Genomic DNA, 125,762 nt, shown 5'->3' on the forward strand with positions numbered 1-125,762 from the left:
CCAGATAGCAGAAAACAGTCCACGGCCACCATGATCTTATAATCTATCATGTACTAGCAATTCAACCAGATAGCAGAAAACAGTCCACGGCCACCATGATCTTATAAGCTATCATGTACTAGCAATTCAACCAGATAGCAGAAAACAGACCACGGCCACCATGATCTTATAATCTATCATGTACTAGCAACTCAACTAGACAGCAGAAAACAGTCCACGGCCACCATGATCTTATAAGCTATCATGTACTAGTAATTCAACCAGACAGCAGAAAACAGTCCACGGCGACCATGATCTTATAATCTATCATGTACTAGCAATTCAACCAGATAGCAGAAAACAGTCCACGGCCACCATGATCTTATAAGCTATCATGTACTAGCAATTCAACCAGATAGCAGAAAACAGACCACGGCCACCATGATCTTATAATCTATCATGTACTAGCAACTCAACTAGACAGCAGAAAACAGTCCACGGCCACCATGATCTTATAAGCTATCATGTACTAGCAAATCAACCAGACAGCAGAAAACAGTCCACGGCCACCATGATCTTATAAGCTATCATGTACTAGCAATTCAACCAGACAGCAGAAAACAGTCCACGGCGACCATGATCTTATAAGCTATCATGTACTAGCAATTCAACCAGATAGCAGAAAACAGACCACGGCCACCATGATCTTATAAGCTATCATGTACTAGCAATTCAACCAGACAGCAGAAAACAGTCCACGGCCACCATGATCTTATAAGCTATCATGTACTAGTTATTCAACCAGACAGCAGAAAACAATCCACGACCACCATGATCTTATAAGCTATCATGTACTAGCAACTCAACCAGACAACAGAAAACAGTCCACGGCCACCATGATCTTATAAGCTATCATGTACTAGCAATTCAACCAGATAGCAGAAAACAGACCACGGCCACCATGATCTTATAAGCTATCATGAACTAGCAATTCAACCAGACAGCAGAAAACAGTCCACGACCACCATGATCTTATAAGCTATCATGAACTAGCAATTCAACCAGACAGCAGAAAACAGTCCACGACCACCATGATCTTATAAGCTATCATGAACTAGCAATTCAACCAGACAGCAGAAAACAGACCACGGCCACCATGATCTTATAAGCTATCATGTACTAGCAATTCAACCAGACAGCAGAAAACAGTCCACGGCCACCATGATCTTATAAGCTATCATGAACTAGCAATTCAACCAGATAGCAGAAAACAGACCACGGCCACCATAATCTTATAAGCTATCATGTACTAGCAATTCAACCAGATAGCAGAAAACAGTCCACGGCCACCATGATCTTATAATCTATCATGTACTAGCAATTCAACCAGATAGCAGAAAACAGACCACGGCCACCATAATCTTATAAGCTATCATGTACTAGCAATTCAACCAGACAGCAGAAAACAGTCCACGGCCACCATGATCTTATAAGCTATCATGTACTAGCAATTCAACCAAACAGCAGAAAACAGTCCACGGCCACCATGATCTTATAAGCTATCATGTACTAGCAATTCAACCAGATAGCAGAAAACAGTCCACGGCCACCATGATCTTATAAGCTATCATGTACTAGCAATTCAACCAGACAGCAGAAAACAGTCCACGGCTACCATGATCTTATAAGCTATCATGTACTAGCAATTCTTCAAGATAGCAGAAAACAGTCCACGGCCACCATAATCTTATAAGCTATCATGTACTAGCAATTCAACCAGACAGCAGAAAACAGACCACGGCCACCATGATCTTATAAGCTATCATGTACTAGCAACTCAACCAGACAGCAGAAAACAGTCCACGGCCACCATGATCTTATAAGCTATCATGTACTAGCAACTCAACCAGACAGCAGAAAACAGACCACGGCCACCATGATCTTATAAGCTATCATGTACTAGCAACTCAACCAGACAGCAGAAAACAGACCACGGCCACCATGATCTTATAAGCTATCATGTACTAGCAACTCAACCAGACAGCAGAAAACAGTCCACAGCTACCATGATCTTATAAGCTATCATGTACTAGCGATTCAACCAGACAGCAGAAAACAGTCCACGACCACCATGATCTCATAAGCTATCATGTACTAGCGATTCAACCAGACAGCAGAAAACAGACCACGGTCACCATGATCTTATAAGCTATCATGTACTAGCAATTCAACCAAACAGCAGAAAACAGTCCACGGCCACCATGATCTTATAAGCTATCATGAACTAGCAATTCAACCAGACAGCAGAAAACAGTCCACGGCCACCATGATCTTATAAGCTATCATGAACTAGCAATTCAACCAGACAGCAGAAAACAGTCCACGGTCACCATGATCTTATAAGCTATCATGAACTAGCAATTCAACCAGACAGCAGAAAACAGTCCACGGCCACCATGATCTTATAAGCTATCATGTACTAGCAACTCAACCAGACAGCAGAAAACAGTCGACGACCACCATGATCTTATAAGCTATCATGAACTAGCAATTCAACCAGACAGCAGAAAACAGTCCACGGTCACCATGATCTTATAAGCTATCATGAACTAGCAATTCAACCAGACAGCAGAAAACAGTCCACGGCCACCATGATCTTATAAGCTATCATGTACTAGCAACTCAACCAGACAACAGAAAACAGTCGACGGCCACCATGATCTTATAAGCTATCATGTACTAGCAACTCAACCAGACAGCAGAAAACAGTCCACGGCCACCATGATCTTATAAGCTATCATGTACTAGCAACTCAACCAGACAACAGAAAACAGACCACGGCCACCATGATCTTATAAGCTATCATGTACTAGCAATTCAACCAGATAGCAGAAAACAGACCACGGCCACCATGATCTTATAAGCTATCATGAACTAGCAATTCAACCAGACAGCAGAAAACAGTCCACGACCACCATGATCTTATAAGCTATCATGAACTAGCAATTCAACCAGACAGCAGAAAACAGACCACGGCCACCATGATCTTATAAGCTATCATGTACTAGCAATTCAACCAGACAGCAGAAAACAGTCCACGGCCACCATGATCTTATAAGCTATCATGAACTAGCAATTCAACCAGATAGCAGAAAACAGTCCACGGCCACCATGATCTTATAATCTATCATGTACTAGCAATTCAACCAGATAGCAGAAAACAGTCCACGGCCACCATGATCTTATAAGCTATCATGTACTAGCAATTCAACCAGATAGCAGAAAACAGACCACGGCCACCATGATCTTATAAGCTATCATGTACTAGCAATTCAACCAGACAGCAGAAAACAGTCCACGGCGACCATGATCTTATAAGCTATCATGTACTAGCAATTCAACCAGATAGCAGAAAACAGACCACGGCCACCATGATCTTATAAGCTATCATGTACTAGCAATTCAACCAGACAGCAGAAAACAGTCCACGGCCACCATGATCTTATAAGCTATCATGTACTAGTTATTCAACCAGACAGCAGAAAACAATCCACGACCACCATGATCTTATAAGCTATCATGTACTAGCAACTCAACCAGACAACAGAAAACAGTCCACGGCCACCATGATCTTATAAGCTATCATGTACTAGCAATTCAACCAGATAGCAGAAAACAGACCACGGCCACCATGATCTTATAAGCTATCATGAACTAGCAATTCAACCAGACAGCAGAAAACAGTCCACGACCACCATGATCTTATAAGCTATCATGAACTAGCAATTCAACCAGACAGCAGAAAACAGTCCACGACCACCATGATCTTATAAGCTATCATGAACTAGCAATTCAACCAGACAGCAGAAAACAGACCACGGCCACCATGATCTTATAAGCTATCATGTACTAGCAATTCAACCAGACAGCAGAAAACAGTCCACGGCCACCATGATCTTATAAGCTATCATGAACTAGCAATTCAACCAGATAGCAGAAAACAGACCACGGCCACCATAATCTTATAAGCTATCATGTACTAGCAATTCAACCAGATACCAGAAAACAGTCCACGGCCACCATGATCTTATAATCTATCATGTACTAGCAATTCAACCAGATAGCAGAAAACAGACCACGGCCACCATAATCTTATAAGCTATCATGTACTAGCAATTCAACCAGACAGCAGAAAACAGTCCACGGCCACCATGATCTTATAAGCTATCATGTACTAGCAATTCAACCAAACAGCAGAAAACAGTCCACGGCCACCATGATCTTATAAGCTATCATGTACTAGCAATTCAACCAGATAGCAGAAAACAGTCCACGGCCACCATGATCTTATAATCTATCATGTACTAGCAATTCAACCAGACAGCAGAAAACAGTCCACAGCTACCATGATCTTATAAGCTATCATGTACTAGCAATTCAACCAGATAGCAGAAAACAGTCCACGGCCACCATGATCTTATAAGCTATCATGAACTAGCAATTCAACCAGATAGCAGAAAACAGTCCACGGCCACCATGATCTTATAATCTATCATGTACTAGCAACTCAACCAGACAGCAGAAAACAGTCCACGGCCACCATGATCTTATAATCTATCATGTAGTAGCAACTAAACCAGACAGCAGAAAACAGTCCACGGCCACTATGATCTTATAAGCTATCATGTACTAGCAATTCAACCATACAGCAGAAAACAGTCCACGGCCACCATGATCTTATAAGCTATCATGAACTAGCAATTCAACCAGACAGCAGAAAACAGTCCACGACCACCATGATCTTATAATCTATCATGTACTAGCAACTCAACCAGACAGCAGAAAACAGACCACGGCCACCATGATCTTATAATCTATCATGTAGTAGCAACTAAACCAGACAGCAGAAAACAGTCCACGGCCACTATGATCTTATAAGCTATCATGTACTAGCAATTCAACCATACAGCAGAAAACAGTCCACGGCCACCATGATCTTATAAGCTATCATGTACTATCAATTCAACCAGACAGCAGAAAACAGTCCACGGCCACCATGATCTTATAAGCTATCATGTACTAGCAATTCAACCAGATAGCAGAAAACAGACCACGGCCACCATGATCTTATAAGCTATCATGTACTAGCGATTCAACCAGACAGCAGAAAACAGTCCACGGCCACCATGATCTTATAAGCTATCATGTACTAGCAATTCAACCAGACAGCAGAAAACAGTCCACGGTCACCATAATCTTATAAGCTATCATGTACTAGCAATTTAACCAGACAGCAGAAGACAGACCACGACCACCATGATCTTATAAGCTATCATGTACTAGCAACTCAACCAGACAGCAGAAAACAGACCACGGCCACCATGATCTTATAATCTATCATGTACTAGCAATTTAACCAGACAGCAGAAGACAGTCCACGGCCACCATGATCTTATAAGCTATCATGTACTAGCAACTCAACCAGACAGCAGAAAACAGTCCACGGCCACCATGATCTTATAATCTATCATGTACTAGCAATTCAACCAGATAGCAGAAAACAGTCCACGGCCACCATGATCTTATAAGCTATCATGTACTAGCAATTCAACCAGACAGCAGAAAACAGTCCACGGCCACCATGATCTTATAAGCTATCATGTACTAGCAACTCAACCAGACAGCAGAAAACAGTCCACGGCCACCATGATCTTATAAGCTATCATGTACTAGCAATTCAACCAGATAGCAGAAAACAGTCGACGGCCACCATGATCTTATAAGCTATCATGTACTAGCAATTCAACCAGATAGCAGAAAACAGTCCACGGCCACCATGATCTTATAAGCTATCATGTACTAGCAATTCAACCAGACAGCAGAAAACAGTCCACGGCTACCATGATCTTATAAGCTATCATGTACTAGCAATTCAACCAGACAGCAGAAAACAGTCGACGGCCACCATGATCTTATAAGCTATCATGTACTAGCAATTCAACCAGATAGCAGAAAACAGTCGACGGCCACCATGATCTTATAAGCTATCATGTACTAGCAATTCAACCAGACAGCAGAAAACAGTCCACGGCCACCATGATCTTATAAGCTATCATGTACTAGCAATTTAACCAGACAGCAGAAAACAGTCGACGGCCACCATGATCTTATAAGCTATCATGTACTAGCAATTCAACCAGACAGCAGAAAACAGTCCACGGCCACCATGATCTTATAAGCTATCATGTACTAGCAATTCAACCAGATAGCAGAAAACAGTCGACGGCCACCATGATCTTATAAGCTATCATGTACTAGCAATTCAACCAGACAGCAGAAAACAGTCCACGGCCACCATGATCTTATAAGCTATCATGTACTAGCAATTTAACCAGACAGCAGAAAACAGTCCACGGCCACCATGATCTTATAAGCTATCATGTACTAGCAATTTAACCAGACAGCAGAAAACAGTCCACGGCCACCATGATCTTATAAGCTATCATGTACTAGCAATTTAACCAGACAGCAGAAAACAGTCCACGGCCACCATGATCTTATAATCTATCATGTACTAGCAATTCAACCAGACAGCAGAAGACAGTCCACGGCCACCATGATCTTATAAGCTATCATGTACTAGCAATTCTTCAAGATAGCAGAAAACAGTCCACGGCCACCATGATCTTATAAGCTATCATGTACTAGCAATTCAACCAAACAGCAGAAAACAGTCCACGGCCACCATGATCTTATAAGCTATCATGTACTAGCAATTCAACCAGACAGCAGAAAACAGTCCACGGCCACCATGATCTTATAAGCTATCATGTACTAGCAATTCAACCAGACAGCAGAAAACAGTCCACGGCCACCATGATCTTATAAGCTATCATATACTAGCAATTCAACCAGATAGCAGAAAACAGTCCACGGCCACCATGATCTTATAATCTATCCTGTACTAGCAACTCAACCAGACAGCAGAAAACAGTCCACGGCCACCATGATCTTATAAGCTATCATGTATACTAGCAACTCAACTAGACAGCAGAAAACAGTCGACGACCACCATGATCTTATAATCTATCATGTACTATCAACTCAACCAGACAGCAGAAAACAGTCCACGGCGACCATGATTTTATAAGCTATCATGTACTAGCAATTCAACCAGACAGCAGAAAACAGTCCACGGCCACCATGATCTTATAATCTATCCTGTACTAGCAACTCAACCAGACAGCAGAAAACAGTCCACGGCCACCATGATCTTATAAGCTATCATGTATACTAGCAACTCAACTAGACAGCAGAAAACAGTCGACGACCACCATGATCTTATAATCTATCATGTACTATCAACTCAACCAGACAGCAGAAAACAGTCCACGGCGACCATGATCTTATAAGCTATCATGTACTAGCAATTCAACCAGACAGCAGAAAACAGTCCACGGCCACCATGATCTTATAAGCTATCATGTACTAGCAACTCAACCAAACAGCAGAAAACAGTCCACGGCCACCATGATCTTATAAGCTATCATGTACTAGCAACTCAACCAGACAACAGAAAACAGTCCACGGCCACCATGATCTTATAATCTATCATGTACTAGCAATTCAACCAGACAGCAGAAAACAGTCCACGGCCACCATGATCTTATAATCTATCATGTACTAGCAATTCAACCAGATAGCAGAAAACAGTCCACGGCTACCATGATCTTATAATCTATCATGTAGTAGCAACTAAACCAGACAGCAGAAAACAGTCCACGGCCACCATGATCTTATAATCTCTCATGTACTAGTTATTCCACCAGACAGCAGAAAACAGTCCACGGCCACCATGATCTTATAAGCTATCATATACTAGCAATTCAACCAGACAGCAGAAAACAGTCCACGGCCACCATGATCTTATAAGCTATCATATACTAGCAATTCAACCAGATAGCAGAAAACAGTCCACGGCCACCATGATCTTATAAGCTATCATGTACTAGCAATTCAACCAGACAGCAGAAAACAGTCCACGGCCACCATGATCTTATAAGCTATCATATACTAGCAATTCAACCAGATAGCAGAAAACAGTCCACGGCCACCATGATCTTATAAGCTATCATGTACTAGCAATTCAACCAGATAGCAGAAAACAGTCCACGGCCACCATGATCTTATAAGCTATCATATACTAGCAATTCAACCAGATAGCAGAAAACAGTCCACGGCCACCATGATCTTATAAGCTATCATATACTAGCAATTCAACCAGATAGCAGAAAACAGTCCACGGCCACCATGATCTTATAAGCTATCATATACTAGCAATTCAACCAGATAGCAGAAAACAGTCCACGGCCACCATGATCTTATAAGCTATCATGTACTAGCAATTCAACCAGACAGCAGAAAACAGTCCACGGCCACCATGATCTTATAAGCTATCATGTACTAGTTATTCAACCAGACAGCAGAAAACAATCCACGACCACCATGATCTTATAAGCTATCATGTACTAGCAACTCAACCAGACAACAGAAAACAATCCACGACCACCATGATCTTATAAGCTATCATGTACTAGCAACTCAACCAGACAACAGAAAACAGTCCACGGCCACCATGATCTTATAAGCTATCATGTACTAGCAACTCAACCAGACAACAGAAAACAGTCCACGGCCACCATGATCTTATAATCTATCATGTACTATCAATTCAACCAGACAACAGAAAACAGTCCACGGCCACCATGATCTTATAAGCTATCATGTACTAGCAACTCAACCAGACAGCAGAAAACAGTCCACGGCTACCATGATCTTATAAGCTATCATGAACTAGTAATTCAACCAGACAGCAGAAAACAGTCCACGGCTACCATGATCTTATAAGCTATCATATACTAGCAATTCAACCAGATAGCAGAAAACAGTCCACGGCCACCATGATCTTATAAGCTATCATATACTAGCAATTCAACCAGACAGCAGAAAACAGTCCACGGCCACCATGATCTTATAAGCTATCATGTACTAGCAATTCAACCAGACAGCAGAAAACAGTCCACGGCCACCATGATCTTATAATCTATCATGTACTAGCAATTCAACCAGACAGCAGAAAACAGTCCACGGCCACCATAATCTTATAAGCTATCATGTACTAGCGATTCAACCAGACAGCAGAAAACAGTCCACGGCCACCATGATCTTATAAGCTATCATGTACTAGCGATTCAACCAGACAGCAGAAAACAGTCCACGGCCACCATGATCTTATAAGCTATCATGTACTAGTTATTCAACCAGACAGCAGAAAACAATCCACGACCACCATGATCTTATAAGCTATCATGTACTAGCAATTCAACCAAACAGCAGAAAACAGTCCACGACCACCATGATCTCATAAGCTATCATGTACTAGCAATTCAACCAGACAGCAGAAAACAGTCCATGGCCACCATGATCTTATAATCTATCATGTACTAGCAATTCAACCAGACAGCAGAAAACAGTCCACGGCCACCATGATCTTATAAGCTATCATGTACTAGTAATTCAACCAGATAGCAGAAAACAGTCCACGGCCACCATGATCTTATAAGCTATCATGTACTAGCAATTCAACCAGACAGCAGAAAACAGTCCACGGCCACCATGATCTTATAAGCTATCATGTACTAGTAATTCAACCAGATAGCAGAAAACAGTCCACGACCACCATGATCTTATAAGCTATCATGTACTAGCAAATCAACCAGACAACAGAAAACAGTCCACGGCCACCATGATCTTATAAGCTATCATGTACTAGCAACTCAACCAGACAGCAGAAAACAGTCCACGGCCACCATGATCTTATAATCTATCATGTACTAGCAATTCAACCAGACAGCAGAAAACAGTCCACGACCACCATGATCTTATAATCTGTCATGTACTAGCAATTCAACCAAACAGCAGAAAACAGTCCACGGCGATCATGATCTTAAAAGCTATCATGTACTAGTAATTCAACCAGATAGCAGAAAACAGTCCACGACCACCATGATCTTATTAGCTATCATGTACTAGCAATTCAACAAGACAGCAGAAAACAGTCCACGGCCACCATGATCTTATAAGCTATCATGTACTAGCATCTCAACCAAACAGCAGAAAACAGTCCACGGCCACAATGATCTTATAAGCTATCATGTACTAGCAACTCAACCAAACAGCAGTAAACAGTCCACGGCCACCATGATCTTATAAGCTATCATGTACTAGCAATTCAACCAGACAGCAGAAAACAGTCCACGGTCACCATGATCTTATAATCTATCATGTACTAGTTATTCAACCAGACAGCAGAAAACAGTCCACGGCCACCATGATCTTATAATCTATCATGTACTAGTTATTCAACCAGACAGCAGAAAACAGTCGACGACCACCATGATCTTATAATCTATCATGTACTAGCAAATCAACCAGACAGCAGAAAACAGTCCATGGCCACCATGATCTCATAATCTATCATGTACTTGCAATTCAACCAGATAGCAGAAAACAGTCCACGACCACCATGATGTCATAATCAATCATGTACTAGCAATTCAACCAGACAGCAGAAAACAGTCCATGGCCACCATGATCTCATAAGCTATCATGTACTAGCAATTCAACCAGACAGCAGAAAACAGTCCACGACCACCATGATCTCATAATCTATCATGTACTAGCAACTCAACTAGACAGCAGAAAACAGTCCACGGCCACCATGATCTCATAATCTATCATGTACTTGCAATTCAACCAGATAGCAGAAAACAGTCCACGACCACCATGATGTCATAATCTATCATGTACTAGCAATTCAACCAGACAGCAGAAAACAGTCCATGGCCACCATGATCTCATAAGCTATCATGTACTAGCAATTCAACCAGACAGCAGAAAACAGTCCACGACCACCATGATCTTATAATCTATCATGTACTAGCAACTCAACCAGATAGCAGAAAACAGTCCACGGCCACCATGATCTTATAAGCTATCATGTACTAGCAATTCAACAAGACAGCAGAAAACAGTCCACGGCCACCATGATGTCGTAATCTATCATGTACTAGCAATTCAACCAGACAGCAGAAAACAGTCCACGGCCACCATGATCTTATAATCTATCATGTACTAGTAATTCAACCAGACAGCAGAAAACAGCCCACGGCCACCATGATCTTATAAGCTATCATGTACTAGCAATTCAACCAAACAGCAGAAAACAGTCCACGGCCACCATGATCTTATAATCTATCATGTACTAGCAATTCAACCAAACAGCAGAAAACAGTCCACGACCACCATGATCTCATAAGCTATCATGTACTAGCAATTCTTCAAGATGTCAGAAAACAGTCCACGACCACCATGATCTTATAATCTATCATGTACTAGCAATTCAACCAGACAGCAGAAAGCAGTCCACGGCCACCATGATCTTATAAGCTATCATGTACTAGCAATTCTTCAAGATGTCAGAAAACAGTCCACGACCACCATGATCTTATAATCTATCATGTACTAGCAATTCAACCAGACAGCAGAAAGCAGTCCACGGCCACCATGATCTTATAAGCTATCATGTACTAGCAATTCTTCAAGATGTCAGAAAACAGTCCACGACCACCATGATCTTATAAGCTATCATGTACTAGCAATTCAACTAGACAGCAGAAAACAGTCCACGGCGACCATGATCTTATAAGCTATCATGTACTAGTAATTCAACCAGATAGCAGAAAACAGTCCACGACCACCATGATCTTATTAGCTATCATGAACTAGCAACTCAACCAGACAGCAGAAAACAGTCCACGACCACCATGATCTCATAATCTATCATGTACTAGCAACTCAACCAAACAGCAGAAAAAAGCCCCCAACCACCATGATCTCATAAGCAAGCATGTACTAGCAATTCAACCAGACAGCAGAAAACAGTCAACGGCTACCATAAAACAGTCCACGACCACCATGATCTTATTAGCTATCATGTACTAGCAACTCAACCAGACAGCAGAATACAGTCCACGACCACCATGATCTCATAATCTATCATGTACTAGCAACTCAACCAAACAGCAGAAAACAGCCCCCAACCACCATGATCTTATAAGCTAGCATGTACTAGTAATTCAACCAGACAGCAGAAAACAGTCCATGGCCACCATGATCTTATAATCTGTCATGTACTAGCAATTCAACCAGACAACAGAAAACAGCCCACGACCACCATGATCTTATAAGCTATCATGATTTAGCAATTCAACCAGACAGCAGAAAACAGTCCTTGACCACCATGATCTCATAAGCTATCATGATTTAGCAATTCAACCAGATAGCAGAAAACAGTCCACGGCCACCATGATCTTCTAAGCTATCATGTACTAGCATTTCAACCAGACAGCAGAAAACAGTCCACGACCACCATGATCTTATAAGCTATCATGATTTAGCAATTCAACCAAACAGCAGAAAACAGTCCACGGCCACCATGATCTCATAAGCTATCATGATTTAGCAATTCAACCAGATAGCAGAAAACAGTCCTTGGCCACCATGAACTTATTAGCTATCATGTACTAGCAATTCAACCAAACAGCAGAAAACAGTCCACGGCGATCATGATCTTAAAAGCTATCATGTACTAGTAATTCAACCAGATAGCAGAAAACAGTCCACGGCCACCATGATCTTATAAGCTATCATGTACTAGCAATTCAACCAGACAGCAGAAAACAGTCCACGGCCACCATGATCTCATAAGCTATCATGTACTAGCAATTCAACCAAACAGCAGAAAACAGTCCACGGCCACCATGATCTTATAAGCTATCATGTACTAGCAACTCAACCAGACAGCAGAAAACAGTCCACGGCCACCATGATCTTATAAGCTATCATGTACTAGCAATTCAACCAGACAGCAGAAAACAGTCCACGGCCACCATGATCTCATAAGCTATCATGTACTAGCAATTCAACCAGACAGCAGAAAACAGTCCACGGCCACCATGATCTTATAAGCTATCATGTACTAGCAATTCAACAAGACAGCAGAAAACAGTCCACGGCCACCATGATCTCATAAGCTATCATGTACTAGCAATTCAACCAGACAGCAGAAGAAGTCCACGGCCACCATGATCTTATAAGCTATCATGTACTAGCAATTCAACAAGACAGCAGAAAACAGTCCACGGCCACCATGATCTTATAAGCTATCATGTACTAGCAATTCAACCAAACAGCAGAAAACAGTCCACGGCCACCATGATCTTATAAGCTATCATGTACTAGCAATTCAACCAAACAGCAGAAAACAGTCCACGGCCACCATGATCTCATAAGCTATCATGTACTAGCAATTCAACCAGATAGCAGAAAACAGTCCACGGCCACCATGATCTTATAAGTTATCATGTACTAGCAATTCAACCAAACAGCAGAAAACAGTCCACGGCCACCATGATCTTATAAGCTATCATGTACTAGCAACTCAACCAGACAGCAGAAAACAGTCCACGGCCACCATGATCTCATAAGCTATCATGTACTAGCAATTCAACCAGATAGCAGAAAACAGTCCACGACCACCATGATCTTATTAGCTATCATGTACTAGCAATTCAACCAGACAGCAGAAAACAGTCCACGGCCACCATGATCTTATAAGCTATCATGTACTAGCAATTCAACCAAACAGCAGAAAACAGTCCACGGCCACCATGATCTTATAAGCTATCATGTACTAGCAATTCAACCAGATAGCAGAAAACAGTCCACGGCCACCATGATCTTATAAGCTATCATGTACTAGCAATTCAACCAGACAGCAGAAAACAGTCCACGACCACCATGATCTCATAAGCTATCATGATTTAGCAATTCAACCAGATAGCAGAAAACAGTCCACGGCCACCATGATCTTCTAAGCTATCATGTACTAGCAATTCAACAAGACAGCAGAAAACAGTCCACGACCACCATGATCTCATAAGCTATCATGATTTAGCAATTCAACCAGATAGCAGAAAACAGTCCTTGGCCACCATGAACTTATTAGCTATCATGTACTAGCAATTCAACCAAACAGCAGAAAACAGTCCACGGCGATCATGATCTTAAAAGCTATCATGTACTAGTAATTCAACCAGATAGCAGAAAACAGTCCACGACCACCATGATCTTATTAGCTATCATGTACTAGCAATTCAACAAGACAGCAGAAAACAGTCCACGGCCACCATGATCTTATAAGCTATCATGTACTAGCATCTCAACCAAACAGCAGAAAACAGTCCACGGCCACAATGATCTTATAAGCTATCATGTACTAGCAACTCAACCAAACAGCAGTAAACAGTCCACGGCCACCATGATCTTATAAGCTATCATGTACTAGCAATTCAACCAGACAGCAGAAAACAGTCCACGGTCACCATCCAGCGTCGAGCTACCAAATTAGTGCCTAGTATAAAAATGTTAAGTTACGTTGAAAGATTGAGAGCCTTGGGCCTTCCAACACTTGAATACAGAAGAGATCGTTATGATATGATACAAGTTTATAAAGCTTTACATGGGATAGATGATATTAAATGGCAAAATATGTTTGAGTTATCTACAAATTCTACTAGAGGACATCCTTGGAAATTAAGTAAAAAGAGGTGTAATTCAACTCAGCGTCTCCATTCATTTTCTCAAAGGATCATTGATCAATGGAATAGTCTTTCAACCGTAACAGTTTGTGCAGAATCTGTCAATATTTTTAAAAATCATATTAATGATGAACATTGGAATAGGAAGAAGTTTAATCCTACATAATGGAATAGTCTTAATATTATATAGATTTCAACAGTAAAAGTTTGTGCAGAATCTGTCAATATTTAAAAAAATCATATTAATGATGAACATTTTGGAATGGGAAGAAGTTTAATCCTACATAATGGAATAGTCTTAATATTATATAGCTTTCAACAGTAAAAGTTTGTGCAGAATCTGTCAATATTTAAAAAAAAATCATATTAATGATGAACATTGGAATGGGAAGAAGTTAAATCCTACATAACATTTTAATATAAATGCAGCAGTTTATAAATGTATGCGACAAGTATTTAAAATATTGTGGAAACCATCGTACAACATGTATAGAAGTACAGAAAAATTATTCGTTCTATTTATGCGCACAGCTCACAGTTAAAATAAGTAATTTAATATCAAGTAAATTATGAGGCGGCAAAAGAAGTTTTCAACTTAATGATCGCCGCAATAATCCAGGTAGAATCCAGGTAGAATGATCTTATAATCTATCATGTACTAGTTATTCAACCAGACAGCAGAAAACAGTCCACGGCCACCATGATCTTATAATCTATCATGTACTAGTTATTCAACCAGACAGCAGAAAACAGTCGACGACCACCATGATCTTATAATCTATCATGTACTAGCAAATCAACCAGACAGCAGAAAACAGTCCACGGCCACCATGATCTTATAAATTATCATGTAGTAGCAACTCAACCAGACAGCAGAAAACAGTCCACGGCCACCATGATCTTATAAGCTATCATGTACTAGCAACTCAACCAGACAGCAGAAAACAGTCCACGGCCACCATGATCTTATAAGCTATCATGTACTAGCAACTCAACCAGACAGCAGAAAACAGTCCACGACCACCATGATCTTATAAGCTATCATGAACTAGCAATTCAACCAAACAGCAGAAAACAGTCCACGGCCACCATGATCTTATAAGCTATCATGTACTAGAAATTCAACAAAACAGCAGAAAACAGTCCACGGCCACCATGATCTTATAAGCTATCATGTACTAGCAATTCAACCAGACAGCAGAACACAGTCCACGACCACCATGATCTCATAAGCTATCATGATTTAGCAATTCAACCAGATAGCAGAAAACAGTCCACGACCACCATGATGTCGTAATCTATCATGTACTAGCAATTCAACCAGACAGCAGAAGAAGTCCACGGCCACCATGATCTTATAATCTATCATGTACTAGCAATTCAACCAGACAGCAGAAGAAGTCCACGGCCACCATGATCTTATAATCTATCATGTACTAGCAATTCAACCAGACAGCAGAAAACAGTCCACGGCCACCATGATCTTATAAGCTATCATGTACTAGCAATTCAACAAGACAGCAGAAAACAGTCCACGGCCACCATGATCTCATAAGCAATCATGTACTAGCAATTCAACCAGACAGCAGAAAACAGTCCACGGCCACCATGATCTTATAAGTTATCATGTACTAGCAATTCAACCAAACAGCAGAAAACAGTCCACGGCCACCATGATCTTATAAGCTATCATGTACTAGCAATTCAACCAAACAGCAGAAAACAGTCCACGGCCACCATGATCTTATAAGCTATCATGTACTAGCAATTCAACCAAACAGCAGAAAACAGTCCACGGCCACCATGATCTTATAAGTTATCATGTACTAGCAATTCAACCAAACAGCAGAAAACAGTCCACGGCCACCATGATCTTATAAGCTATCATGTACTAGCAATTCAACCAAACAGCAGAAAACAGTCCACGGCCACCATGATCTTATAAGCTATCATGTACTAGCAATTCAACCAAACAGCAGAAAACAGTCCACGGCCACCATGATCTTATAAGCTATCATGTACTAGCAATTCAACCAAACAGCAGAAAACAGTCCACGGCCACCATGATCTTATAATCTATCATGTACTAGCAACTCAACTAGACAGCAGAAAACAGTCCACGGTCACCATGATCTTATAAGCTATCATGTACTAGCAATTCAACCAAACAGCAGAAAACAGTCCACGGCCACCATGATCTTATAATCTATCATGTACTAGCAACTCAACTAGACAGCAGAAAACAGTCCACGGTCACCATGATCTTATAAGCTATCATGTACTAGCAATTCAACCAAACAGCAGAAAACAGTCCACGGCCACCATGATCTCATAAGCTATCATGTACTAGTAATTCAACCAGACAGCAGAAAACAGTCCACGGCTACCATAATCTTATAAGCTATCATGTACTAGCAACTCAACCAGACAGCAGAAAACAGTCGACGGCCACCATGATCTTATAAGTTATCATGTACTAGCAATTCAACCAGACAGCAGAAAACAGTCCACGGCCACCATGATCTTATAAGCTATCATGTACTAGCAATTCAACCAAACAGCAGAAAACAGTCCACGGCCACCATGATCTCATAAGCTATCATGTACTAGCAACTCAACCAAACAGCAGAAAACAGTCCACGGCCACCATGATCTTATAAGCTATCATGTACTAGCAATTCAACCAGATAGCAGAAAACAGTCCACGGCCACCATGATCTTATAAGCTATCATGTACTAGCAATTCAACCAAACAGCAGAAAACAGTCCACGGCCACCATGATCTTATAAGCTATCATGTACTAGCAACTCAACCAGACAGCAGAAAACAGTCCACGGCCACCATGATCTTATAAGCTATCATGTACTAGCAATTCAACCAGACAGCAGAAAACAGTCCACGGCCACCATGATCTTATAAGCTATCATGTACTAGCAATTCAACCAGACAGCAGAAAACAGTCCACGACCACCATGATCTTATAATCTATCATGTACTAGCAACTCAACTAGACAGCAGAAAACAGTCCACGGCCACCATGATCTTATTCTACCTACCTGGATTCTACCTGGATTATTGCGGCGATCATTAAGTTGAAAACTTCTTTTGCCGCCTCATAATTTACTTGATATTAAATTACTTATTTTAACTGTGAGCTGTGCGCATAAATAGAACGAATAATTTTTCTGTACTTCTATACATGTTGTACGATGGTTTCCACAATATTTTAAATACTTGTCGCATACATTTATAAACTGCTGCATTTATATTAAAATGTTATGTAGGATTTAACTTCTTCCCATTCCAATGTTCATCATTAATATGATTTTTTTTTAAATATTGACAGATTCTGCACAAACTTTTACTGTTGAAAGCTATATAATATTAAGACTATTCCATTATGTAGGATTAAACTTCTTCCCATTCCAAAATGTTCATCATTAATATGATTTTTTTAAATATTGACAGATTCTGCACAAACTTTTACTGTTGAAATCTATATAATATTAAGACTATTCCATTATGTAGGATTAAACTTCTTCCTATTCCAATGTTCATCATTAATATGATTTTTAAAAATATTGACAGATTCTGCACAAACTGTTACGGTTGAAAGACTATTCCATTGATCAATGATCCTTTGAGAAAATGAATGGAGACGCTGAGTTGAATTACACCTCTTTTTACTTAATTTCCAAGGATGTCCTCTAGTAGAATTTGTAGATAACTCAAACATATTTTGCCATTTAATATCATCTATCCCATGTAAAGCTTTATAAACTTGTATCATATCATAACGATCTCTTCTGTATTCAAGTGTTGGAAGGCCCAAGGCTCTCAATCTTTCAACGTAACTTAACATTTTTATACTAGGCACTAATTTGGTAGCTCGACGCTGGATCTTTTCAATTCTCCTTATATCTTTCTTCAAATATGGTGACCACACTGTAGTGGAGTATTCCAACAAAGGACGTATAATTGACTTGTATAAAATAATAAACATATCTTTTTCCAAATAGTCGAAGGAAATACGGATTAATGCCAAGACTCTCTGGGCTTTATTCACACAGTTAGTAATATGTTTATCAAACTTTAGGTTAGGCTCAAAAGTTATTCCTAAGTCCTTTTCTTGAGAAACAGGATTAACCTGGACATAATCATCCTCATTATCTAACATGGTGTATCTAGACAAGTTATTATTTTGACCAAAATGCATAACTTTACATTTACTTGCATTAAACGATAATTTCCATTTTCTAGACCAATCACATAGTCTATCTAAATCGGCTTGCAAGTCCTGGTGTTGTTGCTCATTATCTACAGATGAATAAATTTTTGTGTCGTCTGCAAAAACCTTAATCAACCCAGCAACTGCATCCGGCATATCATTAATAAACGCCAAAAATAGTACGGGCCCCAGTACGCTACCCTGGGGTACGCCACTTATCACTTCAGCTCTAGTAGAGTATGTATTATTAAGTCTAACTCGCTGGGATCTATTTGTTAAAAAACATTTTATCCAATCCAAAACTTTTCCTTGAATTCCTAGATTGTAAAGTTTGCCAATAAGACGCTCATGAGGCACAGTGTCAAAAGCACGACTAAAATCTAAATAAATTGCATCCACTGAACAAAAATTATCCAATAACGATGACCAATGGTCAAGTACTTCGAGTAGTTGTATTGAACAAGAACGTCCAGGTCTAAAACCATACTGACAATCAGACAACAGATTATTCTCTAATAAATGTTTCATTAGTTTATCTCTAATAAGTGATTCGCACACTTTACAAATAACGCATGTCAAACTGACTGGACGATAATTACATGGCTGTTTTTTATCACCTTTATTTTTAAAAATAGGTGAAAGTATTGCATTTTTCCACTCTTCTGGTAAAACACCTTCTGATAAGGATTTATTAAAAATTAAACATAACGGATAACTTATAGATTGTCTCACTTCATATAAAACTTTAGGGTGAAGGTTGTCGGGCCCTGCAGACTTGTCTACATGTAAATTGTTCAGCTTTTTTAAAACATCATCAACAGTAACTGAGATATCTAAAAGTACCTCTTCCATATCTTTCACATTAGATTGTTCATTTAAATCTTCTGTACGTGTAAATACACTACTAAAGAAAGTATTAAGTACGTTTACTTTTTCAGTGTCACTAATAGCTAAAGAGCCATCAGACTTCATTATGTTACCCACACCAGTTCTTGTTTTCAATTTAGAATTGACATATTTCCAGAATGACTTACAGTTAGTTTTAGCCTCTAATGCTACCTTCCTTTCATAAGATTTCTTAGCCTCACGTATAGTGTTAGTACAATTATTTCTACTAGATGCATAATTAGTATATGAAACTCTTGACCTTGAGAATTGGTATTTTTTCCATGCTCTACGCTTTTTAATTATAGCTGATTTAGTTCTCCTATCCATCCACATTCATGTACTAGCAATTCAACCAAACAGCAGAAAACAGTCCACGGCCACCATGATCTTATAAGCTATCATGTACTAGCAATTCAACCAGATAGCAGAAAACAGTCCACGGCCACCATGATCTTATAAGCTATCATGTACTAGCAATTCAACCAGACAGCAGAAAACAGTCCACGGCCACCATGATCTTATAAGCTATCATGTACTAGCAATTCAACCAGACAGCAGAAAACAGTCCACGGCCACCATGATCTTATAAGCTATCATGTACTAGCAATTCAACCAAACAGCAGAAAACAGTCCACGGCCACCATGATCTTATAAGCTATCATGTACTAGCAATTCAACCAGATAGCAGAAAACAGTCCACGGCCACCATGATCTTATAAGCTATCATGTACTAGCAATTCAACCAGATAGCAGAAAACAGTCCACGGCCACCATGATCTTATAAGCTATCATGTACTAGCAATTCAACCAAACAGCAGAAAACAGTCCACGGCCACCATGATCTTATAAGCTATCATGTACTAGCAATTCAACCAGATAGCAGAAAACAGTCCACGGCCACCATGATCTTATAAGCTATCATGTACTAGCAATTCAACCAGACAGCAGAAAACAGTCCACGGCCACCATGATCTTATAAGCTATCATGTACTAGCAATTCAACCAGATAGCAGAAAACAGTCCACGGCCACCATGATCTTATAAGCTATCATGTACTAGCAATTCAACCAAACAGCAGAAAACAGTCCACGGCCACCATGATCTTATAAGCTATCATGTACTAGCAATTCAACCAGACAGCAGAAAACAGTCCACGACCACCATGATCCCATAAGCTATCATGATTTAGCAATTCAACCAGATAGCAGAAAACAGTCCACGGCCACCATGAACTTATTAGCTATCATGTACTAGCAATTCAACCAAACAGCAGAAAACAGTCCACGGCGATCATGATCTTAAAAGCTATCATGTACTAGTAATTCAACCAGATAGCAGAAAACAGTCCACGACCACCATGATCTTATAAGCTATCATGTACTAGCAATTCAACAAGACAGCAGAAAACAGTCCACGGCCACCATGATCTTATAAGCTATCATGTACTAGCATCTCAACCAAACAGCAGAAAACAGTCCACGGCCACCATGATCTTATAAGCTATCATGTACTAGCAACTCAACCAAACAGCAGTAAACAGTCCACGGCCACCATGATCTTATAAGCTATCATGTACTAGTAATTCAACCAGATAGCAGAAAACAGTCCACGGCCACCATGATCTTATAAGCTATCATGTACTAGCATCTCAACCAAACAGCAGAAAACAGTCCACGGCCACAATGATCTTATAAGCTATCATGTACTAGCAACTCAACCAAACAGCAGTAAACAGTCCACGGCCACCATGATCTTATAAGCTATCATGTACTAGCAATTCAACCAGACAGCAGAAAACAGTCCACGGTCACCATGATCTTATAATCTATCATGTACTAGTTATTCAACCAGACAGCAGAAAACAGTCCACGGCCACCATGATCTTATAATCTATCATGTACTAGTTATTCAACCAGACAGCAGAAAACAGTCGACGACCACCATGATCTTATAATCTATCATGTACTAGCAAATCAACCAGACAGCAGAAAACAGTCCATGGCCACCATGATCTCATAATCTATCATGTACTTGCAATTCAACCAGATAGCAGAAAACAGTCCACGACCACCATGATCTTATAAGCTATCATGTACTAGCAATTCAACCAGACAGCAGAAAACAGTCCACGGCGATCATGATCTTATAAGCTATCATGTACTAGTAATTCAACCAGATAGCAGAAAACAGTCCACGACCACCATGATCATATTAGCTATCATGTACTAGCAACTCAACCAGACAGCAGAAAACAGTCCACGACCACCATGATCTCATAATCTATCATGTACTAGCAACTCAACCAAACAGCAGAAAACAGCCCCCAACCACCATGATCTCATAAGCTAGCATGTACTAGTAATTCAACCAGACAGCAGAAAACAATCCACGACCACCATGATCTTATAAGCTATCATGTACTAGCAACTCAATTAGACAGCAGAAAACAGTCCACGGCCACCATGATCTTATAATCTATCATGTACTAGCAATTCAACCAGACAGCAGAAAGCAGTCCACGACCACCATGATCTCATAAGCTATCATGATTTAGCAATTCAACCATATAGCAGAAAACAGTCCACGACCACCATGATCTTATAAGCTATCATGTACTATCAACTCAACCAGACAGCAGAAAACAGTCCACGACCACCAAGATCTTATAAGCTATCATGTACTAGCAATTCAACCAGACAGCAGAAAACAGTCCACGGCCACCATGATCTTATAAGCTATCATGTACTAGCAATTCAACCAGACAGCAGAAAACAGTCCACGACCACCATGATCTTATAATCTATCATGTACTATCAACTCAACCAGACAGCAGAAAACAGTCCACGACCACCATGATCTTATAAGCTATCATGTACTAGCAATTCAACCAGACAGCAGAAAACAGACCACGGCCACCATGATCTTATAAGCTATCATATACTAGCAATTCAACCAAACAGCAGAAAACAGTCCACGGCCACCATGATCTTATAAGCTATCATGTACTAGAAATTCAACCAGACAGCAGAAAACAGTCCACGACCACCATGATCTTATAATCTATCATGTACTAGCAATTCAACCAAACAGCAGAAAACAGTCCACGGCCAACATGATCTTATAAGCTATCATGTACTAGCAATTCAACCAAACAGCAGAAAACAGTCCACGGCCACCATGATCTTATAATCTATCATGTACTAGCAACTCAACCAAACAGCAGAAAACAGTCCACGGCCACCATGATCTTATAAGCTATCATGTACTAGCAATTCAACCAAATAGCAGAAAACAGTCCACGGCCACCATGATCTTATAATCTATCATGTACTAGCGATTCAACCAGACAGCAGTAAACAGTCCACGGCCACCATGATCTTATAAGCTATCATGTACTAGCAACTCAACCAGACAGCAGAAAACAGTCCACGGCCACCATGATCTTATAAGCTATCATGTACTAGCAATTCAACCAGATAGCAGAAAACAGTCCACGGCCACCATGATCTTATAAGCTATCATGTACTAGCAATTCAACCAGACAGCAGAAAACAGTCCACGACCACCATGATCTTATAATCTATCATGTACTAGCAATTCAACCAGACAGCAGAAAACAGTCCACGACCACCATGATCTTATAATCTATCATGTACTATCAACTCAACCAGACAGCAGAAAACAGTCCACGACCACCATGATCTTATAAGCTATCATGTACTAGCAATTCAACCAGACAGCAGAAAACAGACCACGGCCACCATGATCTTATAATCTATCATGTACTAGCAATTCAACCAGACAGCAGAAAACAGTCCACGACCACCATGATCTTATAAGCTATCATGTACTAGCAATTCAACCAGACAGCAGAAAACAGACCACGGCCACCATGATCTTATAAGCTATCATGTACTAGTAATTCAACCAGACAACAGAAAACAGTCCACGGCCACCATGATCTTATAAGCTATCATGTACTAGCAATTCAACCAGACAGCAGAAAACAGTCCACGACCACCATGATCTTATAAGCTATCATGTACTAGCAATTCAACCAGACAGCAGAAAACAGACCACGGCCACCATGATCTTATAAGCTATCATGTACTAGCAATTTAACCAGACAGCAGAAAACAGTCCACGACCACCATGATCTTATAATCTATCATGTACTAGCAATTCAACCAGACAGCAGAAAACAGTCCACGACCACCATGATCTTATAAGCTATCATGTACTAGCAATTCAACCAGACAGCAGAAAACAGTCCACGGCCACCATGATCTTATAATCTATCATGTACTAGCAATTCAACCAGACAGCAGAAAACAGTCCACGGCCACCATGATCTTATAAGCTATCATGTACTAGCAATTCAACCAGACAGCAGAAAACAGTCCACGGCCACCATGATCTTATAAGCTATCATGTACTAGCAATTCAACCAGACAGCAGAAAACAGACCACGGCCACCATGATCTTATAAGCTATCATGTACTAGTAATTCAACCAGACAACAGAAAACAGTCCACGGCCACCATGATCTTATAAGCTATCATGTACTAGCAATTCAACCATACAGCAGAAAACAGACCACGGCCACCATGATCTTATAATCTATCATGTACTAGCAATTCAACCAGACAGCAGAAAACAGTCCACGACCACCATGATCCCATAAGCTATCATGATTTAGCAATTCAACCAGATAGCAGAAAACAGTCCACGGCCACCATGATCTTATAAGCTATCATGTACTAGCAATTCAACCAGACAGCAGAAAACAGACCACGGCCACCATGATCCCATAAGCTATCATGATTTAGCAATTCAACCAAACAGCAGAAAACAGTCCACGGCCACCATGATCTTATAAGCTATCATGTACTAGCAATTCAACCAGATAGCAGAAAACAGTCCACGGCCACCATGATCTTATAAGCTATCATGTACTAGCGATTCAACCAGACAGCAGAAAAAAGCACACGGCCACCATGATCTTATAAGCTATCATGTACTAGCAATCAATCGTGAGACTTTCATTGGTTTCATAGTAAATTGGGTTATTGTATTATCTTTTTGTATTATGTTTAATTTCATGGATATAGTCGATTTATTTCATTATACATGCCTCAATTTCTTTTATGCGTATCATGATAAGAAAAAAGAGACATTCATATTGAATAAATAAAATAAGCCTTTTAAAAAATAAATCCTTAAACAGTGTTTAGGAGATAACTGTATTGTATTTTAAGCTCCGACGGCATCAATTGGGGATTTGATGGTCGCAAATTAAGTTTACTGGCGACGCATTAGCGGAGACAGTAAACGGGTATTTGCGACCATCAAATCCCCAATTGATGCCGTCGGAGCTTAAAATACAATATTGTTATCTCCATTCTAATGAAACTGAAAGAAAACAACGTTAAAACTTGCTTTTAAAATCTGTCATATACCGTCTACGCATGCGCGTACGTCCCATAGCATCAATTGTCAATTGAGGCCATGTAAATAAGTGACGTTATCCAATCAAAATGAACGTTACAAACGTTGTTGCATTAGAATTTGAAATATTTGAAGAATAGCTCTTTGTAATGTTGTGTTGTCATTTTAAAGTTAAATTTAACATGGCCATTAAAACGGGGTTTTTGGCATGCCACAAAAACAGGTTCAACCCTTCGATTTTTTTCTTTTTTAAAAATGTCCTGTTCAAATCAGGAATATATTCTTTGTTATAAAATAGTTCGTTTCTATGTGTGTTACATTTTAACGTTGTTCTTCTTTTGTGTCGTTTGTTTTCTCTTATGTTTAAGTGTGAATTCACACCATTATAAGAGGTGGCACGGTATTTTTCTATCCTAAATTCATGTATTTATTTTTGATGTTATATTTGTTATTCTCATCGGATTTTGTCTTATGCGTTTAAAACAGAAGATGTGGTATGATTCTCAGTGAGACAACTGTCCACAAGAGACCAAAATGACAGACATTAACAACTATATGTCACCGTACGGTCTTCGTTTTAGTGTGTGTTATATTTTAATATTGTGTCATCTTTTTCCTCTTATATTTAGTGCGTTTCCCTCAGTTATAGTTTGACAGATGGATTTGTTTTTTCTATCTATTTATGAGTTTTGAACATCGATTTACTACTTTTGCCTTTATTTGATCTGCAATCATAACAGACAAGGAATGAAGTAGTTAAGATGTTACAAACACTTTTTTACATTAATGATTCGTTCTGTTTCTACTTTGTATTTTCCTACCACCTATACTTAGTCATAATGAATATCCTTATGTCTACTTCATACTTTGACTGCTGCACCACTTTTTTTATATTTATCTAAGAGTATGTCTTTTTGTGTTGTTTATTCATTGTTGACAATATAATGGCATTATGAGCGACTGCCATACAAGTGACTTACCTGGCTATGACACCAGCCTGAGGTTTAATCCACAATTGTTCACATAATAAAAGGATTTAGTTTATAAACATATTTTTTAACAGATGATTCTCGAAACAACTTATTGCAACTTATATTAATCCCTTCAACTTGGCGGGTTTGGGGGCTGCCTTAAATATGACAGTTGTTATCCATTCGTTCGATGTTTTTTAGCTTTTTAGTTTGACATTTGCTTAAGAATTTTCTGTTTAGAATTTTTCTGCGGTTGTCGATATATTTTTTATTGTTTTACATACAAAGCTTCTTCTCAATTATTTTATGGTAGACTTAGGTTTAAGTTCCTTAATATAAACTACAACCACTTTTAAATAAATACTTTGAATACACTATACATTTTATTATACTGACTTGACTCCTGTCACAGAAAAAAATAATCTAACACAATAGCATAACAAAGTCAAAATGATAATTCAAATCTGTTCGAAAACTATTACTGATAAATACCACTCGATCATTCGAAATAATTTAGTAAACGTTCAATAAAATTTAAATGTGTTATCGAAGTTTCTTTTGTACTAATAGAACATGTATAAGTAATACCATACAAATATTTGTAAGGGTTCCGCGAAACCCAGTGTCTCGTCTACTTTTGCTGGAAATCACAGGCTCAACAAAAATGAGGAAAAAAATCAATAAAAATGTTCCTCTTGACACTATCTTTTGATTGTTAGAAGCTTCTGTTCAAGTTTGGTAAAAATAATGAATAAATTATGAATCATAAATGTTTAAAAAATTTAACTGCAGACTGTATGTAATGATAACTGGAAGAAAGTCGATTTGTGAGCAAAATACAGATACACAGGTACGGTACAAAATATTAACAAAATTTCTTATATAAAAGTATAAGAAAGCTGTTATTTTTTAAAATTCAACATTTAAAGGTAAATATTAATACGGTAAAAAACAGATCTATTTTTTTTCACAAAATTTTCTTCTGTGTATTATCTTTTGATCATAAACAAGCTTCTGATCATGCTTGGTACAAACCCAGGATAGTTTAAGGAAGTTTTTAAAATTTTGAAATTTTTAATCACAGAGTGAATGTAATGTTTCCCCGCAGAAAAACTAAGTCTGTTTATAAGTAAAATATGGAAAAAATGGAATTGTATTTTTACAAAATTTACTTCTGGATACTTTAATATGATGATAAACAAATATCTGTCCACGTTTGGAAGTAATTCAGTATAGTTTGAGAAAGTTATAAAAATGTCAAAAACTTTAACCACAGAGTGAATATTTGTGGACGCCGACGACGACAACGACGACACCGACGACGACGACAGAATGTAGGATCGCTTAGTCTCGTTTTGTCGACAAAAGTCGAAGGCTCGACAAAAAGAAAGTAAATGATTATTTCTTGTGGGGTGAGCAAGAACCATGTTTTCGTGAAAACAAATTTTCATGGATATGAAAAGATCACATGGACTTTTGAGATCTTGGCTTACATGTATTCAAGACATCCGCCAACATTGATATCACGTGATCTATGATGAAACCCACAGTATAACTATTTACATCAAAATAAATAAAATAATATTTACAAGTTAACGGATCTTCCTGAAGCGACAATAAGTCTATTATTAACATTAGTATAGTCATTATGAAAAAAGAGGTATGTAATTGTTCACAAATTATGTCATAATTATATAAAACAGCAGTTAATATAACATTCCGGAATTACTTGTTATTTTTATCTCCAAAGTTCACAAAATTGTCCACCTTTACTACAATTCGTCTTTTGAGCCCGCTTTATTATCAGATATCTGAGCGGAAACAGGGACATGTGCATTGGGAACTTCAATAAGTGTTACCTAATTTCTTTGGCAGTATGACGAAGTATTAATATATTGTTCACGTTTATTTGCTTGACGTGATATGTCGTTATCACTATCTACTTTCACTCTCAACAGTTGAAGTTCGACAGCACTAGAATTCTCTTCACACCACTGTGTTTTGTTGATGTAGGGGCTTTTGTCACGGTCGATATCCTCATTTAACTTATTCTCATCAATCGAATGAGACACAGTTTGCGCCATTTTTGTATAGCGTGACGATCTGTCGTTATTACTATCTTCATTTACCCTCAATGGTTTAAGTTCGGCAGTACTAGAATTCTCTTTACACCACTGTTTTTTGCTGAGGTAAGTGCTTTTTTCACGGTCGATATCCTCGTTTAACTTATTCTGATCAATCGAATGAGACGGAGCTTGCTCCATTTTTATATAGCGTGATGATATGTCGTTATCAATACCTTCTTTTACTTTCAATGGTTGAAGTTCGACAGCACTAGAATTCTCTTCACACCACTGTTTTTTGTTGATGTAGTGGCTTTTGTCGCGGTCGATATCCTCATTTAACTTATTCTGATCAATTGGTTGGGATAGAGCTTGCTCCATTTTTGTATAGTGTAACGATTCACCACTCATTTTTAAATAGCCATTGTATCCAAACTCTCCTTTGCTGGATTCACCACTCATTTTTAGATAGCCATTGTATCCAAACGCTCCTGTGCTCGATTCACCTTCTGTCTTGTCTGCATCCACCATTTTTAAGTAGTTAGAGGTATATAAATTCAAGTAATACTGAAAATATAGATAATACTTCAAAATATGCAAAGTCTATATACACATATCATATCATGCATGTTGATTTATAGTTGATATTGCAAACACGAGGGGAAAAAATTAAATCAACTAAATAACTTATAAGTTCTCCCGTTAATATAAAGGAAGTTTTGTAATGTCAATATTGAAAAACAACATAGGATGTTGGAGAAATGCTCATTAGAAGAGTCAAGTTATAAGTTAACAACTATATATATTAAAATAAGAATTAGCTTCAAAATATAGACAATTTAAATTCTAGTTTTTGTTTGTTTGTTTAATCGTAAATGAAAGTGATATAATAAAGTAATATTAAGCTTTAAGCAGCTAATTTAGTTAAATTTTGTCAAAATTAGCTAAGAGTTATAGTTGATGAATTATTCAAGTGAGTCTACGTTTACTGTCAACACCGAGGTTGTGAGACCGATGATCACACAAGTGCGCTCAACTCCAAACTGAATTGACTAGGATTGTCAGTTTTCTAACTCCAGCTTCCTCTTCCGATAAAAATGACAGCCTCGAAATAACACAATAGACTATTTACCGGATTTGTAATCACATAAGCAACACGATGGATGCCACATGTGGAGCAGGATCTGCTTACCCTTCCGGGACACCTGAGATCACCCCTAGATTTTGGTGGGGTTCGTGTTCTTTATTCTTTAGTTTTCTATGTTGTGTCAAATGTACTATTGATTTTCTGTTTGTCTTTTTCATTTTTAGCCTTGGCGTTGACAGTTTGTTTTAGATTTATGAGTTTGACTGTCCCTTTGGTATCTTTCGTCCTTCTTTTATAAGAAGACCAATCAACCAATTGATTACGAGTATATACTTGATAAAGAGCAGAAAAAGTAAGGGATGTGTACATTTGATTTGGTCTAAAATATACAAATATCAAAATGATCAGTTTGTATTCAGGAGTTTATTAAACACTTTACAGAAGAAGAAAAAAACATGCTATAATTATGCTATTTTTTATATTTAGATTCAAACCAAATTGAGTCAGATTTGTACTGAAATGAAATACGAATACACTCTTTTTCTTCATAGTACTGTTTTTCACTCAATTTTGCGGATAACTTGTTGTCTTATATGATCTTGATGTCTGATTAGATGCAAAAGATTTTAAAAGCATGTCAACACATCATTTAATTTTGCCTCTGTGCGAGATAAGTGTATTTGAACAATGCATTTACTCACGTTGTACTATTACAATGATATAATTCATCACTTCTATGTAAACATTGATAACTAACAACATGAATTTTGAGGGACTTTTACACTTGTACTTGGAATAAATTATACCTGTTTGACATTACCCTCTAAGAGATCTCCCATTAAACCGGCTAACCGTGTAAAAGATGGTCTCTCATCTGGTTCTGTTCGCCATGTTGCTTTCATGACTTTATACCTAAATAACGAGATCGATTTATTGAAATTAACACAAGACAAATTAAAGATATTATAGACTATTCAGAAAAATTTTAAAAAAAATCGTGAAATAAAATAAGAATATTCAAAAGGGTTAAACAGATGGTTTAGATTTTTTGCAGTTCAAGTAAATCCAATAATACATTCATTGTATAACTTAAATTTTGAATATCTGACTGAAAATAGATTGTAATTTCAATTCAAAACCTTTCATATCAACGGAAATAATTAACAACGATATGTGCTATATCAACCTAGAACAAAATAACTCTTATTTCTTTTAATTGTTCATATTTGACTGCTGTATGAGAGTCGCATAAAATGCCATTATATTGATATGAATGTGTGATCAAATAAAGGCAACATGAGTATGCCGCTGTTCAAAAGTCATAAATCGATTAAGAGAAAACAAATCCGGGTTACAAACTGAAACCGAGGGGAACACATCAACTACATGAATAAGAGGAAAACAACGAAACAACAGAAAAACTGCAGTTCAACAAAAACAAACGACAATGCAACACATACAGAATCGAACTATAAGATAATTACTGCAATTTCCATGACTTGGTGTAGTTTATTTAAAGAAATAAATGGTGGGTTGAACCTGGTTTTGTGGCTAACCAAACCTCACTCTTTTATGGGAACGTTAAATACGACTCTAAAATGACAACATTACATGGCAGGGATCCAGTTCAATTAGATGCAAGAACTTTCAGAACAGAGGAAAACACAAATAAATAATACAATTGTACATTTCAACATGCTAACCATATGCAACCTAGGGCAGCACATAAAACAACACAGCAAAACCGCGCATTGTCTGTCAAACGACTGAAGCAACGTCGCAAAAGTGACGTCACAGGTAAATTATTAAACATATGATATAGTTCAAGTACATGTTTTTAATTATGTTATTTGGTGTACTTTATAACAATTACAAGAATATTAATATAGAATTGTGTTAGTAATTAGATAATTTAATTTATTATCTATCTATGTCAGTATTTCTTCTTAATCTAGTCAAACAAATAAATCGATAAAACTATAGATTAACGTTTCAAAAAAAAGGGTACAGTAGTCAAGACATATTAAGACCAACAATTATGTCAACAAAGACATCCAAAAGAACATAGAATACAAACAATTACAATAGAAAAACAATGCAATGACAAGATGAATAAGTACCCGAAGCCACGTCAAATGAATATTACAAAAGAATCTGTATTTTCATTGTTTTATTGTTTTGTTGACTTATTTGACTTTTAGTTTTTCCGTGGCATGGTCAGTTTATCTTCGACTTATGAGCTTTTAATGACCCCCTTGTTTCTTATGGAAAGTTATGACCTTTGATTCGTGGATAAGACATATAACCTTTCCAAAACTCGAGAGTAATTACAATCTTTACATGAAATAAACTATATGTTATAAGAGGGAATACTGCAAAGTATTCAGATGAAGATAAGATAATGGGTCGTCGATACTTCCTTCAGATTGACCCTATAGAAAAGTGTGTACTAGTTCAATGAAAGTTGACGTCTTACTAGGCTCCAAAACATATAAATGAACTAAACATATAAATCATTCACGACTGACAAAGGATAATGGACTTACATTTCATCTGATGAATATTCTGGTTTCTCCATAACATAACCATCCTTCAGCAGGTTTATGAATTTTTCGTTGATTTCTATTCCTGGGTAAGGTGTACCACCTATCAAATAATCAGTTTTAAATAGTTATGTTATACAAATGGTGAAGTTATCTGGTTTAAAAACTTAAACAAGATGCATAACATTGAATCATTGGTCTGCTTCATGCAAGAAATAGGTAGCAGGTCACAACCTTAAGAAAAAAAATATATATTTATCAATTTTGTGAAAATGCATTATCATACATGAATATAAACAAAATAGTAATATAATTATAAGTTAACATTTTGTGATGAGCATTTGATACAAACTTACCTAATGAAAATATTTCCCATAAGAACACACCATAGGACCATCTAAAAGATAATTTAATATTTTGAATAATTCATGTTTTAAAATGTCTAATGCAAAAATAATTTAAAAAATACCCCTACCCAACAAGTGCCGGTAAAAAATATTCTTAGGTCCCTAGATTGAACGTATCTAGTCACGCATTATTTTCCGTTTTCCTGAGGGTTATTTTTAGTGTTGTAGGTTTGTTGTGTTGACGGTTACTTGTACATTACTTTAGCGATGTAGATTTGATGTGTCAACGGTGACTTGCAAATAACTTTTAGTAATGTCGGTTTGATGTGTTACAGGTTCCTTTTACGTCGTTTTTAGTGATGTAGATTTGATGTGTCAAAAGGTTACTATCATGTCACTCTTAGTGATGTAGATTTTATGTTTAAAAAGGTTACTTTCACGTCACTTTTAGTGATGTAGATTTGATGTGTTTGATTAAAGTTACCTTAACGTCATCTCTAGTGATGTAGATTTGATGTATAAAAAGGTTACTTTCACGTCACTTTTAGTGATGTAGATTTGATGTGTTTGATTAAAGTTACCTTAACGTCATTTCTAGTGATGTAGATTTCATGTATAAAAAGGTTACGTTCATGTTACTTTTAGTGATGTAGATTTGATTTGTCATGTAAAAGTTACTTTCACGTCAATTCAAGTGATGTAGATTTGATGTGTTTTGTAAACGTTACTTTCACGTCAATTCTAACGATGTAGATTTTTTGTGTTAACGGTTACTTACACATATCTTTTAGTGGGGTATATTTGAAATGTTAAAGGTTACTTTCACGTGAATTTTAGTGGTGAAGATTTGATGTTTTATGGTTAATGACACATCGAGTTTAGCGATGTTAATTTGATGTGGTAACGAATGCTTCGCATATCTTTTAGTGGTGCAGATTTGATGTTTTAAGTTTATTGACACATCACATTTAGTGATTATTTAATGGTCACTTACACGTCACTTTAAGTGGTGTAGATTTGATGTGTCAAAGACTCAATTGCCATCCATTTTACTGGAACTGGTCCCTGAAATGAAATATCCAATCGAATTTTCTGACAGCACTTGCAACAAAAAGCAACTCTATTGTAAAGCAATATTTCTTACTGAGCTATATAATTGAATTTCTATATGTTTTTCAATAAAAACTTTTAAATAAGGTTATTCAACGTTAAACATCACCAATTGTACAGCCTTCTTAAATTGTGCCACAAGCTTAAGACAGGAGTTGATCTTCTCATGTGACTGTTGACAGTATTCTAACAGAAATAAATAAGGAAAAAAACATATGTTTTGTTTTTCAAGAAACAATAAAAACTTCACTCACATATCATACGCTAAAAAGGTATGTAGCATCGATGTTTGCTTAATTGACACAAAATATGGAATGTTGTGTGCATGCATTTCGCTAACTTTTAAACTTAACCTATATCCAGGAACTAGAACAAAAATTGTCAAAAACAAACGAATTCTTATAAAGAAATCGAAAATTGAAAATTGAAAAATATGCACAATATTCAAAACTTACATCTCCCTTTTTATGATATTCTGGATTCTTATAGCAGTCTTTAGCAAGACCAAAATCACAGATCTTCACAACATTATATTGTGCTAACAAAACATTCCTAGCTGCCAAATCTCTGTGAATGTACTGAAATAAGAGTTAAAACTAATATAATGGGCCTAAATGTAAATCAAGTTTCGTGTCCTGAAAATTTTCAGAGCTTAATACGAAATATCAAAATGTTGTACGGTATATTTAAACAAAATTGTGTTAACCAAGTTTCAAAGTTAATACTACCTGAAATATTTTTGTTTTCATTATTTCAAGATTATAACTAAATTGCTGATCATAATTAACTATGTTTTCCTTATAAATCTTGTCACCTTTTTAAAAGTCAAGTATTCCATTCCTCTTGCAACTTGGAAAGCCCAGCAAATTAGATTGTGCGTGTTCAAAAGAGGACCATTTGCATCCTCTAGAGGTCCGTTATTCAGATTATCTGGTAATTTATTGTCTTTGGGATCCTCAAACGTTTCCTTCTTTTGAATCAGGTAGTTACGAAGATTTCCAAAATGGCAGTATTCAATAATCACCATTAGTTCACCTTGAAAGTGCAAAACAACACATTAGTAAGAAAGACAAGAGTTATCCGGATAGCAAGACTAATATTGTGTGTGTTACATTTTAATGTTGTGTTTCTGTTGTGTCTCATCTCATACTTGATGTGTTCCCTCAATTTAAGTTTCTAAATCGATTTTTCAATTTCAAACAACGGTATACTTCTGTTGCCTTTATTTAATACTCTACGTACATGCACATACATATAATGGTTTCAGTAACAACGTTTTAGGTTTGAATACTGTACATGAAGTGATTAAGATGTAATACTAACTGCAATAAGTTCCATATCCGTATTGATATGACTGGTATTCCGCTGATAATCTGTTACTAATAGCAATATCTATGTTAAGGTCAAAACTACGTAAAATTCTAATAACTCATCCACAAACCAAGTTTGGTACAAAAAAGTTCTACGGCAACATAGAAATGTACCTCCTACCAAGCAAACAAGGTATAAGTAGTAGTATCAGAGGAGACAAATGTCCATTTGGTAAATATCATACAATGGAATTGCTTAGAAAGATGCTACATCGACTTCCCATAATGCACCAAGACACAAAACTTGGTCATTTAAGTTCTTTAGAACAACAGTTCTGCCTTATAATCCTGGTATTTTTGATAACTATTTGACATGAATCCGGGTTTGTTTTTTCATCAATCGATTTACGAATTTCGAAAAGCGGTATTATACTGTTGCCTTTATATCTAACAATGTATTACTATCAGAGGGGAAACAGTTAAGGTCACAGTGACCTGATTTTTGGTATTGCCTTCCAACGAATCGACCATAATACAAGGTTGGTTAATTTTTATTCTACTGTTATGCCTCGGAAACATACCAGACAATGTTTTAAAAAATAGCGAGGTTAGCATGACAAAGGTTAAATAAATTAGAAAATGGACACGGGGAATGTGTCAAAAAGACAACAACCCAAGTAAAGAGCTGCCTAATGCCACCAAAGTCAACTTGTAATAGTATTATACATAGCAAATTCTACGGTACAATAGTTATGCTACCAGCAAGAAATGGGACGGACAGACATATAGATAGACATACAAACAAACAGACAAATGGACAAGGTAATGGCTACTTACCACCAAAAACCTTGTTTGCAGGATGCACGAATGAATCTACAGCTTAATCAGTGAACTATTGACAGATGAATTGTGATTGATCAAATTTAATGAAACATATTTACTAATCAGGAGATATATTCATAGATATCGATAAACGTTATGTTTTAAAAAAAAAAACGTTTTGATGTTTGGTTGATATCTGATAAAAAAAAATGTTGTTCATTAATTTCATGATTGAATGTATATAAAGACAATATATGTCTGAAATAAAGTATCTTATCTTATCTTATCTTAAATAACTCCTTTAAAGAAGAATAACATGATCTTTTTAATCCTTTTGCAAAAAAATAAGTGATCATTAGATTATAGTCTTTAATAGTTTCAGTCTGTATAGATTGGTACATACTATAAAATTCACTTACCATGTTTGAGTTCTTTAGTCACGGCACCCAATAGATTAACAATGTTGAGATGCTGACCAAGATGTATCATTATCTTCAGCTCTGACATCAAAGCCATCATTTGTTCTTTATCTGTACAGTCTTACAAAATAAATAGAATAAAAAAAATATATTAAAAAAATGAATTTAGATGCAGAAATTCCTTGAAGACTATACTCTCCCTTTCATAAATAGCAATTAGTCATTAGTTTCAGTCGTGTTTCACAATCTCTAGATGACTCTGTCGTAGAGTTGTCACTTGTTTAGACGTACATGTCAAATTAATATCATATATTATGTTGCAACTGTCGATTCTACTGACAAGGGATTGTAACAAAAAGCTAACGAAACCTGAATATTTAATTCAGTCTAGGTGTTTGAGTGGTCTGGAGTACTTAATATAGGGTAACCGATTTTACGATACATATAGTTGTTAATGTTTGTGTCATTTTGGTCTTTTGTGGATAGTTGTCATACCACATCTTATTTTTTATATTTTATCTCCATATCCCAACAGCATGACGAATGACAAACACATATTTGCCTCTGCTGATTCAACTTTATTGTGCTGATATATTTATACTAAGGTAAATACATACATAGTTTCAGTAAAGAAATGTACACGTGAAAAATGTAATTTTACTGTGAAGATAATCATTGGGTATGACAAATCTCTATAAACACCCTGCTAAGTGAAAGTTTACATAGTTTAATGTCTACCTTTAGCCATTTTTACGGCAACTGTTGAACCTATTTCATTTTCCAGTATACCAATAGCTTCTGCTTTAATGACACGACCAAAATTTCCCTGACCTAATACCATACCTAAAATTATTATAAAATATATAAGCTTTTCTTAAAAATGTATTACTGCTTTTAATAACAAATAAATTGTATTAATGTTATGGTTTATTTCCTTATTTTTTTAAACAGCGTTTACTCTTATAATTTACACGTTTTTGATGGGTTTCATGTAATTCATTCTTTAGTTTTCTACAGTGTTTTGTCGTCTTATCGGCCTTTTCGTTGTCTTTCGGATTGTTGTTTTACGCTGGCGTGTTCAGTTTATTTTCTTATTTTGAATGTCCATTCGGCTTCTCTCGTCTCTTTTTTTGCAATTATTTTTAATTCGTCGTTGGGTATTTTGTAAGTGGTCATATATGTGTTTGGTTTGGAATATCACACCACATCTTCCTATATTTATACATGATGTGGGAATCAATGCTCTTCACATCTATCAAAACTTTTATCAAACTTAATGGATATACCATGTGGTATCTCTATAGGGATACTCTTTACAACGATATACTTTCAACATACTATTACTTTATATACTTCTATTCAACACCAATATAATAATTAAACCCTTCGTTTCACAATTTACAAATATTATGTTTCTTCGTCATGTATACATTTTTAACACATATGATCACGATATATATTGAAAGCATCAATTTAGTTCTAACTATCAATGAGTATCAGTATACATATAATAAATCAAGGCAACAGTAGTTTATCACTGTTCGAAATCCATCAATCGATTGAGTAAAAGACAAATCCGGGTTACAAACTAAAACTAGGGTAAACGCATAATATTTTAGAGAACTACGACACAACAGAAATACAACCTTAAAATGTAACACACACAGAAACGATCTATTATATAACATTGGTCATTTTCCTGAGTTGGTACAGGACATTCTGAAAAGAAAATAAGGGTTGAACCTTGTTTTGTGGCATGCCAAACCTCCCGCTTTTATGGCAATGACCCAACAGCGACGCCCAGATGAAAAAAGTCCGAAAGCCAAAACAAGCACAAAGCCGAACAGTACCGAGGACCAAAATCTCAATACTCACACTCTCCTTGTTATACTTTTATGCCTTTAACATGTATAAATTTTCAAAAAGCTTCCGGATACTTTTAAAAAATATCAAATCACTTATAATGAGCATCGTTAAATAGATATTTGTAAAAACTTAAAATTCATTTGACTGATTACAAATGGTTTATATTAGATTTTGTCTGCTTACCCTGTGTGAGCCTCTTTTTTGGGAACTCCCATTTTACATTATAGGGTAAACAGGATGTTTGTTCATTAATAGGTATATCTGGAATATAGTCTCCACTTGGATGCATCAATGTCCTCTCCAATTCTTTATGCTGAAATAAGCAATTGAATGAAACAGAATTATCTTACTAATGAAATAAGATAATGTATCTCTTTTTATACCCTGGTATATATGATGAGTTTATCTATGATATTGACTGATATTTATCAACAGTTCTTTTGAATGTTTTGTTCACATCACACATCGTTGTCATCATAATGAAATTCTATGTGATTTTGATACAAATGAGAGATTTGGCTAGCTATGTAACCAGAATTAATCAATCATTTGGTACATAAGAAATTGCCTGTTCCAAATCAGGAATATGGCATTTATTATTCGTTCGTTTGATATGTTTCCGCTTTTGATTTTGCCATTTGATAAGGGACTTTCCTTTTAAATCTTCCTCGAATTTCGGTACATACAGGCAACAGTAGTATACCGCTGTTCGAAATACATAAATTGGTTGAGAAAAAAACAAACCCGGGTTACAAACAAAAACTGAAGAAAACGCATCAAATATAAGAGGAGAACTACGACACAACAGAAACACAACATTAAAATGTAACACAGACAGAAACAAACTATAAAATAGCAATGGCCATTTTCCTGACGATACAGGACATTTCAAGAAAAAAATGGTGGGCTAAACCTGGTTTTGTGGCAAAACAAACTTCCTGTTTTATTTTATTTAACTCTTTAATACCGTTAAGCAGCGTACACTGTGTATGCCTTATTGATGACTTACCAGTGCTACGGCGTTACGCTTGTAAATTAAACACATTACCAACTCTACAAACGTAACGACTTACCAGTGCTACAGCTTTACATTTAAAAAGAACACATGTTACCAACATTACAAGTGTAATGACTTACCAGTTCAACAGTTTAACACTTGTATAGTACACACATTATTAACCATTGTTACAGCATTATGCTTGTAAAGTACACATGTTATCAACACTACAAGTGTAATGACTTACCATTGTTACAGCTTTACGCTTGTAAAGTACTCATATTATCAACACTACAAGTATAATGACTTACCATTGTTACAGCTTTACGCTTGTAAAGTACTCATATTATCAACACTACAAGTGTTATGACTTACCATTGTTACAGCATTATGCTTGTAAAGTACTCATATTATCAACACTACAAGTGTAATGACTTACCATTGTTACAGCTTTACGCTTGTAAAGTACTCATATTATCAACACTACAAGTATAATGATTTACCATTGTTACAGCATTACGCTTGTAAAGTACTCATATTATCAACACTACAAGTATAATGATTTACCATTGTTACAGCATTACGCTTGTAAAGTACTCATATTATCAACACTACAAGTTTAATGACTTACCATTGTTACAGCATTACGCTTGTAAAGTACACACGTTACCACCACTACAAGTATAATGACTGCTACTGATGCTGCAACCGCCACGGATACAATTATTTTGATGTCATGTGTCTTTAGCGGTACTGTGTGTTCTTCGCCTAAAGGAATCATATCTATATAGCAAATGTTTCCATTCGACATATATTATATATACAAATTTTCAATTATCTGTTCCATTTGTCTTATGTTACACAACCTTAACAATTGTTTGTAGAATTTCGTTAGGTAAAGTTGACCTTAGATGGAATTAAAATTGTTGTTTTTGTGCGTATTAATTAAATAAAGGGAATATATACCAAAGGGACATGCATACCAATAAGTCTAATATAAACTGACAATGCCATGGTCAAAAACGGAAAGCAAGACAGAGACAAACAACAATACAAAAACAAAAGGTAAAAAACTTAAAACCCGAGCAACATGAACCCTACACGAACAAAAAAAAGTGTAATTTCAATTTGACCATTGTAAACATTTCCTGGAAAATGTAAACATACGTAAAAACATAAACAATTGAAGAAAACAAGGCAATTTAGTAATATCGATCAGTTTTTATATGAATTGTTCTATGGACTTTTTTAATAGACCTTGAAGTTCAATGTGTTTTTACAACATTTTTTTTTTTTATTTCGTAAAGGTCTATTTTGATTATAAAGCTCTTCAGGTATCCATGTTATTATGCCTTATTCGCTTTAAATTTAGATTTTGAGCTTGTATTTAATTGTAATATACTAATATAAAATTTAAGAAAAAAATACTTATCTATATGAAATCCTGTTCTTATAGATACTAACTATTTCAGGATACCCTACAGTTAAAGCTGTAGCGGTAAGGTCATTGTTAACAGCTTTAGTGCAATAAATTTATATTCAAGTGTTAAAAAAAAAAAAAGATTTTGAGCTTTCCTGATATCAGTATTTATTTAATACCATGTTCCCATACGTACAGTAAACAAGGACGGATCTTTTAACCATATCAAACAAGATATATTCACTGATGCTAAAAAACTGCTACAATTTCAGTAATCCCAACAAACAGTAAAATCTGACTAATTAAAAATGATGATTATATGAATGATTACATGTTTAAATCAAACGTAGATAAAAACACGTGACAAAAATGCCTTTACTGGATGTGGCTTTGACATTATATTAAAGTCATAAAACATGTTTGTGTCTCAAACAAAGATAGTCAGAAGTGGGCCATGGACTTATGACAACACATGGAAGTTACAACTTCGTGATTTAGAAACAGTTGATAGAGATAATCTATTTACAGACGAAGTAAATAAAACCCGATTTTTACTTCTATTACTCTTAAGGTTTATGTACCTTTCTGTAGCCATTTTTGTACGAACTTTTCAAACCTCAATTGTATCAAAACTACAGATATAATGAATAATAGAGATAGGCCATTCAGTACATATTCCAAGGGGAAACTTGATGCAAAGCATTATTTTTTTACTCTTGCATTGCATTTGATAGAAAAGGAGGACTTTGTGGCAAATAAATCAAGATTTTTATACAACATCCACAGCCTTTAATACATAAATTACTCGCTTGATTTTCTATGATGTGCTAGTGTTTATTTTTTACAAAAAGTTCTAAGCAACCTGTAAATTCCAAAACACCTCGTGCTGAGTCACTGAAGTCGAGTGCACCCTAAAAGGTGTACTTGATTTTTGCCATATTTATATTTGTTTTAACCAATAACTACATTTATAAACTTGTTTTAAGGAAATCGATGCTAGCACTGCATGCAATAATCCTAGCCTATATCTATCAGTCATCAAATTGTCAAATATGAGAGTACAAGGTTAAAGGCTGTGGATTTTCTATTAAAATCTTGATTTATATGCCACAAAGTCCTCTTTTTTCTATTAAATGCAATGGAACAGTAAAAAAATAATGCTTTGCATCAAGTTTCCCCTTGGAAAATGTACAAAATGGCCTATCTCTATTATTCATTATATCTGTAGTTTCAAAAGTTCGTACAAAAATGGCCACAGAAGGGTACATAAACCTTAACTACTTTGCATTTTTCATCATATTTTTGTACCGTACCAACAACTAATGTCCAGTTGATATACGCCACGCCCACTCTATTTTTTGCTTCACATGTATAAACACCTTGGTGAATCTTGGAAGTTTCATTAATTCGTAAACTGAAATTATAAAGCAGCAATCTATATAACACAATCAAAAAGAATTTCGAATACTATTATCAAGATTAAAATTTCTGAACAGTATTATTCTTACTCTTTTCTATCAATTGTTCATATGACAAATATTCTATGCATAATCAAATGAATTATATATTCTCTACAATGAAGGAGAAGTTGTTAATTTTTATCATTTTCTTTTATTTTAAAAGAAAACCAATAAAATCTCATATATCAATCTAAGACATCTTCGAATTCTTCAGTTAGAACTGCTGAACTCATTTTCTCATGTGAAGATTTGATAAATGATATTTTCTAATAAAATATCGTTATAAGCTCTTGAAACTATTGCCAAATATGTTTACATATGAAAAAGATTTAAACAAAAATAAATATCAATTTTTTATATCAGCTTTTAAAAAGGAAATTAAAAGACAAATAGTTAACAAAATATTCCTTTTGAGTATATAATATTATTATTCTATAATCTGAATTGACAATACATACCTCTTTTGATTATTTGTAAAGTATATTCCAAAGATATTTGTATACTCTATTAGTTTATTGTCTTTAAACCATCGAAAGCTGGGTTCTGGTGTTCCTACCATTTCACAATCAGCTACTTTGTAAGATATTCCCTTGTTGATATTAATTCTTGTCTTTTGGTGATGCTGTCCTTCTACTAAATGAGGTTTTACTAAACCTAAAACAGAATAATATGGAAGTATTTATGTAAAAACAATATGCATGACTTCTAAACTTAGCGAAGTATGGTAAATAAAAAAAAACTGTATCGAGCCAACATGCATGACTTGTACATTTATGTAAAAAAATCCTAATTGTATGAAATTGTACATATCTTACACTGAATGCACCTTTAAAACAATGCTACATAGAAAATTCTGAAAATTAAAGATTGACCAATACAAACCTCATCAATACCTGTTTGATCAGAAACTTATGAAAATTAAAGACTGACCAATAAAAAAAAACATCAATAGCTTTTTGATCAGAAAATTATGAAAATTAAAGACTGACACATACAAACCCCACCAATACCGGTTTGATTTCAGGTGCTCCGGAAGAGTATGGCACCCACCAGTTTCCTTATGTCAGGAATATGGCAGCTGTTATAAAAATATATGTGTTTGTGTTTGTTTTTGTTGCACATAGGTGTTCCTGTTGTTCCTTTGTTTTCCTCGGTTTTCGGATTGTAACCCGGACTTGTTTTTTTTCTAATCGATATATGACTTTTTTAAATATTTTACTACTGTTGCCATATTCATTTTCTGAGCAAATATTGTTAAAGGTCTCATGCGGTGATGTCAAAAACAAAGACAAGATGAAACATGTCTGTGGTCATCCATGCGTTACAGATACTCAATATCGCTCAAGCAGTTTGGCATGGTGTCTGTAAACTCCTTCGAAGGTATGACTTCAACTTAAAATCCTAATTTCAATAGTCTTGTAAACAACAACCCTTTATTACTGAAATCATGATATACCGTATACAGTCGCTGTGATGGTTTTTCTTGACGCCCTGCTCTTTTTGGAAAAAAATTGCCATCATTCCCCTTGTGTGCCGTATTTTGGCATAAAGTTTTATTTTCAGTCGATCCTTATTGTCAATTTCTGAATGTAAAACAAAATATAAGAAAGATATAACTTGATCATTGTTATTCTGTTTTTATTGTTCAATGGGATGTATGCCTGGAACATAGTGACCAATTTCTAATTAAGAAGAGGATGTCATCTGTATATCTATCATTAGTTTTCTTTCTAACCCCTCAGAAACATCTTGGGGAAATGCAAAATATAGTAGTGAATGAAATTTCAAATGAATAAATTTTGGCTTGAGAATTCAATTCAGCAGGATAACTGTAAACGATATAAAAAGGCATAAGAATTTTTTTAAGATTATAATTTTGCGTCTATCAATGCATATGAAAGTTTCCGAGTGAAAGTTAAAGTTGATAATACCTCTAACTATAATCTTTCTTTCTATTTTATCTGGTTCTATCTGACCACTATTATCAGGTTTTGTACCAAGACAAAGGTATGAACCAGTATCTGCTACTTGTATTGAGGGAATAGCCAGCTCAACTGTCAAGGAAAACGCAGATCTGAAATGGAAATGAAACTTAAATGCTCTTTAACCATAAACTAATGAATCTAGATGAAAACTTCGTTTCAACATTCTTTTTTATTCTCTATTAGATATTATACCCTCCCCCTCCCCCTCCCCAATAAAGCTCAATAACCATGTCCCATATGACTTACTATACTACTTTCTAGGTTTTCTGTTATATACGTAATGTTGATTTTGCTATCCTTAAACTTTTGTTGTTAAATTCATTTGTAGTGTTACGAATTTTACATTTACTTCTGTATTTTACTGTTATGTAATGATTTATATAGTAAATGTAAGTTTCATTCATCATTACCCTCCCCTAGTTATGTTGCTTCTGTTCACATTTTCAATAGGTTGCAATGTTTCTGATTCCTCTTCTCTGTACCATAAATTCACTTTATTATATTCCCACAAGGTGGCGTAGCAGATGATTGTTATACTGTCTTCCTCAATAGGTTTGGCATTAGAAATGTTTAAAGATAAACTTTCTTTCTTTTCTAAAAAAAAAAAGAAAGTTTTCTATTTCAATTTTGAAAATTAGCCTTGTGTTTTAAATTATAATGTCACTTAAACTTGTTAAAAGAAATGTAAATATTAAAACAAATGGATTCGAGAATCACAGTACTTAGTATTATTAACTAGAGGCTCTAAAGAGCCTGTGTCGCTCACCTTGGTCTATGTGCATATTAAACAAAGGACACAAATGGATTCATGACAAAATTGTATTTTGGTGATGGTGATGTGTTTGAAGTTCTTACTTTACTGAACGTTCTTGCTTCTTACAATTATATCTATAATGAACCTTGCCCATTAGTAACAGAGAAAAATATTTGGTAAAAATTGACTATAAAGGGCAATTACTCCTTAAGGGGTCAATTGACCATTTAGGTGATGTTGACTTATTTGTAGATCTTATTTTGCTGAACATTATTGCTGTTTACAGTTTATCTCTATCTATAATAGTATTCAAGATAATAACCAAAAACGGCAAAATTTCTTTAAAAATTACCAATTGGAGGGCAGCAAGCCAACAACCGATTGTCCAATTCATCTGAAAATTTCAGGGCAGATAGATATTGACTTGATTAACATTTTAACTTCTGTCAGATTTGCTCTAAATGCTTTGGTTTCAGAGTTATAAGCCAAAATCTACATTTTACCCCTGTTCTATTTTTAGCCGTGGCGGCCATCTTGGTTGAATGGCCAGGTCATCGGACACATTTTTGAAACTAGATACCCCAAAGATGATTGTGGCCAAGTTTGTTTTAATTTGGCTCAGTAGTTTCAGAGGAGAAGATTTTTGTAAAAGATTACTTAGATTTATGAAAAATGGTTAAAAGTTGACTATAAAGGGCAATAACTCCTAAAGGGGTCAACTGACCATTTCAGTCATGTTGACTTATTTGTAAATCTAACTTTGTTGAACATTATTGATGTTTACAGTTTATCTCTATCTATAATAATATTCAAGATAATAACCAAAAACAGCAAAATTTCCTCAAAATTACCAATTCAGGGGCAGCAACCCAACAACAGGTTGACCGATTCATCTGAAAATTTCAGGGCAGATAGATCTTGACCTGATAAACATTTTTACCCCGTCAGATTTTCTCTAAATGATTTGTTGTTTGAGTTATAAGCCAAAAACTGCATTTTACCCCTATGTTCTATTTTTAGCCGTGGCGGCCATCTTGGTTGGATGACCGGGTCACGCCACACATTTTTTAAACTAGATACCCCAATGATGATTGTGGCCAAGTTTGGTTTGATTTGGCCCAGTAGTTTCAGAGGAGAAGATTTTTGTAAAAGCTAACGCCGGACGACGACGGACGACGGACGACGGACGACGGACGACGGACGCCGGACGCCAAGTGATGAGAAAAGCTCACTTGGCCCTTTGTGAGGGACAGTAGCTGGAGAGTGCCAAGTCCTTTTGTGTACAACACTCTGGAAAAACTCAACAGCATAAACATCCTACCATCTACATATTAAGATCTAACTACGAAACAACTGCCATGTAGATGAATTAAACTATAGAGTTTCGGTTTCAATGATAAGGTAGTTGTTAGAAAGTCAAAACGTTAATTATAAAGAGAACATGTTTATGGATAAGCTAAACAGAATTACTCATCCTTCGTATGTATTTGCGTAAACAATACTTATTTAAAATTTTCCTTTACGAAGCTTGACGTTGATCTTGATTATTAGAGATTTCCCGATTTGCTACGTATCAGGTACGGTTGGTACGTAACTCAAACGTTGGTGGTGTTTTTGGATGTTTCATTTAACGCATGAAATAATCTTATTCATCATGATGAAAATTAAAGAAATGATTTCCGTATCACCAAAAAACCTAGCTTAAGGGCATACGATACAGTTACAGGGGAGGTAATGACGTTGCTAACGTAAAATGTTATTTTCGCGACGTCAAACTATGTCATATCGGGAAAAGATAAATTTTTCGACTGATTTTTATCATTCAAACTGATTTAATTTGAAAACGAGTTCATGGACCCCTATTTTTCAAAACAGCAATTTGTTTCATTTTGCATAGAGATTATGTGACCCAAATTTTAGAAAACTGTAAATAGAGGATTTTTTTTAATTTTGATAAACATGCAGCAAAAAATGACGTATTTTCCTCAATTCATGAACATTTGATAAATATGAGTTATTTCTGAATAAAAAAATGTATATTTTTTTAGGATACTTATAAAATACAGAAATCACCGATTATTTAAAACAAAAAAAAATGTGTTTATCTTTTAAAAGTTATGTCTTTCTTTCGAAAAAGAAATGACGGCCACAAATCAGAATTTTGAGCAAATATACAAAATTTTGACCTCAATTAACTCAAAAAGTAGCACATGAAGGTATATTTTTTATTACAGATTTGATTTAATCAGGTGAAAAATAGCCTATATGCAAATTTTCACGAACTTGTAAATACAGGATCAAAACTGTATCGTATGCCCTTAACGATTTATTTGATAGCGATTTTAACGCTTCTATAACACTTTGTTTATGATTCTTTATGGAATAATTAGTTATGCACAAGTGCATTAATCAAACAGACCTTCAAATTGTCAAATTGACACGACCTTAACATTCTAAATAAAGATTTGCGTTTCTGTTTGTTATAGGTATTTTGTTTTGGTTGGTTTATCTATTGAAAAAGATTGTTTTCATACAGACTTATGAATTAAAATAAAAACTATTAACTACTTTCTAAAACATATGATGCTGGTGTTGGATAGATTTGTTAACTTTTCAAAATTGCGTAGTTTTCGTATCATATTTAAAAGTTCTTGCATGATTTTGAAATTAGTTTTTATTATTAAAGTAACTTATGTCGATCATTGCGGCAGGAATTGTTTTTTGAGAGGATGTGGGAGTTGAGTTTTCATATTTTTTTCTCTAGAAACGCATTCTGGAAAGTAAAGTGAAAAAGTATATATTTTATAAACAGTATTTACTATTCGGTTGCCAATGGAGAAAAAAAAAACACGTTACTCGAATCATCTTATTTAATCGACTAAAATAATTGTCATATAATTATACAGAGGCGGATTTGGGAGGAATGGGGCAGGTCCCCTTTTCTAAAAAATTGGTAATTATTGCGAATCACTGAAGCATGACCGAAGCGGGCTCCCTCTAAGGCAGATAGTGGTCCCCAAAATTTCTGGATACGCCACTGTTATCATGACTTAAAATACAATTGTACTGACATTTGTGTTCTTTCAATATTGTATGTGTGTATCTTTTTAACTTTTGGTAAAAATTCTCATACGTCTGAATGATGAGTTTTGCAACTCTGAGAAAAATATCGGAATGGTATTATAGATTTAAACAACTAAAATAACCTACAATTTGAATTAAAATCAAAGAAATCCTCCTGATTATTTAATAAAAACAAGTTACTTAATCAACAGTATTGTATCTTTTTATACTTATAATAAAGACTTGCTCAGTCGTATATATATTTATATACTGTACAATATCTTGCATACAGTTTTAAAATTTGAGAAATCTCGATAAGGTCACAGATTTTGTATTTACCTTTAATATTATATATTTTGAATTAGGTCACTTTTGAACGTTAAATTAGCTCATATTATATTATCTTTTTTAAAACTTGCCCTTCAAAATGCCAGTTTTTCCATTTTATACTGTTAAATTAATATTACAAGCAAACTTAAAATAAATTATGAATGTGCTATATATATAGCTTATTTTTGTATAATTTCAGTTGAAATAAACCTTAATTACAAACCGTTCGTTGCAACAGTTACAGAGCAATAGTTTGTTGAAGGCATAATCGAGTACTAGCAATATTGTTTTTTATGATTAGGGAACATATGGACATAAAAATCATACCAAGTTGTAGCTAAATATTATCCAAATATTTTGTATAATGATTCATAAAATATTATACCAAGTTGTAACTTAAAATTATCCAAATATTTTTTATAATGATTTGGAAAAAAAATACATTGACATTGAGGGTATACACGAATTAATTTCAAAAGATCAATGTCGGCTCCCAGTTCGTACTACGGTAGGTACGGTTGTAAATCGGGAAACCCTTTTATAGACGGATAGACAGACTTATAATTATATACCATCTAGACTCTATTTGTGCGGTAGTAGAAATACTTCCAAATAGATTATGCGCTTGCCTTTAATCATGACAATTTCCATTTGTGATGTTGTACTTCCTACATCATTTTGAGCTCTACATCGAATTACTTCCGTCTGTTCAGCTAAATAACTTAACCGCAAACTCCTCCCTTTCTGAAACTCGACGTCTGATTTATTTTTCCATTGATGTCCCGTCTGGTTAAAACACATATTAATGTTACATGGTGAAAACTCCATCCAGACATGTAGATTACCGGAGTCAACACATGGCACATTGCATGTTAAAGTATAAAGATGGCTATATTGGTAGTAGTCCCCTGATTTATTTGACTTAATCTCTACTAAAGGTTTACCTGTCAAAACAACACATTAGTATGTATATACTTTGTCTATATATATAGACGCTAATAATTAATGATATTTTTTAAATAATCAAAGCAACTTTGTTGTTTCTCCATTATATTTCTATTCACTTTTTGTATTTTTTAGAAGACGTTTTAAGAATTATGGTAAATTATTATGAACCCTGGGGCAAATGAATATATCAAGGTAACAAAGCTCTTATTCAAACTTTCGAATTAGATAGTTTCGTGAACATTAAAATAATGGTTCTCAACATGATTGAAAGGGACACTATATTCTATACAGTTTTGCCTATTGTATAGCCACCTGATTGTGGTCGAAGACTGTATATTGTCCTCATTTTGTTTTCTATGCGTCGTTGAGTTACTATCCCATTCACATATTGCTCACCTTACATCTACTTTTAATCGTAATCTTTTGTTAAAAAAATTAAAACCTAACTACTGATATCCTGAAGGCTCTTTCATAACCACAAATTATAACTTTGATTTAACAAACCATTTTCAATGTCTTCAGCTACTAAAATGTTGCTTTCAGTTGCTTTGAAATCTTATTAATGACATCATGGTTCCCCCTAAATAACCACAAATTATTACTTACATATAACAACCAATTCAATATCTTTGGTAACTAAAATGGTGCTTTCACCTTTAACTGTGTACGTTCCAGACATATGTTTTGCCACTCTTGTGATGGAATAGGCAGTTGTCTGCCACCTAGTGCTGTAAAGTTATTACATATGTAATAGTTAAATGAGGAATTTAAAATACTGTGGAATCATTTTTATCGTCGGATACTTATTTCGTAGATTTCTTAAACACAGGCGAGCCAGAAATCAAGTGTTCAACAAATTGCAAGTTTTCTTAAGAGTTATATCTAACATTTTGCAAAACTACGAAATAAAAAATCCACGAAAATGCAAGTTTTCCTCCATCAATGAAATCTGGAACCAACGAAAATAAATGAATCCACAGTACTTTTTGGTAATTCTTAATATTTAAGAGTGTATGTTTATGTCTACAGAACGGGGTTGTGTTGATCTTTTATAAATAAAATAGGAACTAATTCTGATTTAACTTTAACCCTTATTTCAGATCTCGTTTAAAACACGTCCGATTGTTGTTTTGTAACGGATACTGTTAAAAATATAACCGCAGCTAAGATGATAAATATATACTTTTTTTAAGGAAAAGCATTTGTCGTACTATTCAATAACCTTTTAAGATGTCTCAGTAATCCCTAATAGCATTTATTCCAACATGACAATCTAATTATATGATAATATTTTGTTCAAATCAATTTTGTATTTTCACAGGAAAACATCTTTCAAACTGTTTTGTATAAATATAGATGATGTTTTTCCTGAACTCATGCAATCCTATAATCAATGGTTCATTTTTCTTGAATAATTTTTTAACATACGTTATAGTTTCGTTTCCATCCACATTATGAAGCATGTTATTCCCACGCCACCATGTAATTTTGGGTAGGAATGGATTTCCTTCAAATTCAGCACTCAAGGTAACTCGTTTACCCTCTTCTGCGTACACTACTGACGAAGCAATTACTAATGAAACAAAATCTGTGAAAGAATCAGAATGATATTATTCATGATATTTACTGAATCGGTTTTATATGTTGTCAGATCTGTACTTAGTGTTTTCAGTGCCGTTCTTTGGTTAGTATGTACAATTACGCAGCCACGTCCAATCTGTGTTTTTGTTAATTCAATTTCTATGTGTATTCAAATGATCAGTTACGCCTTTTCAACTAGTATTAGTGTTTAACTATCTTGAACAACGCCAGTGATTAGAAATTATTTCTAGCCAATTTATGACGGTTGCATCGCAAGTGGTCACAAAAATAATTAAACGATAGCGTAGAAACTAGATAGCTTTCATTTTTTTCGAAAGCGCTTCAGAAATAGTTCTTGTCAATATGACACGCCTTTGACTATATTTCGTTAGCAGGGGCCGCTAAAAAGAAAAAAAATTATATGGTGGTGCAATTCTTTTTGCTACGGCCCTTTGAAAATGCCCAATTTTGATGATTTACCCATTTTTCATTGATTTTTACCTATTTTTGGGCTATTATCGTGGAAAAAATCACAGTTCCACAATTAAACTTAATTTAATACTTTCTATAAAGATGAAGTGGACCAATTTGAATAAATTTTACTTTAAAAAAAACTATATGTAGGTGTTAGTATAAGAAAGTTTTATCATATTTTGACGCTTTTTTGTGTAAAATTTACCATGCTGTCAATTTTGTATTTTTGTGTTTTTTTCTCAGTCTTCAGGACAAAATGCATATTCATTCAATTTTTTTGTTATAAATGATTGAAAAAATTAATATCTAAGAAATCTGAAGAAAAAAAATGATATCAGATGAAAATGATTCTTGTTAAATTATTTTTTGTATCCCTCACCCATTTTCTCAAAGTTTTGGTTAAAAAAACAGACTTGATTGGTCGTACAATTTGAAAATTGAATTACTCAAAAGCCATTTATTGTAAATACACAATTTTGCCAAAGAGTTATGTGTGATTATGATATTTTTTAAATTCATTGATATTTTCCACTTGTATCAAGAACGAGATTTCAACGAGAGTGAACGAGACTGAAAAGTCGGAAGAATACATCCTAAGCATACATAAATTAACATTAAATGATTTCAACACCTACCCACTACATGTATTACGGTGCTGACATTATTTTGTTTTCCATCATTCGTCTGCACTGTACACGTGTATGCTACTTCGTCACTCTTTAAAGCTTTTGTTACGATCAGGTTACTGTACAACACATCGAAGTCGACAGATTTTGACTTAACCTCTCTTATTGGATCTGTATAATGTACTCGATCTGAGATCTAAAACATCAAAACATCCAATGTATTTATGAGATTTAAAAGTGTATACAATTGTTGCCAGTATAGTAGACGATTTTCCTATATTTCAAAACAATCAATTAAATATGAAATTCTCAATTTTTTATAAAATTTAAATATATATATATAAGTGTTGGTTAAAACATTCGTGTAATTTGTTCAATTTGAAATAACCATACAAATTTCCTTTACTTGGAAATGAATTATCATTTATTATATTAATTGAAATCATTGATTTTTCTTGCAAGAGCCGTTCAGTTTATATTCCTTTTAATAAAAACGTTTTGCCTCCCTGCTAGTTAAAGTCTTCAAAACGATATGTGTATGTCTCAAATGGTGAACCTTTGGCTTTTCTTCTAGATTTGGAGAATGTCTAAATCTGGTCCTTTCTTATTTAAATTTGACCATGTTTTAGATCTGATTTGTAATGCCAAAAAAAAGTTTTACGTACAGCTGGACGGAAGAACAAGTCAGGAGCCTGTAATTCGGTGGTTGTCGTTTGTTTATGTGTTACATATTGGTTTTTCGTTATTTTATTTACATAAATAAGGCCGTTAGTTTTCTCGTTTGAAATGTTTTACATTATCTTATCGGGGCTTTTTATAGCTGACTATGAGGTATGGGCTTTGCTCATTGTTGAAGGCCGTACGGATACCTATAGTTGTTAATGTTTTTTGTGGATAGTTGTCTCATTGGCAATCATACCACATCTTCTTTTTTATACATGATGAGTAGGACACAGTGTTTTTTCCTTACCTCATTAGATGAGTAGGAAAAAGTGGTTATTTCCTTACCTCATTTGATGAGTATGACCAGTTCATTGAAAATGTAGCTCCTCTATCAATATATACCCTGCACTGGATTTCAAATTCTTCTCCTATCATGACTGTGGTTTTAGATGTTACTAAGGTAGGCTGTGGTACTGATGTTGATTCTAAGTATTGTTAAAACAAATATCTAATAATAGCAATCAATGTTGTATAATAATAACCTTAGCGTCAATGAACGTCTGCAAAAATTCCGAAAATTAGATAACGGTCGGGTATGTTGTCAAAAATGTATTCTATGATTAAAAACTGAATTTAACACAGTATGAAATACTTTACGGAAACTGTTGAATGAACTTTGTCAGATGATGGCTTGCTTTTACAAATTGTGGGACTTGGACGGAGGGACAGAATGAAGGAGAGTTATAACTCATACCACATCTTATGTCTTTTAACATTGAAAACATTTTTATAAATAGTGAGAAATTTTACATTCATCCGGTCTGAGAAATATCTTAATGACAATTTGGAAGAAATCATGTGGTTTGTGTTTTTTTAACCCAAAAATTCAACAAACTACGCATCCGCTTAATAACATTAGCAAACCGTTTAATTTATGTTTTCATTGAAGGCAGCACGTGAATTGAAGTGTTGTTCCATTTCCAAACGAAAGTTCAATATCAAAGTTTTGTTAGGGTTACCAGCTGATTAATTTGGAACATCGACACTTTGGGAAAAGTTTCATTTTCTAAAAGTGCCACTATTGTAATCGAAGTGTGGAAATCCCTTTTCCTACTTGTTATATTTGTATTGCTATATACCGATTTTCCGTATGAAGAACATTAACAAATAAATAAAAAACGAGATTTCAAAACAGATGTCAAAGAATGATCAGAAGCTTTATTATCCCAAAATTTCCGTAAAAGCTGCAAATTAACCTTTTAAAGTAATGCACTTTAAAGCCAAGAGATTTTCATCTTTGCAAGAGGTCATATAATCCTAGGATCATGAAAACCGTCTTGTAAATAATGCCAAGAAGAAAAAGATATTGCAGTTCATATGTTAGTCACAAAAGAATAAACTAATTAAAAGGGAGGTAAACCCATTTTACTTACTTAGAAAACTTAGAACCATAACTAGTGAGTCTTTGTTCCCATCTTTGGATGTTGCTTCACATTTAAATTGGCCATCGAAGAACTGGTTAGGATAGAGCAGTATAAAACCAAGTCTTGGATCATAAGACATAGCTGTACTGTCACCGACCTTAACCTCATTATTTCCAGCAGTATTTATTAGTTTGACAGTTGTGGATGGATCTGTTACCCGACAAGGTAGATATGCCTTTCTATTCTGGTAGATAGTTAAATTCACAAAGTCTGTCCATGTCGGTGCAAATAAATTGTTTGGATCTACAATCAAGATACATTTAGCCAAGATGTAAAATTGGTATCAATATCAAATCTACAAATGTTATATAACTGAATTTCAATCTGGATAAGATAATTGGTTTCATGTAAATTTGAACGCAGAAGACCACCAGAAGGTAAGTGGGTAGCTAGCTAGCTAGGAATCTAGATCTGTCTGTCTGTCTGTCTGTCTGTCTGTCTGTCTCTGTATGTATGAATGTATGTATGTATGTATGTATGTATGTATGTATGTATTGGTTTTCCCGTTTGGATGTTTTACACTATCAATTTTGGGGCCCTTTATAGCTTGTTGTTCGGTGTGAGCCAAGGCTCCATGTTGAAGGCCGTACTTTAACCTACAATGGTTTACTTTTTAAATTGTTATATGGATGGAGAGTTGTCTCCTGGTTTACTGTTAGTCTGAGAGGATTTTATTGCAGACTAATACTCTCAGAAGCCAGTAGGGCAAGCAAAAATGAACATTGTTTAATTAAAATTTACTGTTATGAAATTTTGGAAATATTTTTTAATTAGCAATCTGGTGCAGTAAAATTGGTACCCTTAACGTTATTTCACTAGTTTATCTATATCAAAAATAATGGAAAATGAACTGATCGATAAACTTTTACACTTAATTCATAAATCTCTAATACAAATCTATAGCTGTTTATATTTACCGCTTATAAAGATATAAATTTTGGTCCCTAGATGATCGTTATCGCCGTAGTAACATTTGTATTCCCCTGTGTACGTGAAATCTGGATTATCAACGTGATATAAAACTCCGAAGTTCATGTCAGTTTCGCTTCTGGTTAGTTGAACCTTTGATACATTTAAGAGAACAAAGTCAGGTTCGTTCTACAAAACAACAGAAAAGCAGTTAATGCATTTATTAATAACGCAGTCGTTTTAAAGCTATATAAAACAAAGCTTCTGTTTCTATATATAACTCTGAATATGAATACCATTATGTAAAAAGAAAATAACTGATAACGTGTACAACTAGCTATAAAGACCATTTGTACGTAAAGTTCCCAACAAATATCAACCAGCATTATTTGTATGCAGCATTCACTGCAATAACTAACCTCATATCTATATTTTTCATTAATAGCAAAAATAATTGCTGACACGTATAATCTATTTTCTGTAAATTCATATGTAAACTAATATATGTATTAGTACTAATAAATAAATCAGTACCCAATCAGTTATTTAGGTCTTGAAGTCTTTTCCTATACCATTTCTAGTAACACAACACATATAGGGAAGTCTAAACTTTAGCTGTATACTAAACAATGTGTTTTTAATCATTTATCTATTTGAATTCAAAACACTTACATTTACTTGACCACTACGTAAAACTTTTAGCTTTGGAAGATATGCACCATGACATTCTATAGTAAAGTCGTGACCCGTGGGTATGACGTACTCTCTAGAGTCAGTCTTATTGTAACTGGTGTATCTGTCCTCAGTAAATCGTACTTTAATATCTGGAAATGCCTCTACAAAATCATGGCTCTTTACAAAAATGTGTGTCGAAAGTTACCAAATAAGAAACTATATAGTAGAAAATAAACTGACAAGGACATAGCTTAAAAGAACAAGACAAACAGACAGAAATGCACGTCTGAGCAACAACAACTCTCAACAAACAGTTAGGGTGATCGTATGTGCTCCTGAAGAGTACGCAGATCCTGCTCCAAATGTGACACCCGTCATGTTGCCCATGTAAATAAGAGGCAACAGTAGTTATCTGATGTTGAATTTAGAATAAAATGTATAAAATTTGGAGCACAGTCCATCGGTTCCATGTCTGCTTTCATACCACAGAAAATAAAGGCAATAATTGAATAGTTGCACAGATAGCGACATCGATAAGTATCGACTATTGTTAATGGATTTATTTCCTCTCTTCATGTCGTTCCAAACAGCAGTTCGAAATTTTAATGTATATACACTTTTTCACTTTTCAATAACTTTGAAATCAATATATAAGAAGGATAAACAACTACCAGTTAATTTTATAATAAGAAACGCAATATAAATTGATGTTTGATTGTCTTTAAGTCATATACAAGTGAAAGGAAGAAGCCACGGAATACTTACGTTTCTGACAGTTAAAACCATCCCATCCTTGTGCACATCCACTTGAACACTTTCCACTGATACTTCCACAAGCCTCACTTTGATCTTCACAATGACATTCATATTCACAGTTGTTGCCAAACCGTCCAGCTACACAGTCTATCATACATAATAGTTATTGTGAAATAGAGTGTATCTTATATAAATCTACTATCTGGACATGTTATACCCTTTTTTAAAATGCTTTCAAATGATAAAAGATTAAACGTTAAAATTAAATATTTTTAGTACTTTTAAAACAAATTGTTAGTAGCCAAGTAATTCATTTAAGGTAGCACAATACAAAGATATTATAACTCCAACTCCCAAGTTTTAAAATGCTGTAACTTTCTTATTAATGCTTGAAATGTTATAAAAGTGGTAGTTTTGGATACCTAACAGATTACTCTTTCAAATTAATGCAATGTTAGTATTATGCAACAATTATGTAACCAATTATAATGTTAACTGTGTCTAAAATATTTTTCACCAAATTTCCACTTTCAAATGAAATTAGCTTCTGCATTGGTATCCCTAGAGAGCTGATTTTATTACATGTTGTTCCTATGGCCATTATCTACAAAAGTGTGTCTCAGATTTCAAATAGAATGTATATAACAAATTTTACACCTAATTAAACATTATCTTCTTTTATGTGGTTCGGATGTTTACACTAATTAGAGAATGGAATCCTGTAGAGACAATCTGAGACACCCTTTTGAAGCCCATGATGTGTTGATTAAGATTTCGTTAAAATTTTCTGTATAGTTAAAGAGATCATAGAGCTAAATTCATTTAAGTGAACTTACCCAGATTTTCCCACTAATTACATAATAATTGATTACATAATGATTGCATAGTAAAAATATTGCATCCATTAAAAAGATTAATCTTTTATCTATCTATAAATACCTCTTTTATTATTTTCTATGCATTCATAAGAAAGTTACAGCATTTCAAAGGTAAGTGATTGGAAGTAAACAAATCTTTGTATTGTGCTACCTTAAGGTAGCTCAATACAAAGATTTTTTCACTCCCAAACAGACAACTTTAAACTGATGTTATTCATTTCATCCTTCTTTATATTTTGTAAATGAGGTACCAAAAGAAAGAAAAATGATTAACCTTTCAAATTGTGATAATTTCATTATGACATAATTATTACATAATTAATTATTATGTAATTAGTTGCTGTATTGTGATGTCCACACAGTTTTGGAGATCAAACTGTGTTGTGCAAGAATCTATAAAATATTTTGGGAAGCTATGAATAACAAAGAAGCTAAATTGAGTCAAGTTTGGATATCACAATATGACAACTAATTACATAACAATTAGTTATGTAATAATTATGTCATAATTAAATTATCACAGTTTGAAAGATGAATCCTTCTTCTATCTTTTGGTTCCTCGTTTATAAAATTTAGAAAAATATGAGTGGAATTAAATTAGAGTAAAGATGTCTGATTGGGGATGAAAAATCTTTGTTTGTTGCTACCTTGATATATAACCTTGACTAACATAAATAAGTCTGACTAAGTTAAACAAAGAGTACAGTCTTTCGGAGTTGACATGCAATTCTATATAAAAAAAAAAGAAGATATGGTATGATTGCCAAAGAGACAACTATCCACAAAAGACCAAAATGAAACAAACATTAACAACTATAGGTAACCGTACGGCCTTCAACAATGACCAAAGCACATACCATATAGTTAGCTATAATACGCCCCGATAAGACAATGTAAAACAATTCAATTGAAAAAACTAACGGCCTTATTTATGTAAAAAAATAAAGGGTCCTTTTCGTAAAATAACTTTTTGCAATTGCGGATTTATTCAAAATACTAAGAATTTTTATTTCCAAGGCAAAGATTACTTAAACTTATTTAGCACAACGTGTTTGAATTTTTTAAGTCCTCAATGCTCTTCAACTTTTCGATTATTTGTCTATTTAGTTAACTTTGTTGATCTGAGTGTCACTGATGAGTCTTGTGTATACGGAACGCGCGTGTGTCGTATTAGATTATAATCCTGGTACCTTTGATAACGATTTTCATAACTACTGCATGTACTGGTTGTCGTTTTGTCCCCAAGGGCACCGCCAGTTCAGTAGTCAACACTTCGGTGTTGACATGAATATCAATTCTATGATCATTTTCATAAATTTGTTGTTTGCAAATATATGAATTATTCGAAACAATAAGGATTTTCTTATCCCAGGTATAGATTACTTAAGCAGTATTTAGCACAGTTTTTTAAGAATTATGGGTCCTCAATGCTCTTCAACTTTATAAATATTTTGATTTCAGAGTCACTGATTAGTTTTGTATAAAAACGTGCAACCAGCGTATTCTTTTGATAACTATATTATATCATACTTAACACGAGACAATATACTTAGTTACACTTCCGAAAGACAAAACAATTGGGAGTTTGTTTATAGAATTTTTATCTTCAGACATCTTGTCATCGTAATCTCATTATTTCAATTATCAAACTCTTACTAATGAGATTTATTCTAAATGTGAAATATTAAATGTTTATTTACATTGCCTGAGGCAGATTTGCCTGCGGGAAATATGACTTTTTGAGTGTGAACATAATTTCTACACAATATGCATTTATTTCCCGTGCCTAAGGAAGATATGAAGATTTTTTAACTCAAGAATTCATATTTTACGAGGGCTTTGTCCAAGGAAAAAATATTTTTTTCGAGGATGGAAAAAATCTCCCGAAATCAAGGGTGATGAATGTGTATTCCACTTCCTATGCTTTGTAAACTACGTGAACATAAAATATAAGTTGCACACATCTTTTTCTAATCCACTTGTTTTGATCAATTAACACGATATTCACATTGATTAACAGTATGGATCAAAAGTTTTTATTATTAGTGTTTTTGCTTAAACGTCTGAAACAAATTTGTACACTATAATATTTTTTTCGCTACAAAACGTTATGTACGTTATGTACATTAATCGCGAGTAAAGTGGCACGGTGTAGTACGCACAATTAGGAGGGAAATATGATACTTCTGGAAAAGGAAGATTTGTTCAAAGACACATGAGATAGTATCAACCAATCAAATATTGTCTAAACTATCAAAAAGTATAAACCGCGGAATATTTTTGTAAATCCACTTTTTAGACCAATCACGACATAAATATAAATTAGCAATGACGATCAAATATTATTCTATGATATTTCAAGTGTTTTTCTATTCTGTTTTACGTCTAAATTAGTTTTGAACACAATGATTATTATACTATCGCTATCGTAAAAAGGAATCACTACGTTATGTTCATTAACCGCGATTAACGTCGTATGCGCACATGGTAGTCTCGACATTACAGAGTGAAATATTATAATCAGAGGGACAAATGATGTTTTGACCAAAGTCATGAGAGATTTTTTAAACCAATCAAATGCTGATTTCGCTAATATTAGATCAAACAGTGGAATATAATTATTGGTTTTGTCGGAAATTAGACTACCAATTGAATTGCATGTAAATATTTGTGCAGTTTGATTTTCAATACGTTTTACAATTAGCTTGAAAGTTACAAGGATTATTCACTTCTTTCGAAGGAGTCTTTCAAATTTTGATATTTGTTTTATCACTTTCTTCAAAAGAAGCAGCCATGAAATACCAATCTAACATTGTTTCTTATTAAAACAAAATTATTACAAAGATAAACGGTGTGTAAAAATGATATTAAGTTTACAAATATCTTGCATACGTGTTTCTCGTTTCTCGTTTTGTTTATATAGATTAGACCGTTGGTTTTCCCGTTTGAATGGTTTATCACTAGTAATTTTGGGGCCCTTTATAGCTTGTTGTTCGGTGTGAGCCAAGGCTCCGTGTTGAAGGCCGTACTTAAACCTATAATGGTTTACTTTTTAAATTGTTATTTGGATGGAGAGTTGTCTGATTGGCACTCACACCACATCTTCCTATATCTAATTACGAAAGTTATGTGATTCTGAGTTTACAACTAAAAGTGGCAGTTATGTTTCCAATAAGCTTTGCTTATAAGGCATATTTATATAAGCTTTATATGCGGTTCACTCACTAGTTCCTATTGTACATATTATAGTGGGTCCGCCTGACGATTCTCAACTACAACTTAACACTTAGACAATGTAAAAATTAGAATGTGTATACTTACATCATATCGGTGTAATATTAGTTACATAATGTGTTAGTGACCTAATATGGTATTTGCTTACCCCGTATATATTATATTAGGTCACTAACACACTATGTAACGAATGTATCTTACCGACTATCTTTATTTGTTGAATTTAGACTTGAGTTGTCTTATCTGCTATCATAACACATATTCTTACTTCTGTATTAAAGTGTTCAAGTGTTCAAATTTAAGAACCTTCTTCAATTGGTCTGGACTATTCAACCAAAGTTAACAATTTATATTTATTATTAACCACCTTGATATCGACAATATTACACAGAACTTGAATACTTTTAAATAATCAAATAGTGCCCAAGTCGTAAATCCACAACTAACCGTGTAATGAAATTAGCCCGCCTCCCTACTAACTAATATTGAATATACACGGTATCCACGAGGTCGCTTTTAACCAATCATATTCCTAGAAATGTATAGGAAGTAAGATAAATGTTATTTGCACCATTAGGACAAAAACAAATGTATATATGTACACTAGCAGTAATGTTCACATATATCTACGTAGTGTATAAATAATGACATGCTATAAAAACTCTTAAGTGTCGAGTGAAGCTCTACATTTACACACGTACTGCAATTGTTTATATCACAAATTTCCCTCCTCAGGGTTTCATTAGTCGTGTAACAATAGGGTGGTCCAAAAGTGTGTCGGGTAGTTCGGCAGTAGTTTTCAGGCATCGTCTGATCTGGGAAATCTGTTTCTTTATAATAATGACGATGGGGTTCTTGGCTTTCCCATCTCTGACAAGTTTCGTTCGATTTAGTCGCTGCTTCTGTTCCCATGTAACTGTTGGCTTGCTCATTATAATAGCAGTTGTTTGCTGTTAGGGGATATACAAAAATTACTTGTTGCATGCTTTAATAGTTTTCTTATATTTAAAAATAGCAATAACATAAAATTTAACATGTATAAGTTAAATATTTATAATATTCTTATCCTTGTTCAAAAGATAGCATTCACATTTCGACATAAACATTTTAATTTTTGTGTTGGTCTTACGAGGGTTCATGTTTTTGCAGTTCAATAAATTCTGATTTCCTGGTGCATATATTGTTATATTTATTTTTTTCTTTATTTTAAAGTAAAATGACATATAAATTATAGGCATAGGTGATTGATGGCAGTGTACATTGCGTTTATATTGCTAAATTGTCACGAAAGTCCTATTTTCATTTAAATTTCTTAAATTTTCAAATCAAATCTTCGTTAAAGATCATCACATATGATATTCAATTGATTAGAAGCTTTGCAAAATGAAAGTGTCTGCTTGTCAAATAACTTTGAAGTGTTTTCCGGCTATAAACATATTAACATGATGAAATAGAAATGAATTGTCACCATATTGTAATGCATTTATGATATTTTGTCAAAATCGATTTGTAAACAACAAAGTTAATCTGACCAACATGATGTGAACTGTATATCAACGGGGACTACTTACAAAGCTGACATCGTCTTCCCCAAAATCCATCCGCACATCTTCCCCCAGGACATTCTCCTGTCTTCTGGTTGCATACTTGGTCCTCGTGACATCGACATTGAAAATTACATCTATAACCAAACGTTCCATCCGGACATACTTCTGACAAGCTGGACAGGTCGACTTCTATAAAATATATCATTTACACAATACTATTACAAACAAGACTTTAAGATCAAAATAGAATTACAAATCATGTCGCAACTACCGAATTTTACTGTTTACCGGTTTTGTAATAGCATGAGAACACGACTGATTCCATATGTGTAGCAGGATCTGCTTATCATATCCTTTTATGTTGCTTAGTCTTTTGTTTGCTATGTATTGTCTTGACTACTACTTTTTTTCTGTTTGTCATTTTCTTTTTAGGCCATATTGTGCTCAGTTTGTTTTTATCTATAAGTTTAAACACCCCTGTGGTATCTTTCGCCCATCTTTTATGGGCGTTTTTCAATAAAAACGTATTTTCTTGTCCCAGCCACTTTAAAAAAAATGTGTTTGATCTTTGCAAGTAATTTTTTGTGTTGTCAGTACATTGAATTAGATTTAACATTTTTAAGGAAAGAAACAGTTAATTTTTAGAGGGATTGATAAGATATTGACTCTTGGATGGTCCTAAACAACCAAAATGGCATGTCCTTTAATCGCCTGTTCAACATTCATACTCTAAAATTTAATAAATAAAGGAAGAAATAAATGGGTTTTTTACTTTACATAAGTTCTTTAATAATTCAAAAGTATATTCAGAGCCAACATATTTTAATAAACAGCTTTCAATATAGGTTTTTTAATTTCAGAAGGTGTGTCCCTCACAAAATGTCCACTACGTAACGAAGTCATTAAAATTTGCCAATAAACAGTTTTATAAAATCTATGTGATTTTTGTTTGCAAGAGATATAAACATTAGGGTCTTACAAAAGAAGTGATGCTTTTATAACGGCAATTAAATTGTTGGTAAGAAAAATTGAGCACATCAAATGGACCAGTGTGATACCGTATTTTTGTTATTGTCCACTACGAAACGGGTCAAATCTCCTGCAGTATCTGGTTTTAAAATTATGAAAAAAATATCAGTGTACAGCTTGATAAATGCTTTGATGAATACAATCAGTCTTGTTACTATTGCAATATAGGGATTGTGAGGAAAAAATAAAACATGCGAATACGTCCCTTACGAAACGGTCCCCTACGAAACAAGTATGGGAGAAAAACGTTTCGTAGTGGACACTACCACTACCATGCAGTCTTTTTTTAACCTTTTTTCAATTATATTCGTGCAAAACAAATAACAAGGGTTAGTTTCATGTAATTTTTATTATGTTTTTATTAACATATAATAGGGTTGATATCAACTACGAAACTTTTTGTCCACTACGAAACGCATCGAAATGTCCACTACGTAACATGAGTTGAACCTTCATATGTGGAGTACTGTCTAATCTTTATCGATAAAAATGGATTTCCAATTCAGAAAAAAATTATATGTTTTCTAGTATTTGAAGTAAACTAACTGAAATGTCTATAGGAAACATTTAAAATTGCAAAAATATGTGTGTTTAGAAGAAGTTTCGTAGGGGACAACTGTCCCCTTCTAAACAGTACATAAATTATGAAAATAATATCATTTTAAAGAATATTTAAGATTGCACTTTTTGTTTACAAACAGGTCTATTATATAGGTATTCAAAATAACTCTTGAAATTGAATTTTAGACAAGTTGCTTTTCCATTTTTTTTTTAGGTCTGAAAATAACGCTTTTATTGAAAAACGCCCTTATACACATTATTAAAGATAATGTGTGCTGTATTACAGCGAATATAAAACAAAAATAAATATATTATGTATCTTTTCTTATGTACTGCTAGTTGCAGTGGGTATTATTTATTATGTCAAAACAAACTGTTAACATGATAAAAAATATTCAAAATATTATCATAAAAAAACTGCATACATAAAAGGTGCGAACAGACGTAAATGCGAACGTGTGGGGCGTTAAAGGGAGAGAAAGTAAATTAAAGCGAACATGTTTTGGCGAACAGACCCATATTCATTACGATTCAGCTTGTCCATCTGTACGTTTCAAATTTTTGAGAGAAAAAAACACAGGCCAAGTAAGAATTTGGTAGGCATCACTTGTACTGTCCTGGAGTACCTTTTTATTAAGTAAAAAAAAGATGAGAAGATTGTCCTATTTCCAAATTATCAATTCTGTTATATTATATGTCTGTCTAAAGTATATTCAAATTTATTATTATAGTTATTATTGACTCCCTTAAAATATTAACAAATTATACTTGATCTGCTCGGCTATGAAAAAAATATATGATAAACTATCGCACCAATCTTGCCTCAAAAAGATTTTTATCTAACGTTTTATGTGTATAGACTTGTCGAAATGTTAAAAATTCAAAGGGCAACAGTAATATACCGCTTTTCAAGAGTCACAAACCAATTAAGAGAAACCAAATCCGGGTTACAAACAACTAAAACTGAGGCTAACACCGCTTTGTATCATTCAAATAGGAAAACCTTCTTTTATAACAGTATAATAGTACTAAACCCATAGCCATGCAAAAAATAACTGTTAAAGTCCACATTTTTAACCTTGAACATTTTAGATTGTTAAAGGACACATTTAGGTATTTATATGCAATTTCAGCGACTTTGAATCCATAGACTGTAATACTTACGTTTCTGGCAGTTAGAACCACCCCATCCTTCTGCACATCCACTGAAACAATTTCCATTTATAGTTTCACAAGCCTCACTTTGATCTGAACAATGACATTCATATTCACATGACTTCCCAAACCGTCCAGCTGAGCAGTCTAAATAAGTATACTCATTATAGAAAAACGTTCACTATATGGACATGTAAGACCCTTTGGTGCTTTGAATTTATTTAAACGTCAAAATATGATGTTCTAGTTTTTCATAACAGTTTTTTTAATTAAATCACAAGACATTTACTGAATATATACCTTAAATGAAATGTGAAGTTTGAATAAGGTAAACTGAGAGTGAGTCTTTCTTATTATAACGTACTCCCGAAAATATACTTAGTCAAGCAACCGATTGACAAAAACATTTAAAAATATTTGAACACATTTATGGATTTCTTATGGTCTTTTGTTGGTTTTTTCTCGCCATATATTTTGTCCTCATAATTGAATTATATCACATATCGAAACGCTTACAAATGAGATAAATCTTGAACGAGAAACATAGCGGATCTGAAGAGCCTGTGGCGCTCATCTCAGTCTAAGTGGTGCATATTCAATAAAAAGTAAAATCACAAAAATACTGAACTCAGAGGAAAATCAATACGGAAATTCCATAATCACATGGCATAATCAAATCGCATCAAAAACGAATAGACAAGAACTGTCATATATATAAAGTACACAATCTAAAATAATAACTCCTATCATATTTTCTCTATTCATAACGGTAATCATGATTATAGTTAAAATCTGGGTTTTTTTTACCATATGTTCTATGCTTTGTCGTGTCAGCCATCTTGGTTGACAGGCTAGGTCAGATCTTCAGAGGACACATTTTCTCGCTTAGACCGATACGGCGAAAGCGAAAAAAAGCAATCATTTTGATATGATGAATGATAATCTGTTTTTAGCTGTTATACCTTGTCAATAAAATCATAGATACCAGGACTAAATTTAGTACATACGCCGACGCGAGTTTCGTCTACAAAAGACTCAGCAGTGACGCTCGAATCCCCAAAAAATAAAAAGGCCAAATAAAGTACGAAGTTGAAGAGCATTGAGGACCAAAATTCCTAAAAGTTTTGCCAATTACAGCTAAGGTAATCTATGCCTGAAAAATATAAAGAAAATCCTTAATTTTTTTTAAAATTCAAAAATTTGTAAACAGTAAATTAATAAATACATTTTCATGTCAATTTAATTTGCAACTCTACGTGCCTCCTTTCTTTCTAGTAGCATGAAAAAATATCACAAAAAAGATAAAACGAAAAATGCACAAAATAGCGATAAAAGCATCATATTCTATATAAGCCATTAAGTGCTAGTTATATATACGTACTGCAATTATTTATCTTACAATGTTCCCATCCCTCATCTCTGTCAGTTATGTAACACCAGGGTATAGCACTATCCTTAGCAGTTCGGCAGTAATTTTCCGGCATCGTCTCATCCGGAAAATTTTGCTCCGTATAAAAATGAAATTCGTCAACCCATTTATTACAGGTGTGATTACTGTACGTCACTGCTTCTGTTCCCATATAATTGTCGGCTTGTCCATAATAAAAGCAGCTATTTACTGTGGGTAGAGTTAGAAAAATAACAAAGTGCATGTTGCAGGTTTTATAAGTAGTATGTAATTTTTAACATAACATATATATAAGTTATAATACTTAAATACATACAAAATTTTCATTTTTATTCTATACGAAAAATTTGCTTTCACATTTAGGCTTCTGATTTTAATTTGTTTGTATTGGTCACGCGACTGTGTATGCAATTGCTTTTCTGTTTAAAAAAATCTACAAATCCTAATCCTAGTTTTATCGCAATTTTAAAAAGACATATACATTACCAACTTAGGTATATGATAGCAATAAACACTGTGTTTATTACATAAGAAAATGCCTGTACCAAGTCATCATTATGACAGTTGTAAGCCATTCGTTTGATGTGTTTGAGCTTTTTATTGTGCTATATCATCAGGATCTTTTCGCTTTGAATTTTCCGCGGAGTTTAGTATTTTTGTGATTTTAATTGCACCATGGTTGAGACAATTCTAGTTTGTTTTCAAATTTCTTTTATTTTCCATTCAAATTTTCGTATTGTACCAGCACATTCCCATATCCTTTTGGTTTGATACTCAATTGATTTTCAATCTTTGTTAAATGAAAGTGTGTAGTACTTCGTTTTCTTATATTTTTTATTTGTAACCGAAAAGAAATTATGAGTGTGTTTTTACTATTGACCAACTACCATAATGAAAAAAGAAATGAATTTTCACCATAGTGTAATGCATGTATTAAGTTACTGACATGATTTGAAATGTAAATCGATGATGCGCTTACAATAAGAACACCATATAAAAATGTTTGAGGGGTCAAGCGACAGTTTTCGTTTACTATAAATCATTTACAACAGGAACTACTTACAAAGCTGACAATGTGGTCCCCAAAATCCATCCGCACATTTTCTTCCAGGACATTTTCCTGTCTCCTTGTTGCATACTTGGTCCCCTTGACATCGACATTGGAAATTACATCTATAACCAAATGTTCCATCCGCACATATGTTTGACAAGCGAGGCAAGTCATATTCTGTCGATTTAAATATAAGATATTATGATTTTAACTATGTATGTTGGTATAAAAAAGAAGATGTGGTATGATTGCCAATGAGACAACTATCCACAAAAGACCAAAATGACACAAACATTAACAACTATAGGTTATCGTACGGCCTTCAACAATGAGCAAAGCCAATACCGCATAGTCAGCTATACAAGGCCCCGATAAGACAATGTAAAACAATTCAAACGAGAAAACTAACGGCCTTATTTAGGTAAAAAAAATGAACGAAAAACAAATATGTAACACATAAACAAACGACAACCACTGAATTATATGCTCCAGACTTGGGACAGGCACATACATAAATGATGTGGCGGGGTTAAACATGTTAGTGGGATTCCAACCCTCACCTAACATGGGACAGTGTGGTATAACAATACAACATAAGAATGAACTATAAAAATGGTGATTGTTTTTGTTGCATTTCAGATTTTTCCTCTTATACTCGTAGTTGATGTGTTTTCCACGGTTTTAGTTTGAGACCTGGAATTTGTTTTCGCTTAATAGATTATAACTGTCAGACAAGCGCTATACAACCAAAAATTAGATGTGCTCAAAAGATATTTTAATCACGTCATATGTTGTCTAAAATCGTCTTAGTTTTCCAGGTGTTCGTTATGCTTTTTTTATTTTTTCAATGTCTGCATTATTACTACAGATTCTGCCCCTCATGTTTCAGAGAGTTCGTGTTGCTCGGTCTTATGTTTTCTATGAAGCGTATATCATTATCTTTTTTGAAGCATTTCGTTTAAAACCACACATTTGTCATTTTTTTAGAAGCAAAACTTAGAAGAGGTAAAACATTTCAATTGATTTTGGTGTTCACACTTTATCCGTATATTAAGTTCCATTTTTTGCTGGAAAATAGGCTGTTTCCTCTCATTTTTCATGTTTAAGTCTGCTTCCTTATACTACTTTATTTTTTTTCTGATTTAACGAATATCGTCTGGAAAGTGTGCTTTTTTAAGTATGTCATTATTTTGTTTACTTGTTATTCTTATAGTGTTTATATATGACATTGACTTGTATTGTAGTCGTTGAATTTCACTAACAGTTGTTATTTTAATTTGTTTGATCCCAATTGTCAAGTTTAAAGTTGAAGGTCATTTAATTCCACTTTTACATTTTCGTCTTTGATGTTAATGCACTTTTTCGCTAGCATTTTCACACATGCTACGTTCAACCAGATTTGTTATTCGACCTTGTTGACAATCATGTCTAGTTTGTAAATGTACATAAATTCATTTAATTCAATTTCATTGACAGTTTTGACAATTGAATTCTGACCTCGGCTATCATTTTAAAGTTTTTTACAAGACTATTTAGTGTTTGTTGTATGCCAATTATACCACTGAGAAGTTTGTTATAGAATGTTTTATCTAACTTATATAATATGTTTGTTGAAAAGCTTGCAGCCTAAATGAAATTACCTTTTCCAAATCAGTTTCTTCCTCGGAAAAATGACACTTCTTTTAACACTCAGAATATTTAAACATCTGAAGCCTGTCTCTTTTTTTTTTTGGATGGGTGGGGGGTTAAATATTTATTTCTGCTATTCAATTGTTTTTGCAAAACAAAATGTTGTGATAGATAACCAGTGTCATCTATAGTATCATTGATAAATATAAAGTTACTAATATTTATAATATTTTAACCACCTTTCTTCACTCCTTTCTTACCAAAAAACGCGTTATATTTGTATTATGCATGTGTATATTATTGCAAAGAAATACTTCCATAAATTTGATTTCTGATAGTTATAATGTTGAAATATTTCTTGGGTGTTTTTTGTTTTGTGAAACCATGTCAACAATCTGCATTTATTTGATACATAATATGGCAGAAAGAAAGGTGTAATGTCGCAAAAGTTCCCCAAATATGGTCCAAAGGATGATTTGAGTGCATTAGAGTAAAACCATTGGTACTTATCAAAGGGTAAATGAAATCATATCCAATTCAGCTCGTATTCCATAAAATCGAATTGAAAAGATCAAGGGTCAAAAACGCTTCAATATTTTTTTACCTATTGGTGGTACGGATATAACAAAATTGACTGTCGATCAGAAAATGGATTATATAACATGATAAAAACAATTTAAATGTTCATATAAACCCACTTAGAAGGCTATATTATTACTCACCTATCTAAAAAATCTATTGCACCAAAACCTTCGCATTTAAAGCAAATTACCATGACTAAGATTCGAAACTAAACTTCTAATTGTGTATTGTTACCTAAAATTTTCTTCCATTTAACAAGGGGAAACGCATGTATGGGCACGTAGAAGGTCTATGTGTGTAAATTGTAGAAACTATTGTTTGTATATAAGTATGATACAATCTATTTCCTACCCATAATATATAGTTCTATTAGTAAGAGGAATTGTGTATGCATCACAGCAATTGAGTTGTTTATATCTTATTTAATCATAGGGTGACTTAGGATCCGATCTAAATATTCATACGCTTCACGTCACAATAGGGTAAATCTGTTCAGGGCTTTTTATTGATAAATTTTAGCTTATTCTTTATGGAGTGCGTCTGATATATGAGAGCGTATCCGTCAGTGAGACCGGATTGAAATCTTGATAGTAGGTCAAGATAATAACAGTGAAGTATTCAATAATTCAGTCAAGTTGAAAATGAAGTGTTGAATTATTTTGTGTACCAGGTAAAGAATATGACATGTTTTTCCATTCGTTTGATGTGTTGAATTTTGTTTTGATTTCATTAGTGGACTTTCCGTTTCAAATTTCCTTAAAATTCGATTTTTTTTGTTTTTTAACTTTTTTAAGCCACAAGGTCAAGCGCTAAAGTGGTTGAAATTAATTTATTTTTGTTCTCAATTTATTATTAGTTTGTGTTTGCATCAGATATAGATATCATTTATCTTTTGTATTCGTAGTTGACATGTAGATTTATTCAGAATCAGTTCTTGAGTGTAAAGCACCACATTATCTAGCGTCATCAAAATTCATTACTTTACATAAAATTAGTAACTAAGTCCTTATAATTGAATGAAGTAAGGGGAAGCTGTGGACGTCGTCTTTTAATGTAAATATTCCTCAAATTTTGTTACTATGGATTCATTTATTTTCTAGGGTACCATTTTTTGTTGATTAAGGAAAACTTACATGTTTATGAATATATAATTTTGTGGTTGTGCCGGAGTTCGCATACATTCGTTTGAGTGAAAAATTGTTTAAATGTTAATTAAGCTCACATAAAAAAATTGTTAGCTAGCCCTTCTTTGTGTTTAATGTAAAGTAACTCTGATTAATTTTACCAACATTTCATCATTGCAGGGAGATAATTTTCATATCTAGACTTTTTCATAAAATTTTTAAATGCTATATATATAGGTTCTACTCATACTTTCTCACGAAAGCAATTGACATAAGTTTAAAGTTTCTGGAATAAAGTGGAAGTTGGTGGTCTGTTTTGTAGTTTGTGCGTGTGTTTATCTTGTGTGTGTTTGTGTTAGGGTATCACAGCATTTATGTATTTGTCTTTCGGGAATCAAGCTGCGCAACTGTATCAAGGAAATGTGTCTGCTTAATTTGAAATTTGACATAATTATATACACCATATTAAAACAATAGATGATTTTAAAAGTAGTAGGAGTGACAACAACACTGTTACAGTAATTATTTTTAATTCAAAAACTGTTGCAGTAAATTGCCTCACTTAACAACGTATGTGTGAGTGAGTGCGTAAGAGTGACCGTTACTTCCAATGCGAGAGTTCTAAATGTGTGGTGTTGGAAGTGTTTGATGACCTTGACAGGCTATACAGCCTTTGCACGGTCAGTTGTTTAAGTTTTTTGTAACTAAATGATATTTAATAAAATATGATGGAATCTTTATGTTGGTATATAATAATTGTAAACGTTTAAAAACAAATTAACGAAATTATATGTACTCATCAATGCCTTTAATACACTAATAACAAAAACTGAATTCTATTGAATTTATAAAGTTTGTAATCATTTAAAATTAAATAAAACAACTAAACGTAAATATACGATTATGACCTGTTCAAGGGAGAAATACTTCCATAGTTTCAAATTGTAACATAGTAAAAAGGAATGTCACTCTTATATGTATAAGTATATAAATATTATGAGATTATTGTTCTTAAAACAGCTCTCTCTGTTGGGAGGTATTACACTTAATTCTTTTTTGTTATTTATTATCATATGATAATTATCTGTGGTTGTGATATATGGGTGTTAACGAAAGAGTAGTTACTGTCATCACTGATGCATATCGTTAAACAGGAAAATAACACTACATGTTTATCGTGAGAAATTATCGAGACTTTAGTGATTTTGTTGTTTATCAGATGCTATCTGTCGTTTTGTCATACTGTTTAGACTTGTCTATGTATTGCCATAACATGTTGTGTATGCTTATGCAAATAAGATAGTCACCCATTCATTCATTTACAGATGCACGTGTATTAATTTAAAAAGTCTTCCCAGAGTTAGAAATGACCAAACACAAAAGAAAATCCTTAACATTAAAATGCCATGTTGGTCATTCTTCTAATTAATTTTCCCCACCAATTACAATTTAAAGTAAAGCAAATCAGAACAATAATCTAAAACACATGGCAATTATTTTAGAAAAGCCATTAGTTGTCGTAAATTACGATCATTTCTTATATTAAATATTTTTACTGATTTTTATTCTGCGTTTTAGAGCCCCATGCTATTGCCTTAAAAGAGGGACGAAAGATACCAAAGGGACAGTCAAACTCATATGTTGTGTCATGTGTACTATTGTTTTTCTGTTTGTCTTTTTTCATTTTTAGCCTTGGCGTTGTCAGTTTGTTTTAGATTTATGAGTTTGACTGTCCCTTTGGTATCTTTCGTCCCTCTTTTATTGTTTATAAATACTTGTCAATAATAAGAACGATATGTTGCGCTCAAGGAGTAGGTCCGGTGAGGGCCGGTTGTAGCTGTGACATGAATATCAATAATGTGGTCATTTTTATAAATTTCCTATAGAAAAAAGTCAAATAACTAAAATACTGAACTTAAAGGAAAATCTAATCGGAAAGTCCATAATCACATGGCAAAATCAAATAACAAAACACATCAAAAACGAATTGACAAGAACTGGCATATTCCTGACTTGGAACACGCATTTTCAAATGTAGAGAATGGTGGATTAAATCTGGTTTTATAGCGCTTACCCTCCCGCATACATTACCTTAGCCGTATTTGGCACATCTTTTTTTTAATTATGGATTCTCAATCCTGTTCATCTTTGTACTTGTTTGGCTGTATAATTATTTTGATATGTTGATATGAGCGTTACTGATGAGTTTTATGCTCGTCTAGCGTACTAAATTATAGTTCTAGTAGGAACTATTGGCGTCAATTTTCAAGGTCATCTGACGAAAGATTTTAGACACTTTTTAAATACCAGTGACTACTTCATTCTATTCAACTTGTTGTTTATGTGAAAGATTTTGAATGATTTAGTCATTGAATTCAATGATAAAAAAAAAAAGAAAAATCTATCTAATATGCCATATTACGTCACTTTTAGATGTTTTTTTGGTAAAAAATTAAAGTGGTCGCATCCGTGTTCCCTCTCAGCCTTTGTTTATGTTATGTATTATCATCAATTACAACTTACCCTTAAATATTAAAAATGAACATAAATGCAGCCACTTCCATTTAAAATGGAAACTGTCTAAAATGTATCGCAATTGTTAAAATTGTGAAGATTTCAGTAATTTAGCATGAATTAATAATGCTTGTGCTCGATATGTGGGATTGTTTGTCAAAAACAGCACATTTAAGTGCGGTGACTGAAGACAGATTTTGTTTTAATTTCATCTCCCTACCGAACACACACCTATATAATATATCATTTGAAAGAGGAAATTGTGTTCTTTAATAGTATGCCTGTCGTCAGGACTTGGTATGGTCAAATTTGTTTTTTGAATTGAGGTAAAAGGTCATATGTAAAAATCTGTTACAATTTGGGAGGCATTCAATTTTGACATTTTTTTCTATTTCTAAACTCTACCTAAATACAAATGATACTGTTTTGATTTTAGTAATTGTTATTATACATAAACCTTAATCATTGAGATTTTTTTATTCAAAAATTCCTAAAACGACATTTTATAAAAAAAGTTTTCAACCTATAAATGTTTAGAACACCTTAACCTTATGAAAAATTTCAATTTCAGGTTAAAAACAAGTGTCATGCAGGACAATACTTTAAAATTATTTTTTTAACTATCTTATTGGATGAGGTATCAAACCAAAGCATTAGAACTCTACAGTCAAATATGACCTCAAATTAATTTTGCGGATGCTTCAGTTTTTGGTATCGACTACTCGTTGCTTTTGGGTTTTTTTCACAATTATTACTGCCTCCATAGTTTTATCTGTTGTTGTGTTTTCTACTCTGGTTTATATCTATTACATTATAGGTTTTGTACCTTTATCCCCCTTTTTTTCCTTGCAACGTACCACAAACTTCAAAAGTATTCCATATAAAAAAAAGATTTGATATAATTGCAACTGAGACAACTCTCCAAATGAGACATAAATTAACAAATAAAGGTTCCGTACGGGCTTCAACAATAAGTAAAATTCGTACTGCATAGTCTTCAATTCCCAAAAAGAATAATGTGAAACAAACGCAAAATATAACGGCCTTATTAATGTACAAAATAAATTAAAAAAGAAACAAATATAGTATATAGAAACAAACACTGCATTACCGTCTCGTAACTTGAAAAACATATACATAATGTGGCGGGGTTTAACTATTTTAAGGGAGCGCCAACACTCCCCTAACCTGGGTGCTGGGACCGTGTGTACCAGTTCAACAAGCTTTTTACCAAATCAACCGTTATCTCCATCATCTTCATTTTCATCAAGCGTCACAAGACATGTTTTAATATTTCTACACATTTCACTCATGGCCACAGGTCTGCACATGAAAGGTTCTGCGCAAACATGTTATTTTGCGTTTTTCTTTACAAGTACAGATAAGGTATTGTAGGAAGTCCGAAGACATTTTGTTTCTAAAAAAAACCAGCTTCAAACCATCCCTATCAATTCATCCATGATTTAACAGAGATCTAAAGGTCGATTTAGGAAGGTGTGATGACATTCATATGCTTGTCTGTAAAGCCAATCATAAATGAAAAGGAGTAAAAAGAAATTGGCCACACAAACGATTGACTCAACAATTGCTTAACATTTATGCAATTTCTCTGGTACCATTTCCAGAGAATAGTCTTGGTTGTATGCAGTGTCATCGGCTTACCAAAAAATGAATTGCAATAAATACGAAGGCATTTCCTTAATTGAAAAGGGAAGAGACAATTCATCCGAAGTTGGGCATTTTCCGTAGAGTTTCGATGTCTTTTCTAAGTATACTTGCAGCGGAAAGAAATATCTGTCCGTGTCTATTACAGTTGACATTGAGATTTTAGGGTCAGTTTTCAATTGACTAGCAGCTGATATGGCATCTTAAATAGTTATTTTGCTACTAAATATTATGTTATATTTGCCTTGTTAAAGTTGTTTGACAACTGAATTTCTATAGAAAATCAACGCGTTAAGACTGCATTTTACAAGAAGAATATTTTAAATAAGAATCAGCCGAAAGAAAAGATCTATATTCATCAAGTAACGATGCCACAAGGAATGACCAAATCGTTGTCAATAGCCAACATAAAATTAATAAAAGCAGTATCGTGATCTCAGATATCTGCTTCCACGGGTTGGGATTATGTTTGTGTTTTTTTCGTTTTTAACAAATAATTTGTAATGCAACTAGAATGACAGAGTTCTTGAAGTTTAAAGATGGACGGGAAACTTTTTCAACTTTAACTTTATCTGACACAGATAAATCATTTTTAATGCGCTCATCTGATTCAAACTTAAGTAGCTTTTGATCTTTCTAAAATGTTTTGTTGCAACAAAATATACAAGCGCTCCAGTTGAACGACTGCATTCTAGAACGCGTACAAATATCCGAAACTGAGTGACAACAGTCCGATAATTGTATGTCATTATTAAATATCAGATAGAAGCTTCCATTATTGTGATTTTACAATAAGACTTTTTTGATTTGTAAGTAAAAAACATAGAATATAAATATATTCAAACAAAGTATGTGGCATATTTCAGTGCACTTTAATTGAAAATATGTGTATATAATAGCGACAAAGGTAGTAATTTTTTATACCAGTTGAGAGCAAATTATTGACTAATACACAAAATGTGACGGAAAGCAAGTGAATAAGTTTCGTGTTGAAATTGAAGTATTTTCTACATTCTTTTTCCATTGATTTCTTCAGGTTTTTTTCATATTTTGGTTCCGACATTTATATCACTTATAAGAGTAATGACATACTATATGCTTAAAATATTATGGGATAATTTAATTACTACTATGAAGAAGAAACTAAAGTTTGTGTCTGAATTTGCAATTAAAATTACCTCAATTTTAAACAGTCCAAACTTCGCAAATTTTATAGATAGGAAGAAAATAAAATACTGAATACAATATTTTGACATATAAAAAAAAGCGTCCGTTAAAACTATTTCAATTAAATGTAAGCAAACAAACACAATTTTTCATTTTGAAAAAGGGGGTTGAACCTCTCTTATATACTACTTGTCATTAAAACGACTTTTTAGAAAAATGTGACCGTACAAAACGTGACGACATGGAAAAATCTAAAGAAGACATATTTCTCTTTTAGTTTAAACCATTTTTGCCGTGTGTTATTTAGGGAGATTAAACTCGCTATCTCGACGATTTTTTACACCTCTGTCACCGCACTATTTTGATATACTGAAGTATTCTTCTTTCCAATAAATAGCTTAAAGATTTTTTTTTAACAATTTTGTAAAACTGATATATTTTTGGCGCTAAAAGAGAGTTTTACTGGACCTATTTTTTTTTAAATAAAAACAAATATATAAATTGAATGTATCCAACTGACAAATGATGTCAATTTAACACCTTATTCTCGGATACTGGAAATATGGAAATAAGAGATAGGTTACTGAAGATATGAATAAAGGCAACAGTAGACCAATGGTCAAAACTCACAAAACGATAGAAAAAAAACAAATCCGTGTCAAAAATCAAAACCGAGGGAAACGCATTAAATATAAGAGGAGAATGACGACACAACATTAAAATGTAACACACACAGAAATTAACTAAGAATTAGACAAAACCCGATGAGAATAACAAATATAACATCAAAACTAAATACACGAAGAAAAGTACCTTGACACGTCTTATAATAAAAAGAATTCACACTGAAATATAAGAGGAAACAAACTACACAAAAGAAACACAGAAACACAATAAATTCAGAAATTATTGCGAGGTTTTTATTATTGCGAATAATGCGACTGAGTTGTAAACGCAAAAATTAAAACTCGCATTTTTCGAATATTCTAACTGAACTTAGCATGACTTTTCTCAAAATCGTAAAAATTAAAATCGCATTCAAGTGTAAAATGACAAAATCGCAATAATAAATGCACGCAATAATTTCTGAATTTACAGTATTCAAAATGCAACACACACAGGAACGAACTATAATATAAGAATGACCCTATTCCTCACTTAGTACAGGTCATTTATGACATCTTCCCTACACTCAAAAGACAAAATCCCTAATACAATTACAAAATTAGAAGGAATTTGTTTTAAAGTCTATTCATATAACAAGATAGTCCATCAAATATATCTTGATTTCAATATCGTTTACTAAATGATATTACAATGATTCTAATGAGATGAAGTGTTTTATAACTTACGTTTCTGATAGGTATCTACTATTATTGTCCAAAAAATCATCAGAAAGCAAAAACATTTTGTGTATATATAATCCATTTCCTTGTATAAAAAAAACAAATTAAAGCGTGGTAAAGTTTACAAGAGTGTTTTAGCAGTGAGAACATCCATTCATATATCTTTAAAAGTTATTTGATCAATTGGTCAAGTTATAAAGTTTTATGAAATATTCAAGAGGTTTAATTTCCGTCATCAAGAGGTCAAAGGCTAATGAAAAATACTTCCTTCTTCCAAAATGTCATTTTTATTACATATTATGTTCTGAAATATAAATGAAATGATATTGTAAAATTACTGTTTATATTATATGATACTTTTTTTTATATTTAAATAAGAATGTTATCTGAAGCATTATTAGTTACATTGTGTGTTAGCTCTTATACATTACATAGCAAATACTAAATACCAATTCCAATTATATATGGAGTGTGCGTGAAGCTCAAGATATAACATAGCCACCAGTAAGTTAACAGAAGCAATTTTCTATGAATATTATATATATCTCCCAAAAAAGCCATAGTTTGAGAAACAGTTGTATTTACAAAGTGCAACTTATAAAAAAGGGTGACAGTTCAAGTCGAAATCGTGTCAATGCTTTTGAGTGAATTCCACATATCTACGACAAAATACTAATTTCGTATATAAATTTACTCATTCAAATGTAAATTATTGTTCTGCTTTTCATATGTATACTTTATTGAAAGTAATTCTTTAGTTAAAAGATAGCACCTTAATTTTACAATTTTCTCACTCAATGTCTCCCGTCCTGTAACTAGTAGTACAGTTACATTGAGGACCAGGATGATTACTCATTAAACCCCGAAAGAGGAATAAACAACTCAATTTAATTTCGTTGTTGTTTTTCAAGCTTGTACTGTGTTTACAACTATCAGCGATTGTCAACAATCTTGTTTCAAGAAGACAATTGAATAAATATTTCCGAGAAAAAAACCTACACTGATTTCTCTCTCATCAATAAATACACCATATCTATTCTTCCCATCAAAAGATGAAATCTCTTTTGACCTTCCTTTTAACAGGACATTGTTTTTCTTTTAACTGTTTATATTATATGATACTTTTTTTATATTTAAATAAGAATGTTATCTGAAGCATTATTAGTTACATTGTGTGTTAGCTCTTATACATTACATAGCAAATACTAAATACCAATTCCAATTATATATGGAGTGTGCGTGAAGCTCAAGATGAAACATAGCCACCAGTAAGTTAACAGAAGCAATTTTCTATGAATATTATATATATCTCCCAAAAAAGCCATAGTTTGAGAAACAGTTGTATTTACAAAGTGCAACTTATAAAAAAGGGTGACATGGCACTCTAATAGCAATAACCACAGTTCAAGTCGAAATCGTGTCAATGCTTTTGAGTGAATTCCACATATCTACGACAAAATACTAATTTCGTATATAAATTTACTCATTCAAATGTAAATTATTGTTCTGCTTTTCATATGTATACTTTATTGAAAGTAATTCTTTAGTTAAAAGATAGCACCTTAATTTTACAATTTTCTCACTCAATGTCTCCCGTCCTGTAACTAGTAGTACAGTTACATTGAGGACCAGGATGATTACTCATTAAACCCCGAAAGAGGAAAAAACAACTCAATTTAATTTCGTTGTTGTTTTTCAAGCTTGTACTGTGTTTACAACTATCAGCGATTGTCAACAATCTTGTTTCAAGAAGACAATTGAATAAATATTTCCGAGAAAAAAACCTACACTGATTTCTCTCTCATCAATAAATACACCATATCTATTCTTCCCATCAAAAGATGAAATCTCTTTTGACCTTCCTTTTAACAGGACATTTTTTTTCTTTTAACAATGGCAGACTACTTAACTCTACTAATAGCGTTTGTCAATTCCAAATACCCTCCCTTCTAGTGTATTTATAACAGTCAAATAATTCACCGAAATAAATATAGATAACTACTATTTTACTTTTACTTCAAATTTTGTGATTATGATATGAGATAAATATTTTTGTTTGTAACTCCAAAAAGTGCATAATTATTCCTTGCATCAGAATTAATTTCTTGAATGAATTTCCAAGAAAACGATTAAACTGGTTTTTGTTCATGAATTTTTACACCATATACCCTCTTCCAGGCAGAAGATTATTTTATTTTGAACTTAATCTCAACTTAAAAGGACATTTCCGCATTACAATGACAGATATATTTAACTCTTCTTAAGTTTTTCAAGCATTTGTCTCAGAATTTTAAAAATAACATTGTTCTATAATTCTCAATACCATCCCTTTATTATTAAAGTGTATGTATATCAGTCACCGAAAACGCAACATGAGGTCAAAAAGAATAATATTTTATTTTTTTGAAAAACTAAGGATTTTCTTATTCCAGGCATAGATTTCTTTAGCCGTATTTTGGCACAACTTTTTGGAATTTTGGATCCTCAATGCTCTTCAACTTTGTAATTGTTTGGCGTTATAAATATTTTGATATGATCGTCACTGATGGGTCTTATATAGACGAAACGCGCGTCTGACGTACTAAATTATAATCCTGGAACCTTTGATAACTATTTACAACACTGGGTCGATGCTACTGCTGTTGGACGTTTCGTCCCCGAGGGTATCACCATCCCAGTAGTTAACACTTCGGTGTTGACATGAATATCAATAATGTGACCATTTTTGTTTTTAAATTTCCTGTTAACAAAAATTTTAATTTTTTGAAAAACAAAGGATTTTCTTATTCCAGGCATATATTTACTTATCCGTATTTAGCACATTTTTTTGGAATTTTAGATCCTCAATGCTCTTCAACTTTGTAATTGTTTGGCTTTATAAATATTTTGATATGGGCGTCTGGCGTACTAAATTATAATCTTGGTACCTTTGATAACTATGATTAGTTTAGATTTACTTCAAATTTAGTGAATATGAGATAAACATTTTGTTTTATTGATATTTTCTGAATTACATTTTTTTTTAATTTATGTATCATGACGAAATAAGTTGAAGAAGAGTTAAGCGTTACTTTTTGCGAAACGAAATCCAACTATGATTTTAATTGGAAAGCATTATATGCGTCCGAAGCGATTCTGTAAACTAAAAAGAAGGAAAAAACTGCAATGGGGGGGGGGGGAGGGGAGAATAACACAAAGAATGTTTACAATATAATGAAAATATAGAACGAAATACAGGAACGATTCACATAATCAAAAGTCTTCTGAACAGGTAATAAATTTGCAACGGAAAGTATTTTCAAATACATTCACATGAATGAGGTTGAAAATGAAACCCACTTTTCATTCACATGTAGAATTAATAAATCTTTACGAAAACAGCTCTTAAAAACATGAATAATATTTGTTCAGAATTTTTGTTTAAATCATCTGAAAAAAGATAAATTTCAATTGCTTTTAACTTCTTGTTTGGTGTTATTGTTGTGAAAAGCTCTACGCATTTAAAGCTGCTTATCAAAGGGTGACTGGCAAATAGAAATATGCGTACTCGGTCTTCTTCCGACCGTCAGTTAAACGCTTGCCAAAATGTGGCGTCCGTTTGGCTGTGCAGAGTATCAAGTTTGCAGCCACGTCCGTTTAGAAGTCGTGTAAAGAGAGTGTCAAGAGAGTGTAGTGGTCTTTACACGTTAAGAACCCTTATACCAACTAGCTGAGGGGTCAGAAGGTCAGTTGCAAGGCAAAGTTTCTTACATCCAATATCACGATCCTCATTTTCAAGTGGCAGTCCAAATTTACCCGACTGAACTCCCTTATCAAAAGACAGACCCAATGTATTTATTGTTAAACTGTCCCGCACATGCATGGAATATTTCCCACTGGATGTTATGTAACCAACAATCAATAATCAATCAAAAAATGTGGGCTACGTGAAAACTGCATGACGACGTCGTAATGTTTAAGTAGATTCGAAAACACGACTAATCATAAATATGCAGCAATCCACGGTGAGAACATTACCGTAGTTCAAAGAATATGATCATGTCAGTTTTGAGCGATAGATACTTTATTCTCTAAAAGCAGTTGACAAAGATACAGTTAATTGGAATTATTGTGCACTTTTATTTATTTTATCCTTTATAGAGGATGGGCCCCAATATATTTGTTGCATCGCAAATTTTTCAAATTCTTATTTCAAAGACGAACATTTCCACTTTATCTGTTTGAGTAAACTGTAACAAAAAAAAAATAAAAAAAAAATATGATGAAATATAGGATTTCACCTTACATGTGTATAATAATAGATTAAACGGTATCAATTGTTCTGTGCCAGATATGCATTTTGACATTCGATGTCTCTTCAGTGATGCTCCATGCAAAAATGCTAAATGTTTAAAAATCTATGGCTGATTAAAAGTCCGAAGAACTATAAACCATAAAGGACAAATAGTATAGCAAAAACTGGGCAAGGAATTAAACAATTTTAATTTTGTGACTGCAAATCTTAATAAAACAAAATCTGTATTTTAATGCCAGTACCAAAATACTGGCTCCAGGGATGGTGATACCATCGGAACTATCAGTCCACCAGCAGAAGCCTCGACACAGTAGTAGTAATAAAATATACGGTACCAATTGTTTAGCGCCAGATACGCATTTTGACAATCAATGTCTCTTCAGGGATTCTCAATGCCAAAAAGTTGAAAATCAAACGCTAATAAAAAAAAGGATAAAGAGCTATAAATAAAAAGGACAAAAAGCATCTGCAAAAGCCGCGCAAGAAATCAGAGCTTTGCATAAGGAGGACACATTCCTTAATTTTAAATAATTTAAAATTTTGAATAAAACATAATCCGCATTTTCATGCCAGTACATGCCAGTACCGAGGTACTGGCTACTTGGTTGGTGATACATTCGGGGACTTTCGGTCCAGATATGAAAGGTTAAGGTGAACGCAAATGTCAAAAGTTATAAAATCTAATATTTTGTATTAAAAGAAAATTCTTGAATAAATTTTTCCAGGAAAAAATTAAACTGGCTTTTCTGTCGTACATAATGATTAATACACCATATCCATTCTTGTCGTCAGAAGATAAAATCTATTTCCAACTAACTCTTGAGTCTTGAAAGGGACTTTTCATTTTTACAATAACAGCTATATTTAACTCTTCTTTAGTTTGTCAATTTTGAAAAACATCCCTTCATGTTTACAGTGTATGTATATCAGTAACAGAGAACGTAGCAAGATGTCATAAGATATATCATCTATAGGATAAGATTATTTTAGTGATACTTCAAGTTTTGTGAATGATATGAAATAAACATAGCAACAAGGAAATTATTTTCATGCGAAATTGACAGAATAAGTGGGGTTATTTTTAAGAGAAATATAAATGTCATTAACCTTTTTAAAAAGAATACAGAAATATATAGGAAATATATAGGACTCTAATCCAGACCCTCGTACACCCTTTGCTTTTAAACAGAGGTTTGAGTGTTTCTGACGAAGGATTGACAAAATAGTTTACCATCTCTTCTGATTTACATATTACTTCTTGAACAAATTTGCACTCACAGTTTTATAAACATATATCCCAAACTTTATCATACTTAGTTTTCACTTGACAATAAGGACTTCATTGATTGTTCGTGTTACTTGGACATTTGTGCTTTGTAACGTAAAACTCTGAAATATCGAAAATGGTATGAATGTGTCTTACATCCATTTTTCAAATTAACATACTACTAACCAGAAGCAATTACTTAATAATTAAATAAATGACTTAGATATTTACAATTACAGCACGGGCCCAAAAATGAATCATCTTGTTAATGTACATGTGACCATTTGTTTTTTCTAGATGCTGTATTTAGATTTTTAAGGAAGTTGTTTTGTTCGGTTCAGCACATATGACTTTTTATGCTATTAAAATAAAAGTTGCTATCCCTTCGACCTATAATTGTTTACAATGGGAAAACAAGCTTGCTTTTACCCTCATAACAAGTCAATCAGTGTATTCTATTTCATGGCGGACACTACATTGACTACAATTGCGTCTGTGTTTTAACTCACTAGCACCATGATTTCGCGGTTTACTGATGTCTCAATCCTACAGTAAGTAGGTTCTATAGGTCGGCCAGGATGACGAATAGAACATGTGAACAGCCATTAGAAAATTAAAGTATATTTACAAGGGACAGATATTTTGCATTGCAACAAGTCACCAATACCATCAGATTTTTAGGTCTTTCCACTTTTCTGTGGAAAGACCTATTGTTTTTCTTCTGATTATTTTTTTTTTTTTTTTTCTTCCGCCTAATTTTGTTCTTGCGATAAACATTTGTTTCGCAATATGTCGCTTAGATATTTGGTATATGATATCGAACAGTTTATGCGCTTTTGAAATTTACCCTGCGTAAACGAATACTTTTCTTTGTATGAGTTATCTCCCCAAACACTGTTTTCCTTGTTAGCGCAACTCCTTCGCAACCGTTAAATATTATGACAAATTTTAATTTACAAATTGTTCGTAACATCCTATGGAAATTTTGGCTAATTTGGATCGAAGCGATTCGATGAAATTTTATAGGAGTTATCTATCTTTACGGAATAAATTTGTCGGTATTTTTTTTAACTCATAAACCGTTAACCGTATAACCCTGGAATGTTTTTATTTGAGTCCCCTGATTCCTAACTTAGAAAATTAGGTCAAGGTCAAAGGTCAAGGTCATATTTTAGATTTTCATATGTCTTTGATTTCCCTATAATTCTTAAATGGTTATAGATACAGAAAATTTAAGCAGTGAAAAATGTTGAATACTTCAAGGGGTAACTTTGTTGCATTATGACTATATTGGTTTTACCATTGTGTAAGGGACATAATCCCCATTGATGGTTTATATAAAGCCATTATTATACAAAACTCTTAAACAAAATGACCTTGACCCATAGGGTCTTTTGCAATGACATTGTGAAGCAATGACCTTGACAAAGGTCACAAGGTCAAATGTCAAGGTCATGTACATATGTGATTCGGGGCACTACTTGAAGAGTTTTATGTGTGTTTGCCTGCCAACCAACCAACCAACCAACCAATCAATCAATCAATCATGATCATGATCAATCAACCAATCATGATCATGATTAATCAATCAATCAATCAATCATGTTTCCGTCTCATGTGTTGATCATAGGGTTCAAGATCTTTTTTGTTTCTTTTTCGCTGTTTCAACTGACCCTGTCCAACGTGTTCAACCAACCAACCAACCAACCAACCAACCGACCGACTGACCAACCAACCAACTAATTAATCAAGCAATCAATCAATCGATCATGATCATGATCAATCAATCATGTTTCCGTCTCATGTGTTTAATATAAGGTCCAAGATCTTTGTTTCCTTTTCGGTGTTTTAATTGATCCTTTCCAACGTGTTTAACCAACCAACCAACCAACCAACCAACTAATCAATCAATCAATCAATCAATCACCAAGTAATCAATCAATCATGATCATGATCAATCAATCATGTTTCATGAAAAATTGAAATTTAATATTGTTCTTGCGTCACTTCTGAAAAAAAAATCCACATGTACTCTGAAACTACAAGTACAATCGACCTCACAATTTTCAGTCAGCAGGGCATACATGTACATAAAGTTTATAAAAAAACTTGATGCAGATATCTCTCAAAGCTTTTCCTAGAGAAAAGAAATGGCAATGCCGTAAAAATCGCTTGCTACGTCCGTAAATCTCAGTAAAAACCTACAATAAAATGTCCGCTCCGAGATTGAAATACTAATCTGTGTTACAAACAGGTGCTGAAAAATGTACAATATAAGAAAATAATCAATAAATGTGTTTTAAAGTTACACCGGATCAATTAAATCCAAAACATGCACTGCCCGTGAACTGTCAACAAGATTTCAATTTCCTACAATGACAAAAGAAATTACATTGTGTACATTCCGTCTCTATATACATGTTGTCTGTTCAACATCCCGACCTAAAGAGAAATAAAAAGACTAAGTTTTCGTTATTATAAACCCAAGTCACGTGATGTCTCCTCAATCTGGCTCGCGCGCTGTACCTAAAATAAAATAAAAACTTTCCAAACTAAACATGAAACTTCTCCGGTAACAATAATATAAACCCCATACAGAAACAAACAAACAATCAAACAAACAAACAAACAACCCCCCCCCCCCCCCCCCCCCCCCCCAATTCAATTAATTTTAAAGGGGGAAAGACCGCCCTACAATTGCTTTTTTAAAGCAATTGATTTATATTTGTTACAATGTTTCTTTTCATATGTAAAGAGCGGATCACTCTCTTAACAAGGGACATCGAATCAAACATCCCTATTCTGACTGGACGTGGTTGCTCATTTATAAATCACAAAATAGACGCCCAAATTCAGCAAAGATTTTACTGCTTGATGTGAGAAGTTATAAAAAAATACCCTATTTGTATACCCAAGCTAACTCAATGATATCTGGAGAAAGTGATGCCGCTTGCAAGGTCGCATAAATGGTTCTGAATAATCTTTTCTAACGTTTGACAGACGCCGTCTTGATTTTCTTGAACGTTATGAAAATCTGAGATGGACATAATATGTTTTCCTTGTTGTAACAGCAATTCATCCTCATGTTTCTTTACCTTAACGACATCACCGAATGCGCTGTATAAACACATTTTGTATTTGAAATTAGACACAGCGGTAACATAAGTGTAGCAGAAACTGCCTACGTTCATCTGAATTTGTTCTTTTTCCGATTGTGGTGGGGTTTAGGTTGTTCAACCTTTATTTTCCTTGTAGTGTTTTTGGTCCAGTTGTTTGTTTTTCTTTCGTAAAAAAATCTCCTTTTGCTATTTTACAGATATGTATTTATCATCATATTTAACTATTCATAAGCTGTAATTTACCAATTCATAGCACGTGGTTTATGACAAAAGCAAGGGGTCTTTTTAAAGAGAGATCCATAATAACTATATACTATTAAAAATAGATCCTCAAGTTTTAATTATAAAGAACTTGAGTGGAGATTGACTTTATATAATAAAGTTCAGTCATTCAGATTCGACTTCATTTGAGTTTGATTTTTCTTTGACTAAAAATAATGAAAATTGTTTAGATTTAAAATTAAAATCTTGCAAATTTCGATTTTAACATGCATTAAACAACGTAAAAATATGCAAATATGTCACTTTGTCACCGGTGGAGAGTTGTCGCATAGCAATGGACAATTAAAACACATCTTTTTTTCATAATTGACCTGTATGACGATAGAATAAAGTACATGGAATACTATAATAGTATAATGATACAATTGCAGCCTTTTTACGTCCGTCCTTTATCAATATATTCGCGGTAATAAAACATGCATTTGCCTTAAAGAAAGAGATGGAAGATATCAAAGGGAATCTAAAAACTTACAAGTCGAAAAACAACTTATATAGCAATAACAAACAACAGGGAGTGACGAAAAAAAGCATTGTACCAAAATACCCAGGGTCGTATCTCAGATGCTCGTGAATGGCAAGCATATTCTTTCTTTCACATGTGGCATCCCTCGCGTTGTTCGTGTCAATTACAAATTGAGTCTCATTTAGTAAAGCTACAATCGAGGATAAGAGAATATGAATGGGTTTACACGAACGTATTCGTGGTTGAAGTGCTATAATTGTAAAGTGTTAGCTTATGATAAAATATTGAACAACTCAAACATTTAGTCTACTCCAAAATCTGTCCATTTCCACTTTATGGCTATTGAACAGCGGTATACTACTTTTGTCTTTATGCATTCTTTGGTCTTCAAAAGTTGCAGTTCTCCGAGGTATATCAAACACTCATTTAGATATGATGGTGTAAATCTAATGAACTGTTGTCAAATCACATTTCTAAATATCACTGGTATCAATATTCATCAAATATATGTTTTAAGAATGGAACACGTTGGAGTGATTCATTCCCATCTTGTAATGTCTTGTGGCTGACTTCTTGGTATCCTAATGTCTCGAATACTGTGCGACACAACTTATTTATTTCTACAACTTCATCAGGTTGTATAGTCTTTCTCCAGTTGCTTGCTATCATATTACCATTTCCAGATTTTGTTAAAAATGCATTGTTGCCTCTGGACGAATGGCCTAAAAGATGACTTTGTATAAACATTTCTACTTTCTGTGAATAATTGAGTTTTGTGAAGTTAAATATTCTCTTAAAGATCGCCGTTGGGTTCTTTACAAGGGCTTCATATTTCAACAGGAATATCGTATTTGGATACAAAGTTTTAAGTCTTGTAGTAGATTTTATATCTGATAATATAGCATTACAAATGTCTGACGCTTTAGATTCAAAATCGTTAACACCTATTAATTTTGACCTCATTAGGGAGTTAAGTATTCCTCTAGGGTCTCTGACTAAATGTATTATTTTGAGGTTCGGTAAACGTTTCAAAAGAAGTTCTATAGTTTCCATTCGCAATCTAACTACTTTTAATATTTTGTTCTTCATTTGTTTACAGACTTCTACTAAGCGTCTAATACAGGACGAGATGTTTGACCTTCGCTGACATTGATAATACTCTTGTGTCGAACGAGAATGATATTGCAAATTAGAACTTCTTAGATCACTTAAATTGATATCAGATAATCTACAATTAAACCAATTAGCTAGCATTTCTGCTTGCACTGTTGGTAGTTCAGTAGTTTTATCAAGCAATCTGTAAAGAAATAATAAATATATATAGATATAGCTAAAATAATCTTCAATAAAACTATTTGATGTACGGGTAACATAGTGTTTACCAGACCACAATGGTGTGTCCATGTTGACGACAATTAATGAGAAAAACAGAAACTTCCTATATATAGTAAGCTCTAAAATTACTTAAAAATGTCACATTTTACAAACGAAAAAAGCCAGCAGCCAAGATTTTATACAACAAAGAACGAAACACAAACATAGTTGACATCAATCAACGCCTATCGTCGTATTGCAAGTTCATTTTCAAACACATTTTCTGTTGTGCATGTCTTGTTTGTTTTTGAATTGCAATGACTATAAATTCTTTTGTTTTTGTAATGTTTCTTTTGGCAAATAACTACATATATAAATTATCATAGTAAGTAAGTCTATAGTACATCAGCAAAATCGAGACAAGTACATAGAGTTGATATTTTGAATCATTCAATAAACGTATAATATGACTATTAATTCTTCCAAGGAGAGATGTTCAATGTATAGGAAGAAAAAAACATCTGAAAGAATTATTTAGAGATTATTAGAGATATTTAGAGATTTTGAGCCATAAATGAACGTAAACCATCACGATACAGTATGTGTCTCAACTGACTAGCGACATTTTTCTGCTGTCTTTATATCACAAAATATTCGTCTGAAAAACTAAATACTAAATATCGTCCTATACCTTATTGAGACATATTTACTGAATGTTGGTTGGAAACGAGGAATACTCTTACCCCTTCTACATAAAAGGTCACGCTTCTTTTAGTGTTTAGGATATTTTTTTTTAATTTGGGTTTGATCTCTTGTTTTGGAATCAGTTTTTTTATATTCTTAATTGATTTATAAGATCTGGCCATCGGTAAACTACTGTTGCTTAAATCGACTCAGAAAAATATGCATTCAAAATAAATTCTTCAATAACAAAGAGGAGTTTGTATATTAAGTTGAGCATCATGTAAATCTACATCTAAGTTGCGCTATGAACGAATTTAATCCCGTCATGTCATGTTGTCATTTTGATGTTATATTTAACATCGCACTTAAAGCGCGAGGTTTTGCTAGCCACAAAACCAGGTTCAACCTAACATTTTTCTTAAAGTGTCCTTTACCAAGTCAAGAAAATGGCAGTTGTTATCTTATAGTTCGTTTCTATTTATGATACATTGTTGTTTGTTTTTTGGTTGCACTTTAGCGTTTCTGTTGTTTCGCTTCGTTTCCTCTTATAGTTGATTTGTTTCCCTCGGTCTTAGTTTGTAACGCAGATTTGATGGTGTTTTTTTTTTTCTCTCAATCGATTTATGACTTTCGAACAGCGGTATACTACTGTTGCCTTCATTTAGAATTACAACCTGGTTCTGCCCTTCAAAAGCAAACATTTTACAAATGAAGACAAAGACTGTCGACTGTACTGGTTTCGGAAAACGTATGGTGTGAATATGCTTAATGAAAAATAAGGAAAAGAGGGGCGAAAGATACTAGAGGGATAATGTAAACTTTGCTCAATAAGACGAAAGAGGTGAACAGGCTAACAAATGCAGTATCACAGTATAATTAGTGTATTCATTATTTTGGATTTTTCAATTTTGATCAAAGGTAGATATCTATTGGATTTGTATGATGTTTTCCCTGGTGATAATTAGTTCATTTTCAATCGTGTCACTTGGCCCATTTCATATTGCTTATTCTCTGATAACTCTATCCAACTTTTTTTCTATTAATAAAATATTGATAAAATATCACTTACCTTGAAGATCCATTTAAAAATGTAATTGCAGTATTTTCATAGGTATCAAATGATAGGAAATTGATTGGTTCAAATACATGAAAATTGTTTTCAGCGGTACTCAGTACATCTAGCGTCATAGTCGAGCCTCCACGGAAATAACCGACAATTAGAACGAAATTGTCATGTGATGCAGTGTCTGAAACTGTTTTAAAGAAAAGGAAGAATATTTTATCTTCAAATGCAAATTTACAAAGTTTGTGTTGAGATTGTGAAACAATGATGACTACTGTACCAATAATTTGACTATTTTAATTAGTTCAGTTTTTTTGTGATTTTACTTTAACAACAGTGAAAAAATAATATTTTTATAAAAAAAAAATGTCCTGTATCAAGTCAGAAATATAGTCATTGTTATATGATAGTTCGTTTCTGTGTGTTTTACATTTTAACGTTGTGTTTCTTTTGTGTCGTTTGTTTCCTCTTATATTTGAGTGTGAATTCACATTATTATAAGATGTGTCACGGTACTGTTCTAACCCAAATTCATGTCTTTAGTTTTTATGTTATATTTGTTATTCTCATCGGATTTTGTCTAATGCTTAGTTCGTTTATGTGTGTGTTACATTTTAATGTTGTGTCGTCATTCTCCTCTATTTAATGCGTTTCCCTCGGTTTAGGTTTGTGACCCGGATTTTTTTCTATCGATTCATGGGTCTTTAACATCGGCATACTACTGTTGCCTTTATTATTAATTCACGACAAATTGTAATATTCATAAGTTCAGGTAAATTATAAATACATCTTAACAATATAGGCTCAGACATTTGCACAATCATTAAGTGGTGTCCTATTTGTATTTCAAAGGAAGACAATTTGAATGAACAAGGAGTTAGGTTTCCTATTTACAAAAGTCATGTCATGTGGCGTCGCATCCTAAAACATCAGTTTGGTGTACATTTCGTTCAGTAAAGCTTACCTTTTACCAAACGCTTTTTCGGATCTTTTTTAGATAAGTCATGTCGAGTTTGTTCTGAAAAAAAGAAATGCGTATTTTGAATTTTCATACAACATTCACGTTAATTTCACGTTAAATGCTGATTCAAGTGTATAAAAATTTGACTGTGTATGAAAAAATAAGAGCATTAATATTGAATTAATAAGTTAGTTAAGGTTCGGTGGAAACTTTTGTTTTATTTCTATTCTCTCTGTTCGAGAGCTTTTCTAAAACAACCTTTTCCATGTCGATATATATTTTACAAAAGAAATGTTCTATGCAATAAACCTGTAAAAAGGGTGGTTTTGTATTCGTTTATAATGAAATAGTTCAAACTTTATATTTATGTTTTTTTCTATGGAACATGAATTACGAACATTGGCAGGGTATACACATATTCATTGCAGCACTCTAATATCTACTTCCTTAACTGTTATGAATAATGACATAACAAACGTTTTAGTCTAAATTGCTTTAGACTAAAAAGACATTTTAAATTATCGATATGCGCAACTTATGCGTAAAAAAATGTACCGTTAATAAAATTGACGGTTATATCCGAACGTTGTCATCGATTTAACTGTGTTTGATCATATCGATACCATTTTACTGTAGTTCGGAGCTGTTCACGTAATTTAATTTAATTCCCCTTTACAAATATATTGGTCTCTTGTTTTATGATTTGTGGACTAGCAAAAAAAGTTCTCATTATTATCATGTACTCTTACAAGTAATTTTAGAAATGAAATATTAAATAACTATAACCTTTCATTATATCTTCCTTTGTGTCTTTTCCAGAAAAGTTGTGCCCTGTAAAAAAACAAAAAATGTGAAAAAGTAAGTTTGATAAATACACTATTGAAAACACAAATGTGACAAAACCTATTGTAGATTTATGCTTCCATGCATTGATGTACTAATGTATTTAATGTTTGTTTTGTTGTATATTGTATAGATATCAGGTTTAAAGAAACATAATATAAATATCCGCATGCTTCTGAAATATCTATAATGATTTCATTGAAAACAAAACTATATGCCATCATGAGTTTACCTTATCGTGTAACATTGATTTAGAAACCATATATTAGAAATCATTATTGCCATGATGATAAATAATATAACGCTTCTTACTGAAAAGACAAATTTGTATGCCCATAAAATATATTTCAATAAAGATTCGTGAATAAAAGACAAAATGAATAGAAACTTCATCTTATTAAATATTTGTATAATCTACAAAGCAACCTTTCAAGAATGGTATTTCAATAGTTTTTTGGAATGCAACACATAATGATTCTAAATATGATGATCACGATTAGTTTCCAGTTTTCAATGTTATAAATACCTTTGATAATAATCTTATAGAAATGAAAGCTAACATGATTTTCATTTATGATAAAGATAAGCCATAGACCCACAAAAAAACGATTTTGCAAAACAAACTCAATATTAAATACAACTTATTGAGTAGGTCAATATAATTAAATTTCATATTTATTCTTTCATTAGCGTAATAGCACTATTTAATGGAACGATTTGAGATCGGGAGTTTCGATATAATAGATACCATTCTTAATATGACTCAGATAAAATTTAGTTAATGACTTCTAGATACACTTCTAACATTATATACGGCGAACTAGGTCTTTTCCAATTAAATATAGATACAATAAAAAGATGAAATTTTAATCCGCATTAATTCGGAAAATGACTTCAAGAGATTCAAATATATACATAAATCAATATCTGTGGCTCATGTATGGAAATTCCCGACGAACAGCTTCGAAATGCGCACTGCACTGTTTATCGGAAAACTTGTATCTACCGCTCCAAACCACGATTCCAAATCCTGTGAAATATGCGACCGCCTATTCACTGACGTGTTTGTACATGCATGCTTTGTCTGTACGTGCACATCAAATATGTACAGTACTTGGCTAGACGTAATAATAGAAAACTTTTCTCTTGATCTCTATGTTGAACTCAGTGAATGTAGTGATGAATCGCTATTTATAATTTGTCTAGGAAAAGACCCTTCAACTGCGCTCAGTGACTCCGACTTGGATTCATTTAAGCGACTTTGCTACGTCCATGTAATGAAATCTGCTACGTCCATGTAATAAAATCGCCAATTGAACTATATAGTATAGTGTTAGCACATGTAATATCGACAGCTCGCAACATAAACTCGTTTACAGCTTGCAATATATATTAACATTTTCATTTATATGTAAATATTACGCATTGTTTATAACTTTACTATTTTATTTTCTATTATTAATGTATTAATTTATTGTTCATGATACTATGATTCATGTAATCTCTATAAAGAGGAAATAAAGATATGAATGAATGAATATTTAATGGAACGATTTGAGATCGGGAGTTTCGATATAATAGATACCATTCTTAATATGACTCAGATAAAATTTAGTTAATGACTTCTAGATACATTTCTAACATTATATACGGCGAACTAGGTCTTTTCCAATTAAATATAGATACAATAAAAAGATGAAATTTTAACAAATTGAATAAAAGGAATAGATGGTCAGATATAAAGTATCACTGCATACATGATATTGAAAGAAAAATGAACAATATCATAATACTTAAGACATCGTTATACTTAATGATTGTATGAATTATTAATAGTGTTTTGCAAAGTACAAAATATATTGCATTGCAACCAATATGAAATGCTACAGAAAGCATATAAAGTGTAAAACTTAATCGATGATTTCCAAATAAAAATCCTCTGTTTATTATTTCAGAAGCGGATTGAATGAACTTAATACGAATATTGTAAGAGACATGAGAGTTACAACATAGAGCGTAGTATTACATTTTCATCTGCTTTACCATTGTAACATTTCTTTGTAAGTTTGATAGGGAAAAATGATTTTATTTCTCACAGTCGCACAGTTTCAAAAGTACAAGTGGTGAGACTTTAATTAAATATTGAATCTGTGATGACCTTATGAGCATTAAAGCTAAAGAAATTATTTCCGTTTCTTATGGTATTTACCAACCGGTGAATTTTAACTCTGGTGGATAGTTGTCTCATAAGAAATCCCACCAAATTTTCTTATTTGTATAAATAGTTATCAAAGGTACCAGGATAATAATTCAGTACGCCAGACGCGAGTTTCGTCTACATAAGACTCATCAGTGACGCTCAAATCAAAATATTTATAAAACCAAACAAGTACAAAGTTGAAGAGCATTGAGGATCCAAAATTCCAAAAAGTTATGCCAAATACGGCTAAGATAATCTATGCCTGGGATAAGAAAAACATTAGTTTTTCGAAAAATTTAAAGTACTGTAAACAGGAAATCTCTAAAAATGAGCACATTATTGATATTCAAATCTTATATCTTCAAAGATATTTATAATACAAATGTAATAACTAATGAACTAACGACTCTGTCTATAAGTTTTAGTTCTCTTCATGTAATAACTAATGAACTAACGACTCTGTCTATAAGTTTTAGTTCTCTTCATGTAATAACTAATGAACTAACGACTCTGTCTATAAGTTTTAGTTCTCTTCATGTAATAACTAATGAACTAACGACTCTGTCTATAAGTTTTAGTTCTCTTCATGTAATAACTAATGAACTAACGACTCTGTCTATAAGTTTTAGTTCTCTTCATGTAATAACTAATGAACTAACGAATCTGTCTATAAGTTTTAGTTCTCTTCATGTAATAACTAATGAACTAACGACTCTGTCTATAAGTTTTAGTTCTCTTCATGTAATAACTAATGAACTAACGAATCTGTCTATAAGTTTTAGTTCTCTTCATGTAATAACTAATGAACTAACGACTCTGTCTATAAGTTTTAGTTCTCTTCATGTAATAACTAATGAACTAACGACTCTGTCTATAAGTTTTAGTTCTCTTCATGTAATAACTAATGAACTAACGACTCTGTCTATAAGTTTTAGTTCTCTTCATGTAATAACTAATGAACTAACGAATCTGTCTATAAGTTTTAGTTCTCTTCATGTAATAACTAATGAACTAACGAATCTGTCTATAAGTTTTAGTTCTCTTCATGTAATAACTAATGAACTAACGAATCTGTCTATAAGTTTTAGTTCTCTTCATGTAATAACTAATGAACTAACGACTCTGTCTATAAGTTTTAGTTCTCTTCATGTAATAACTAATGAACTAACGAATCTGTCTATAAGTTTTAGTTCTCTTCATGTAATAACTAATGAACTAACGACTCTGTCTATAAGTTTTAGTTCTCTTCATGTAATAACTAATGAACTAACGACTCTGTCTATAAGTTTTAGTTCTCTTCATGTAATAACTAATGAACTAACGAATCTGTCTATAAGTTTTAGTTCTCTTCATGTAATAACTAATGAACTAACGACTCTGTCTATAAGTTTTAGTTCTCTTCATGTAATAACTAATGAACTAACGAATCTGTCTATAAGTTTTAGTTCTCTTCATGTAATAACTAATGAACTAACGACTCTGTCTATAAGTTTTAGTTCTCTTCATGTAATAACTAATGAACTAACGAATCTGTCTATAAGTTTTAGTTCTCTTCATGTAATAACTAATGAACTTACGACTCTGTCTATAAGTTTTAGTTCTCTTCATGTAATAACTAATGAACTTACGACTCTGTCTATAAGTTTTAGTTCTCTTCATGTAATAACTAATGAACTAACGAATCTGTCTATAAGTTTTAGTTCTCTTCATGTAATAACTAATGAACTTACGACTCTGTCTATAAGTTTTAGTTCTCTTCATGTAATAACTAATGAACTAACGAATCTGTCTATAAGTTTTAGTTCTCTTCATGTAATAACTAATGAACTTACGAATCTGTCTATATGTTTTGTTTCTCTACATGTAATAACTAATGAACTTAGGAATCTGTCTATATGTTTTGTTTATCTACATGTAATAACTAATGAACTTACGAATCTGTCTATATGTTTTGTTTATCTACATGTAATAACTAATGAACTTACGAATCTGTCTATATGTTTTGTTTCTCTACATGTAATAACTAATGAACTTAGGAATCTGTCTATATGTTTTGTTTCTCTCCATGTTATAACTAATGAACTTACGAATCTGTCTATATGTTTTGTTTCATTCCATGTAATAACTAATGATCTTACGAATCTGTTTATAAGTTTTGGTTCTCTTCATGTAATAACTAATGAACTTAGGAATCTGTCTATATGTTTTGTTTCATTCCATGTAATAACTAATGAACTTACGAATCTGACTATATGTTTTGTTTCTCTCCATGTAATAACTAATGAACTTACGACTCTGTCTATATGTTATGTTTCTCTCCATGTAATAACTAATGAACTTACGACTCTGTCTATTTGTTTTGTATCTCTCCATGTAATAGCTAATGAACTTACGAATCTGTCTATATGTTTTGTTTCTCTCCATGTAATAACCAATGAACTTACGAATCTGTCTATATGTTTTGTTTATCTACATGTAATAACTAATGAACTTACGAATCTGTCTATATGTTTTGTTTCTCTACATGTAATAACTAATGAACTTACGACTCTGTCTATTTGTTTTGTATCTCTCCATGTAATAACCAATGAACTTACGAATCTGACTATATGTTTTGTTTATCTACATGTAATAACTAATGAACTTACGAATCTGTCTATATGTTTTGTTTCTCTCCATGTAATAACTAATGAACTTAGGAAACTGTCTATATGTTTTGTTTCTCTCCGTGTAATAACTAATGAACTTACGAATCTGTCTATATGTTTTGTTTCTCTCCATATAATAACTAATGAACTTACGAATCTGTCTTTATGTTTTGTTTCTCTCCATGTAATAACCAATGAACTTACGAATATGTCTATATGTTTTAGTTCTCTCCATGTAATAACTAATGAACTTACGAATCTGTCTATATGTTTTGTTTCTCTCCATGTAATAACTAATAACCTTACGAATCTGTCTATATGTTTTGTTTATCTACATGTAATAACTAATGAACTTACGAATCTGTCTATAAGTTTTGTTTCTCTCCATGTAATAACCAATGAACTTACGAATCTTACTATATGTTTTGTTTCTCTCCATGTAATAACTAATGAACTTACGACTCTGTCTATATGTTATGTTTCTCTCCATGTAATAACTAATGAACTTACGACTCTGTCTATTTGTTTTGTATCTCTCCATGTAATAGCTAATGAACTTACGAATCTGTCTATATGTTTTGTTTCTCTCCATGTAATAGCTAATGAACTTACGAATCTGTCTATATGTTTTGTTTCTCTCCATGTAATAGCTAATGAACTTACGAATCTGTCTATATGTTTTGTTTCTCTCCATGTAATAGCTAATGAACTTACGAATCTGTCTATATGTTTTGTTTCTCTCCATGTAATAACTAATGAACTTACGAATCTGTCTATATGTTTTGTTTCTCTCCGTGTAATAACTAATGAACTTAGGAAACTGTCTATATGTTTTGTTTCTCTCCATGTAATAACTAATGAACTTACGAATTTGTCTATATGTTTTGTTTCTCTCCATGTAATAACTAATGAACTTACGAATCTGTCTATATGTTTTGTTTCTCTACATGTAATAACTAATGAACTTAGGAAACTGTCTATATGTTTTGTTTCTCTCCATGTAATAGCTAATGAACTTACGAATCTGTCTATATGTTTTGTTTCTCTCCATGTAATAACTAATGAACTTACGAATCTGTCTATATGTTTTGTTTCTCTCCATGTAATAACTAATGAACTTAGGAAACTGTCTATATGTTTTGTTTCTCTCCGTGTAATAACTAATGAACTTACGAATCTGTCTATATGTTTTGTTTCTCTACATGTAATAACTAATGAACTTAGGAAACTGTCTATATGTTTTGTTTCTCTCCGTGTAATAACTAATGAACTAACGAATCTGTCTATATGTTTTGTTTCTCTCCATGTAATAACTAATGAACTTAGGAAACTGTCTATATGTTTTGTTTCTCTCCGTGTAATAACTAATGAACTTACGAAACTGTCTATATTTTTTGTTTATCTACATGTAATAACTAATGAACTTACGAATCTGTCTATATGTTTTGTTTATCTACATGTAATAACTAATGAACTTACGAATCTGTCTATATGTTTTGTTTATCTACATGTAATAACTAATGAACTAACGAATCTGTCTATATGTTTTGTTTCTCTCCATGTAATAACTAATGAACTTAGGAAACTGTCTATATGTTTTGTTTATCTACATGTAATAACTAATGAACTTACGAATCTGTCTATATGTTTTGTTTCTCTCCATGTAATAACTAATGAACTTACGAATCTGTCTATATGTTTTGTTTCTCTCCATGTAATAACTAATGAACTTACGAATCTGTCTATATGTTTTGTTTCTCTCCATGTAATAACTAATAACCTTACGAATCTGTCTATATGTTTTGTTTCTCTCCATGTAATAACTAATGAACTTACGAATCTGTCTATATGTTTTGTTTCTCTACATGTAATAACTAATGAACTTAGGAAACTGTCTATATGTTTTGTTTCTCTATATGTAATAACTAATGAACTTACGAATCTGTCTATATGTTTTGTTTCTCTCCATGTAATAACTAATGAACTTACGAATCTGTCTATATGTTTTGTTTCTCTCCGTGTAATAACTAATGAACTTACGAAACTGTCTATATGTTTTGTTTCTCTCCATGTAATAACTAATGAACTTACGAATCTGTCTATATGTTTTGTTTCTCTCCATGTAATAACTAATGAACTTACGAATCTGTCTATATGTTTTGTTTATCTACATGTAATAACTAATGAACTTACGAATCTGTCTATATGTTTTGTTTCTCTCCATGTAATAACTAATGAACTTACGAATCTGTCTATATGTTTTGTTTCTCTCCATGTAATAACTAATGAACTTACGAATCTGTCTATAAGTTTTAGTTCTCTTCATGTAATAACTAATGAACTTACGAATCTGTCTATATGTTTTGTTTCTCTACATGTAATAACTAATGAACTTAGGAAACTGTCTATAAGTTTTAGTTCTCTTCATGTAATAACTAATGAACTTACGAATCTGTCTATATGTTTTAATTCTCTCCATGTAATAACTAATGAACTTAGGAATCTGTCTATATGTTTTGTTTCTCTACATGTAATAACTAATGAACTTAGGAAACTGTCTATATGTTTTGTTTCTCTCCGTGTAATAACTAATGAACTTACGAATCTGTCTATATGTTTTGTTTCTCTCCATGTAATAACTAATGAACTTAGGAAACTGTCTATATGTTTTGTTTCTCTACATGTAATAACTAATGAACTTACGAATCTGTCTATATGTTTTGTTTATTTACATGTAATAACTAATGAACTTACGAATCGGTCTATATGTTTTGTTTCTCTCCATGTAATAACTAATGAACTAACGAATCTGTCTGTTTGTTTTGTTTCTCTCCATGTAATAACTAATGAACCTACGAATTTGTCTATATGTTTTGTTTCTCTCCATGTAATAACCAATGAACTTAGGAAACTGTCTATATGTTTTGTTTCTCTCCATGTAATAACTAATGAACTTACGAATCTGTCTATATGTTTTGTTTATCTACATGTAATAACTAATGAACTTACGAATCTGTCTATATGTTTTGTTTCTCTCCATGTAATAACTAATGAACTAACGAATCTGTCTATATGTTTTGTTTCTCTCCATGTAATAACTAATGAACTTACGAATCTGTCTATATGTTTTGTTTCTCTCCATGTAATAACTAATGAACTTAGGAAACTGTCTATAGGTTTTGTTTCTCTCCATGTAATAACTAATGAACTAACGAATCTGTCTATATGTTTTGTTTCTCTCCATGTAATAACTAATGAACTAACGAATCTGTCTATATGTTTTGTTTCTCTCCATGTAATAACTAATGAACTTACGAATCTGTCTATAGGTTTTGTTTCTCTCCATGTAATAACTAATGAACTTAGGAAACTGTCTATATGTTTTGTTTCTCTACATGTAATAACTAATAACCTTACGAATCTGTCTATATGTTTTGTTTCTCTCCATGTAATAACTAATGAACTTACGAATCTGTCTATATGTTTTGTTTCTCTCCATGTAATAACTAATAACCTTACGAATCTGTCTATATGTTTTGTTTCTCTCCATGTAATAACTAATGAACTTACGAAACTGTCTATATGTTTTGTTTCTCTCCGTGTTATAACTAATGAACTTACGAATCTGTCTATATGTTTTGTTTATCTACATGTAATAACTAATGAACTAACGAATCTGTCTATATGTTTTGTTTCTCTACATGTAATAAATAATGAACTTACGAATCTGTCTATATGATTTGTCTCTCTACATGTAATAACTAATGAACTTACGAATCTGTCTATATGTTTTGTTTCTCTCCATGTAATAACTAATGCACTTACGAATCTGTCTATATGTTTTGTTTCTCTCCATATAATAACTAATGAACTTACGAATCTGTCTTTTTATGTTTTGTTTCTCTCCATGTAATAACTAATGAACTTACGAATATGTCTATATGTTTTGTTTCTCTCCATGTAATAACTAATGAACTTACGAATCTGTCTATATGTTTTGTTTCTCTATATGTAATAACTAATGAACTTACGAATCTGTCTATATGTTTTGTTTCTCTACATGTAATAACTAATTAACTTACGAATCTGTCTATATGTTTTGTTTCTCTCCATGTAATAACTAATAACCTTACGAATCTGTCTATATGTTTTAGTTAGCTCCATGTAATAACTAATGACCATACGAATCTGTCTATATGTTTTGTTTCTCTCCATGTAATAACTAATGAACTTACGAATCTGTCTATATGTTTTGTTTCTCTATATGTAATAACTAATGAACTTACGAATCTGTCTATAGGTTTTGTTTCTCTCCATGTAATAACTAATGAACTTACGAATCTGTCTATATGTTTTAGTTCTCTCCATGTAATAACTAATGAACTTACGAATCTGTCTATATGTTTTGTTTCTCTCCATGTAATAACTAATGAACTTACGAATCTGTCTATATGTTTTGTTTCTCTCCATGTAATAACTAATGAACTTAGTAATCTGTCTATATGTTTTGTTTCTCTCCATGTAATAACTAATGAACTTACGAATCTGTCTATATGTTTTAGTTCTCTCCATGTAATAACTAATGAACTTACGAATCTGTCTATATGTTTTGTTTCTCTCCATGTAATAACTAATGAACTTACGAATCTGTCTATATGTTTTGTTTCTCTCCATGTAATAACTAATGAACTTACGAATCTGTCTATATGTTTTAGTTCTCTCCATGTAATAACTAATGAACTTACGAAGCTGTCTATATGTTTTGTTTCTCTCCATGTAATAACTAATGAACTTAGGAAACTGTCTATATGTTTTGTTTCTCTCCATGTAATAACTAATGAACTAACGAATCTGTCTGTTTGTTTTGTTTCTCTCCATGTAATAACTAATGAACTTACGAATCTGTCTATAGGTTTTGTTTCTCTCCATGTAATAACTAATGAACTTACGAATCTGTCTATATGTTTTAGTTCTCTCCATGTAATAACTAATGAACTAACGAATCTGTCTGTTTGTTTTGTTTCTCTCCATGTAATAACTAATGAACTTACGAATTTGTCTATATGTTTTGTTTCTCTCCATGTAATAACTAATGAACTTACGAATCTGTCTATATGTTTTGTTTCTCTCCATGTAATAACTAATGAACTTACGAATCTGTCTATATGTTTTGTTTCTCTCCATGTAATAACTAATGAACTTACGAATCTGTCTATATGTTTTGTTTCTCTCCATGTAATAACTAATGAACTTACGAATCTGTCTATATGTTTTGTTTCTCTCCATGTAATAACTAATGAACTTACGAATCTGTCTATATGTTTTGTTTCTCTCCATGTAATAACTAATGAACTTACGAATTTGTCTATATGTTTTGTTTCTCTCCATGTAATAACTAATGAACTTACGAATCTGTCTATATGTTTTGTTTCTCTCCATGTAATAAATAATGAACTTACGAATCTGTCTATATGTTTTGTTTCTCTCCATGTAATAACTAATGAACTTACGAATCTGTCTATATGTTTTGTTTCTCTCCATGTAATAGCTAATGAACTTACGAATCTGTCTGTATGTTTTGTTTCTCTCCATGTAATAGCTAATGAACTTACGAATCTGTCTATATGTTTTGTTTCTCTCCATGTAATAACCAATGAACTTACGACTCTGTCTATTTGTTTTGTATCTCTCCATGTAATGACCAATGAACTTACGAATCTGTCTATATGTTTTGTTTCTCTCCATGTAATAACTAATGAACTTACGAATCTGTCTATATGTTTTGTTTCTCTCCATGTAATAACTAATGAACTTAGTAATCTGTCTATATGTTTTGTTTCTCTCCATGTAATAACTAATGAACTTACGAATCTGTCTATATGTTTTAGTTCTCTCCATGTAATAACTAATGAACTTACGAATCTGTCTATATGTTTTGTTTCTCTCCATGTAATAACTAATGAACTTACGAATCTGTCTATATGTTTTGTTTCTCTCCATGTAATAACTAATGAACTTACGAATCTGTCTATATGTTTTAGTTCTCTCCATGTAATAACTAATGAACTTACGAAGCTGTCTATATGTTTTGTTTCTCTCCATGTAATAACTAATGAACTTAGGAAACTGTCTATATGTTTTGTTTCTCTCCATGTAATAACTAATGAACTAACGAATCTGTCTGTTTGTTTTGTTTCTCTCCATGTAATAACTAATGAACTTACGAATCTGTCTATAGGTTTTGTTTCTCTCCATGTAATAACTAATGAACTTACGAATCTGTCTATATGTTTTAGTTCTCTCCATGTAATAACTAATGAACTAACGAATCTGTCTGTTTGTTTTGTTTCTCTCCATGTAATAACTAATGAACTTACGAATTTGTCTATATGTTTTGTTTCTCTCCATGTAATAACTAATGAACTTACGAATCTGTCTATATGTTTTGTTTCTCTCCATGTAATAACTAATGAACTTACGAATCTGTCTATATGTTTTGTTTCTCTCCATGTAATAACTAATGAACTTACGAATCTGTCTATATGTTTTGTTTCTCTCCATGTAATAACTAATGAACTTACGAATCTGTCTATATGTTTTGTTTCTCTCCATGTAATAACTAATGAACTTACGAATCTGTCTATATGTTTTGTTTCTCTCCATGTAATAACTAATGAACTTACGAATCTGTCTATATGTTTTGTTTCTCTCCATGTAATAACTAATGAACTTACGAATCTGTCTATATGTTTTGTTTCTCTCCATGTAATAACTAATAACCTTACGAATCTGTCTATATGTTTTGTTTATCTACATGTAATAACTAATGAACTTACGAATCTGTCTATATGTTTTGTTTCTCTCCATGTAATAACTAATGAACTTACGAATCTGTCTATATGTTTTGTTTCTCTCCATGTAATAGCTAATGAACTTACGAATCTGTCTGTTTGTTTTGTTTCTCTCCATGTAATAGCTAATGAACTTACGAATCTGTCTATATGTTTTGTTTCTCTCCATGTAATAACCAATGAACTTACGACTCTGTCTATTTGTTTTGTATCTCTCCATGTAATGACCAATGAACTTACGACTCTGTCTATATGTTTTAGTTCTCTCCATGTAATAACTAATGAACTTACGAATATGTCTATATGTTTTAGTTCTCTTCATGTAATAACTAATGGACTTAGGAATCTGTCTATATGTTTTGTTTCTCTCCATGTAATAACTAATTAACTTACGAATCTGTCTATATGTTTTGTTTCTCTACATGTAATAACTAATGAACTTACGAATCTGTCTATATGTTTTGTTTCTCTCCATGTAATAACTAATGAACTTACGAATCTGTCTTTATGTTTTGTTTCTCTCCATGTAATAACTTATGAACTTACGAATCTGTCTATATGTTTTAGTTCTCTCCATGTAATAACTAATGAACTTACGAATCTGTCTATATGTTTTGTTTCTCTCCATGTAATAACTAATGAACTTACGAATCTGTCTATATGTTTTGTTTCTCTCCATTTAATAACTTATGAACTTACGAATCTGTCTATATGTTTTGTTTCTCTCCATGTAATAACTAATGAACTTACGAATCTGTCTATATGTTTTGTTTCTCTACATGTAATAACTAATGAACTTACGATTATGTCTGTATGTTTTGTTTCTCTCTATGTAATAACTAATGAACTTACGAATTTGTCTATATGTTTTAGTTCTCTTCATGTAATAACTAATGAACTTACGAATATGTCTATATGTTTTAGTTCTCTCCATGTAATAACTAATGAACTTACGAATCTGTCTGTATGTTTTGTTTCTCTCTACCAGAACATCCACTAATATAATTATGACAATAGCAACACATATCCACACGAACCGGGTTCTTCGTTTGATATACAAATAAATTCCTCTTATGTTTGCCATCTTTATTAAAAAAAAATATATAAATATCAGATAATTTCCTTGTGATTTTCACTATGATAAAACGTTTTAAAAAACACAAAACTATGACCGAGAAAAAAAATTTACCAATTTATTTTTTTAATTGGATTCTCCTTTTTCAATGTAATCTGAATTATCTGTAACTTTGCTAAGACACATTTATGATCAATATTCATTTTACTTAAACGTTTAATCAATTAACGTATATCTATGGTATTTGTATGTATAAACACGGTTAATGTTACCATAGCATGCACACTTAAACAATCAATTGTAAACTATCATATAAAATAGACCTTTGAGAGTTCGTTTCAACAACGATACTACACATAACAATGATAAAATATATAGAATAAAAATAGAATCTCAGTCGGGTTTACATGAAAAATTTCAAACATACGCTCTGTGAAGCTTTTTGTGGAGATTAATAACAATAACAACACATACAATATTCAGATATGTAAAACATATAAGAAATCATATAATATATCTAAAACGTATAAATAATAAACACATTAGTCATACAAAGTACTATTGAGGCATCTATAATGCATAAGCAAAAATATTCATATATAAAAGCATAACAAGAAACAAAGAACTAAACGAAAAAATAAGTACACGCAAAACGAATCAAAAGGGGACAAAAGAAGTTCTTTAAGATGCATGGAAACTCAAAATAAAAATCAAAACATTAAGATCTGCAGGAGCCATATCTGCCATTCCAGTTGTTGGTCAATTATACTTTTAAACTGGTTCAGATTTGAGTGCAGCATACTAGTACTTTAATGAATAAACACCAAATTGAGTTGATTTCACATGTGATACTTTAACAGTTGAAAGAAAGTTGTTGCTTTCTAACAGATTGATTGATTGATTGTTTGTTGCTTTACGCCGCATTAGCACAGAAAGGCTATATCGTGGCGAGAGCTGATTCGAATATTTTTACAGTTTTCTAAAAGAGTAAGGAACATTTTCATAATATAATAGTATTATATAGATACACTGGTGACTCAAAGTTTCTTCAGCAATTATTCATATGTGTCTTATTTTCATAGAAGGGAAATCAATTTTTAACAGATAAATTGCTTAGTCACTACTTACATCTGAAATTGATAATGGAAATGGGGAATTTGTCAAAGAGATAACAACCCGACCATAGAACAGACAACAGTAGAAGGTCACCAATAGGTACAATGCAGCGAGATACTTGTTCATTGATAATGGACGTCATACTTAACTCCAAATTATACACAAGAAACTAAAATTAAAAATCATACAAGACTTACACAGGCCAGAGGATCCTGACTTGGGATAGGCGCAAAAATGCGGCGGGGTTAAACATGGTTTTTTTTTTTAGATCTCAACCCACCCCCTATACCTCTAACCAATGCAGAAAAGTAAACTTATAACAATACGCACATTAAAATTCACTTCAAGAGAAGTCCGAGTCTGATGTCAGAAGATGTAACCAAAGAAAATAAACAAAATGACAATAATACATAAATAACATCAGACTACTAGCAGTTAACTGACATGCCAGCTCCAGACTTATTCGTATTGCGTATTGCATTCCTTATTTCTATAATGTTTAAGTTGGATTGTTTTCTTGTTTAATTGCAACCATTCGATGAACATGTGTTTGAGAAATTGAGTTATGATATTGAATAAAATTGAGAATGGAAATAGGGAATGTATCAAAGAGAAAACAACCCGACCATAGAAAAAAACCAACATTATATGTATGTTACTTACGCCAGAGTAAAGCATTAAACTTCAGCGATATTCTAAATTTCAATGTCACTGTAAATAAAAGATTTATATTCAAACATAACTAATTAAATTAATTTTAAGCAATAAAGTTAGTGCACATTGTTTGTCTAGTTTTATATATAAATAAAAAAAGAATTTTGCTTACACCTTCACATTTATAGACGTGTATATGTCCAACAAAACGTTAGTTAAACATAAAATCAATCATTCGGAACATTTACTAACAATACTTTTGAAAATAAAAATCGCACAAAAAAATCTCCGGTTGTTCGCTAATTATAGATAAGTATAACAAAACTTTTACCTAATAAATCAATAATTAATTAACATTATTAACCTATTTCATACCAATCTGTTATTAAATATTTACACAGTGTAAAGTATTACCGAAGTATTTCATCGTATTATGTCTATAAACGCCTATAATGATTTACTAGACCGGAGTTTCGCAATGTTGGCTAGCAACTAACGGTTATTAAAATAATTTCTTGCCCTGTTATAATTTTTCTAAAATTTTCATTTAAAAAACGAGTCCATAAGTAGCCGAAGAGGGGTTGGGGAGGGGGTGGCGAGGGTTGTCTCAGATACTCGACGATTCACTGTTTTTCACGGTACAACATGGAATGATTCTGTTTTGAAAGTATCACAAAATTTCGTGATATGCATTGCAGATTGCATAAATACCGAGTCACGTCAAAATTATACGATAACCGTGATATAGCCTTTTGTGATACTGCGGAGTAATTAAATTACAATCAATCATACTACAAAAGAAATACAACAGCACCAAGACAAATAAAGGGGGATCCATAAATTTTGTCCTTTTTATGAGTAAACACGGAATATTTATCTACTGGTATTAGGTCTTGGTATTTTCCGATGAAGTCTTTGGTAGCACTCCACAGTTAGGTGTGTAGTTTCACATTTTGGCCCCTGTGGATTTTTTAAATATGAGAGCTAGTGTGAAATAAAATCCATTTTTGAATAGCTGAGTACTAAAATAGCCTTCGTATTGGGTTTATATGAACATCAAGATTATGTAATGCATGTAATATAGGCTGTTTTCTGTATTACAGTCCGTATTTGCATGCCCATACCATACATTGGTCCGGCAATTATTGTAATGTTTTTTTTCCAACTTTTTGTCGCACGACCTTTGTGATTAGATTTTACGAAAAAAATGAGGCGAAAGACACCCATTTTTTATTTGATCATAAGGAAGATCTATGCAAACAGTTTCTAAAAAGGTATCACTCAAAGGCATTGAAATTCTAGTTTGATCCAAATTTTGGGGGGATATGTGACATGTTTACCCCCCTTTTTGCAATATTTGATTGTAAATAAATGCATAATGTTGCCATGGAATCAGGATACACATAAAAGGAATTATTCTTCACCCTTTTAACTTTGGAAAATCAAATCTACGGAAGATACTGATTACATACATATGCACATGTACAACACAAACAGTAATGTTTATGTATTAGAAATCTATGATTAGGAGATGATAAAACATTGTGTGGCTCATTAGGTCTTTCCACTTTTCCGTGGAAAGACCTATTGAATTTGTTCTGATTATTATTTTTTTTTTTTTTTTTCTTCTGCCTAAATTTTTTTCTTGCGTAGTATTGATGTTTCAAAAGATGTCGCTCAGATATTTGGAATATGATGTCGTATAGTTTATACGCTTTAAAAATTTACAACTGCGTAACAAAATACTTTACGTTGTAAGAGTTATCTCCCCAAACACTGTTTTTCTTGTGGCCACTACTCCTTCGCAACCGTAAAAGATAACGACAAATTTATTTTACCAAATTGCTCGTTACATCTTAAACATTAGGATATTCATTTGGATCAAAGCTTTAAGGAGACTCCATATAAGAGTTATTCCCCCTTTTTCACTTGATTCGAGTGATATGCATTTCTAACTAGTAAACCATAAGTGATAAAGACTTAGGGTCTTCAGATTTGAGGTCTGTGGTCCAAAAATATGAAAATGAGGTCAAGGTCAAAGGTCAAGGTCATATACTAAATTTTGATTTTGGCTTGTTTCACTTATTTTCAAATACCTTATGACATATCGACAAATAATTTTTCATCAATTGTTAGATGCGACATGTCCTTACTTGTATATTTTGGTTGAAAGGGTGTGCAGACAATAAATGGGAGTTTTGGCCCATCTTACATTTAGAATTACGCGTAAAGTTAAATTACTCATTAACCAAACATATTAAAGACCTAGGGTCTTCTGATTTAAGGTCCTTGGTTTGTGACCTTGAAATTGAGGTCAAGGTCATAGGTTAATAGGTCGTTCTAGATTTTGACCTTTGCTTTAAATTCACTTAAATACATCATTAAGCCACAGGAACTAACATTTTAAACTGATTTTTCATATTTCAAAATCAAAAAAGAGCTTTTCTTGTGGAAAGACCTTCAATTGTTCTCTGAACAATTGGTTTTTAATTTTTATTTTATTTTCTAACTGTGGAGTGCTACCTTTACAAAAAGGACCAAACTCCGTACAGTGATCGACTCCGATCCGGAACTTTTTCCCTTAACTCCATCAATTAATCTGGTACCAATTAATCTACATATTCTTTCACAAATCCTGGCTCCGTATTTTTTGCTAAGTGCTAGGACACCAATGACTTTTATCAAAGTACGAGCAGTAGCTGCAACCTTTTGACTAACGTAGGAGTTGTAAAATCTATAACTCATACGGGGTAACGAAGGTTTATTGCTGCTTAGATGAGGAAAATTTAAACATTTATAACTGAAAATGTCTTTCTTGTCATTGATTCTAGTACTGAGATGACCGCTGATGACATATTCGAGGTACACGTGAATAAAATTAATCGATGGAACAATGAGATGAAAGATCAGTTTTTTTTATTAAATGTTGACAGGTTTCTTGAACAAATTTTCAGTGGAGAACTTATCCTCAACCATGTTAACAAACTAATCTTTCATCTCATTGCTTTTCAACTAAAATGGGAAATTTGAAATAACAAAAAAGAAGTTAGCAGAACAAGGACAAAAAGCTTTAAGCTCTATATAGAAAGGTTAAGAATATATTTGTTCCAAAAGATCTACAGCTTAAGCTAATTGATTATTTAATTGATCCTATACTTTTATACGGGAGCGAAATATGGGGATTTGAAAAATTAGGCATATTTAAACAGGTGCACTTACAAATTTTAATGAAGGTGAATTCAGAAAGCTGGTTATATTTTCCTCGTGAGGACAGAATATGCACATTATGTGGCATGGGGTGATTGGAAATGAATTTCAATATCTGCTAATATGTTGTAACCCTAAAGAAAGAAAAAAAAATAGAACAAAATACATATACCACGATATTATTTTTTTGAACCCAACAGAGGATAAGCTATTTGGTTTGCTATACAATTGCAATATAAAAGTGCTCAAGAATGTCGCATTGTTTTTGCAAAAAAGCATGAAGTTTTTTTTTTATAAAAGTAATTGTTTAGTACTTACCCAATTTGAATTGTGTGGATCATATGATATGCTAACTGATTGTTTGGATCGTTTAAGGGCATACGATACAGTTACAGGGAAGGCAATGACGTTGCTAACGTTATTTTCGCGACGTCAAACTTTGACATATCGGGAAAAGATGCATTTTTCGACTGATTTGTATCATTCAAACTGATTTAATTTGAAAACGAGTTCATGGACCCCTATTTTTCAAAACGGCATTTTGTTTCATTTTGCAGGGAGATTATGTGACCCAAATTTTATAAAACTGTAAATAGAGGATTTTTTTTTAATTTTAATAAACATGCAGTAAAAAATTACGTTTTTTTCTCAATTCATGAACATTTGATAAATATGAATTATTTCTAAATAAAAAATTGTATATTTTTTTAATATATTTATAAAATACAGAAATTACCGATTATTTAACAAAAAACAATTTGTGTTTATCTTTTATGAAAAAAAAGTTATGTCTTTCTTTCGAAAAAGAAATTACGGCCACAAATCTGAATTTTGAGCAAATATACAAAATTTCGACCTCATTTTACTCAAAAAGTTGCACATGAAGGTATATTTTTTATTACATATTTGGTTTAATCAGGTAAAAAATAGCCTATATGCAAATTTTCATGAACTTGTAAATACAGGATCAAAACGGTATCGTATGCCCTTAAACCACGTGTCAAATATTTTTTTGTGACGATGTGTTTGATGGCTGATAATAAATTGACCTGTTTATATGTCGTGTACAAGTTGCGATTTTGTACAGGTTATAACATGTACCAAAAATATTGTACATGTTATAACTTGTATAATGCAAAAATACAAGTTATAACATGTACCAAAGTACCTCATACATGTTATAACCTGTACAAAATATTGCTTAAAAATGGTTTTAACTTGTACAAAATTTAAAATAAATCTTAATGAAGTAAAATATACATTTAAATTTACCACTGCATAAAGGAACAACAATAAATAGGCCAGAAAATGTCTTTTTTCTGTAAAAGACAATGATCACAAAGTTTCAGAAATATATGTTTCATGACTTATATTGGCAAAATGTAGTCCATCATGGCTTAAATAAATGTGAAACTATTTACTAAAAGCTTGCAATCCTCAATAACAATTATAATTAGATACTAGTAACTAAATTCTTCCAAAAAATTTAAGAACGATTCCTAATAGTTTTGGGAAAAACTCCTCCCTCTCGATTTTTAGCATGCAAAGACTAAAACAATGTCTTATATGCTTACTCTGTAAAAGCAAGAGAGAGCTGAAATAGTTTTCATTGGACCACGCTTCATTATCAATATCTTTGGATCTACTCTTCAATATTTTTGACCTTCAGCATGACTTATAAATAAGATCATTGCATGAGGCGAACGTCATTTTGATGTTTTAAATATATATCCTCTACTTTGAAAGCATGTATTTGTTGCCTTTGGATCCGATGTTGTCTGCTCCATGGTCAGGTTTTTGTCTTTATGACACATACCCCATTTCAATTCCAAATTCTATTTGTAGACACATCTATCCTGGCTAACCTGTTATGTCTGTTAGTGTCAACTAGAATGAAAGTATTTTACTATTGCCTTCAAAGTGGACACTCACAATTATAATTCATCAAATAAAGATATGTCTACAGATAGTCATAAGAGGATCAAAAGACATGTCCTAAGATATATCTTATGACAGGTCTTAGGAATGCTTTGTGATACCGATCCCTGGTCATTAACTGTATCAAAAGAGGACAAAAGACACTAACATAAAGGAATAATAAAAAAGTTATGAAAATGTTATTGAGGTCAATATCATCTGTTGCGATAATAGAAAAATATCCTTATTTTTTTTATTTTGTACAAGTTAAAACCATTTTTAAGCAATATTTTGTACAGGTTACAACATGTATGAGGTACTTTTGTACATGTTATAACTTGTATTTTTGCATTATACAAGTTATAACATGTACAATATTTTTGTACATGTTATAACGTGTACAAAATCGCAACTTGTACACGACATATATGTATGTTTATTTCAATTTTATTCTGTTATTATACCACTTCTGCCAAGCTGTATATTAAGTAAATCTGACTCTTTAAAGCTTGTAACGGTGTAAACTGTTAGAGTGTACAATAATTATCTTGAAATCTTGAATCTTTGTAATATTAAACGAAAAAAGTAAAATCACAAAAAAACTGAGCCCTTGGGAAAATTCGAAAAGGAAAGTCCGTAATAAGTTTCAATATATTTTTTTTAATTTGTGGTTGGTATTCTGAATTTTCGGTATATTGAAAATATGTCTCATTTGTTTATGTACCAGACCATATAAGTATGTGGACCGTACGCGTACGATCTGGATCGTATGCCGACCATACGCGAACGGTCGGACCATATACGTATAGGTCTAGTATGAGCTGGACCATACATGTATTTGTGTTCTTATAGACAATCATACGCGTACGGTGCAAAAACATGTATGTAGATATAGGAAGATGTGGTGTGAGTGCCAATGAGACAACTCTCCATCAAAATAATAATTTAAAAGAGTAAACCATAAAAGGTCAATGTACGGCCTTCAACACGGAGCCTTGGCTCTGGGAACAAACAAACTCATCATAGATACCAGGATTAATTTTGTTTTCACGCCAGACGCGCGTTTCGTCTACAAAATTCTCATCAGTGACTCGAATACAAAAAAGTAAAAAAAAACAAAAAAAAACACAAAAAAAACAAACAAATAAAGTACGAAGTTGAAGAGCATTGAGTACCAAAATTCCTAAAGTTTTGCCAAAAACAGCTACATTTTCTATACCTGAGGCAGAAAGTGCCTAGCTAGTATTTCAAAAATTCAAAAGTTGCACATTTGTCAAGCCTTCGCATTTAAATAATGAAAGGCGCATGTGATCATAGAAAAGAAAAAACTATACCACATTTTCTTTTAGATGGATTCCGAAAAAGAAAACAGTTAAATTCCTATAGTATTGTGTCTGGTTTCCGTAAATCTGCAGTGGTTCACGCCACCTATGATGCATACAAAGTTCGTGCATTTTTGTACGTCTTTGATTCGGTATTCCCACTAACAGTAAAGGCAGTATGCTACATTGAACTCTACGTAATACGTATGAGTTTCTACTCTAGTAAAAGATTACTTTACCTGTATTTGTCAAAACTGTTTCCAAATGTATGGTCCTCAATGCTTGTCAACTTTGTAAATTATATCTCCCTTTTGATTTTGATTCTTCGAGCGTTACCCTTACCGAAAAATAAGCCCTGGCAAACATTTGCCGCAGGTTTGCAGCAAACATTGCCGCACTTATTTTACATGCAAATGAAGGTTGCAGCATGCTTGCTGCAAACATTATTATGCAAATTTGATTTGCCGCAAGCTTGCGGTAATTGTTTGCTGCAAGCTTGCGGCAATGTTGTTGCAAGCTTGCGGCAAACTTGCAGGAACTACACATATACCAATGTTATGTGTGTATACACATTCTCTTGTCCTCTTTTAAATTACACAGCAACATGTATAAAAGGCAATCCATGCCTGTATACAAACAGTTATTGAAAGAATTCTTCAAACTTCTGAGAATTAAGGAAATCTTTCATGCATTTGAGTTTTGAAAAAGGGGTCAGAGGTCATTCTCAAATGACATCATATACCTGTATTCATAAGAAATGAAAATGAATAAATCTCAAATAGTTATTGAGTATAAAGCTAGGTAATAATTGAATTACAGAATTGAACTTTATTTTAATAAGCTTGGTACAGTACATAAGTTACAAAATTAAAACTAATTATAGCTAAAGTTTTTCAAACACATACACATGCTACATACATGTATATATAGTTGCTCACTTAGCTATGTATGATGATGACATTAATTATTTTATTAAAATATGCAGTTCTATATATATGAATGATTATCATTTGTACTTACAAAATTACATATACTGAATATCCTATATTATTGAACCAACAGGCCTCCTTGCTCTCTTAATTACGTGTGAAATGCATTTTCAAAACACAACCAGCATAGCCTAGCCACAATTTCAAATTACTAGCTTCCAGGAATTGCCAACTAATGCCCAGTCAATATTGTGTGATTCTTGCACTGTTCTGGCAAACATATAGAATGGTCACAGTTTTCGGCAATTTTGCGGCAAACATATATAGAGGGGTCAAAGTTTTCGGCTATCTTGCGGCAAACATTCTTTATTATTTTTAACTTTCTGGCAACCTTACGGCAAACATTGATGTTTTTGAAAACTTGCCGCTGCAATGTTTGCCAGAAGTTTTGTAGCGGCAAACATCTGCATACACTATTTTCAATGTTCCTGCAAACTTTTTGTTTTCCGCAAAGCTTGCAGCAAGTCTGCTCCAAGTTTTCGGCAAACAATTCAGTTCCATAAGGGTAATGAATAGCTTTTACCGCGAATTCCAAATATTTTGAAAGGTATTAACAATTATATTAGGACCTATACTTCTGTATAAATAAAAGGCACATATTTTGACTTAAACAATTTAATAGAATTTCAATTCCACCCAAATCATTAGATTATCTACATCATCGATACAGATTTTAAATTTACGTATGCATTATATTAATAATAGTTATTGATAAAGTTAAAATAGCTTGAATAGTCTTTTTATATAAAATTATTATATTTTTTTGGCTTTTTCATACAATAAAATGTGTATTACATGGTTCTATTATTTTAGATAACCTCAAACATAGTCAGTACATGAACTTTCTATATACTAACAAAGTATAGAAAGTCTCTGGTCAGTCTGAGTGTTCAGCTTATCCAATGAAATATTTCGACTACAGTGATGCCTCAATATCGCTTGGGCAAAAATAATCACGAATATAATGCTACCCATGTTAAAACTACAATAAAGTATAGCTTGCATTGATCAATCATTTCTTAAATAAATTTGTACAAAAGTGTCGTCATCTGCTCTAGCTTCCGTTTTACAATAAAAGTTCCAATATAATGTTTCAATGTCTTCTTTGTACTTCTCAATTTCGTCCTCGCTTTTGTTTTCGGCAAACACAGAAACTACTTTTGGTGAAAGAAGAATGAACAAAATAGACAATGTGCCAGTAAGATATTCTGAATTATCGAATCTTCCGGTCTTGCGCAGTATAATCAAAGTAACTATCATAAATACTGCAGTCAGTGTGGTTTTTAAAACTAACATGAATACCCTCTTGTGAACAGAGTAGCAATGATCTACGACGTAATTAAACAGTTCCTCATCAACTCTATCCGGGTCTCTATTTTCAGAACGAGATCCGTTTCGTTGACGTGTAGTACTCTGAATCTCGAATATGACGTTTAACAAAATGTGATACGAATGAATGAATTCGGAAAAATAAGACACGAAATATCCAAGAGAGAACAATACTACCAGGTTAACTCGCCACACGTGTTCTGATATGGTAAACGCAGCAATTATTAAGTAAAAAATTGATCGGAACATGTATTCAAACACTCCCACATGTTCTCTGATCGTTGGTAAATAACACATTAAAAACAAAGTGATAAAGAAACATTTCCGTTTCCTAGTGTAATCTTTTTTAACATATGCAATAGGCATGTAAAAAATAAACCAAATCACTGGCAGAGAACAAAATATAATGTTCATTAAGGCATTCAAAAGAAAGAGAAAAGTTCCGAAGATGAAACCACACAGGAAACAAGTTACACATTTTCTACATGTACATTTCACGTCACTAGACCCTCCCTCTGGTATATTTCGTCCCTCTTTTATTTCTGTGTAGGCATCGTCATTAACCATACAGTCGTTACAACAACACCTACTATTAGAGCAGAAAGATTGTTTGAGTATAAATATCCAAAACCTAGACGAAAGCAACATTGTGAATCTTAAAACTAGCATTTTACTTGCATTTAATAACCAATTACAACTTCTATCGTCATTACAGGAATCCATGATTTCACTTACAAGATATAATTGCTTGCTGCTCTTCGGTGAAAAACATACAATGTAGTCGTCATTTTCATTTAGCATATAATAAATCCAAACATTTAAAACTATAAAGGTGAGAAATGACAATATATAAGGTATCCAAATCGAGGCTCGGAATGCCCAACCTGACAACGTAGAATGGTATGTGATCCCCTGATACTCTGGCACACCAAATCGCTAATCGTGCGGAAATCTTACATATTCGTCACTCCCTTTCCAGTACTCGTTTCCGATGTTTAAAAACTTATAAGCCGACAAAGAAAATATTATGATGGCGACCGTTCCGTAATAATAAGCGATTGGAGCATATTTAATGTGATTTTTTTCGCGTGTTTGTATACTTGCCCATGAGCCAATGGAGATTTTCTGAAAATACCTACAAACATCTAAATCGGTCCATGAGCCGAAGAAATATTTTTGCAAAAGTCTACTTAAACTATACGGTTTGGCTAGTTTAACCTCCTTTTTGTAATAGCAATATAATTCATTTTTCGGATTTGGTTGGATACCTTCAACTACAACAGAAAAGAAAGGATACATATACGCTAAAATACCCAGAGAAACAGTTAAAATTTTAGTTATATCATATTTAGAAAAAGTTTGAATCTCAAATTTTCCTTCCATAACTTCACCAACGAAGTAACAGTTCCAATCATATCCAATCCAAATTGTGGTCATCCACCAAATTATCATGGCTGATGACGATGTATTATCGGACGTGCGATGACAAAGATACGAATTACTTATATTTCCAATTATATTGTCAACTAAGTACGTCACAATACGCTTAGTTTCATTCGGATACGAAATCTTATTTTCCCCTTCGCAACTCTCTGACATCATCCATGGAATTAAAAGCGGGCGGGTTCCGTATTCACTAATGGTAAATGTCAATGCAACAAAGTCCATTGGTAGATTTATAGTCTCATATCGTGCGTGGGTTTCCAGCCAAATCCATTCCTGTAATCCATTCCTCTTCTTATCATCTGACAGAAAACGTTCAAAACTTTTAGAGTCAGACTTTTTCTGTTCTAAAAAGATAAATGCACTGTAAAATGTGGCATCTTTATGGAAGTCGTCAAATTTATGACTGGCTTCGTTCGAATCTTCAATGCTAAAATTAAAGCCACACTTTCCTTCCATAATAATGGTGCTATTACTATCCTTGAAGATTTGTAAATCCACAATGTGTGTAGGAGACACTTGTGGCAGCGCAAATCCTTTTATGAAGAAGAAAAGAGTGCTTGATAGAAGTATCTGAAATACTGAAATAAAAACAATTCGATCAAAAGAATGCGTCTACTTTTGGAATCATCGTAACAGTTTTTTTTCTCAAATTAAGTTCCAGAAAGATGAACATAAAAAAATACTAGATTGAAACAACAAAGCAGATTGGTATCAAAATATTGAAAACACAAAATTATATCGCATTCAAATAGTGTGATACTTTAAAAATAAGGAATAAGCACTAACAAAATTGTATATGTATAGAACTCATATCTTACCAACAAATCAGAGTATTCGATTATGGATACGAAATCGTATATTGCTAGTTGATAAATACTTACAAGTTGTTAACTAAGTTTTAATACTTACAATTGATAGCCATTTTGCCAACATACATCATCGAAACATGTGCTCCTGTTGGTTTTTTGTAACTTACATATCAACTGTTTTGATACGTAAACCAATGCACTTAGTAAATATATTCTAAAAGCCTATCTAATTAAAATATGGCTCTCTGGTTTTTGTTGTAATCATATGAAGACTTAATATACGACCATGCGAGTTAAAATGGATCTGAATTTTATCAAATTGTTTATAAACATATACAGTATTATATCAATTTATGCAATTCGGTTAGTAACGCGGAAGTCAAAATATTTAATATCATACTTATAAATATGACAATGGAAATACCGGGTCCTTTACATACATAAATGCGCGGACTTTGTGCACCACTGTATTCGTTTGTTTGACATAATGGGGTCGGTTCATGAGAAAGAAATATAATCACTATAAGGTGAATATGCAAACACCATACAGAGGTCGCTTTCCCAAGTTTATATTTGGAGTAGAAAGTAAAAACAAAAAAATACTGTACTCCGTGGAAATTCAAAAAGGAAAGTCCCAAATCAAACGGCAAAATCAAAAATTCAAACACATCAAACGAATGGATAACAACTGTCATATTCTTGACTTGGTACAGGCATATTCGTATGTAGAAAATGGTGGATTGAACCTGGTTTTATAGCTAACTTAACTTCTCACTTGTCACATTGTCAACGATGAGTGAACAAACTAAACAGACACAATGGGTAGAAATGTCATAAATATGGTAAAAGTAGCCTCTTTATATATCAGTTCGGAAGATATGAGCATTTTCGAGGAACAGACTTGGTTTTGTTGTCCGAATTGCATTAAGGACGAAGAGCACGTACTTTTATATTGCCCATGATATGACAATATTAAAGACATTTCATTTAAATAAAATGTTGATGATTTTGATACTTTTTTCAAATCCATATGAGCTTCTGTGATTCTATATACGAGGTCCCATATATCATGTTGTGTCCCAAAACTGGTAGAGACATTTTAAGTGTTCGTCGTTATTTATATACATGAATATGAAATATACGTCTCGACTTTTCAATTTAAATTTCTCTTCAGTATTTTTTTTCCTGCATGGTGTATAAACAATCGCCTCTCATCATTCTATATAAATAACTTTTAGATATTATTTAATTGTTTTAACCAATATGTTTGTACTTGTTTGTAAAAGGTTAGGCGTAGATAACTTCTCTATCATAATAATTGTCAATATATTCAAAAATGTTATTTTTGGTTAAATGTTTACTTGGTTTGCTAACCTTGAATGTTGATAACTGATTTAAAAATACTTTACAGATTTACATGATAATTTTCTCACACAGATATACCGGTAACTGATAAAGTATCCGATATATTGTTTTACGCGAAGTTTAGTTTAGATATTTTTTAATCGCGTCTCTACGGACATTAAAATCTCCAGGTTTTTTTAAAGTTTTTTTTCAGAGAAATGATATATTGAATCAGAATGAATGCTTCAAGTTTTGTTATGTCACGGACTTTTGTGACGGCATACGGTAGGCTGTAACTGCTTGCATCGGGGTCAATCGGACTAATTGGCAAAGTTTATTACAACATATCCTTAATTGCACATATATCCGACACTCATAATTAACATCTTCTGATTTCTTTAAAGAAAATATTTCAAAGTAAAGGTATAACTTATTCACCAAATATTGACCGATTTCAACTTTGCAGTCATCTGGCCTATAACTGTACGATTGGAAAGCTACAGAAAGCCAACATCGTGCGACGTGTGTAATATCCAATATGTTTATATAGAATTTACATGTAAGTGAAGAAAAATATTGGAATACAATGTACTTTAAATGTACCTTAAATTGAAGAAATGATATTCATCCTCCAAATACTAGACTCAAGGATTTAACAAATCTTGATTGGCTGCAAAAAGAGGCTGACAGCGTTATTTATAGTCTGGTCAGTACAATCAGTAGTTTTATCGATAATTAATTATTTTATATATTTAGACTGAAAACGAAATTAACAACAATGACCACATTCGGATTAACAGGTCACTGTCACTCAATGAAGACGGAACTACTTCAAATGACTTTTATAAATTGTTATTTTTATGATCTACCCTGTCCCTCATCGTCTTCAGTCGTTTTAATCTCACTTATAGTAAACGGAACTACTTACCAATATCCCATCTACTTGGATCAATATAAACCAAAGCTTTATACCTACTGCTAAATAAATCTGCAATATCCACATGTTTACACCCACTGAGATGTTCAGGATGATCTGAGAATGTGGAAGTTACTAATATCAAAGTGGAAATGTTTGACAATCTTGGTCTTTATTTGTGGATATGTATTCCTGGCATTAAAAGCCTATAATAAAGGTAGGAACTACACTAATTCAAATCAAATAGAAATAAATACAATTATTTAAACTTCTCGTTTGAACTGAATAGACCCCCTTTATATGTAACACAACAGAGGCGGATTAAGTTAACTGTTTATAGCTTTCCCTGTCTTCCCTATAACCCTGTATATGTAACAAAACAGAGGCGGATTAAGTTAACTGTGTATAGCTGTCCGTGTCTTCCCTATAACCCTTTATATGTTACACAACAGAGGCGGATTAAGTTAACTGTTTATAGCTGTCCGTGTCTTCACTATAACTCTTTATATGTAACACAACAGAGGCGGATTAAGTTAACTGTTTATAGCTGTCCGTGTCTTCACTATAACTCTTTATATGTAACACAACAGAGGCGGATTAAGTTAACTGTTTATACGTAGCTGTCCGTGTCTTCACTATAACTCTTTATATGTAACACAACAGAGGCGGATTAAGTTAACTGTTTATACGTAGCTGTCCGTGTCTTCACTATAACTCTTTATATGTTACACAACAGAGGCGGATTAAGTTAACTGTTTATAGCTGTCCGTGTCTTCCCTATAACCCTTTATATGTAACACAACAGAGGCGGATTAAGTTAACTGTTTATAGCTGTCCGTGTCTTCCCTATAACCCTTTATATGTAACACATCAGAGGCGGATTAAGTTAACTGTTTATAGCTGTCCGTGTCTTCCCTATAACCCTTTATATGTAACACAACAGAGGCGGATTAAGTTAACTGTGTATAGCTGTCCGTGTCTTCACTATAACCCTTTATATGTAACAAAACAGAGGCGGATTAAGTTAACTGTGTATAGCTGTCCGTGTCTTCACTATAACTCTTTATATGTAACACAACAGAGGCGGATTAAGTTAACTGTTTATAGCTGTCCGTGTCTTCCCTATAACCCTTTATATGTAACACAACAGAGGCGGATTAAGTTAACTGTTTATAGCTTTCCGTGTCTTCCCTATAACCCTTTATATGTTACACAACAGAGGCGGATTAAGTTAACTGTTTATAGCTGTCCGTGTCTTCCCTATAACCCTTTGTATGTAACACAACAGAGGCGGATTAAGTTAACTGTTTATAGCTGTCCGTGTCTTCCCTATAACCCTTTGTATGTAACACAACAGAGGCGGATTAAGTTAACTGTTTATAGCTGTCCGTGTCTTCCCTATAACCCTTTATATGTCACACAACAGAGGCGGATTAACTGTTTATAGCTGTCCGTGTCTTCCCTATAACCCTTTCTATAGTTTCAGGTGTCAAGTCAATAGGGACATATCCCCTCACTGGTGACAACATTATAAACACTTCGTTCAGAGAAAGAAGTAAAAGCAATGACGGAAGGACAGAGGACTATACAAATGATAAACAGTTGTACGAAGGAGGAACAGGGGGTAGCCTTGTTGATTTGTCGTTCCCTAGGGATACCCTTAATGAATTGTCGTTCCCTGTGGATACCCTTGATGATTTGCCGTTCCCCGAAGGAACAGAAAATAGCCGTAATGATGTACCGTTCCTTGAAGGAGTAGAAGGTAGCCTTAACGATGTCACATTCCCTGAAGGAACCGGAGGAAGTGATGATTTATCGATCTCCGGTGGAACAGGAGACATAAGTAATGGGATGTCAGTTTCTGATAGGACAGATATACAACTTAGTGATATTGCCAATAAAAGTAAATATTCATCAAAGGTACAACCAACGGCGGGTAAGTTTACAATGCAATAAGTATGGAAAATATAGATCGCGACAACAGCACAAATAACCTCCTAAAAAAAGAAACTGGCGAATATCTCACAGTCAGAATGCATCCATACAATAAAACAAGCTAAAACTCATTAAAATATGCATATGAATTCAGCTAAAACAAAAAATATAAAACAATTACAACGATGTAGAAACATGAAACACACACTGACAGTAATTTATATGGTGGGTTTTGTCTTCTTTTATAATACAAATGCAAAATAAAAACGAACAGATTGATTGATTGATTGCTAGTTTTTTTGTAAACGTCAAGTGTTTCGAAGATTTATTAATGATTTAGATAATACAAGCAGATATGGTAATTCCAAAATAATTAATTTCTATAGATCTTCATGGATATTTATTTTTTGTATTGTTATACATCGCTTATAGTGATGATAAAAGTTCAATATATAAATATTTTTATGCAATATTTTAGTTTAAGATAATTTCTTTTACAGGCGACAACTTTTGTAATAATTCTACGTGTGTATTAATTGTTGGGTATTGTCGTGGTGGAACAACTATGACGTTAGACGTTCTGTCAGAGACAGATGATTCGTTGGCTTTATTTGAACCGATCAGTGATCTTACTTTAAGCTCAAACTTAAAAGTGCCTGTACCATTTTATAATGGAACTGTGAGGTAAGACAGTAAGTTGGATTCATCATGTGGTCAAATTAGTTTAACGCTTTGCATTGTGCAAATCAGATGCTCGGAGTTATCTTTACAAAACGCATCTTCTTCTTCTTTTATTAGAAAGAAAATTACAGAGGCAACCATTTTCGAAATGAGCGTAAATTAAGACATCTTATGACACTGGGTGTGACTTGACAAGAAGATACTCTTTAAAAAAGTTAATCCGATCCCTTATAAAGTAAATCACATATCAAGTATTTTTAGATGTCTTTTAAAACGTTATAAGATATCTTCGAAATGGGATTAAGAAGATGCTTTATTTCCATCAAAGGGCTCACACGGAGCATAATGCATAATATGATATCATTATAATTTTTACAAAGGATTATCATAAAAACGGTTTACCATACTCAAGTTATAAACTAGTTTAACTTAAAAAAAAAAAAAAAAAAAAGAAAAAAAAAAAAGCTTGAAACAATGGCATCTCCTGCAAGTATTTATTATAGATCTTTCAAATCTAAATCAACATATGTTATTAATTTCGAAGGTGAAATGTAAAAGACCTTTATTGTTAACTAATATAAATTAACTGTTTTCGTATTTTCAGAAATATAACTACGGTCATAGATCTTCCTAGAGTGCAGGCTGAAATGCTAATTCATTGGTTCAATTGTGATTTCACTAAAATTAATATTGGCGATTTGAAAAACGAGAATTTAATACAGCATTCACGTGACATGAGATTATATTTCACGTGTCTGAGACATGCTTCATTTTCTTATTGTATCAATAAACTGGAACACGTATGTTTGTCAAAGCCTAGAAGAATCATAAAAGTTATTCGTCTACAGCTGGCATCATTAGAACATATTCTAAAGGAAACTACTAATATCAAAATCATTTACTTGGCGAGAGATCCAAGGGCAATAACCATGTCAATGTTAAAATATAAAATTATCCAATCAGTTATGAAGGGATCAAAAATAATATGCAATAACATGCTGGCAGACGGAAATGCCACTAAACTGTTTAAATCTGTTTATCCTAACAACATATTTGTGTTGAGATACGAGACTCTTGTACAGAAACCAGTACAGGTTTTCAGAAAAGTTTTTAGTTTTTCAAGTTTACCTTTCACGCTGAAGGTAGACACTTATATCAAACATCATCTTTTGGGAAGCGACCAAAGAAATAGAAGTCCGTGGCTTACAAAACTTGGAAATGCAGTAAAAATAGCAAATACCTGGCGAACATTTATTTCCATTGAACAATTACATGATATTGACACAGTTTGTCATCGTACCTATAAGGCATTTGGTTACAGACAGCTTGATTTTACATCGGTAAAAAATCGAAACATTACGTTACTATGAAGTGAACAATTTTCTTTCTATGGATTCTTTCATAGCTTTCACTGGACGTTAATCAACCAAAAATAAATCAATATTCATAGTATGTCATTTAGGGAATCCGATCTGGTAACTATAAACTGTCTTATGCTGACATGAATTATCATTGATATGGACATATTTATATATAAACTGTTTTAATATAAAACTTTTGAATTATTGAAATACTAAGGCTACCTCAGGAAAAGATTACCTTTGCTGTATTTGTCACAACTTATAGGAATTTTGGTACTCAATGTGCTACATCTTCATACTTTTTTTGGCCTTTTTAACTTTTTAGGATTCGAGCGTCACTGATGAGTCTTTTGTTGACGAAATTCGCGTCTGGCTTAAATACAAAATTTAGTCCAGGTATCTATGATGAGTTTATTTATTGTGTTATAGGGCGTTAGGGAACTAAAGGCTTATAATCATGTGCTATATGTTGTTTGATTATTATACTGGATATCTGCAGTAAGATCCCAAACTTTAAACTTTGATTGGTGAACCATGGAGAAATTCAAGGTTTCTGAAACCTTGCCATACAGAGTTGAAACATGCACAACTTGCATAATTATAAACTTGTCAATCATAATTTAGGAGGAACTAGGAGGAATTTTGTACAAACTGTTTAAGTTGCTATTTGAACCATGAAACAAGGTAAGATGAACTTCCTCAAATGGACATATACGCTTAATAGTATCTGAGAAACCTGCCGAATCATGGAAAACTCAAAATTGTCCACGAACCATGGAATGAAATAAAGGTACACTCAGTCTGCAACAATTACTTGTTATAAATACAGCTTTTTTAATATGGCATGTATCAGGAATAAATTATGGTATTTGATTTTCTTGGACTGTTTTTGATGTCTTTTACTAAATCCATTGGATGGGTACTGATTGCAGACTTGTGTGCCAGATTTTTTATTACCCAGTAGTTATATTGGCTTTGAACTGGTTTTGGTAACTGTGAGTACTTTCATGTTTATACTTAGTGCACCTGTGTTAGTAGTTTATCTGTGTATGTTCCTGTCCCAGGTCAATAGTTTGTAATGCAGTGGATTTTATTTGTTTCTGTATATCATATTTGTTTTCTTCTTAGCTCTTAGATGATGTTATTAGTTTTCTCGTTTAATGTAAGGACTTTTATTGCTTACTATACAGTATGGATTTTGCTCATTATTGAAAGGCTAAAAGTTGATCTATAATTTCTTACATTTATATCATTTGGTCTCGGGTTTAAAAGTTTTAATCATTAAATAACTTTTCTGGGATGAAAACCACCACTCTGAGCATGCTACAATACCCACAAGGTAGTAAACTTAAAGAAGGTAATTAATTATTGTTGCTTGAAATAAAGGCCAAGGCATACTATCATCGGTTGTTTGTTGTGAAATGTCCAGTGGCAAATATTTCATGCATATACAGGAAGATCCTCAATACCAACCAACATATCAAATATCAATACCCTATAAAGTAATTCTGCTTAACAGTCTGAAGTTTGCCCCTAGTCGGATTCTCCAGACTTATGTTGGTCTTCTGAATTGTAGTTGAAATTCATTTTGGTGCAGACTGCTAAGGAAAAACTCTTATCCTGAAAACTAAATCGGACCTTTGGATAATGAAAATGAGGTCATAAACCATGTCTTATATTGTAAACAAGATGCAACCATCATCCATATAAATATTTATCAACTTGGTGAAAAATAAAATAAAACAGAGCTTATTTGCAACTGTTGCAAATGAGAAAAATCCATGTCATATATACTGCATGTTTTTGTAGAAGTAGCAATATAAATAGGATTCTTTTCGTGTCATTTCTTTGCTGTCTGTATTGAGACTTCTGATCAAACCATGAACATGATGAAATGAATGTAAAATAAGTGGAATCTATAAATAAGAGATAAATGCAGCGTTTTTATATTTTATTCTACATCAAAATAATGATTTTTGTAATGTCAACAATGAACAACGAAATCAATTGATGCATAAACAAAGCATTGATGGACGATATCTTACAATTGTATTTACATGATTATAGTACAAATGTTTTAAATGGACGTTGAAATCTGAGATGAATGTAATAAAAATGATCTTGTGAGTGAACATTATTAAATGCTTGGGATTTCAGATTTATCTGAATCTTTAGAGCATTCAATGGAGTTACACACTGTTAGACAGTTTAAAATGACCAAATACAATAAAAACTGAACAATAAAATCTGTTATACAGTCAACTTCATTCAAATCTTCTTAACTTTTACTTAATACCATAAAGTGAATAATTTACACAGAGTTTAAATATAATTGATTAACAGACCAGTTTTTCTTTATGATGATTTTTATTTAACAACCTTGACTGGCTATGAAGCACTTTTTTTTACAGGGGACATGTTCATCATTATCCTGAATGCCAAACTAGCAATAAAAAAACTCTGCTAAAATTACCCACTTTATATTAAGCAATTTAAAAACATAACCTTTAAAATACAACACTTGTCAGTTTTTTTTACATTTAAAAGTTCTCCTTATTTTCAAGAAGAAATCAAGACCTTATCTTATTGATCTACAAAAATAAATAAATAGCTTCATTTTATTCAATTATTTACATTAAAATTACTTGTCCATTTAATACAGAGATGACATTTGATAAACATCACTGAGAGTGACATCTTACAATGTCTGATAAATTTATTGTGGAGGGAATACACCCTTTCCCTAGAATCAGTTTTTTACCTAGACCATTTAGACATTTGATAAACATCATTGAGAGTAAAATCCAACTATGTATGGCATTGCTCACCATTGATAAATCTGTCATGGAGGGAAT

At 33.1% G+C, this 125,762-nt stretch overlaps 2 protein-coding genes and 1 pseudogene across 2 annotated transcripts; 1 reads left to right on the forward strand and 2 right to left on the reverse strand.

The window, feature by feature from the left end:
* Positions 1 to 26,641: 26,641 nt before the first annotated feature.
* On the reverse strand, positions 26,642 to 76,947 carry LOC134697474 (vascular endothelial growth factor receptor 2-like; annotated as a pseudogene).
* Positions 76,948 to 86,165: 9,218 nt separating this feature from the next.
* Positions 86,166 to 101,700, reverse strand: LOC134697475 (carbohydrate sulfotransferase 5-like). Its single transcript, XM_063559755.1, has 5 exons — positions 101,517 to 101,700; positions 91,051 to 91,095; positions 90,268 to 90,321; positions 89,310 to 89,493; positions 86,166 to 87,539 (listed from the first exon to the last, which is right to left on the reverse strand). The coding sequence occupies exons 1-5, from the start codon at positions 101,698 to 101,700 to the stop codon at positions 86,732 to 86,734; spliced, it is 1,275 nt and encodes a 424-aa protein (XP_063415825.1). The 3' UTR covers positions 86,166 to 86,731.
* A 17,311-nt stretch (positions 101,701 to 119,011) lies between these two features.
* Positions 119,012 to 123,063, forward strand: LOC134697003 (uncharacterized). Its single transcript, XM_063559001.1, has 4 exons — positions 119,012 to 119,147; positions 120,411 to 120,866; positions 121,366 to 121,549; positions 122,151 to 123,063. Exons 1-4 carry the CDS (start codon positions 119,054 to 119,056, stop codon positions 122,914 to 122,916), a joined length of 1,500 nt encoding a protein of 499 aa, XP_063415071.1. The 5' UTR covers positions 119,012 to 119,053; the 3' UTR covers positions 122,917 to 123,063.
* Positions 123,064 to 125,762: the final 2,699 nt, after the last annotated feature.

Source organism: Mytilus trossulus, chromosome 14 (assembly GCF_036588685.1).
Source record: "Mytilus trossulus isolate FHL-02 chromosome 14, PNRI_Mtr1.1.1.hap1, whole genome shotgun sequence".
Taxonomy (NCBI): Eukaryota; Metazoa; Mollusca; class Bivalvia; order Mytilida; family Mytilidae; genus Mytilus; species Mytilus trossulus.

Bases quoted from the DNA above. Each gene is read 5' to 3' on its own strand.
- LOC134697475 (XM_063559755.1), bottom strand. From the start codon at position 101,700: ATGGAGAGAAACAAAACATATAGACAGATTCGTAAGTTCATTGGTCAT. The intron at 91,096-101,516 runs GTAAGTTCATTA...GTTTTTTTACAG, and splicing joins CAAAACATACAGACAGATTC to GGCACAACTTTTCTGGAAAA. The intron at 89,494-90,267 runs GTAAGCTTTACT...TCTTTAAAACAG, and splicing joins GAAAAAGCGTTTGGTAAAAG to TTTCAGACACTGCATCACAT.
- LOC134697003 (XM_063559001.1), top strand. From the start codon at position 119,054: ATGTGGAAGTTACTAATATCAAAGTGGAAATGTTTGACAATCTTGGTC. The intron at 119,148-120,410 runs GTAGGAACTACA...CCCTTTCTATAG, and splicing joins ATTAAAAGCCTATAATAAAG to TTTCAGGTGTCAAGTCAATA. The intron at 121,550-122,150 runs GTAAGACAGTAA...TCGTATTTTCAG, and splicing joins TTTTATAATGGAACTGTGAG to AAATATAACTACGGTCATAG.